The sequence below is a fragment of the Halichoeres trimaculatus genome, unplaced genomic scaffold (assembly GCF_033239565.1).
Source record: "Halichoeres trimaculatus isolate MK-OKI-2021-1 unplaced genomic scaffold, fHalTri1.1 fHalTri1_scaffold_5, whole genome shotgun sequence".
NCBI lineage: Eukaryota > Metazoa > Chordata > Actinopteri > Labriformes > Labridae > Halichoeres > Halichoeres trimaculatus.
Genome location: NW_027437183.1, coordinates 13,574,853 through 13,719,031, shown reverse-complemented (window position 1 = coordinate 13,719,031; position 144,179 = coordinate 13,574,853). Strand labels below are relative to the sequence as shown.

At 41.2% G+C, this 144,179-nt stretch overlaps 1 protein-coding gene across 1 annotated transcript; it reads right to left on the bottom strand.

Annotated features, from left to right (window-relative positions):
* Positions 1 to 36,695: 36,695 nt before the first annotated feature.
* Positions 36,696 to 143,772, bottom strand: efna5b (ephrin-A5b). The gene is made up of 5 exons (XM_074670797.1): positions 142,501 to 143,772; positions 59,949 to 60,241; positions 42,891 to 42,953; positions 42,437 to 42,517; positions 36,696 to 41,079 (listed from the first exon to the last, which is right to left on the bottom strand). The coding sequence occupies exons 1-5, from the start codon at positions 142,623 to 142,625 to the stop codon at positions 40,952 to 40,954; spliced, it is 690 nt and encodes a 229-aa protein (XP_074526898.1). The 5' UTR covers positions 142,626 to 143,772; the 3' UTR covers positions 36,696 to 40,951.
* Between the last annotated feature and the right edge of the window lie 407 nt (positions 143,773 to 144,179).

Here is a 144,179-nt window from a genome sequence, read left to right as displayed (position 1 = left end):
TCTTTATTAAATGAAAAGCATACCTATTCAAAACCTTTTAGAGGAATTTTTGAATAAATGCATAAGAAGACCTTCTAATGAAAAGATAGTAGAGTTTATTCATGAAAGGGACCGTTTGTTTTGATCTCAAGGCCTTATGAGTTAAATTCAGGCCTGAGCAACTGTGTAATTGCAGTGATCAAAAACATTTCATTATAATGGACCATGAAATTTTAATATTTCCACATAAGCTCACGGGATCCCCATGTATTTGTATTTTATTCCTTGAACCTCCTATTCATTTAAAATCACGCGTTTGCTGTGCACAGAGCATTCAATTCATCACACAACTTTATTGACAACCTTGTGAAAACGAACGCTTGTTTACAAGAGTTTCCTGACGGGAACAAGTCAATGATGTTTTAAGGTCTTAATACCTCTGTCAAACAAAAAAAGACACCATTCCCACACACACAAACACACACAGAAAGTAGGATGTTTTTAAATGTACTTCTTTAGCCTCTAAACAATTTGAAATCCTGAGGTTAATTGTACGGCAACATCATCAGATTTATAATAAGAATTTGCATATTTCATTAAAGCCATTTGGTTTTACACAGCAACTTACATGACACCTTCAAAAAGCTGCCTATTACACTGACAGCCCCCATCGGTCGCCGGCTATTTGGGACAATTTGTATCTGCATGGCTGGGGTTTAATTGAGCTGAGATTGCTCCCACAGAGTGTGTAGAAAAGCGGGGTCAGAATGCTAATATATACACTCATCGTCACACATAAAAGGGAGCATAAATCATAGTTCCATAAGGAAAAACACTCAGCCTATAAGTTGCAATTAAATATGTGAATATAGCAGTGCAATTACTTTGAGATGACATATCTAATTCAGTCTTTCCATTTTGACGTTCTCTGACATTTCTAAATGTGTCACATGTCTATTTATCTCCATTTACTCTGTTTCCTTTACCCTACAAGAAGTGACCCTAATTACACCCTTTTTTAGGCCTCTAAAGTCTCATGTACTTTATTGTGCTGGGTAGAAATATCTAGAACCGTTACCATTCCGTTCTATATCTTCAGTGTGGGCCTTTTTAAAAAAAATACAAGTGAATGTTCTAATCTTTAGTAGTTTTATTATTCATAATGGCCAAAAAACTGTCCCTACGTTTTAAAAGTTAAAGCACAGTCAGGCTATAGCTTCAATTTATGGCTTCTACCTGTAATGTTCTACTACCCGAATGTAAACAAGCACAGATGATAGCTGATGTCTCATAGCGCAGTGTTTTCCAGTTAGTTAATTTAAGAGGGTCTCTGTACATGTGCACATGATAAAACTGTTAGGCCGGCAGCTGATCCTCATTACAGTGAGAATAAAGGTTACTAAATAGAGCACAGACTAGGGCTGCATGATTATCGCAATCGCAATGTCAGCACATGCAATTACGTAATCGCAAAAGAGGTTATCACAATCGCAATGTCAGCACATGCAATTCAGATTTTTCTCCATGATAACCAAGCAAGTCTGTAGACTCATCATGACACAACTATTTTTATTAAATCGCAAGCACAATCGCAATCGCAATATTGTCCACCTAATCGCAAATCGCACCTTTTCCCCAAATCGTGCAGCACTAGCACAGACATACACAAGATGTATAAAACAATATTTTAAGACAGGTACAAACAGAGTGATTTTTGGTTCAGGATTTGAAAACACAAAGGTGTATCAAAAGGTTCATTTTAACATGGTCCAGATGATCAAGCTTGTTGAGATAAGCTGTACACTGGTGAATTCTCTGTAAAGGCCTAAAGTAAAGTCTTCAACCCCTAATATGTGGCCCCTTGAGAGTCCATGAAATTTTTGGTTGATTAGGCATTTTTTTTGAATTTTCAAACAGTTATTCCCAACTATTTGAATTTTTACTCATGTTATTGTCTTTGCACGCACATCCAATGATATACAGAGGCCAAATATGTTATCTTTCAACCAAAAATAAATCCATTCAGCAGCACAGCAGCTTTCCCACTCTGCACACAGGCTCACTCGGCTCCTCAAGACAGAGGAAGACCCACCTCTATTGCTACTCTGCCAATCACATGACTGCATGTTTGATACTGGCTTGTCAGGCTCCTCAAAATAGCTGAATACTGAATGCACACTAACACGTCTTACTTGTGAATTTTTTTTTTCTTTTTTAAATTTCTGATCATTTTGTGTGTTCTTTTTTCATGTTTTGACCAGTAGGTTCATCATATTTAAACTTTACAGTTGTCCAATAGGGAAATGAATTGTTTCGGAACATCCTTGTCCAGACTTATGTGCTGATAACTGCTCCAGCAGATTACAATTTTCAGAATTGGATGGACTAAAAAAAATGTGACACTGCCAGGTTTCCTACACATCTATACAAACATAAACAAGGCCCTGGTTCAATAATACAGGAGTTCTCTTCAAGCAGTGTTTAACACCCCACTTCTGTGACTGTCTCCTCTCTGTAGTAGACCTCATATCCCCTCTCATCTCCGCGTCTAAACAGCAGCATTAAAGCTGAGTTAAAACCCTGACACTCCTCTTGCTGTTCAGGTCTGGCTCGCCGTTTGTCTGCTGCCACTCCAGCATATAAAACGCAGGCCTACTCCTCTCCACCTCTTGTCTCGAGAGGCCCTTCTCTCCCTTCGCCACGGCTGCTTGTTCTCTGTGATTGCGATCTTCGTGCCTCTGGTGGTGCCCTCACTATCCTGTGCTCCCCTGCTCCTGAAGAGTTTTATCACCAACTGCACACACCGCATCCCTGGACGAATATTCAGGTGGATGACTTGTTACTGTCTCCCTCAGGGTGCTGTCTATCAGATAGAGATAGACCACACAGAGAAATATACATACAGCAGATGACATGCTCACATGCAGATGTGAATTTGTCGGTTGTTATCAGGCTGTCTCCATCACAGACTGAGATACAGACAGCCAGATCTAAACAAGTCATTCATCCTGTGGAATAACAGCAGAGAGGAGCTTGTTGAATTCCCTCTTTAATATCTGTCTCTGCTTTCATGAGCACATCTCCAAAACATCCGCCGAGACTCTTCTTCGCTGATATCTGTATGAGAAGGCAGAGAATGGAAGTTGCAGCACCCCAGAGCAGCTTTACAACAGTGCTCAAACTAGAGGTCTGCGCAGCATGAGGTGCAGGAATAGCTACTGCAGATACAGCATTGTACGCAGACAGAAAATCATTTAAAAAAGTGAAAGTTAATTGCTCCAACTCCTGCCAGAGTCACAAACAATCTCACAAATTCAAGCAGAGACAGGTTGTGTTCAGATGTGGGTTTGAGGTTGCCTCCTGATGGTGTCCTTTTGTTAAGCGCTGGGGTTTGTTTGCTTTCCTTGTGGTGTGGCATACAACAAATGTGGTGGGATTCACTCACACAGGTTGGCAGTGACGGTCAACATCCTGCTAGGAGAACAGACCAAATCCAACAGCTTGGGAAGCACACAAAAGCACACAGAAAGACAAACAGATCCGGGCAGCTGTAGACCAAACTAAGCCCTATGCCAGCTTGTACTCCAGAGCCCGGCTAGAGATAGTCGTAACACAGCGAAATCTGCCCCTGCATTATGGCTTCATTCAGTAAGCTCTGTTAGATTCATGGCTTTTAATCTTTGTTGGAAGCAAACTGTGCAAATAAGTGCACAGCAGGGCCTAGTGGGAGAGAATCAAAATGACCAATGGCCGGTGACTGAGATCAGCCATCCAAACTGTGGTCCCCTATTCCATTTGTTTTATTGAAATAACTACAGTTAAACTCAAATACGTCCACTATTCAGCTCTTTCACTACCAGTGGACCATTTCTCTCTCTCTGACTGGAGTGTGAGGGAGTCTTGTGATAACATACAGTTTTGTTTTTAGTTGTAAATACTGCTGGAGGAGTTGGACAAGTCCTCCCACCAGTGGATCCCTCCCAAAAGATCCTTTGGGGAGTTTGCAGTGGAAAGATGTATGGGGTGGTACTTATAACTGAGCTATATGTCAGTATTAACTCAAGAGTTCACAACACTCCTGCCAAAGGGAGGTATCTACGCTGCCTGTGGTTTTATCATATATCACCTTCCTGTTTCACAATCAGCAGTCGGCGCTGGTACAGCAAATCACTCACTTAAGCTCATCAGAAAATGGTATCATCTCGTTTGTTGTGGTTTTTAGCCCAAATTAGTTGAGGGATTCTGGGATTAGATAAAAATGGGGATTTTACCAACTACATCAGGGAGATGCAGGTGTGCGTGAAAGTGTGTGTGCGCCATGACTCAAAAGGAAAAGCTTGTGATTTGCTTCTGTGTATTTGGTCTTCTAGTTCTAGAAAGACTTTCTATTCTACGTCTTGGTATATGTTATCGTTTAAGTGTATGGTGTATATGAGTGTGTTTGTGCCTGTGTGTTTATGTGTGTGTGTGATTGATCCATAAGCCTTCAGCACTCTCCTTCACAGATGGTGCAAATATGGATGCCAGCGTGGTGATTCTTCCAGCCCCACTGGGGGCCAGAATGATTGTCTGAGATCTTGGAAGAGCTGGAAGACAGAACGAGGCACAAATTAGACTTGTTAACGAAGGACAATGAGTCTGACATGCAGCTGTCTAATCTCATATCTTTGAAGCATGTAGAGAACATTCGGAGGAGAGCTGCTACACTGATAGAGGCCAAGAACATGTTCCGTCTGTAGCAGAAAGGCAGTCGCTGAGCCTTACTCCGTCTGATGATCTGGCATGACATGCTGGATATTACACAATAGGGGAGCGCTCTGTATTCATTCAGTCATTTCTCTGTTTTAAAACCATGAATCAGTCACTGTTTTATTACATCTGTTCACAGAGGTTTCACTTATTTGAATATGGAAGCAAAACATTCATATCCTATTAAGAAGTCGGTGCTGATCTTTTGGAAATGTCACTGGATTAGGACACACTGTATTATTGACATTAACAAGCACTAACAAAATGGAGGGTTACTGTGCTGAATCTGAGTGTACGTGCAACATTTATTTCACTATTTTGTTGAGTTATCAATTCTGACAGCGTTCTCTGTTCTGCTGTTTTCTTAAGCTCAATGCTACTCTGGATAGCAGAACGCCGCTTTCAAACCAAGTTCTGATCCAAGACTCTTTCACATCATAATACGAATCCCCAACAAAGTAATCATGCTAGATTTGATGTCAGCTTATACACTTTGGATACACAGACAGGAAAAGACCTCGCTTAGAGAAGAAATGTATAAAAGAAGGGAAAAACAGAGCAACAAAACCAACAAAGACTGTATCACAGAGAAATAGGGAAAGATTGAAAGATTTGTTAATAAAACAAATTGTCAAAGGCGTAAAACCTCTACATCTGCCCTGATGAATCCAGCAGTCCTGTCTAATTCCGAACTTTCACAGGTTTAAATTGCATGAGTGAGAGTGCTGCTGCAGTTTGGCTGCACGGCCCCTCATCCATCAAAAACCCACTGACTGTGTTTTCAGAACTGCCGAAGAGCTGGAGTCATGAAACCAGTAACATCTCATGGTAAGGCTTGAGGTGATATGATGGATATGATATAGAAATAAACACACATAAGGTTATCATTCCCAATAAAAGCAGTAGGAGATTAATAATTTTGCGATTTTTCACGTCACTGATGAGCTTCTCCTTCCCCATGTCAACATCAGTGGCCTCCAAAAACCTCTGACCTGTTGACTCAAGATTTGGCTCTGTTTGTTATTCTAGAACAGGGGTGGCCAACGTGTGGCTCGCGAGATGCATGTGGCTCTTTGTCTTTTGGTGTGTGGCTCTTCAAACCATTCATAAAAAAAAAAAAAAGAGTAGTGGTGTTCCAATCAATCTAAACTATATATATATGGATGCCAATGTTGGGATCAGTTGGGATTGATACTTAAGTTTCAGTTTCTTTTTTCTAGTACGAATTTAAACACACAAACACAGTAAATCTCACTTTGAAAATTGGAAATGTATTGTTTTTTTATTTTATGTCATTTTCTTTATGGGCGAGAGGAAGTGTGTTTGTAAGACCACATGCGTGACGTGGCTCTTTGTAGTACCACGGTAATTTTTGTGGCTCTTGGTCTCTGACTGGTTGGCCACCCCTGTTCTAGAAGCAGTGACGTGTTTTTTAGGCTGACATGTAATAGATGTTTTTATGTTTCTGGGCATCTGGCAATAACGCTTGCGTATCTGCTGTGGAGACCTCCTGATTGTCAGAGTTGAGAAGGAGCAGGAACATGAAGCCAGTGGAAGCATGCACATTGATCATCATAGTGAAGTTTCACTTCAGCATCAATGGTAAATTCAGGTTAAATTTGAGTCACACTTGGCAAAAAAAGACTTCCTTAAAAGCTACAGTTAGATGTTGCTATGCTATATCGTACCAAAACAAATGACTTCGGCTGAGGAGTTGGGACAATGAGCGGGACATTTTAGCAGAAATGAAGCCCCTTGAAGTACAAAAAAATCAGCATTACTGTCTTGGGGTTTCTCTCCGCTATGACAACCAGGTCACTGTTTATTATCAGTCCTATTTGTCCCACTAACTCAGTTAGTTACTACTGTTGCCTCTGGATGACTTTCTCAATCTACTATAACTGGCAGCCAAGAACTGGTCACTTTAATTAAGAGATATCGCACTGACTCAAAAACAAAAACGCTATTGTATTTTTTCCCTGTTGTATTCTCACGCTCTAACTTCAACCTTGAAATAGAGTCAAACAAAAGGTTAGTGAGTTATAACCGTGCAGCACTTATACCATTAAGGAATCATATATTGTATTCAGAGAGAAACCAAAATTATCACTGTTGATGTTACAGGATATTCTACCCAGGATATAACATTTATCATTTACATCATGCTAAAGCTATTCCATAAAGTTAGCGAATCCAAATCAGAGTGTGGGATTTAGATTTCACCACAAACTTCTTGGCTTGATGTTTGATTTTTTTGGCATGAATGGAGGCGAACTTTGAACCCACCCCAGTCCCCAGAGTTTCTAAGTATTCATAGACCAATCAGAGAGGCGGGGATGTTAGATGTTAATATTTCAGCACTGTGCACGATGCCAAAAGCACTTAATGTTATTTCTTCCCCTCTGTCAGGGATTACAAGGAGACAAGTTTAAGAGTTATAATGTTCTCATATTTGACCTTACAAGACCAGGCTGCATGATTTTAATATGGCTGTTCATATGAGTTATATTATCCCTCCCCTCCCTTGTAAGGGGATTCATCCCCTCCGCCACTTCATAGCTGTTGTGGTTGTGGTAAGCGGTTAGACAGGCCTTGTCAACAACCCTGCAGGACCGCGACTTTAATGTCCCTCCATGCAATGTACAAAAAATCACCATAAAGTACGAATTAACCAAACGATAATAATGAATGAGGGGCATAACAAGATGTTACAAATTGCCTTCATTGTGCACTCCCCTTTGGATCATTAGCCACAATCCCAGATGACGCTACAGATCAGGAAACTACATATAACCGTTAGAGCACCAGTCATGCACATTTTAGGGCTCATTTGCACAGCATGTGAGAAATGTGCTGCTAAGAGCCTGCGATTCTGGTGATTAACGCTCAGCTCTGTTTTATTCGTCATGAAAATGGATTACTTCAAAATAATCCCATTTATGGGATCATAAATATCTTGAGTGAATTCATTCGCCTTGGAGTGTTCACATGTTTGTGGCAAGAAAATGTTGTTATTTCACATCTGGAATTACTTTGAATTGGAGGCGTGGGGGCACATACAAACATGAAGATATAGTTTTAGCATTTCAGTGGGAAGAAATGGGTCTCAACAAGGCTTATCATTAAGAAAGGACAAACAAATGAAATCAGCAGCAGTGTAAGCCTAAACCTATCCCTCCCTCTGGACTGGGCTTAGCATCTGAGTTGACCTTACACTCCTTAGTCATATTTAATTACTACTATGACTCAGCAAGCTGGACAGCCAGCCAGTCAACTTGCCTGCTCTCTTCCAGGTCCAACCTGGAGCAGCAGCAGAACAGAGCAGACTTACAGACCAGAGCTTTGACATTTTGAGAGATAGCAGCCGCACGGCAGACTGGGGTTTGCACCAACTGTCTTTCTTGGCCCTGGATAGTGGGGTCCGTAATATTCAGCACATTTCCTACACGGCTAATATCTTCTGGACAGCATCTGAGCCAGTAAAAATACTCTCATTTCCAGGCCTTGAGGCTGGTTTGCATCCAGGTCTCCTTGACAATTTATGGAAAAATTTCAGAAAAAGACGAAGGGGAAAAGAGAAGTCTCCATTCTCGTATAGGGTGATGTTATTTAAGGGAGAGTAGCAGTAGCTTACGGCATTTGGTGTAATAGATCATGAAACAAAAAAGAAAGGGCTCCATTCATTGATGTTTGTACCAGTTATTGACATACTGCTATAGACAGCTTTACCTCTAACTGAGCCGTCTATTCGATTACTACTCCAGGGCTAAATACAGCCAACTTATCTGGTGTTCATTCTTTGCAATCACATCTATCAGTGTAGGCCATTGTCTTGACTGTGTGCTTTGCCAAGTGCAATGGTTTCCAGATACAGAAATATGCATATGCACGTTAAACACACTCATTCAAGTACACGGATAAAATAAAACAATATGTTGGCAATACAATCTCAATGGCTCTCATTGGAGCTTGTTTGCTGTTTCTAATCTTTGGATTGAACCGATGTGAACTTGTCTCAGCCTGTTTCCCAGCTTGCAGCCCAACTTGGCAGCAGTTCAAACTGCTGTGGTTTGCGTTCTTGTGGGAGATTTTGGACATGATGGTGGACACTTTGAGCAGTACCAACACCCTCTGTATATTTCCCTAAATCTACCGGTCATCAGAAAACACTTAGGCGGAATCTGTTCAGTTGTTTTTGGACACGCTTAGCCATACCACATGAAACAGGAACACTCTCAATGATCAATATCAGCCGCGTCTGCCTGTCAGCGTAGCGATAATCAATTTGGTCTGCTGAAATACCAGTTTGTGGATTCAAAGACATTTATTGGTGGTGTTCCTGTTCCGCGCCTCACAATGTTTTGACATTAGAGCACTGTTAAAGGAAACCAATCTCATTGCCTGCCTCTGGTCAAGATAGATGTGTTGAGAGCAACAGTCCAGACCAGATTCCCTATGGTCGTTGAGCAACTGGGCCGTTCTGGGCTCTGCTCCCCGCTTCCTGCCTTTTTCCTTCGCCTCATCCATCCCCGCTATTTTCCCCTCCCAGAGACTATTCCACCTCGAGCTGCTGGAAATCCCCCCGTCTGTTGAAAGGCATCCTTCACTGGCACTCAGCAGCCATTTCAGACGGACATGTGATTCAGCTCAGACTGAATACAACAAGCATCTCAATCTTTCAGGCGCTGTGAAATAACTACTGACTGGTTCAGGGGAAGGAAAAGTTTGACAGGAGAAATGTTTATGACTTGATGTCCCGTGGCAGGTAAGCATGCTTTAGGGACAATATTTCAGGGCTTGAGCTGTCAAAGTAAGCAGGATCATGTTTGCCAATCTTGACAAACTGGACAAGGGTTAAGCAGCGTGTTTTCCATCCAGCTATCATGTTTGGCCAATGAACCACTGTATTGTTCCATGGACAATGAGCTCTGTACTGAAATGCAGCAGTGAAGTAATTGGTCCAGCTGCAGCCAAGGACCAATTAGACTATGTGAAATGTGCTGCCAAATAAGTGGTAATGAGTATTTTGCACATTTTTACTACAACACAATCCAGGCTAATGGTGGAGAGAGAACATTTCTAATAATTAAGATAGTTTAGGCTTGGAAATTCACCAAACGTTCCAATTTGCTACAAAAGAAGTTGGTTTTCTGTGTACATGACTCAAAAGTGGAACTGGCATAAACTCTAAATATATGACCGCATTACATAGTGTTAACTGAAATCCATTCTCCTCCTTTTTACTAGGTGCAGTGTTATATGGCTTTAGATTCCTCTCTCCAGCCTTCAGCCTCAGGTTTATGACTCAAGCTTTCGTACCCCAGAGGTGTGTTTTGTCTCCGCATCTATCCCCATTTCACTTTTTAGCACTCCTTGTCAGAAAGAGGATATGTCATTTCCCTCTGTAAATCTGACTGGAACGTTCGCTTCCCCTGGAAACACATGTTTTACCTTTTACGGACCTGATGAAGGTTATAGCCTCTCAGTCATCGTAATATCGTGCTCTTGACATTCAAGCACACACAGAATGCGATTGCACATGCACAAAACACACACCCAGACATTTATTAAAGCTCTTAAGGTGCACAACAGCCCTCTGCTCGGCCAGAGTGATATCATGTGACAGTGCTACAGGCCTTAGATGGCGCCCCATAGTGAAACTGTGAAATGTTATTATTTAGTTCCTTGCCAGTGGTCTGTGACGCTCTGAAGGACGGCGGGGCAAACCGAGGAGGGGCTTTGGGTTAAACACATGGTGATAAACACTGCAGACCTCCAGCTCTACACTGAGTGGGACTTAATTCAGCTGTTGCTCTGTGTTTTTCATGTTCATGTTTCTCAGCCAGGTCTGATATACATCTGAATGAGTTTCTTTTAAGCAGCAAAATAATATAATTATCATGTTTTTGTTTTTTCCTCGCTCACTTTCCCGTTATCATTTTCCCAGCGACCTCTGTGGTAATTGCTCGAATAATTTCCCATTAGCCACAAGTGTTTGCTCGAGTTCAGTGGCCTTGACTAACTGTATCTCAAGGTGGAATTTCAGTTTAAGGACAGACTTTAGATGGATAATGTCTGTGGGAGAGCTTACTGACACAATTACATTGACCATTAAGGTTGGTATAGGCTTACACTAGACCAGTGATTAAATTAATGCTCAGAAAGAGGAGGGGCGGGCTGCCCAACAGCCAATTACACCAGCCCTGAACCACTGGACCACATTATCTAATGAGCACTTACTCACACACATTACACAACAAAGGAGACGCGTATGCTTTAAGAGCCTCAAACCCCCTGCTGCGACAATTTGTGTGAAAATATGAGCTTTTCTATAACTTTCCTTTCACAAGCATGATTACTTCCTGTAGAGTGTGTGTGTGAAGCAACTTCCCCATACCTTTCCGCTTCTTAAACACACTGAACACAGCTGAATGACTAATTGATAAAATATGGCGTTCATTAAACCTAATAGGACCTCTTTTTAACTGCACACATGATATGGAAAGGCAAAATAGGCTTCACCTGTGCCCCGCTGCACACAGGGACACAGACCCAAGTTCACAGTATAATGGAAGGAGGCCGCTAGTTACAGGAGACATTTTAAGTGCACAATTTAAAGGTCTGTAACAAGATCCAGTGTGAGGAAATACTCAGCGCTCTTCAGAGGAGCAGGGGGGATTGGTGTTTTGAAAAGTTCAATAAATTTATACATAAGCGAATCAACAAAACCTCCAGCTTCCTCTTAAATTTATTAGGATGGATTTGTTTGAGACGGGTTAGATTCCATGCATGAGAACGTCTGCAAAATTAAAGTCAAAAATCAATTTATGACAGCAGAAGATTTCATTTTATTCTCATGATGTTTTTTTAAAACTGGCGTTGTCATGTCTGATGGGTCTGTTTTCTCCTTCTTCAGATACACCAAAAATCTAAACACGTGTTAGACAAGTAAAATAATTCAACTAGAGTGAATATTAAGCTCTATTGACCCCCTGTTTTGTATTTGAGCAGTTCAGAGTGAGCAGAATTCATCTCGTTGCAATTGGCAGGACAGACTAAATTTTCATTGAGCTGATGATGTGCAAACCAGCTCCCCTCTTTCTCTTAGCCTGTCAGCATGACCTGGCTCACGGCACTGCAGCTGTGGACACAAATGGTGCCAAAACACTGATGTTGAGGGCAAAATAAGCAGTATGGAAACAACACAATATCACTGGAACAGCAGTATCCCTTTGTTCTTGTCATTTCTAACCTTTGTTTTTTTTTGGTGAATCTACAGATTTTATCTTCAGTGTATGGAAGTGGAAGTTTTCAAGGTTGCATGGTAGTGTCTAAAAAGCCATTCTTATTGTCAAATCAAGTTTACAGTCATTAGTAAAATTGAAATCTTATCATAAAAACTGCTAAAATGTAAAAGTTGAATTATATACTCTGAGTTTAACACAGTTAAAATCGTTTTTTGTGCATTTTTCATGGGCTGTGCCAAAGAGGAGAGGGTGAGTAGTTTAAGCCAGAGACGACTATATTTATTCTGCTGAATTAGCAACAGAGATGTACTGAACAAACTTTCTAAGTCCCGAAGCCAACACCCTGACTTTGGTTTCGGGAGATACCAACAGATTCGGTCCTTTACCAGTATTGATTGAACATTCTCTTTTCCTCAGTATGAGGATGACACTAAGCCCGATGTTTTGGCTACTTCAGGCATTTTTTAATTCTGTAAACCAAAATGAAACAAAACAAATTCAAACTGACTATATCATTTTTTTATGGGATTATAAACGCGTACATGTGAGGTGAGTAGGTCTCCAATATTCACACAATTCAAAATTTAATTATTTTTTTCAATGTAAAGTGAAATTTGTTTTTCCAACCTTATTACCAATCATACTTTCTAATCATCAGGCTGTGTTATATATTTGAGTCCAATTGAGACATTGATCAAACTGAAGAAACCAGATATGGAGCAACAACAAATAACAACATGGTGGTGCTGATGTTATTTTCTGTTTCAGTTAAGAATGCTGATGTTTCCAATTTACTGTGAATAAAATTAAGTTAAGGTAGGATCTGCAGAAATTGCTGTTTTTTGTTGGTAAACATAATGTTCAGACTGGGCTCCTCCTCCTTGGCTCAGTGGCAGCGGCAGCGCACACCTCCTGCTTTCAACCGTGACTACCTGAACACATTCACTAGCTCAGCAACCACCTGTACGATTTTGTTTCTACATCCGAGAGACTCAACAGCCGTTTACCTGACTTAGCATGTTAGCACAAGCTAATCACGGTAATTTGACACATACCTGCTGAAAGCAGAAAGCATACTCACATCACTTTTCGTCCCGTGCTGCTCTCAAAGTGCCCGGAAGTGATTGAAAGTCAAACCAAGCTTCACCCTTACTCAGAAAAAAAAAGGCTTTATCTGTTTGGCCTCTCGGTTCACTTTGTGTCAGGTCCACCATCGTAACCGCTCTGAATAGCTTCCTCCACTGGCTGTTGTCAACACGCAATGTCACTTGCACACTAGATGCAGAAAAGGGGGATGAGGCCAAAACAGACACTGACACACATGTACAGAGGCCCGTAGGAGACAATTATTCCGTTAAAGTTGACATTCTGTTTTTTTTTTATTTTAGGAAAATCCTGCAGACCATACCATTAGATTGTTTTTTTTTTGTTTTTTTTTCTTTATACAAATTCAAGACCCAGGTGTAAAAGCTGTGAGAAAAGAGCCTCTTTAATCAAATAAAGAAAGACAATGTAGTGTCAACAGAAAATAGTACTGCTCTGGCAAGAGGAGAAAAAAAAGTCACAAAACAAAACCACAGCAGTGCTGAAAGCACCCAGGCGAGGGAAGTTACAACAAAAAACTTTCAGTCATAGACTGGCTTTCAAAAATACTAAATCAAAGAAGTGTTAATTAATGACTTGACTTTCTCCTAGAAACACACTTGACATGAAAAGACAAACAAGCTCATGATGAATGGAGACAGGCTTCTCATACACTGTAATAGGGCAGAGCTGGAAATCAATGAGGGTGGTTGCAACAATCACAAATATGAGGACACATTGGGGCAGGACGTATTAAAGAGACACAATAAAAGACACAATAAAAAAAACAGGTATGAAAAAACAAAATAAAAGACTGAACTATAAGTGTGGATTTAACATGAATCAGAAATATCTTAAAACAGTTATGTTGATTTGAGCCACAAGTTGGTCAGTAAGAAAACTAGTTTTAGCAAAATGCTGTCAACTGCTAGTTTTAGTTTAGTTTTAGCTGCATCAATATATCATCTTTGAGTCATTGAAAATAATATTTTGATTAATGGGCTGCAGGATGGCACAACGGTTAGCGCTGAAGCCTCACAACAAGAAGGTCACCGATTCAATTCCCAGCTTGGCCGTTGGGCCTTTCTGTGTGGAGTTTACATGTTCTCTCCGGGTCCTCTGGCTTCCTTCCACAGTCCAAAAACATGCTCATCAGGTTAATTGGTCACTCTAAATTGCCCATAGGTGTGAGTGTATGAGTGAATGGTTGTCTGTCTATGTCAGCCCAGTGATTGACTGGCAACCAGTCCAGGTTGTACTCTGCTTCTCGCCCAATGACAGCTAGGATAGGCTCCAGCCACCCGTGACCCTGAACAGGATAAGCGGTTCAGAAAATGAATTAATGAATGTTGATCAATGCTTTGTGTCAGCATGTTTGTATTTTAAGGGTGTAGATTTACAATGAGTGAGAAAATGAATGGTGGGTGGGTAGAGAAGCAAAATCTAGGCAGGGTGAGACAACACCTGCTCACTATACATTATCTCTATTGGATGATAAAAAATTGTGGTTTGTGTCCAACTCTGGTGCTGCGTAGATATTTTTTGGTTTGTCTCATGTCTTTGCTTGTTGTGCAGGATGTGATTTCAACCTTCCACAGAGATTCTTTGGATTTCTTTCTGGTTTCAAAATTTTATGATGAGCAATTTATTCAAGCATCCAGAAACAGATTTTCCAATGTAAATCAGAAACATATCGCTTGATCTTGGTTTGAATGTACCATCTTCTATCATATTTAGCTGTAAAACAAGTAAGAGTGACATCAAGACCACAAAAAGCAGCAGCAAAGCATGTGTTTTTATTTTTTTCTACCAACGGCTTCTTGGTGTGTTAATTAATGTTTATGCAAGCCAAGCGATAGAAGTGCAATTCCACCACACCCAAGCTAATCCACCACACACAGTGCCTGATTTATTTCACACTGTGCCTCATAGATGTCTGATGAATGAAGTTAATTTATTTCTAATCTGTTGCAGATCTAACTGTGGAAGAATAATAAAAAGTGATCATGCAAACTAGTCCTTTCAACCACATCAGTTAACACTGAGGTTGGCAGCCTTTGTATCACTGTCAAATGTGTAACACCTCGTTTGCTTCCTGATGCACAATACTCCCCTGAGAGAGAGAAACTCAGAAATAAGCCCGCCCATGATCAATTTGAAGATTTGGAAAAAGTCTGTCAAAGAAACGCTGATAAGAACCAAGAAGAAAAATCTGTGATCCATCATGTGTGACTGCTGCGATGATAACTTATCTGTGTCATTGTGGCATTAGGAATCAGGATGTGAAACACCAAATTTTCTGTGATTGAAGTGTGTGAGGGCGAATGTGTCAGTGCCCAGAGTAATGTGGGAGTTGTTATCTATTGCCCTACAGCACAATTAATGATTTTTCCAACCACATGACAGGGATTATACATCAGACAGCAGACGATAACCGCCTTATCTCTCACACCATACAGTAAATGCATTGTCAATACATTCTATTGGCATATTCCCATTGATTAGACGAGGACACACCATCCCAATAACAGACAAAGGTCCAAGGGAGAGGGAAAAAAAATCCATATGTGTTGCACCGCAGGCTGCAGAATCAAGAAAACAAGAAGTTGCAACTCATAAATGAGGACATCTACTGTGAGAAAAAAAGCCTAAAGAAACTCTTTTCCCCTGCTTGGTGCTGCTCTCATTCTGTGGTGATGTATTCAGCACAGTGATGTGATTGCAAAATCCCATCTCGTCCTTCCAGACCCTATAAAAAGCGAGTAAGGCAGCGGTAATACTGATGTGTGACTGTGTGGCCCTGAGCGCACAGCCAGGTGAATGTCCTAGAAAAAGCCAGGAAACACAATTTTTGCTCTGAACCGGGGGGATTGTGTGGCCTCTTTCCTAGAAGGGGAAGAGAAAACGTGAAATTTTATACAGTAGAATTCCACATGATTCCTTTTTGGTTTATGAAAGAAGATGAAAACATGGCATCGTGTTTCTAAGAATAGAATGCTGAACATAAAAAACTAAGCTGTAAGGCCTTTCTTTTGGAAGGAAAAGCTCCTTTATGGCAGTTTTTCCTTTGTTTGGGATTTATTAAAAGACATACTCACAAGGTGAAGGGAAAGAGGCGACAAAACAACACTGGGAGTGAATCCACAACAAAAGAATCTCTCTGACCTTGAGATGAGCTGTTGGCACTGTGCAAAGCAAAGCAGGGCCACAGGAGATGCTTACAATTACTGTCCAGAAGAGGCTGAGCCAGTTTTGCATTCAACTGTGAATGCATTTGTGCGTCTGTGCATGTTTTTGTGCCTGGGTAGAGAAGGGGTCTGGAAGCCTGTTGAGGGGCTCAAGTGGTACGCCCCCCAAAAATATGAAAAAAAAAAAAAAAAATCTTAATTAGCAGTACTTAGCAGAGCTCTGAGAGAAGCAGCCTGAAAGCAGCTGAAGTGGTTAAAATGAAGAGGAAGTACAGGAAAATCAAAGATTGTATTTAGAAGGAGGCTGTGCATGCTTTTATTGCCAGGGCCTAGATTTTTAGTACAAGGGAGGGAAGCTTGACACAGGCTCTGAAAGCTTTTTGCAGCGACGTGGAAAGTAGACTCCAACATACGAGCGTGTTCTAATAGGACCCACATTACTGCTATGGCAACCAAGACAGCAAATATGAAGTCACAAAACAATATGAGGAGGAACATAATTGAGATCAGAAGATGAAGGGGGAAAAAAGAGGCTTCCCTGGATGAAGTGTATCATCTGAAGTAAAAGACTAGTCTGTGGTCAGCAGAGGGAGAGAGTTCTCCCCCAAAGGAGCTTATTATCCGCATATAGACACATCACTTTCCTTCTGAATGACATTGAAGACCGGAGGAAGCTACAGTAGATTTTAAACACACACACACACACACACATACACATACACATACACACGTGCGCTTACATGGTGGCTGGTTTAAAGCAGAGAAAGTTTCCAGCATGTTTGACCAGCCTGCTAATCTCCGCTGATGAAGTGTCGATGGCTCACTGCGGTTGGAGTTCAAATGTCTATTTCTGGTGCGTTTATATGCTTGTGTGGACTTCGTAATCTGTTTGAACCTTTCTGTTTTTTCAATGTAAAGTAATTGCTGTAAAAAGAAGTTGGCTTTCGGGTGTTTTCATTTTTTCTTTGTCGTAAACTCAGTGAAAGGGTTTGACCCCAGCCTTCTTCCACAGGAATGACGAGACCAGTGTTTTATAGCATCTACAGGAACGACAGTCTGAATGGTGACCATAAACACAACCTAAGTTTCCAAAGATCAACAGGTACTTTCAAGCCACTGCAGATTTGATGGCAGAGAAAAGATCCTTTCTTGTTCTTGCATGAAGGCATGTTTTAAGTGAATGTAGTTCAGTCAGCTCAGGTTAATGTTGGAAGTCAGTGATCACAGAGGAAAGGATGCAGAGGCTGTGTAAAAACCTGGCAACAGGTATTTGTGGTATGAGCTCAGAACTGCTCTGAGCTTGAAGAGCACTCGACAAGTCAAAGCAGCTATCAATAACAGAAATTTCATTCTGTCATTTTTGAGAGACGTCTTCCTTTGATCAGTGGATGAAAGCATTTCCTTCATAGACCTTGTTGTCAGTGGATGCAGTCTGCTGACAGCCCTATTTACACTGATTACCTTTAACTCTGTAACTATCTGCCCTATATTGTTTCGGCTCCTCTCTGTTAAAGCCTCCTAAAGATCTGAAGAGAAGTGAACTCCACAAAGCTTCTGAAAGTTTCTGTAAATCTGACTTGCTTGTTCAGCACACCACATAGATACATGATTGGATTGAGATCTGTTGAAACCTGAAACATCTTCCAGTCCACTGTCTTCTGTTGCTTTGTGATCCAGTTCTGACTCAACTGCCAATCATTGGTGGTAGACAAGGCTCAGCATGGACACCCTTTATCAGTCTGAGGGTTTGCAGCAGTGGTGATTGCTCTAAGACTGCAAAGGAAGCTCAGCTTCCCCTAAAATGTCCCCAAAAAAGTGGTGATATGTACTGCTGCGTGTACATTATATTGACAAAATATGCGTTAGAATTCCTTCATCTTTTGTTCAGAATCAGCTACCTATCACCTATCACGGCCCGACCTCCTTCTCATTCATCCCCGCAGCGTCTCAGCGCTTTAACGCAGTCGGACGCTGAGCGTCTTCTGACTTCAACGGGGAAGCGTAGAGTGGGTTGTTCCTCTGTGGAAACTGGACAGTCATTGGATAAACGCTGGGCTTTGTCCTGCTCATTGGATGCTCAGCGTCTCTGGGGGTCTATGAGGCAGTGGGCTGGCCTGGACGCTGGGCTTCTGCATGATGATTGGATGATCTGTCTGAGGCCAAATCCCTTTTTGATTGACAGTGAAATGAGCCAGTCAGCAATCTTGAAGTATAACCCTCCACCAGAGCATCTCCTGAGTTGTTCTGGACTGATCCAGAGGCTTTATCGATCCCCTGGGAGTTTACCTTTCTTAAAAAATGACGAGCGTTTAGGGGAACACTGGTAGAATACCTGGAAAAAACACCTGGTTGGTTTGACAGGGTCACAGATCATTTTCTTGAAAAGGAATGGAGGGTAGAATTTACGTTTGAATAAATAAACAAATTTATGATGTAGGTCGGAAAAAAATGAGCTTCCTCTCCCTTCTTGACTGACCAGCAGCTGCCACTGGTTTGCAGCTCCATACATAAGAAACACATGATGCACCATCAACTTTTTCAGCTACAGCTCAAACTTCATTGCGGGAATACAACTGAAAGCCAGCCAGTAGCAACAACAGCTTTATGACACTCCACATATACTCTTCTGGGACACTTACGTCAAAAAGACAAAAACTCATTCCAAAATCAGAATTGTTACATTAGCGTTGGCAACCCTGGGGCTAAAATGAAAGAAGTGAGGAAACAGTTTAGATTTAATCAAACAGTCACGTGCAAAATAAGTGATTCAATTTGTTCAAGAGGTGGCAGCAGTAGCGCGCTCGATGCACTCAATCCCAACAGCTTTATACATAATTTAGAAACGAATCATGCAACAGAATCCACAAAGGGAACAGGGTATGGTAGCTCCAGCAAAGCAACAAATTTTGGACTTTGAATGAAAGGAAAAATACATTTGAGGGAGGACCAAAGGCTCAAAATATTTTGTAGAAGACAGTTAGATTCCCCACCTACATTGGAAGAGATTACTGTTTTTTTTCACCATCTTTTGGATCTAGGGTATTTCCTGCCTTCTCAACACAACATTTCAAATACTGATTAGCAGAGATATTCAGCAAAGTTCCATCCAGGCACACCCAGGCATTGGACTGAGACTCAGCGTCAGAAGATAAAGGATATTAAAAACAAAACAAAACAGATTTTAATTGGGGGGACAGAAAATCTGATCAGGACATCCCTAATAACGCCAGGAGAACACTACCATGGTTAAAATCTGCCTGTGGAATGCAATTATCCTGTTAATTTTGGGCAGCAAGGTGGCTAAATGATTAGCACTGTTGCCTCACATGTGACCATCCTGTGTCCAAATCTCATAGTGCCATTTTCATGTTCTCCCTGTGTTCACGTGGATTACTTCCAGGTGCTGCACTGACAATCTGTTCCCTATATTTTCCAGCCTTTAGCCCAGTGCAGGCTGGAAAGGCTCCATGCCACCTGTGAACCTCAAAGCGGGCGTAGAAAATGGATGGATGAACAATCAATTTGTCTGCACACCACTGATTAACAAGCTCCTTCAGTGAATACATTTAGGGAATGCATTATTTGCTTTCTGCTGTTCTTTAAAGACCTTCACTGCATCTCTCTTTCTCCTCATAGGATGTCTCTCCTTCTGTTTAGTTTAGCTGGGCCATCAATCTCCATCAGGGGACTCTCTTCACTTGTTTTATTGGAAATGCTGCATGCTTAATGGGTATTATTTGAAGACTAAAGGGTTACATTGCTCTAAGTGGCCAAGATAGAAATAAATGAAGTGAAAACACCATTATCTGAAGGAACAGATTAAAATGCTTTGAGGCAGTTAAGCTTAAAATAAAGTTGGAAAAAAAACACATCATGTGGTTTTATTTCTCTTTGTATGCATTTAGTAATGGTGCACATAAAATGATTATTTCTCTGTAATCCTTACAGGATTAGAGATCTTTTAAGACTTGGCTGTTTGTGATTATACCCCACGCAGTCAGCTCTGCCTGCCTCGGCGCTGAACATGTGTTTAAACACTTCATTGAGACTTTCCGTGCTCGCTTTGGCTTCCAAAATGAACTGCTATTCTGGCTTTTTTTAACGTTCCCCAATAAAAATCCACAGTTGTCCATTTATCCCCAACACTGGTGTGTATGATGGGTGCCACATTCTTCTTGACTGAATTCAGAAAGGATTTTTTCTATTTTTTTGGAGTTTAACAAAACACTTTCAATCCTTACCATGTGAGCTTTGGTTGAATTTCTGCTCACAGAGATGCTATCCATTCTCTTCTTATCATCCTCTGCTCTCTTCTTGTGCCCATTTATCCTAGATTACCATATTCATGTGCATTGATTTGGCAATATTAACATGATGTCTGTAATAGAAAAAAATCATAGCCATGTAATAAAACCAGCACAGTGATGTAAGTCTGATCAATACTGTCGAGACAGTGGGGTCACAGTTGGAGCTTAAACCTAATAGCTTTACTGGTGTTCATGTAGAAATAACATCTTTGCCTTTGACATATGGATATCAATAGTGGTTATTGCACTTTCATATATAAAAATGAGTCAAGACAGAAATTAAGTGATTCAGAAGTATAGGTTCAAATAAGCTACAGTGTATTATCAAAGTTTATACATGGCTCATGGATTCTCAATCTTACAGCCAAAGAGAACAAGATGTTTGCACCCTATTTTGCAATTTAAGTGCCAGAAAATACGTATTTGTTTGGTCACATTTGAGATCACTAATAGGGTAGATTAATATAGCCTTGCCTGGTGGAGTTAAGGGAAAATCAATAGCCCTATTATAATTCAGGGAATGAGAATTATTTACAGGAAGAGATGACTATAAGTCATCCACCCTCATGGACCACAGCCAGATCATATCATTGAGAGCTTGTTGACGTCAAGCATGGGTTTCAGCAATAAAAAAGCCGAATAAGTAGCATGAATTGCAAGAGTCCATTTGTTTAGTGTGTTTGTGTTTACATTATGCTAACTAGAACAGCAGTGGAGGAGCCAAGGTCTCCGCCGAGGCCATCAGTCCACTCTATCATGATGTGCACATCTAGAAATGCAAACACAGCACATGTGAGCTATCTTCCATAAAAGAAACTACACACAGCTGAACCCATGTAACCGCTGAAATGTTTCGTGTAGCATTGCTGAGCGAACCTCAGCATGCAGCCAGGTCAACATGATGCCATGATGTTCTGTGTCGGACTTAATCCACAGTACACGGCGCTCAGCAGAACACACTGCTCATACAATGAAAATAAGCTTGTTCAATTTCACTGAGCATGGAGGGTCACAGTAACTCAATTTAAATACAGAGCTGTGCGGTGGGCATGTGAGGGGGCAGGGACACAGAAATACAGTGCTTATTGGATGTTGGCTATCTTGTTTCAGGCAAAGATAGAAGTTGTGAATTTGTGAGCGAAACTGGCCTTGACACTGGGGCTCTGGCTTTGATCAAAACTCTTTTAATATTTTATTATTGTGTGATTTAATTTAGACCAGAATGCTAAAACTGCTGTGTTGAATTTTTAGATGGTAGTAAAAGAGACTGATATTCATCTATTTCTGTATGACCTAAGAAAGCAAACAAGACCAGAAAGAAACAAGTATTTACGTAGTTATTTTATACGCTGATCACCCCCTGCCACAGGGTGTCAGACGAGAAAATAAACAGCTTTCTGCCAAAGCAGCATGTTAAGTATTTTTCATGCCATAGATTTATTTTGAGTGGCATGTTAGACTCTGAAAATAAAGGATAAGATTTGTTTTTCTGAAAATATTACAAACCAGGTACGTGGAAAACTTGAATGTAATCCAGTGACATTTCCCATTTGGTCTCTTCAGCAGTGACATGAAGACAGAGGGCGTTATATTACAAACATTGACTCCAGCTAATTTTTGGTCAGCCTAGATAGAGACAGAGAGGTGGAGTTTTGATGGGCTTACCAACACCAGCACCAACACAATTATCTGTCCATCAGCTCTGTCCTGTTCCTGTTCACACAAATAAATTTGTTTACTTTAGCCTTATTGAAATCCAAACTTATGTCAGTAAACAAGAAACTTCAAAAGCGCTCAGACAGCACAGACCTCCACCAAGCATATTGTGATTATCATGCAACACTTAAGTCCTACTTTAATGTTATACTCCCTTTCAGCAGAATGTCTGCTATAATTTGGTGTTAGTTGCAGGTTTGCACGATAATTTGTTACCTGTCAGTGTTGAAAATTACGATGACACAGTACATATTTCATATTCCAGATCTTAGTATACTGAGTATTGCCAGGACATTCATTGTACTTTTACACCTGTCAGAAATTATTGTGACCTTTTTTTGAATTCTTTTGCAAAGCAATCCGACCATTTATTGTGGAGTTATATACGCATACAGTGAAAACGGCCCTGTCAATGATAAAGAGTCTTTCAAAAAAGTCATGGATCCAGATCACCTCCAAAATGTAATCACTTCTCCCTTATCCCATTTTGAACATTTCATGAAAATTTCATCAAGATCAGTTCATTAGTTTTTAAATTACATCGTTTACAGTCAAACTATCCCAAAAGCATAACATTTGCTGAGGTAATTAGTAAACTGACAAGCTAAAAACCCAATGACATGAACCAGGCTTTAAACAGGTTTACTTGTGCTGTAAAATTAGGGATGGGAACCTTTCACATATGAAACGATATGGTACCGATGCCCGGTACCTGGCAATCGGTACTGGTACTCAACGGTACCAGTTTTCGGTACTTTTTTTGTGCTTATTTGGTAAAAAATATCAATGTGTTTAATTATATTTTTTTTACGTTTTTCAATTTAACATATTTATTCTTTAATATATGACCTTGTAATGCTGTATTTATGTCCAGCGTGGAAAATCGCCTACTCTTCCACTCCTACATAGTCACAAGGATGTGTTTAGGTACCTGGACATGGAACCTTTTGATTTTTCATGAATCGATACCCGGTACTTTTGACAGATTTTGGTCGGTACCCATAAAAGTACCTAATTTGGTACCCATCCCTATGTAAAATAAGCTAATATAGAACCCAATGTGGATTTCTTTGGGTTCCCCAGCCAGCTTCAAGTGAATACTTGAGGAACTGCATTTCCCCCTTTTTTTGTCCTCATTCAGTTCATTTTCAAAACCACAATACCACAGGATGTCACTTGTTTCAAATTTTTGTTCCATATAAAATAAGTAAATGTTTTGCCTTATCCACTGGGGTTGCCAAAATCAATACCAAACAGTGGTTTTAGAGCTTACATGCTGAATCTACAGGTTTTAATATTTTAAAACAAGCAGCTTGTTAAGTGTTGTCCAATTGTAAAAGGTTTTTGTGATACCGTAAGGCAGAGCTTGCACAAAAGAAATCCCTCCTTCCAATAGGTTGGTCACTCTGTTGCCCTACACCCCATCTGTGGATTTGCAGAAAGGTGTTTTACAGGTTCATCTTTGCCTGTGAATCCTCCTTGAGAGCATTATGTAATTTGATACTAAATCATGTGTAAAATTGAGACATTTTTAATTGGTACATTTCCACATAATTAAATCCACTTAATTGCTGGTATAACCTAGAGAGTGTATTAATCAGTGCTCAGCAGGTCAGCTATATTTATAAAAACGTGAAATTTCTCTACGGGGAAGCATCTGATCCAAGAAGAATGTGGGAAGAATGACTTTCACACTAATAAATTTGCAGTAAATGGCCTCAAATGAGACAGTTACTCCTCATCTCATTATCTGTTCATAAACTCAGCACAACTCAAGTGTAACTGTGTCATAATCATTTGTATTTCCCCATCAAATAAACAGGCAGTAAATTAAGAACTAGTTAAAGGCATTATAATTTCAGGTAAATACAGTTGCTACCACTGTCACTTGCTTTTGTTTTCCTGACTAATTGCTTATTATGTGTTTACAAAGATTTAATCCTGTAAACACAGCAAAATTTCAATACATGGCTTTTTTTTCAAAATTACTTGAAGTGTTTACTCATCAAGTCAGATGCTCCTGGGAATCACTTTTTTCATAAATCATTGAAATATCATGTCTCTGGTCGTCATATACTTCATGAACTCTCCTCTTGGATTCCTTCATGGTTTGTGGTTTTAGCCTCACATTGCTACAGTTCATCATGCTTTTATCAGGAATTAGCAGTAAAGCCTTTCTAAGAGGTACCCGCCTGCCTTCTAACAGCACATCACGCTGTACACCTTCACTCTGTCATCATCCACCTACCAACCAGAACCCACAACCATCCACACACATTCTAGACTACTCACTCAGAAGCTCAAACACACACAAGACCTAATACACACACTTATGTGCACATGCACACACTTCACTCAACAGCTACATTCCAGGTGGGTTACCTAATTTAATTTTCTGCATCTAGTGGCATGGGTCTGCTTTGTCCTTGACCCTGCTGCTACTGGTCATCACCCCCTACTAGGGGCCCTGCCCGCCTGCCAGGCATATTTATAACCCAGCTGGAGAGGGACAACAACACTCACACCAAGTGTTACAAAAACACAGATGCTAAATCTGACTGTCATCATTCCATTTTTAATAATTACACCAAATCAACACATACAAACAAAGATAGCTACTGTACTGACAGGCTAATGGAAGCAGAGTGAAGCAGGTTTAATAACATGCCAATGCTGCTGCAGATGAAAAGAGAGACAGTTGATATATACACCATCAAAAATACCAAAGTTAATATCACATCTAGGTCTGCTGCCACTTTTCTCTGTTTCTGTTACTTCAAAATCTATTTTAGGCTAAACATGCCTTGAATAGCTCAGAGAAAATAGGTTTAAGGGGACAACTTTAAATCCCTTTGCCTAAGAGAATGTAGAATGACACACAAACAGCTCCTGACAGCACATCTTTGTCATTTGGCTTTAAAAAGTCTTCAGTTGTCCAACGGAATGTTGATTAATTTTAATTTGACGGATTAAAGCCCATGCCTGGCTCATTCACATTTCTTCTATAATTAGTTGTAACCCTGTCTGCACTGTATATCTATCAAAAACTCAATCACAGTCAGAATCCAGAGTCTGGGTCTTAAAGTCTGTTTTTCATGGGGCCAGCCCTCTGACACCAGCTTTGACAGCAGCTCAGCCAACACTTCACCGTGTGTGCTGCAGGTGTAGATGATGAAAGTAAACATTTCATGGGACACTTGTTCAGTGAACACTTTGTTTTAATGGTGGTAGTGTTAGCCAGGTGCTGCCAGTAGCTGGCACTGGCAACGTCTGCTACTTTTTTTTCATGCATGTTTACATTTTTACAGTCATGTGAAGCCAGTCCCTGTGGTTTTCTCTATTTCTGACTCTTGCAGTACTACACTTGAATTTCTGTTTTCTTTGTATTTCCATGTTTAATGCAGTTAGCAAAAAAACTTTCAGGAGCACTACAGCCATTGTCTGGCAGGAAAACAGCATTACAGTCAAGCACCGGTAAAAACAGATGAAAGTTTTGTGTGAATGAATATTTGAGTATTCTAAAATCATAAAATATCCCTAGAGCCCTCTAACAGCATATTTTCATACTCCTCAATTTCAGTGCTTGTTCCAACACCTCTGCTTCCCTTAGTAGTGACCATTAAATGAGTCTTGTTCAGAAGTCTGCTGCTAGTTTATTGCTGAGTTTGATGAAATTTTACAAAGAAATCATGAATCATGAGAAATCATTGTGCAGCTCTTCCAACTGTACCTTAATAAAATGAGTGAAGTCAGTCATTCCCTTGTATAGACCTCTGCTGTGTTGGTACAAGACATATGAACCCTTCTTGATGTTGCTTGGTTGGTGTGGAGGAAGTGACTCTGAAAAGCATGGCATGGTAGAAAAACAGACTATAAGAGGGTGTAAGAAATTGAGAAAATCTGAGAAACGGCTGACACCAAGGGTGTTTCTGCTGTGAAAACACTAAACTGCACTGGTTTCTCAAAGTAAAGGGGTGCACAGACCAGATATCTGGTAATTATTGCAGCCCCAGTCACATAACTTATGTCTGTCTGTTCTTGAATATATTCTCAAAAGCAGGCGGTCAATTATATGTTTGGGCAAAAGACATAAAACAAACACCACACTCTGTCTGTGTGTTGTTTTTTTCACACTGTAAACCAGCCCATGTCTTTTCAATGACTAGAGCACATTACATCTACTCTGCGTCACTGTGACAGGACAAATCCTCCAACACCTCATCCTAAACTTCTTCCTGACCATAAGGTGAGAGTCCTGACAGCAAGTGAAGTGCACAGCATTAGCTCACACAGTGTATGCAAAACCCCTGTCATATCCGCTGCCCACACACCAAGCTGGGCCTACCGCACCTGTCAGATAACATCTGTTCATCCGTCCTTTTTTCTCCTTTCCTCAGCACTCAATAAGTGTCTCTTATAATATAGCTACATCAGATTTTTATTTCTAGAGTATACAAATATTGCAGGTATTTACATAACCACACAAGACTGAATCTGTCGTACAGCGTTTGTGAAAACCCTCTTTGTTTGCTTCCCCCTGTAAACACTCTACTCAACATGAGTTGCACTCTCAATAAACTAAATAATGCAGTGTGATGTGATCTGATAATTGCTGTGTTTCAACAACCTGTGTCAAAGCTTGTGGGTGCGTCCAGACGTATAATGCTGGTAATTAAATCCTCACAACAGCAGGACACGACCCCATGAAAACAACAGAGTCTAAACAAGAGTTTGAGCTGTTATCACACCCCTTTTCATTTGGTGTATCACACAGAATGTGTGATATTTAAACCTTATAAGAGATACTTAAATACTAAAAACTTTGTCTCTGAGGTCCCTGGGGGATGTTAGTACTGTAGCTTTGCCCTTGCCTTTGGTTTCATCAGCCTTACCTTCCCAGCAAAGACAGAAACTCAGAATACCTCCTGAGAAAACGGCAGGAATACTTTGAGCTGAAAACTAAAAACTGCTCTTGTCAGTGTGTGCTTGATCTTACTCATTTTACTTTGCTCTGAATTTAAACAGCAGGGTCAGAATTCAGTGAAAAGAAGTATGTTTTGCATATTTGCAGCTTTTATAGGACACATGCAGAGCAAGTGTCTGCAGATACAGTGATAATGTCCCTTTAAATGTTCCACAACTGTATCTTCTAGACTGGCACTTATTTATAAACTAAAATACTTAGACACTGACTCATGGAGGATAACTGATGTTATTTACATTAGTGATACGTGCACTGGCAGCCCTTGAATCCATAGTTAACTGTTGGCCCTGTGACCCCTGACATTTAGGATTAACCTTTGAATGTAATACAGGAACAGCAAGCGACTACGCTGAAAGATCAAAGGTCAGTAATGGATCACATAAGATCTGACTTCAAGGAAGCTGAACATGTCCTCGAAGCTGAGGTAAGCAGTTCAGATTCATCCTGTTTGCCTTTTTTTTATAACATAAAGCATCCAGCTTATGTGGTGTCATGCTGTCAAATAACAAGAAGTACCCCTTTAACATTTTATCGGTTCCATGTGTTCCTTAGTTCTTATCAGCATGCAGTCCAAATATAGTCTCTTGACAAAATGTCATGAAATAAAAATAAAAGGCTGTTCTTGGAGAATTTATCATCAGTAATTCCAACTGTGCAAGCAAGTGTGTGTTGAAATGTGTAGGTGAAGAAGCAGCAGAGAGGACAGCAGGGAGGAACTGGAGGGAAGCAGAAGTTTTGAAGGGTCATTTGCATGATCTTTGGTAATATCTCCATAGCCTTGGGCTTTTTTTCTAAGAATACTGAGCTGGGAGTAATTTCTAATCATATCTGTTCATTCTGCCAGCTCTGGATAAACAAATACATTTCCACAGTACATTAAAACAATCCTATAATGTAGAGCGCCCACAATTATCTTTGCCTTTCCCCCTGAATTAATGTTATTCAGTAACCCTTCAGTATAATGACATTTAATAAGATCCGTGAAGAACATGACTCCTGATGCATAATTTGGACAGGATTAGCATAACAGATTCATTTAAATTTTTAATAACTGAACTACATCTGCTTCTTTGGGAGCTTCTCAGTTTTACAAAAGATGTATGAAACAGCACATATATGCATATACATTGTATGTCCTATAGCTGTATTAAAATATATTCTCTAACTAAGATTTTAGGCACTTCTGTTCTAAAGCTCATTGTATCACTCTGAGTTAATCACAAGCATGAATCAACTATTCTTTGCTTTAGGAGGTTTTTTTTTCAAGCAAGAATAAAATGTAGAAAGAAAAAAAAGTTGAGATCTTTTTTGTTTAATTTTACAACTTGAAATGAGACATTACAGCAGATTAAACTGTTTTGCCTTCAGTCTAAAAAGGCAAGAGATAATGTATTAAATATTAATTTAAAGGCAGTGTAAGGAACTTTTATTGTGTTGATTGTGGTGACCCCTTTGGACAAAGTGTTTTTCTGGGATGAAGATTGCTTTTCCCTTGAGCTTAATCACCCACTGTTAGAAAGACGTGTTTCCTGCCGACTCCTGCCAAAAGTGTCAGGATAATGCTTAGACTTGTGGGCACATAGAATCACCACTGAAGCATAACACTAAGAAAACTGTAAATTCTGACTAGTGTTTGCCCTACCATTGTATGGGGGAGGTGCCCCCCGGAAGTTGTGTTAATTTCATTTTCCACTTAGCGCCAGATCACAGCAGAAGTTAATTAGAGTTACTTCTCTCATAAATCAGGTCTATACCTTCTTTTTTTTAATTTAACAGACTAAATGGCCTTATGTTATTAATCTAATTCATATGGCAGGGATGTCATTTGTACATCATTGGGTTCACATTTGTTCTCGCACTTTTGCACAAGCAGAAGTTCAACCCCAACGCGTTCACAGACACACAAACACTGCGTGCATTCACACACACAGAAAAGCTCATTCCATATAGCCGACAAAGAGCTGGGAAAATGACCACAAGAAAAACATCTACCAACGCCCTCCCCGCAACATTTGCTCTACTGCACTTGCACCCCCTTACCCCCATGACGACGTTGCCGCCTGAAAACCTAGGGAAAACACTGCTGACTTTTTTGTTTCTTTTTTTTCTTTTGTCACTATTTGTTAGCTTATGAAAGGCAACTAGACACAACAGTTTATTGTCTCTTGCCACAGCCCTGCTGTTTTTGTTTTTGTCAGGATGTATGTGTGTTCTGGTGTCCTAATAAATGTCTGTTTAATGTAAATATATACAAGATTTTACTTTTTTCTGTACTCAAAGAACAGTGAAATGATCACAAACCAGTACAAACATTTCAATCTGTTCACAGCTATTTTTCTCTTTAACTCAGTGAAGTCTTAGTCATAGAAATTTAAATGGAAAAAAAGTTGTGCAGTATCTATGAAAACATACAGGTGTGTGTTTTTGCTACTTTTGCTGGAGAATTAGCTAGGTGAACAAAACATGATGTAAAAAGAAACATTTTCAGCTCAGCCCTTTGTCACAAGCTTAGATGCGGTCAGAGGCAGGAAAAGCCAGTCTGTGTCAGTACAAGAAACCCTGATGCACAAAACTACACAACAAAAATGTTCACATTATTCTGTTCATTCATACAGACTGGCTTTACAGAAATCCATTCATTGTAGAGGAGAATGAGTTTTAGTGGCATTTATAATCCAAGTGTTGATATCTTTTATTTTTCATGATATTCTGGGTGCCTTGTCACAGACTGAACCTTCAATATTTACAGTTGGATTAATGAAAAGCTGGAACACTAAAACGAGCTGTCTGCTAATCTGATCTGAGACGTACTGTGTTCTCATTTGAAATACAATATGATGCTATCAAGCACAGGAGTGATAATCCACCTGAAGACACATTTGCAGAAATGGAGGCTTTGAAGAATTTGTGCAAGAGTGACGTGAAATATTGCCGAAGAAGGAAAATCTTGAAATTAAGAATCAGATTAAAGTTATGGCGAGCCTCATGAATAATGCAGCAGACGTTTATTTCCCAGGAAGTCAACTGTAAAACACAGTCCTCTCGCCAAGTCTCCCTCTCTTTGTTCCCTCTACATTTCATCCCCAGCGGTGATGATAGATGGCTTTTTAAAGTAAACTAATTAAACCTGGAAAAGAAAATGAATTGTGATGATATTTCTTCCCTCAACATTGTAATGGCCCAAGTGTCTGACTATTTCTTGCCATCAAAAAATTAAAAGTATAAATCAAAGGAGGCGAAAGGAGACTGGGTTTGAAAGTTATTGTTTGAACAATATGACAAAATCATTAGAATCTAATTTATGACCCTGAGGCTAAGACTTCTCTATGATCTAGTGTTGGCATGATGGTGTAATATCCCTGTCATCACTATAGCCTCGTTCAGTCAATGGGCACTGGCAGGAAATGCTCTCTACTCGATGGCACTCTTACTCAGAGTGGAGCAAGCTTCTAAAGAGATGACCAGAGCGCTCTTCCCTCTAGAAAATCTGGTGAATGATAAAATTCCCTCTGAAAAATCTAACAAATAACTCATCTCTTCTGTGAGAGAGCCAGCAGAGGATTTCATTCTACCTCTGGTACTTAATTTCAGCATTGCCAAATCCTCAGCAATGATTGCATTCTTTTTCCTTTCAAAGTTAATTCAACCCTCGTTACTCTGAGTCCAAATAGATAACATTTGTTATGAAGTTATTTTGAACACCAGAAAGATATTAACTGTATCCCAGCAGCACTCTCAGTGAATGGTTTTGAAATGATAACACAGCTGAGTACTTGATTTTGATTGGCCAGTTACTGCAGGTCTGAAATAAAGACTTTTTTTTTGGAACCAAGCACTGATGAACCAGTATTTAATGGACAGCATAGAAATCAATTAATTTCAAGAAGACTTTGATTAGACATGGATTGATGGATTACTTTTCTTAGTATCTGATTGATTGATTTAAGAAATTAAGAAGTTGATGGAGCAGCAGTTAGTCTTGCAGTTTAAGCTGTGACCCTTGTGAGGAGGCTTGAGTCCTTATCATGGTAGTTTGACACCTAGTCATGACTATTTGCTGCATGTCCTCCATCACTGTCTTTTCCCAACATTTTCTGTGTCTCCTCAGCTTCTGTATTCAATAAAAGCAGATGATTCTAGGATAGTTCCTTTAATTCTTCAAATTTTTATTCACAGTAGAGTAAAACATTGGCGTTTTCTGTTGACAATTTGAACTAAGGCAAACGATGACTGTAGAGCCTCAATAAGGTCTGATGCTTTTTGGTTTTATTGGCCGTTGACAATTTTCTATTGACGTAGCTAGTTAGTACTGCCAAAGCTCAAACCCAGTGGCGATTGCTCTAAGACTGCAAGTGAAGCTCAGCTTCCCCTACAATCGACATCCTTCTCATTCATCCCAACAGCGTCTCAGCACTTTAACACAGTCGGACGCTGGGCGTCTTCTGACTTCAGCTCAGCACTTTAACACAGTCGGACGCTGGGCGTCTTCTGACTTCAGCAGGGAAGTGTAGAGTGGGTTGTTCCACTGTGGAAACTGGACGGTCATTGGATAAACGCTGGGCTTTGTCCCGCCCATCAGATGCTCAGCGTCTCTGGGGGTCTATGAGGCAGTGGGCTGGCCTGGACCCTCGGTTTCTGCATGATGATTAGATGATCTGTCTGAGGCCAAATCCTTTTTTGATTGACAGTGAAATGAGCCAGTCAGCGTTCTTGAAGTTCCCTGCACCGGAACATCTTTTGTAGGGAGGAGCTTCTCCTGTTCAAAGCGGCTCAAGTCTTATACTTGCAACACAATGGGCTAAGGCTGTTTAAGCAGTCAAGCTCTGCTGGCCATTGAGAGAACACTGGTAAAATCCCTGCAAAAAAACACCTGGTTGGTATGACAGGGTCACAGATCGTTTTCTCAAAAAGAAATGGAGGGTAGAATTTACGTTTAAATGAATAAACAAATTTCTGATGTAGGCCGGAAAAAAATAAGCTTCCCCTCCCTGACTGACCAGCAGCCGTCACTGCTCAAACCATATTACATTTTATGTTTACCTCTTGTTTTTTTTTTTTTCCAAGCAGCAACCTCTGTCCACAAGGAACAAAGTTGATGCAGAAAAGCTAAAATCTGCAGCTCCACTGGCTTCAATTTGAGACTAGCTCCAGCAGTACTGGAAGCTACAAAACAAAAAAAGCGGATCTCTTCTAAAAAAAAAAGTTTCTCCAACAGTTCACATTGCACTGATGGGCAGGTTCACTTTAGCTGTTTGCAGGAGGCCCAAATCCTTCTTCAATTCCTCTTCCTTAATTCATGTCAGATCGTATAAAGTTTGGTTGAGTCAGCATTTCCAATGTGGCACCTGTGTAAGAAAGACTTAAAAACTCCACCACATCCATAGGCTGGTGCCATCACCAAGACTACATTCATGAATCTACTGTATGTATTTTTTGCTTTGGTAAACATCCATCTATGTCTTTTAATCACTCCAAATGTTTCTGTGCTATTTCCCTCTTTCAGTTTTCTTTTCTTGCTGGAGAAAAACAAGAATTTGACATAGATGAGTATAAGTTACTATTCCCTCTATTACACCAAGTCAAAGAATGAAATGCTTGGGTAACGTGATTTAAGTACAAAAAACACAAAACATACAGCAGTGCTTAAAAAATATACACACTTTGTACGAGCAAAACACATGCTTGATTGTGTAATATGATAGGGTTAAATATTAAAGACGATGCAAATTTTACGCTCATTAATGGAAACGCAAATGTCAACAAACACTGAAAGTAAAGAGACAGGAGTTTTCAGCCTGATCCCTGAGTTAATCTCCTGTTCTTGTTCACCTCATCTCCAATTACACCAGTGGGGATTTTTACCCTAATGTGGAGTACAACAAGCAGCTAAGAGTGATTTTAAGTCTGCTGCAGAATTTAGTGTTGCATTGAAAACAGTTCAAACCAAGTGGTGGAATATTTCCTCTTCAGTAAGTAGCCATGCCATTAAAAAGATAAAAGCCAGCAGGTTGCTTATGATAAGAATGGAATCCTACATCAACAGTTACTAACAGCTGATTGTGTGTATTAATTTATTGCAAACATTTCACACTTGTTAAACTAATGTGTTGTATTGTAACCAGCTGGCATGCCACCTTTCTTTTCGTGCTCCAGTCAGTGTTTTGTTGGTGTCAAAGTGTGACTCGTAGGTCGCTTTCAATTTTCCACAACTCCCTCTGAATTCAGCTGTCACTTTGGATGAGGAAATCTTCATTTCTGCATGTGTGAATGCTTAATGTAACACATCAGACGTGGTGTGAAAGACTGTGTGAAAAACTGCTGTTTTCAGAGCTTGTCGTAGCATCTGACTGCCTCCACACAGTACTGAAAACAACCCGTTCCATTGTAGCTCACAATTATCAGGAAGATAACTTGTTTTCTGACTCTTTCAGTTAAAATGTAAGAATCAGACTATTTCAGAAAGCCATTTGTGATGAAAAAGCACAAACACCTGATCCTCTGTATTTGTCTCTACCTTCCATCACCGTCTCTTTCAATCTCTGTCACATTCCTCTGAAGTTGATAGTTTGCAGTGGCGTCACATCTTCCCATAATCCCTCTCTGGATTGGCTGCAGCCCCTCATCTCACAGCCCTGAAGGTTAGCATGTGAGAGGCATCAGTAAGAGAGAATGACCTGCACGTCACTGTAACCTCCACCTGAGCTGACGGTAACCTAGCTCGGATTTATGGAACAAGGACAGGCAGAGAGAGAAGCCTGGTGATTGATTTCAAAACAGTCATCAAAAAAAATCGCTTGAGGTATTAGCAACAAAAGCATTATGAGAAGTTGTTTTATGGTATTTAAAACCTGAGTTCATGGTCAAAGAGTGTTCCTTTGTTTCATCTTTTTTGTTTGGTTTTCTCTCTAATTATTACAGCTTGTCTTTAAAAACTCGTTCTCCAAACACGCCACAGCTGGCACAAAGCACAAATCCTGACCTTGACTTCAATTCCAACTTCCCAATTGCTCTGTGACATTCCAGAGTGTGACTGAGACTCTGAAATGGATTCAGCTTATCAGTTATTTCCGGCACAAGCAGCCCACCCCTAAAAAAAAAACACCCTCTCAATAAATATGGGGTTGACTAAGTTGATATGCCTCCAAGGTGTTTTAAATATTCCCCCCAAAAAATATCTATGCATAAAGCGGGGCAACATAATTGGGTGATTTATGACCTTTTCAAACCAGTGGAGCGATTAACTGAAGACATCATTCAGAGCTGTCAATCAAACTGATTGTTCACATGGAAACAGAACACCATGCAGGCAGTCAGGGAGCCACCTGAGTTGAGAATGATGCCTTCAAGACCCTTCAAGGCCTCTTTGGACCTGTCAGTTCTCATTGTATAATGATATAGGTAGAATCTATAAGGCAGAAAGAGGCATCCAATCCAATATGCGAGTAATTCTTGTTGCCTTCTCGTGATATGGTTTCAGTCTAACCATTCATCCCTTCTATGTTCTCCTGCTAGTCCCATTCTTTGACTTTCTTCCTACCTTAATGGTACATCTGGGACACATCTTCACATAAAGCTATCATTACCTCAGATTTAATGATCAGGCGCAGTGATTTGTCTTTATTGGTCTTCATAGAGACACACACACCTGCACCTCCAGAGCCCTACTTTGGCAGAACAACTTGACGCTAATTGGCTCATCATGTCAAGTGTGTTCATGCATAGAGCGTTTCTTCTTCAAATCCTGGAAAAAAGTAGCAGTTTTGGGAAATGATGGGTTTGGAGAGGATCACATCCTGGATGGGTTTCATGTCTCGATTTAAACCAGCTCACAAAGCAATCGCTTCTTTATCATCACTGTGACCTGAAAAAGCTTTGATAGCAAAGAAATACTTGCAAAGCAGCAATTCTAAAAGCCAAAAATCCCAGCTCTTTGTATTTCATTGAAATGTCTTTTTAATTCACCTGTTAATACATACCTCCCAAATATAGCACTGATTTTATTCTCTCCAGTGAAATTTCACTGATCCTCATAACATCCCTTCAGTTGGCTTATCAGGAGGCCTCTCTCTACCCTTTTGGTCCTCAGGGCCCGCTGGCACTCAGTCTAATTACCAGAGATAATGGAGGGTGAAGCTAAATGGCGCTGATGGGGTCCAGCAGAAGGTTATTAGGTGTCCTCATTAGTGCCCGACTGAAGTGAAAGGAGGTTTAAGGTCTTATTTTGATCGTGATGGATGGCGTTTCTCACAGCCCGTCTTCGGAGGGTGAGGGCCGACAGTGTAGATGGATCGGAGATGCATAGAGAAGAGTGTGTGTGTGTGTGTGTGTGTGTGTGTGTGTGTGTGTGTGTGTGTGTGTGTGTGTGTTCGTGTGGGGATGGCATCTAATTTGGCACAAGATGGAAATGATTCTTCCTAAGTGGGCGGAGTATGTTCACTCAATGTATGCTAAGTGCTCTTAACATTCTTAATGCTTTGACAAATTTGACAGGGCATCTTCTTACAATCTTTACTTCTGAACAGAGGTGGCCAAGTCATCAAACTTTGACTTTAAGTCAAGTTTCAAGTCCCTTGTGTTCAAGTATGAGTCCTGACTACTCACTTAAAGAGGGGGTATCATAGTTTTCCTTGTTTTAATCATAGATATAAGGTAACAATGCTGGATGTCTGTACTAAAGGTGTGCCAGTTTTCAAACCTCTATGTATTCACATGCTGCAGATATCTCTGACTCTGTCTGTAAACTGATCAAAATGGTACTCCCTAAAAAAGCACATGCTTTTCACAAGGCTTGCTAAAATGATGAGGTCATTTCATTAAGCTCTTCTAACTGGTTCATGGCACATGAAGGGGCAAGCTTTAAACACTGAGGTCTGTATGGCTCTGCCTCTGACAGGCTTTCAGAGTGCTGGCCAATCAGAGAGAAGAGGGATGAGTGGCTACTTTTTTTTTCCACTGGCTGACATCCTCACATGTTTTTGGAGAGCTGTGGGTAAATCCAAGTCAGACTCATAAGTAATCAACTCCAAAGTCAGTTGGATTCCAGTAACAACGCTACTTGCCAAAACATATTTTAGGCTGTATCAGGGGCCAAAGCAGATACTAAATTACCAAATCTGGTACAATGTTCAGATAAGGATAAAGTTGATCTAGGATGTCACAGAGTTAGTTCTCCCAGATTCTGATCTTGAAGGCTAAATGGGAATGAAATATAATCAGTTAATCGACAAATACCAGATGCCTTTTTTGAGGCAATATCCAAGGCCAATATTGATTCCAGTATCAGTTCCACAACTTGTATCTGTATGAGAAACTGCTTTAGCAAGGACCAAGTGCATGTGACAAACCCAGTTCGATCCCATTACTGGTATTTGTGTTACTTGTCTTTAAACGTATTAGAGAAAACAGAATGAATGACAACCCATTGATCAAAGCAATGTATTTCCGTTTTATTGTATTACTCATAGTTGCTCAGACACGTGTATATACAAATACAGATAGTTTTTTGTCAAATTTTTTGTAGTTTATATACTGTAAAAGAGCAGGTTGGAAAGATTCCCCACTGATGGCAAAGTGGGAGCAGGGTTTCAGAGGTTTAGGGAGGAAGGACAACAGGTGGAGTGGTGGAGGTTACACAAGCACAAATCGTATGGGACAGGACAGGTGCACAAAATGAACAAGTGGCTCATCAGCACGAGGGGGGAGCTGACGAAGAAGAGAGGCTTTTAGAACCTGGATCGATGGCAGGCTTTACCCCGCTAACAATCCAGTTCAGGATTTGGTGCAGGGGGTTGCACTAATCCCTGAACTGTGCCCGGGACCAGCATCCACCGCAGGGACAAGTGATTCAGGGTTGTTAAAAAGGGAGAGAAAGTGAAGGGCCCCTGTTGTAGTCTCTTCGACGCCAGCAGCCGCTCCGTGTAAAGCACAATGGCAGGGAGCGTCTTGTACACAGACGGGGCTGCCGGGGCAGAGGCTGGAGGGCTAAGGCATGGGAAACACTCTTCGTTGCCAAAGAGGGTTGCCGCTTCCCATTCACTGCGGCAACAGCAAATGAGACACACACACACACTCTTACACACACAAAATAAGAGGTTTTTTACACACTGAAAAAATGCCCACACACTGACGTATACACTCCCAAACGGCTCCTCTCTGAAAGCAGGAAGAGGATGAACAGTCAGAAAAGACAAACTGCAACTACATGGGATGAATTTAGTAGATGGGTATAGAAAGAGGCATCCTTAGGAAGAAAAAAAAGTTGCTTTTGAACTACAAAATGGCTGACCCCCTACTGCAACTTCACAACAATGGTTTGTGTTATGTACATTTGTCGTCTGTCACTACACAGCTTTATGACATCACTCAAATGGGGGATGCAAAAACACACAACATGAAAGTGATCAGGAAAATCTAACACTTCTTCAAAGAAAAGAAAAGAAGAGCAAAAAGAAAACTTTCTTTTTAAAACTTTTTTTGAACTTTTTTTGTTTTTTACATGTCATCAAGTTCATGCGCATGCCACATAATGAAACTGGCGAGATCCTTCCTTTAAAAAGCAAACAGTCCACTGGTGGCAGATCTTCGAGCTGACCAACATGCTTTCAAACACTGAAGGCAAAGAAGTACAAAGAAGCCGTCTGTCGAGTCCCTTAAAGAGTTTCTTGCCAAGGCGGGATCCTTCTGTGGAGATATGGTGACGGGTGGTGACTGGTTGGAAACATGTAACAGATGAGCCACTCGTTTGGCTAATGTCCAGCCTTCTGTACACTGGTGTACAGCTCCCCCTTCATATTAGCTCAAAGTTTCATTAGGCATTGAGGGTCAAAGCACACAATGCATTGTTTGAGGACAGTACACACTCCGCAAAACCCAGAGATAATACCGTGTTCATTTTTTAGAAAAGACATAAGAACCAAATTAATACTTTAATATCAAACACTATTTACATCAAGAAGGTTTTCTAATAATAATATTCATAATCATCATCATCATCATCATCATAACAGTAATAATAATTATACAGTTTTAACAATGATGTATCTCAGTTTTTTCTTTTGTCCTCCAGAAAGGTACAAAACAGATACTAACCTAACACTACATGTTTTGTGGTTGACTACCTCAGGATACACAGTATCCAGTTTATAAGTTGATCCTCATTTCCCAGGTTAAGGTGTGTACAGAATAAACCATGGTAATAATAGCAATAATGACAAATAGTAGTATTGGTAATTATAAGAGAGTACAAGTGAAGCTGGTTTTTGGATAAAAGTCGAGTGTTAATCTGCCGACAAGCGTCCGTCTTGGATGTTATGCGGTGCTCACTCCCTGTGGTGCTCTCCTGAAAATTAGTACCTCATTAAATGCTCTCGTCTCCTATTACCCCCCATAGCTGAGCTGCTATACGGCTGTAATAGCATTGTTTTGCAGCGCTAAATAAAAAACAAATTGCAAAAGGCAAAGGCAGTCTTTCTGGGAGGGGGTAGAAAACTAGAAAAAAGGCAGCCACGAAATGAAAACAGCGAAAATAAAACAGTGCATGCCGTTAGAGACACAGTGACACTGAGCAATGGAGTTTATCATTGAACAAGGTGTTGTTTCCAGTAGTGTTTCGTGGATTTTTTGACTTGTTTTGTTTTGTTTTGTTAGGCACTCAAGTCACTCAACCCTTGGCTACCTCCTGTGTCTTTTCTATCTGCCGCCTTGTGAGCGTCTCTCCCTTTAATTCTCTCCGTCTCCTTCACTCACCGATTCTCTCAAACTGCAAGGTCATTGGTGCTTTAAAACCCCCTACTGGTGAAATCGACACCCCCCCTCCCGAGACCCCCCAAGCCTTCCACCATCTATTTTTAATACCAGAAATAACTCCCCTTGCCACAACATGGGGTCCACATGCCTGTCATTTTGAACCTCATTAAAGAGTCACTTAAACCAGTAACACTAGGAGCTGAAGGTGGACACGCAATTGCTCCTGTGCTCGTCTTCTCTCTCTCTTCCCCTGTCTTTCCAAACCAATTGGTGTCCAAATTCTCATACAGAACCCTGTCTCTAAAAAAGGAGTCAGAGTTAATTTTTCTATCTGTCAGTATGTCTTTGAAAAAAGTCTCTTCCGCTTGGAAAAAAAGACACAGTAGGTTTCATTATGCTAACTCACCATGTGCATCTGTGGGAGCTGAATATCATTAAAACACAGTGAATTCATTTGAATGTAAGTGCTAACATTAACCTAGCTTGACTAAGTAGAGCTGTGCATTGCCAGTTTCTCTTTAAACACTATGTGTTTTAAATTAATTGGAGCTTTACATCAATGCTGTAAATGCTGCACTAACTCACTAAGCAATAAAATGACTGTAAAAACCAACTAACTAATGTTTAATGACTGTTAGCCAAAGCTGAGGAACGAGGAAGAAAAGGTTTGGCACTGTGAATTGAAGAATCTGTTTAGTTTTGATGTCTGTGTTAGTGGATTTTAGTCAGTACAAAAATATAGAGATTTAGGTTTCCGCCATGTGGAGATAAGATAAAAGAAGGGAAGAAGCATCATGAATTTGGGGAAAATAAAGCTTAGATGCAGCTATAAAGAATCCTTTAAAAGATTAGAAAAAAAAGAGCTGTGGATGCAGATATTTAAGAGAATGTTTAATATTTAAAAGACTGCCGAAATAGAACGCTTAGAATGACTGCAGCCCAGCTCACCAAATGCGGCATAAAATGACCGTGACATGCCGTGAAATTGTGTGATCAACTTTCAAAAGCTATCGATCTTGGATCTTAATAGCAGTCCACCAAGTGTCTGGAGAGAAAGTTTCAATTTAGCTGTTTTGTGAGTCAGAGTGAATAAAATGCTCAGTGGAGTGTTTTATTGAGCAGACAGGCATGCTCTACACGGAGGAGGACAAGAAAATGTTGCCTTGTGGTTTCATGAATGTTACACTCCCCTCGCTTAAGATTTAGCAGTTCAGCTTGGACGCCAATTTTGAAACCCGGAGAGGCTGAAGATCAGGAGGCTAAGGTGCATGTTATGGTGCATTTTCAGTGCTCCACCATTTCTCCTCTTTTCCAACAACTTTTTTTTTACAGTTCTTTTAAGCTAAATGGAGGCGCACAACTCTGATTCATATGACTCAGCTGTTCTCAGAAAGATTTCCTGAAAGGCTTCTTGAGAGGTCTCGGGACTATTTATTTATGTATGTACATGCTTTCTAACTCCTTGAATCTTCACTTTCCTACTGTGTAATGCTGCTACTGTCTACAACTTTGTAAAAAAACCCTACTGCTAGTGACGGTTAATGTATTTGTCTCTGTAAGCATGTGTGCATGTGCTGTTTTTGTGTGTATATGCATGTGGGTAAACATCAGTGCTGCAATGACATAAACATGATGTAAAGGGATGTCAAAAAAAGTCACGGGAAATCAAGAATCACTAAGTGTCAAAAAAGGGGGATTTGGCATCTTAGTTGAAGGTTTAAGAGGCGGAACTGTCTCTCCCACTTCCAACATCAGCTTGTTTCACTCACAGACAGAGAAAGACCACTTAAATAGATTTCTGGAAAAAATAGAGGGTTCCTTGAGAAGCCTGCTCTGATGCCCAATCAAGCGAGAAAACACGCTCCAGCCAAAATCCCGCCCCTTCCCTGCAGCCAGCCTTGGGCAGATTCAGGCCACGCTAGGTGTAAATGCCCTCCAGGACAGAGGGAGGCGCTATAAAGTGAAGAGTGCTGGTAGGCAGGCCAGCAACAAAACCAGGAGTGGACTTGTTATCTGCTGGTGTGGTGCAGCGTTTGTTTCGTCGCTCCGGGAAGGCTCAGCCGGTTCGTGGCTGGTATCATCTGAAGGAGGAGAGAAAGAGACAAAGTTGAATTCCTGTTCATGACATCAATGTCTCTTGCAACCATGCAGCACGTCCAGTTTATTGTGGTGAATGCAGGCATAAATGTGATTACTTTGGTGCAGTTTCAAAATGCTTCGGCTTGTGTTTGCTACATTTCTGTAACAGTGAAAAGTTGCAATAGTGAAGTCTGAGTTGCCGTATGAACTTCAGTTGCTATTTTATGCTTCAAAAAACAATTTTAATTCAGCTCCCAGATGAGGCGGCTCTTTAGTCTCGCTTTCAGTGGCATCAGTATCTGTGAGCAGCCATGTGCCGGCTGCACCATGGGAAAACGTCTGACCCATGCACAGCAGAGGATAGATAGACAGAAACAGAGGACTGGACAGTAATTATACAAATGTGTGTGTAAGTGTGAGTGTGCGTGTGTGTGTGTGTGTGAGTGGAGGGATATAGCAAAAGTAGATGACGGATGACTGTTTAATTTCCCTCCTTTGGAGAGCGTAATGGGGGAATGTGCCAAAAGAAGCATGCAAGGTGAGAGGCAGCCGTGAAAACTGCAGGTGTGATAGCAAGATGGCATGATTGGAAAGATAAAAAAATCAGGCAGGCGGGAACCACAAGACAATGATCATTTGTCAGATTTCAGCATGTCTAGTAGCATCTATAAAACCTACTTTATCACATAACATTATTGAATCTACCGTCTTTGGTGTCTTCTTTTTGACAGTTTGTTATGTATATATCCCCAGTGGAGCGTGTTTTTATTGTTTCAGTCCATGTGGTGAGCTGGTGCTGGGAGTGAGACAGCAGCATGTGGGTGATGTTGTGGGGGAGTGTTTCACTTCACTGACTGGCTGAGACACATGTATGAAGACATAAAAATGCTGTGTATTCCCAGCACAGAGAATAATCAATGCTGCACTGCAGAGCGAGGCTGCAGCTCAGGGAGGAATGAAACAAAAAAATAAACTTTAATAAGTATATTTTTCATTTGTTTATTTATACATGCGATGTAATTGATGGCCTCTATTGATTTTGATGTAATGAGGAAGAATGATTCTAGTTAAATAGACCAAAGCTAATTATGTGCAATCAGAGGGAACATGCAGTGTTGAATTAGTGAAACATGCACATCTACAGGAACATCACATTCTCAGTAAACACATTAGATGATATATATGTGACTAATTATATACACTGCATACACAGTGTATATACATATATATCATACACAACAGTCTATCAGTATGTGTAGCATGACAGACAGATCAGCATCACAGTAAAGAATCACACAAGAAGAGACACATGAACACACGTACTGAAGAGATTCAAAAAAAGCAGGAAGCCATACTAACCTCGTGGTTCTAATGTATTGTCTACTTTGTCGTTTACATCAAAAACGCGGTCATGTACGCCTATAGTTTTCACACAGCTGTCTATAACAGAGAATAGGGAGAATGAGAGATCATTAGAGGTATCTGCCAAATAGGTTAGTGACATTTGAAGCCCCCCTTCTCAGCCCTGACATTAAACACCCAAGCAACAAAGTTCATGGCAACATTCAGATGAGGTATGCAGTGCCCCTTATTTCATTTGATGTGATCATCCATCATTGTATCAGGTTTTCCACCAAACATTTTCTCAGAAAGTAACAGCAGTCTTGTGATACATAAAAGGGAATGTTGGATAGTGACCACAGAGGTAAATGAGGAGGAAGAGGAGTAGACGTAAACTGTTTTGGTTTTCAATCAAAATGTGTACTTCAATAAGCTCTATTACTAAAGGCTTGTGTTGCATGCAAACACTTACTTGATGGTCGGACGAAAACTTTGAGCTTCAGGCATGTTTTCCTCCCGTTCTCAGTAGTGGAGGCTGAAAATAATAACAAAAGGTAAGGAGGGTGTTAATATAATACCACGTGTATCACAAGGGCACTAAACGGTATAAAGATGTTTTCCAAAATATTTCTCTTCCAAAGTAAGGTCAGTTTTAAAAAGTCTTTTTAAAGATGAATAAACGGTATTCCCTGCAGACAATAGCGAGAACAGAGGAGTTTCTTCAGAAAAAAAAACAACTTTAAGATGTTTAATCTTGACTCTTAAATGGATTTCGGGGGTTTAGTCATGGTTCTTGTGAAATTATAGCCGGAAAGTATTTACAGATGTGCTGTGGAAACCTCTCAAGGGAAAGTGGAATGCTTTGCTCATAGTTTAATTTTATCATTTTAGATTCCACATTTGGCAGCAGCTTAGTGCGGATCAGGAAATTGGTTCATTTGGATGTTTTTTTTAAATGTGTTTTATGTACTTTCCTGTCTCAAAACCTTAACACCAAAGCTCATGCTGGGAGGATGTGTGTGTTGCATGTGTGGATGGTTTGTGGTTGCTGTCAGGAAATGGATCCTTTCCTGTCAAGTCCATGGGGTGTGAATCTCTGAGCGTTCGCTACCATAGCGGTTGTATCACATCTACTAAAAATATCTCATGTGGACAGCAAGTACGTGTGTGTGTGTGTGTATTTTTGTGTGTCTGTATATGTGTGTGAGTGGTTGACCACTAATGGTGTTGTGGTAAGGCACCAGGTGCTGTCTCCTGGATAGGGGTCAAACACATGTCAGATGGAGCACACTGGGTCTGTACTGCAAGCATCCATCATTGCAGCAGAATGTACAGTGCTTAAAATATATATATGCTGTTTTGTGGTGTCGGGACCTCACATTATGTGGTGAATATTGCAGATTTTTCCCATCATTGTGATGTATGAATGCTATTTACTCTGAATTAGTTTTTTATTTCTACAATTCCCTTCAGCAGCCCCATAGAGACCATATTGTGTGCTGTCTTCTGGGCATCATTTTATGTGCTCTGTGGATCATTCCACAGCTGATGCAATGAAGCCAAGCATTTCTAAAGGCTACCATTTGGGATCTGTCAACTCCTCTCTAGTGAACCTTTACCTAACCCCTCCTCTCCCTGTCCCTCTCTCCCAGCTGTGTCACCCTCTCTTCTCATCTGTCAGTGAGGCCCTATCCATTCATCAAAGCTCAACGACAGGCCGTCGTCATGTTTACAGCACATGTACCAAAGTGTGTGTGTAAAATCACAATCATAGAGGAAAGAGGTTTTCTGGAAGTGCTGGTTTATATCCTATTAAATAACCATTATTATATTTTTTTCATTTTCTTATACTGCTCAAATACCTTTCTTGATACTGAAATGGGTAAAGATAATATGCTGGCACTATGCACAGGCCAGCATGACATATTCCATAAATCTCAGGATAGATGTAAACCACTGGTTAGAGTGCTGTCATATGATATCACTGAATGTTTGTTGTCAAAGCATCCCAAACTTTTTTTCTATGTTAATGTTGATATTTTTAGTTGTAGCCAAATTACCTTCGAAGTTTCAAAGAAATAAAGACATATACAATTTAAAGCATTTCTACAATTTGCAACTTGGTGTTGTACCAGAAGCCCGAATGATTCTCTGTATATCATTGACAGACACACTAAGTGACTCTGCCATCATAAAAACCATCTACTGTCACTTTCTAGTGTTTCTTTCAGTAACTGGAAATGCCCAAACATCCTTACGCCAGCATGGACGTGATAGAACCTATTAGACCAATACTGAAACCGATATTAATAAAAATACTTAAACAGGTGTCCATACTGTCAGATAATGGTATTAATACAAATAACAATAATAGAAGAGGCTATTGCACAGATACTGGTACTGATACATATACCAATATCGAGACCTATAATGGTACAGATAGTAGAACAGACACCAAAATTGATATCATTATAACTAATGGTCCAGATAATGTTTCTGTCACCAGTACTGACAATAGTCCAGATGGTAGTACAAATAACAGGCCTTTTACAAAAACTGATATTCAAAACCGATCTTCCTACAGATTGTAATATTATACCAATACCAATATGAGTACTGATAATTATAAAGATAATGGAAATAATATATATAGATACAATTCTGACAGGCTGACAAATAATAGTACAGGTAAAGGTATCTTTTAGGGCTGAACAAGTAAATAATCTAATTGCGATTCAGCATGCAATGTTTTCGGAGGGGACATTTGTCTTTTGCATGATTCACTAAAGACAAGATATAAATCATTCTGTAGTATGACAAACACAAAAAAGGATACTATCAAAAAATAAACAATTCTTCTTTTTTAAATGAAAAAAGAAAAAGGAACTTTGTAAAAATTTTGCTGACCTCCTGTTTTCAGTAAGAGTAACAAACTATACAGAATAAATTGAACAAGGGGTATGGTTCTGCCAGCCACAATCATTCTACTTTATGTTTCTCTTTAGCTCTTTTTTTGCCAGAAAAACCTGCATATTGACTTTTTCAGGTTTTCAGGAAGTACAAGTAACTATACTCCTTATATACTATACTTTCTAAATTGCTTCTAGTACTTGCGATGTCTGTTTCAATTTGATTAATTATTCAGCCCTAGTATCACTGCAAATACTGATACTGGTAGTGCTGATATCAATACTTGTATTGATTGTGTTGACAGTACACTGTTGACATAGATTACTATTGCCAGTTTGTCCCCCAAAACTCAATTCAGACTCAAGCAAGGCACTTGCAAAAACAGTGCTGCTGGTAAATGCTAGCAAAAGTTGAAGTATCAACATTTTCCTCTATATTACGGGTATCTCAAATACATTGGTTTTGGAGGGGTACCTTCTATTTGCCACTTCTGATTTTTTTTTTCTCAACACAGTCAGTATCTGCAAGGTATAAACAAAATCATGTCATCTCAAGTTTGTTCTGCATTCATATAAATCTGTTTACACATCACTTTAATCAGTGTTTATCAGTATCTCATTCATGTGCAAAAAGAAAAGAAAGAAGGGAGTTGTTCCTTTAGCCAGGGTGATGTGTTTATTAAAATGATGTTTGATTAATAACTATAGAAAAATCAGAGAGGGAAATCTATTCCTTTCCTGCATTCAACACACACTCTTCCCCTGATTTACTGAGATATAGACGCCGGTATTTCACCAAACGCAGACTTCACCCTCTTTCAATCACTTTCATTTCTGTGAGCCGTCTCTACGGCTCATCAAGTTCCCTCTCTGCGCCTCTACCCTCTCAACCTCGCTGTTGCCATTTTAATGTTGTCGCTTCATCAGCTGCTATCTGTTTCTTAGTCATGTGTCAGCGTGCAAGAGAGGTGGCATAAGATCAGGAGCGTTTTCTCCCTTTTTTTTTCCCTTACACAGCTCAGTTCATATTCAGCAGATGCAGAAGGGGAATAAAAGTGGAGGGAAGACAGAGAGAGAGAAAGAGGAGCCTTATTATTTCTCTGTGGAGGCAGCCGATGACACGCTAATGAACCTTGACCACGGCTGCTCACCCACTCACTCATATATACACACCAGTACCCACACAATTTATATCACTCTCCTCGTTACTCTTCACATTTTTCCCACAACTTCATGCTCTTTTTTGTGTACATGTACATATCATCTCCAGATGTCTGATCTTCATCCTTGTTGTCACAGCAAGCTGAGTCACAGCCATCGACACCAGCCACTTGGCAAAGGCTGCCGATCACGAGAGAAGCATTGCCCTGATGAGAGCAGCTAGAGGCATGTGGGAGTTACTGTCATGATGACAGTTAGTGAAGCTGTTGTGATGTTTATAAATTGAGTTGAAACACTTTTTGAGCCTCCTACGCGATGACAAAGGGTGCAAGAGCAGACAAATTTCATCACTGATGTTATCAAAGTAGCTCTCACCAATTATACAAGTGAAGTCTTTGTTTCTCTGTTTTCTGAACATGCATTTCTAAGGGCCCCTCTAATAGTCTAATGAAAGACAACAACAAACCACACATTGACTTTGATTTGCACAGGGGTCACTAAGTGGTTACACCATCAGATGGTTGATGAATACACTCCCTTGTTTATTGGAGATAATGAAGGCCGAGCATGCACTACCCAAACCGAGGCATATTGGCCTGAAATTCAAACCACTGACTTTAAAGTTTGGCTGAATTTTAGCTTTAACCTGCATATTTTGCCACACAGTGTGAAGGAATGCTAATCAAAACTTGAAGTTAAAAAGTAAGTTCGCTTGGCCAGCAGATGTTCTCTAAAACTGAAATGAGGGCTGATTGGTTAGAAGACTGTACTAGCACACACTCCTTTAACAATGGTGTTGACATACTGTGGATGACCGAGGTGTGTTGCCGTGCATTTTTAACTACAAAGAGAAGATTAAATTGGCTCCACATTCCTTTCTTGGTAGCAGCTCTTCATAGTTTGTATTTGATGGGAATCCCTAACCCAGGCCCAAAACGTCCACACCAAGCCCCTGTTTATTTAGGATTAACTCGCTGCTCAAGTCCAGCTTATTGTTCTTTTAGGACCTAACATCAACACCTGCTATTCTGGTTCCCATCAGAGCCCACAGCCTCAAACGTCAAACCATCCAGTCTGAGCTAGTGACTGCTTTTGAAGGACAGAGGCCCTGAAAAGGTGTCTCAAATCCAAGAGGGGAGGGGGGACAGGGAGACGGTGGAGGTGGTGGAGGAGGTCAGGTTACTCCTCCAGACTCGTCCCCTGGCTGGTAATGGCCGGTCCCCTCAGTACACTGCATTATGCATCAGCATTAAGGCAAATGGAATGAAGCAGAATCCAATTACGGAAGAACAAACAGGTGGGCTCAGCGCGGCTTAGGCGCAGTATTGTTTCAATCACAGCCTGGGCCCAGCTTTATTGCAACTGTAATGTTATCTGGAAAACACATTTCCTTTGGCGTTCAATGAAGGAGTCAAGGCACATTCCAGACATGTGGATACAGAAACATGTTTCAGTGGCGATTGGAAGCTTAAAACGTGGTCTACGCTGGCTAAATCCAGCGGATGATATCATGGTGGGATATTGATTTTTAATCTAATATTTAGGAAGTGTAAGGAGTCAGCTGTAAAGGAAAACGGCAGGATGAGACAGAAGAACTTTGTTTTATGTTTTCTTTTTTTATCTATAATTAAATAACTTTTTAAGGCTTCTTATAGCCAGAAAATTATTCTACAGTCGTTGAATTTAAAAGCATTTCATACATAATATTACAGATGATAAATAATGTTACACGAAAACAGTTTTCTGACTCAACATTTAAGGTTCCTTCTCTGTCATCTTAAGGAATACAAATGGAGCCTTCTGTCTGTGCTCTGCGTTTTTTTCGTCTGTATTTCTGCATGTTTCCAGAAACTTATGGATATGGACCAAACAGAGCAGTACCACTGAAAACCCTGGGTTTCCAGTGGTACTGGAAACCCAGGGTCCGATATGTAGCTTTAGTGAGACATGAAGAAGAAATACCAATGGCAGAGCTTTCGCGATGCTTTTAACAGCCTCACCAACCACCGCCTCATACAGTGCTGCCTCAAACTTTTGACTCTGGGCTGCTTCCCCTGGTGGATGTATTGGTTAACAGCAATGCCAAGATAAGGGACCCATAGAAGTATGAAGTATGAAAGCAGTGATGGTAACATTGTTTGAATAGGACGAAAAGGTAGAATAAATTTTCCTTTAGTAGATGAATGTTGAAAAAAACCCAAACCAATTCTTCCAAAGTCCAAACAAGCTTAATCCAAACAAACTCATTGTCAGCATTTTGATGTCACATTGGGTATTGCATTAATATTTGATGTTTAAAAAGCCCAACCTTGGCCAGACCTACATGTATTCTTTCTGCCATGTCTTAACATCATATTAGTACGCCCTTAGTCTGCATCAGGTCTCCAGCTGCCTTTAATAATGGTGCTGTAATCCTTTGATCCCTGCTTATTTGTTTGGATGGTAGGTTAAACAAAATGCCCTGTAATGTCGCGTCCAGCATGAAGCATTCCTGGGGTTTAATTCTGCCAGATCACCAGGAAAAAAAAACGCTGTTGGTCTTGTCTTTGACAATGAGATTAGTCATGTGGCTTACCTGATTTAAAGCTAGTCACAGTGAAGGTTCAGGAGTCTGAGGGTCTGAGTTTACACAGATCCAGAGTCCAAGGGAGAGGACACACTCAGATGTGCATGTGCACGTGCGAGGGAGGGTACTTTCAAGAGCAATGTGCCCTCCTCTACTTCTATCTCCGTCTAGCTAATTAGACATCTTGCTTTCAGAGCACAATTCTTCCCATTCTGTATTCAGAAATCACTCTTGTGAGTCATTAGCGTTGTCCTTAGATGTTAGGGTGTCTGATGAGTCAGTCAAACTGTTTTAAACTTAACACACTGAAAAAAAATCAAGAAACCACAGTGAGACTGCATATTTTTAAGATGTGTGTAAAATAAGCTGTTCTTAAAAAAGATTTCTGAATGCTAATACAAGCAAGTAGTTTTTACATGCATGCACAGTCTCATTATGAAACTGTGCATGCCTAATTTAACCAGTTTCAAAGTAACACAATGCTCTACTTAGAAATCTTAAAAGGAGCCAAAACTGACTTTAAAAATGAGTCAAAAACTACACACCTGCACATAAAAACAATCCGTCTGTGTGTGGGCCTCTACACAATCTGTGTGTAAAAGAAGATAGAGGACACTCTCCACTACTGAAGCCCATTAACCAGATGCTACTACAGCTAACACACAAAGAAAGGAATGACGAAGCGTCGAGAAGCAGTGAGAGAAGAAGAGCACTCGTTTCAGGCAGCTAAGGGAACATAAACTCTCCGCCCCCGGTGATAGCTGGCCTTTTGCTCTCTCCTTGCATCTTTCAACCTCGAGCAAAAGTGAACCAAAGTCATTCCTGGTGCCACTCTGCCCGCCACAGTGACAGAAGGGGCGAGAGCACTAGATCCCTCACATCTGTTCGAGAACACACTCATTTCCCTTTCCAGTATATCCATGCACAAAAAGTACCATCAATTTGTAAGAGATCTGTGTATCATTATCCAACAATTTACTCCTTCCTAAAAATGAAAAGCGAGTAATTGAAGTCTGAAAAACCCTTCAATTTCATCAACTCAATTATGTCTTTACTCTTGTATCAAAATAAATGCAGTGATTTATTATCTAAGGGGAGGGTTAAGCTTTCAAAGCAACCACATCGTAATAAATCACTGTTCATAATAATGTTTCATTACTGCACTAAGTGTATTCCATGGAATCCTAATATGATGGTTCAGCCCAAGTATCCACCCACTGAATAAACTGTGTGTGGATGTGGGCGTACACTGAAGTGTGTGTTGCAATAGAGGAAGAAGGCAAATGAACAAATAATTTAACAATAACCAATTAAACATAATGACTAATGTACTGGCTCAATAATATATGTGTTAGTGGTTTAATGGCTGAGGATCTCTGATGTTGTAGATGGCTGTTAGGCTCATGAATCATTGCAGGCATGGAGGAACCATGTGAGTCACAGCCCTACTTTACCTCTAATCTCTCTGCTTTTTACAGCCTTTTTGTTTTTCAGCAGACATACGTGATGACTACTTTATTGGCGGTCAAAGTCGCATAACTTGATTACAGACTTTTCTCTCCTGCTTTGCTTTCTCCGAGCTGTCAACAAGTGTGCCATGACCTAGCTCATGGTCTATTATTAGCCAAGTGTGGCCAATGGGCTGGTTTCAGCTTGTTTCTGAAAGGGGACTCTTAAAACTCCTGTGAGCTCGTCATAGTCAGACCTTTAACAGTTTGTTCTTATGTTATTGGATCTTCTCAGGGGCCTGTAAAGTTATCTGACTGATTTGCAACCATTTGCGGATGTGACTGATGTTCAAATTTAGCCTGGGAGAAATCTTCCAGCTCGTGTTTTATTTCCTCTGGCAGACCTGTCTTGTCTGTCTTCTGTTAAAATAGTTTTTTTAATTCGATCTGGACTGGGTTGGGCCAATCACAACACTTTTTCTAAGAAGCTGGTTTAATAAAATGAGTGTAACAGCCAATGTGGCTGCCACTGATGTGGAAAGCTGTAAATCTGCTGTTGCAATGATTTAAAACAAATTGGACATGAGGTCAAGTTAAGTACAAGTGGAAACTGTTGACCACCAAATCATGTCATGCCGATTTTTATGCAGCTTTAAAGCTATACCAAACCTAGAATCCAAAGCTTTGCTTGACAAAAAATTAAATACAGCACAAGTTGTAAGCTGCATTAAAAGCTTTAGTCCTTTTTCCCCTTCACTTGCACAAGTTAGATGAAGGCTATCGGTGAAATTAAATTCCTCCATTTAATGTTTTGATGTTTGGAGAGTGCTGTTGAACAGGTCGATCCATGCTCTTTATTCATGCTCACTTCAGATGACAAATCGAGTGAGTTAAGGCTATTGAAACGAACACACTCATTCTCACTTTTAACCATGACCCTTTTGTGGATTTTCCATAACATGCCACCAGTTTTTCAAGTTTACGCATGAGGAGTGCATGAGCCTACAGCTGACAGGTATCTCATGCTAAATCAGGGGTCTGCATCCTGCGACACTGGAGCAGCCCTCACAAAAAATAAACAAACAAATAAATGAGCAAACACATAAAAAAATGAACAAATAAATGAATAAATAAAATCATTAAAGGGAATAGAAGTTATTTCTTCATTTATTCTTATTCATCTTGTTTTTGTTTATTTTGTTTCACAGTTATCTTGGAGTTCAAGGTGGTGATTTTTTTACCGTCCAGTTGAAAAAAAAAGTTTAAAGAAATTTGTCAACTAAAATATGCATGATGAAATGTGGTGGAAAATTTTCAAATAACAAAAGATATTTCATATAACGTTGAGAAACAGCCCCAACAAAAAGGCCACACAGTACATAGAATAGGCCTGCATAGTTTAATGTTAAATTCATTTTAAAGTAGGCAAACACATGCATACTGCACTTCTAACTAGGGTTTTCTTTTGTTATAAAGGGTAAAAAATGGACAAAGAAAAAAAAAAAACCTTTAAAAACTTTACAAGCTGTGTCATGTTTTGTGGCTCCAGACTACTTTTCTTTCATGGAAGACAGGGGGAAATGGCTCTTTTGATCGTACAGGTTGCAGACCCCTGTGCTGAAGGTTTGAAGCGTTACGTAGCTCTTTGCCAAAGTCCAAAGAGAGGGAGACATGAAGAGGAGAGACAAGAAACAAAGCAGTAAAGCAGGAGAGACTGAGGTGCTGGAGTGTCCATTCATCTATCATTATTACAATAATGCATTCCAGACAGCGTGCATCCTTGTGGTTTTTCAGTTTGTCTCTTCATGCATATGTATGCACATCGTACACGAGTGCATGTGTATCCAGTTTCCCTTCACATTACTCCATGTTGTCGGATCATTTCTGAACGCTGATGACAGGGTGGATTTTTCATGGGAATAAATGAAAGGCCTGAGTTATGATGGTGTGCATGTGTGCAGGTTCTTTCTTCATACCACAAATGGAACAGCACCGGCTCTTTATCATTATTAGCCAACCTCCCAAAGGTCTAACAAAACACAGACTGCACACACCATCCCCTGCCTCTATTTCACATGTCCATTAATACCATTTTTCTGCTGCTGCCTGCTCTGTAAGCTTCCATCTCCTCTTCAATGAACATGGTGTCACATGATTTATGATCAATCTGAAGACAGCTGCAGCTCATGTCTATGGATTTGAGCTTTAAGTGCATGTTCCTGTCCGGTGCGGTGAATAAGATCTTGTGAAAAAGTCTTATAAATATCAAAAGTTTCTTGCATGTTAGCTTGCTATTTGCGATCAGTCTTGTGTTGAAATTTGCATCTTGGCCTGTAGGCATCTGTAGAGTGATTGAAGCCAAACCAGAACTCCTTTTTTTTTTTTTTTTTTTTAATCTTTCATAGGCAGGATGTTTTCTCCAGAGGATTCAGCACCAGTCTTACAGGTGAACGACAAGAAAATGACATCCTTCCTGCTGACAATCTGCCAACCCATGATCACGCCGAGTGCTTTCCTATTTGCCACACATCTTACACCCTTAAATACCACATGACTCGACTCACTCACTCATCTCCTGCGAGCTGCCACCGATATTGGATTTCTGCCCTTTTCAGATTAGAATCACTCAAATACGAGATCGAGGAATTGTGTCCATATTAGAAAAACGTGCTCGCATCAGCATTCTGCGAGATGAGTTTCACTTAAACCATGAATGCACTGTGTGAACTCTGACCTCAGAAGTGCTCAGACTTTTTTGCTTATCCTTGCCAACTGACTCACAGGCATTCTCACACACTCACACACTCTTGAGCTGTAATTCAGTCACTGCAAATACTGCGTTTTGCCGAATTGCTTTCATATGTGGCTATTAGATTACTCTCCGCATCCCCACCAAATAATTTTGACATCTTTATGTAATCCTCTGTTTGTATCGCTCTCTTTCCTGTGTTGACCGGTAGAGAAAACACAGCTGAGTGTTATCTCCGGGGGGATAAGGCTCTTGACTGACTGCAGCTTTCTTATTGCCTTCAAATGACCTGCTTCAGAGAAAGAGGGAGAGAGAAAGGAAGCCAGAGCAAAGAGGCTGACACTAACCGAAATGAAGAATTATGACCTCCATTTGAGTAAATTCCCTCCGTCCTGCGAGCGTTGATTAAGCTGTTTCTGTTGTTGAAGCAGATGACAGCAGAACCCTGTCTCCTTGCTCTAATTTTATCAGAGATACAACAAATCAACCCTCGACCCGCATCGAACTCGCAGGGTGAAAACACTATTAACGGCTATTTTCTCTGCGAGAATATGATTTGACAGCTTAATTTTCATCTACAAACAAGAAAGCTAATCAATCACGTCAGAGAAGAGTGAATTTTTCATCCTCAATTCCCTCTGGTCATTTGGCTACAGAAAGTTATTAGTGATGAGGAAAAGATGAATAATCTGATACTATGTTTATGAGCGTTTATATATATATATATATATATATATATATATATATATATATATATATATATATATATATATATATATATATATATATATAGCTCCTGCTGTTCTCTCTTAAATAAGTTATTCTGAATGTATTCTCAAGTGAAATCAGGGAGATGTTGATTAAGAGTCTTCATCAAGGCTTTAAAATGCTTTTAAACTCAAGAAAAGACGCATTACATGAAGCCCTCTATGTGATATACTGTTATGTCCTGAGGAGATGAGCCCATTCACACTCAACTATAGCTAACCTCTACCTTATGTGCTCATGGGATGTGACCTCCAGCTTGAGGCACACTGACATTTGTATTTAGTGCAGGTGTGCAGTATGGTCAGCTTCAGAGGGTAATGATGCATAAGATTTTCTCTGTTAGCCACGCTACACTACGCACTCACACATTGTAGGCAAATGGGCTACAAGGGCAAAGTCTGACCACTGACCCTGTGCTGCACTGCAGATAGCGTCAAACTATATACACTGGAAATGTCTTCACTGTGTGGATTCTGGTTCTGGGCAATTAGTGTGACTTTTCACTGACCTCACGTCAATAAGAGTTAATAAGTTACTCAATATTTATAATGGAAGTTGTCTCTAATTACTTTTTGAGATTTAGACATTTGGCCTTGGGTACTCAAACATTGCTATGCATGATGGGAGATGATAAGATGAACATTAATGATCTTCTGGAAAAACATGAGCAACTTCAGGTTGCACACCCGAGCCGATGAGGTCATTTAGGTCTTTTGACACCCACACCTTGAAGCTTCCCAGAGTGTTATATGCTATAATGATCTTTTCTCGATATTCTTATTAATTTAAAAGAGATATCTTCATTTCTATGAGCCTCACTCACATGACAAGTAAGACTTATCATGAACATGACATTGGCCTCAGTCCAATAGCTTCCATTGTGTGGCCTGTGTAGTCTATTAGTGTATTGTTGCATGTGGAACAACTTTTAATGTCAGGTCAAAACTGAAGCACAAACAGATGAAAAGTGATGCAGAACAGAGTCCATGAAACTCTGCAACCTTAGCCCCGAGCTAGAGTTTAATCAATGTTTCCTCATGGCTGCACACCAGTGCACATTGATAATAACATAAATGACAATTACAGTTTCTGTTCTCATTTGCAACACCACAAAGATGGGAAAGAGTAGGGTGTACAGCTGGCTAATCCTTATCATAACCTTTGTATAAGTTCAATATTTCCAATATGGTTACGTAACAATGTAAAGTCTCAGTAATAGGTCACTCTGTAAACTGTCTTCCTGTTTGAGGACTTTTGTTGGGTTCAGCAATTTGCTGTTTTTGTGCAGCTGTGTGGTTCTTTCTAGCACCCTATGGTTTTCGTTTGTTTTAGTTTTGTGGTTCAGTTTTTTTTAGCTGAGCTGAGCCTACAGGAGCATTGAATTCATTTCAATCAAACCAGCATTCCTCTGCGTAAATAAAAATATGCCACTGTTTTCTTTGAACCCAATAAGGGTTTAGGAATTACTGTTAAAAAGTGGCGTCACTAGACTGGCAGCAGCTTGCTTCATTAAGGGCCATTGTCCAGGTAAAATAAATCAACACAACAAAATTCCTCCTTTTAACCTTAAAAATAGTTGCACCAGTCAATAGAAATCATCTCACTTTGCAGATAACAGGAAAGGAATTAGAAGCGTATCTTTTCCATCAACTGTTACAGCACGTCCTTGACAGATTCAGCATCTTGCATGAGAACCCTTCACTAGGACAATTGCTGGTAAATATGTTTTACACTCAACAGGTAGTGGTGTCATTGACTGAAGTTGGATTAAGTAAGTAGTGAGAGAGCAGTGACTTAAAGTGGTAAAGTGATAAAGAAGAGCTTCACTTAGTCTGGTTACTTAACCAAATAACAAAGACAAGTGATCATGATGAAATGGGGTAAATGAAATTAGGAGCTAGACAACAAGCTACAGGCAATACTTGTCTTGCAGTTGGACCTAGTTTGGTGTTTTTAAAGTAAATTAACTGTCCTCAAAGAAAGCAAATAGACCAAAAAGCTTTAAACAAACCAAAAAAAATGTTTTAAAAAATGAGAATAGCAATAGTCAAGGCAAGCGATGAAGTCAAGCTTGGCCCCCACTACATTAGCTTTTTTTTTGCCAGTGTCATATGTTTTCTCAATGATGCTTGCTCTGTTTTGTATCCCTGGGGATCTTTGCTTCTGCTTCCCCCTCCTTGGCTTTTCATGTATGCACTTGAAAGGTATGGGAGATGTGTTCTCCCCACCTCTATCAGGCTTTGGCATGTAGAAGAGCTGGGAGCATCTAGAGCAAACCCCTTCTACGAATTATATTGTGCTGAATGCAAATTATGAAAAGTGAGTGATCCTGTCTGAAATTTCAAGAAAGAACAGTAAGTTTCGATTTGCACCAAACAGCCTTGCTTCTGGTGGCTTACAGCTTTGCTCTTTAAAAGTTAAGAAATAATTGAGCCCAAGTCAGCTCTCCAGTTTTTTTCTCAACAAGCTAAACTCTTTAATATGCATAATAGACAAAAATGTAATCCCTAAGACAACTACAGTAATACGATTATACTCCTTTGAAAAATTCCCTGTTGTACTTTCAGAGCCAGTTTTCTTATTTCTCAGTTAGAAAGTTGTATTTATCACTGAATTCTTGAGATTAAAGAGATTTCTCATGATGTAATCCATTGCAACCTGGAAGGTCTTGCATGTTTCTTCTGCAAGGGGATGAGGAAGATTGCTAAATGTTGACGATGATGGTAGCTTGAGAGGCTGCTGTTTCAGATCATCTGTCAGGTGTAGTAATGTAACTACCTCTTCACCTCTCTTAATCCTCCTCCTACAGCTCCATGTCTGTCTACTAAAGAGACTGTCCAATCCATCAGAAGCCTTCTTCTCCTGCTTCTTCTGGACATCCAAACTGGACACAATGGCAGTGGGAAATCACATGTCAGACGCCTTCATGGTAGATGACTTTAATATCCGCCACTGTAGCCAGAAAGGCTACACACTGGAATCATTCAATGGCCAATGAAGCCGCAGGCCACTAAACCAATATGGCGTGCTATGGCAGAATGGATGTGCTCCATGGAAGCCCTGTCGGTTGCAGTGTAATTTAATCCAGCCCTTAGGACAAGCATCTCTCAACAGAAATGGCTAAAAAAATGTTGGAAATACAGACTTGAGGGAGTGGATGAATTGTATAACCCTTCTCTAACCCCTATCTACGCTCCCAACTCTGGAGATTTCTCTCTCTTCTCATCTAGCATGACTGTCCATGCAAATTGGCTATAAAAGCAAGGGAAGATCTGGTTATTTTTTCAAGCAGACAAATGACTAAACACCTGGTTGTTGAAGGGCTGTTGGAAAGAGTTTCAGGCTATTTGTTTTGTGGACAACTTTAAGAAACAAAACATCATTTCAGCACAGAAACAACAGGAGACAACTTTTTTTTATTATTATTGCACACTGCAGTCCATAACTCTGAAGTGTTAGGGAGCAGGGAGAGAGTGCACAACACGTGAAACGAATAAAGGACAGGGAAGTCTTGGCTGCCTGTCAGGTTAACTGCTTCATAAAAAGGTGCCAATTTAGAAAACAGATCTCAGCGTGTGGGGCTCGGCTCAGCTACACTCCTGACTCTGTGAGGAGGAGGAGGAAAAAAAATCCAAAGACTCAGAGGTTTGACAGCCACCTCGAGCTGCATTAACACCACAGGCTTCGTTTTACAGATAAACAGATACTAGTACAGCATTAAGCATGAGGGTGTTAACCGTCAAAAACAGAAACCCTCTCGCTGAGAAGGAATTCACACACTTTTCCTCATGCATTAGCCCATACAGTGCAAAAACCTTTCAACTTTTTCTCCAAGATTTGGAGGAGTCATGCATTACACTGCATGATATTGCACTAATTCCATCCTTACGAGGACATAACTCGGCTTCCCGTTTTGTTAGATCAGCGTATCCCTGTGACAAATGTGTTAAGAATGAGTGGTGGTGACAGTGACTCCTCAGTGAATAGTCTGTGGTGGGAGGACAAACTCGACTCAATTCCACTCTATCACCCTGCTTTGATAAGACCTAATTTCCTGAGGGCTTCAACTTCACATGAACCCAGTTAGGCTCGGTTCCTACGCCAAGAGGCAGACGTCGAAAAAAGCTAACACAGCTTGAATGGGAGTGTAACATAATGTGTGGAAGGAGGGCGCTTCTTTTTGAAGGATGTAGTATTGTGCAGCGGGGCTTGTGAGCTATAACTTTCAAACTGTCTCAATTTAACTCCCCCATGAATTCCATTGCCATTTTAGGGAAGAGTTTTCCTCGAGTGTTGAAAGCGGTGTGAAAAACTCAGCTGAAAGCAAGAGCATGAAAGCATCTACTCAGATCACTGTAATGACACCTCTCAGAGCTCTGTGCTGAAGTTGTAAAAACATGACTGAGGAATATTGTGTGTACAGTGTATGTATGTGCCTGTTAAAAGGGCTGACTGGGTTGGTAAATGGTGTCAAGTTAGATAATATGACTTAAAGTTATCTGTGAATGAATACGACTTTTTTGCAGGTTTAAAAACAAATGTAATTACAAACAAATGATATAACAAACTATGTGATGTCATCAAACTTCCAATGTTAAAATAGGTAAGGATTTTAAAGCCTGAGCCTCATGCTGAGCCCCTCACCACAGCAGCTTTGGGTCAAATTACAACCCTATCTTTCCCCCATAATTCCTGTCTCCAACTTATTATTTTTCATCATAGGAAAATCTACAAGAAAGTGATTTAGGGAAGGCCTCGGAGGCATGTAAAGCCCAGATTCCACCAAACACAGGCAGCGTGTAAGTCAGATGCCATGTCATCAATGAACGGACTGTAGTGTTGTAATTCCACCCTCTGGGATCAAATTGGTTCAGTCTTGCATCCCAACGGAAGGGTCCCAAAAAGTGGGACCATTTGTCTCGTTTATTTGGGGATCTGTCCCGGGGTTAGTCAGTGAAAAGGCCACAAAATGCGTGCTGCACTGTGACAAACCAAACTGAACTGCGTGGTAGAAACGGGGCTTAAGATGCAGTTCTTGTGATGCATCTGATGACTGTTGTATTAGAAGCTCTGGTCCTCATATTTGAAGGGTCACTACAAACCAATACAAATGTCTCTATCCTGTGATGACTTTTTGAGCCTAATTAAATGACAATAGAACTAATGAGGATTATATGCTATTACAACATATGGTAATAAGTGAGAAGTCTCGCTGTCAAGAGGTGAAGTCATTTCTAAAGTGCCTATGATCTTAATTTCATCCAGTGGCCAGCAGGGGGCAACTTCTGTAGTCTCTCTGAATCTCTTTTTATGACATTTTGTTGAACAGCAACCACTGACTTTGTGGTCAAACTCAACAACTTTATACTTCCTCAACATGGCAAAATGGTCTTGTTGTATCTGTAAACCAGCAAACCAGAGTCCTATGAACAAAAAAATAGAATAAAGGAGACTGAATTTTTTTTTCACCAACCAGAATTTAAGAGCAAAGTGCAGCTACTGTGAAAAGGATGTAGCCAGCAAACCAAGCTAGCTGTAGCATAAGCCAACTTAATGTTTGCTAACCTAAAATGCTACAATTGCCAAGGATGAAATTAGCATCCCAATAAATGTCACAGCTTTCATGACTCTATGTTCAAACCAAGCTAACTCTAGCATTAGCTGATTATTCAGCATTTGCTTACTAAAAGGCAGTCCATAAATTCATGCCCATTACTTTTTAAAACCACATTTTTTCAGATATTTTAGGGTAAGTAATGCATCTAAATCCAGACCCATTAAAAGAACAGGTCTATCTTTTTAAAGAATGGTGTGTTTAAAAAGCACTGTATGCTCATGATGCAAGAAGACCTCACTAAGGCTTTTCAAATTTCTGCAACACTTTAACTGGTAACCAATCTGTGTTATGCTGTAGGGAAACATGACTCACAGATATAGTAGTATTCTCTGCCCGGTCTGAACTCGAAGCCCAGAGAAAAAGGAGTGAAGAGCTGGAACTTCTCTGAGAACTTGAGCGGCCCATTTGGGGAGTGCGGCCTGTTGCACTCCCAGCGCTTGAAGCCCTTAGAAGTGTGGTCACATGAGCTGTAGCCATCGTAGTTGACCATGTAGAGGACATAGCGCTCCGTTCGCTCCACAGGCACTGTGTCTTCATAGTGAGGACAGTAGACATCCAGGTAGTCGTTTATGCACACGTCGATGTGGTAGTCATTACGATGGAACCTGGGGATCAAACAAAAGAGAATGGGTTAACATCTTGATATTAAGAATTAGCACAGTCTATTTAAGTCTGAATGATGTAAATTCACCTCAAAAGTCCCGTTTGTATAATAATATGACATCTGTGTATTGATGGATTAGTATTGCTTCAATCATGAGGCACAAAGCTTAGTTTAAACACAGCACATACATATGTAGAGAATGTGAGTTTGATCTGTCAACACTCTTTGAATGTTGTCTGGAAATTTACAAGCACCAGCGCTCTCCTCTTCTGGCTTCAATAAATCTGGGCGGGTCGGTTTATCTATAAATCTATCATTGCAGCAGATATTTACTCACACATGCTCACATCTGCCTTCCAAAAGATCACAAACTGAAGCATTCAAGCTTGAGAAAATATGCTCACAGATTACAGTTATGGGTATTCTATGTAAACTACAGTTCTGGAGGATTTTTTACTAGAAGCAAAAAACCCAGACAGGCATCCTCTGGCTGCAAGAGTATAAATGGTCACAAAGAAACAGGACGGTCCGGACAATAAATGTCACGATGGGAAATATACAGAGCCTGGCTGTCTCTGTGGGCTGTGTGGTGGGACATCTTTACAGCCGCAATGATCTAGAACAGGCCACACAGGGTCAGAGGGTTTCAATACATACAGGCAGATTCATCTGAAGGCCACACACTGTCACAAAACTCCACACACAAAACACAATTTCCTCTCTGTCGCCAACAGAATAGATCTCTCACCTGTGGATATTTATTACGGCTGCCAGAATTAGAGAGAAACTTTGTGTTTGAGTTTCTGTTCAGGCCTTGGATGGTACGACCCTCACCTTTAAGGTCACAGAGAGCCAGGCTGAGAAAACACTGAACACCTGTAAGCTTGCTGGGGATGCCCTCAATTTAGCACACACACTCGAAGCACTCTAAGAGCGACAATGAACCACAAAATTGCACAAGTGCACACACAGCTGGTGCCACTGACTCATTCCACCCAGAAGCCAGGTGGTGTGAGTTTGTAATTGAGACCCAGTTGTTAATGTTGCAGGAGCACAACCTGACAAGAGTTTTGATGAAACTTTTAATTGAAAACCCTCACTGCTGTCTATGACACGGGCTCCTTGAGCCCCAGAGCCCACAGGGGGCAGAGCGTGTAACAGGCAAGAAATAATTTTATCCTGAGGACTCAGGAGTCGCAGGATTAACATACTGAGGCTGTACACACACAGCGTTTTTATTTTGGAGCACGGAGCAGTCTTGTCTGTTACTTAGGTCCTTCTTCATACTCAGCTTTCAGCTTCAAGACCTCAGAGATCTATGTCCTTGATATACATTCAGAAGCGACCTTATCGTCTTCCTTTTTATCATCTCAACATTTTCTATTATTATTTCACTAAGGGAGGGAAGCTCAAATGCTATTATAATGTTCCATTATTGTGTTCAAAGTCGTAGGTACCTTGACTGGTTATCATCAATTTGATGCAAAATAAGCACCCATAAAAAGTATATTTAGAGATAAAAACAGCACATTTGATCATTAGTAAATACTGAATGGCAGCTTATGCTAGTATTCAACTACTTCTGAGCTTATAGCTTCAGTAAGAAAGTTATTACCCTGGGAAATTATTTATTTCGGTAAATAGTATGTTACTTGCTATCATTAATTTCTTATTAATCATGTAACACAAGTGGCAAACGTTGAAATTCAGCAACTAATTTGCTATGGTACCAATATCAAGTCATCAGATGCTAGCATTAGCTGCTGTCTTGCTAGCTAGGTTATTAAAAAGTGTTCTAGCCATAGACTGTATAATTAATGGACCTAGTCTCCTCGACGTCACCTATCTGTTTCTGAAACAGATTTTGAAGCAAATTGGCTATCGCGGCCATATTGGAGGTGGTGAGGGCTCTGAGTACAGCTATAGGGCACCCGTCAGTCACATGACCTGGAATGTGCCTCTGATTGAGCGAGCTTGCGATCTTGATATCCTCTGAACTAGGGGTGGGTGATATATATCGCATATTTTATATAATATTATGAAATACAGGGTTTCAGTAGCTGATTATTTTAGAAGTGTTAAATTAGGAATTGATGTTAGATCCTTGAAATTAGCATAGCCAAAAACATGTCTAATGTCATAAGAAAACCTCTTTACCCTTTCTAGTCAGCACTGGATTTACTGTTCATTAAAACCAATTATTAGTTCTTTTATAACTGTTTGCCTGAAATTCCAGTCATATGTTGTGTCTCGGCTGTAGTGCAGTGACCGCCACTAGCTAGGGTTGTAGCCTTACTAAATGACTACAAGCACAACATGTATAAAGAAGCACAGATCACTAATGACAGGTAGTATAATGAGGCTGTGTATGGTGAAGCTAGCACAGAACCTCTCAACCAAATGTGTGACCAGCACAGGTGTGAAGACATTTACGTGCAAGGAGAAGCAAATTCTGGTGATGCCAAATCTGCGAATGTTAACTTAGCTAACAAACTTGTTGTCAAGCAGACTCTATGATCCTTGAGCTGTTTTCTGAATATTTTCTTAGCTTTTGACAACTAGATCAGTCAGAATTGAAATTTCTATCCAGAACATGACATCAGAGGACAATGGCCGACATATGAATATAGTTTTATCCCTTAAAGGTATAATTGGTAGTTTGATTTAGATACACTTTTTGTTATGCTGGTTAAAATGATCTATATGTACCAATGGCAAGAAATACATTCTCTTGAGGTCTTCCCTTTTGCAGATACTTAGGTTATCAGGGGATTGTTTTTCTCACATAAAGTAGATACATTCTAGAATCATGATTCTACTCTGCACAACAAGCACTAACCTGTCTCTACTTTTTATCGTCTGTACATTTTATCGAGTAAACTTAGTCTTTGTATCTGTATAAAAAGCAACCATTCAACAAGAAAGCTTCCTCGCCACAAACCACTGTTTTTGCAGCCTTCATATATGAGAAGTATAAATAGAAATCCTTCACTTCTGATGAAAATATTTTGCTGCACAGTTGTATAAAAATTTCAGTACTTCTTTTGATTTCCTCCCTGTCGCTCTTTCCACCCACTCGTTTTCTTCCTCTATTCGAAACTGCCGATTCCAATGCAGTGTATGATTTTTGACTCTACAGAATGGATCGTTCCTAGATCAAATTTCTGTGTATAAAGCGAGAGCACTCATCCTAGTGTGCTGTGTTTATTTCAATCAGTGGTATTTCTCGATGAATCATGCAGGATTACAACCACAATGCAAACAAACCACTTGTTTCTGAGGCTGAAAAGCAATGTGAGAAAAATCTGGTTTTGGCACCTTGAGTCATGTTGGTATAATTGAGTGATAAATGTAAAAAATAATTATCTGCTGGTTCTGCTTAGCGTGTTTATTTATGTCCATGTGGGTGTATGTGAGCTCCAGCTAGCATGAAATGTCACTTTCCAGTGTTTACCAGTACAGGGTAAATAGCAGTGTGTGGGGTGTTTACAAGCACGGCATGGAGTATCTCATCTGTAACATCTCATTTAAAACATGTCTGTAGAGGTCCAGGAAGAGCCATGCATCTCTTTCGCTGCTTTAAAATGTCAGTGACTTAATGGTCACATCCTCCCATCCGCTGTCGCCCCAGCTTCTGTGTGTGTGTGTGTCTACTGTATGTGTGTGTGTTAAAGAGAGAGAGAAAATGAGTGTGTGCATGTTTGTGCCTCTGCGTGTGTGTGTGTGTGTGTGATGTTTCAGCTGCCCTTCTCTCCCTGCCTCAGCAGTCAGAATAGTGGCTCATGGCCCTGACTGCAAATGAAGCAGAGGATGTTTGGGTGAGTGAGCACATAAAAAGGGACAGGACAGGCATTTGTAACACATAACACACTCCCTCTCTCTCTTACTCACATACACACACACACACACACACACACACACACACACACACACACACACACACACACAAACACACACACACACACACACACACACACACGTATATATGCAACAAAAACACGCCCAGCTAGTGCACACCCACGCTCGAATTTAGGTTTGTGTTATCAGCTCAGTAAGCTGCCTGGCACACTGGCAAAGGAGCAGCAGTGAGACAGCCAGAAGCTGCTAATGGCAGCGAGGGAGGGTGAGAAACAGGCACTATGCAGGAGAGAAAGTACGTGGTTCCACCATACGGTGAGGTAATGCAAGATAACAGGCAGAGAGGCTGAAAAATGACCCAAGGACTGCCAGGCTCTTACTCCGTATGTGGATGGCATGATTTTGTGTGCTGCTGAGGCTTTACACATCTTACAACTCTTCTCTCATCTCCTGGACAATTTGCTGTATGTTGTAGAAAGCTGTTTATTGTCCTTATAAAACCCTGTTATCAGGGGACTAATGTGGGAGTTTCAGCTGCAGCCTGCGTCTTGTTTACAGTGATGGCAGCTTTAATCGGCCGCTGCTTTTCTATAAACATCCCAACACCACTCACAACCACCACAAAGCTTTTTTCGCAGCAAAAATGGTGTGCACAAACACCCTGCAGCCACTGAACAGGACATCCAAGCACCAAGAGGTTGCACACATGGATGTAAATCAAAGATGTGCTCTGTTAGATTCTTGGAGAGTGGAATAAATGCAGCAGAGATGATACAAGTGAGGGAATATCTGAAGAGACACTGAGGGATTAAAACAGGAACCAAAGGAAGTGTCAATTAAGAATTGGCACGTCGGCAGGAAATGCTGTCTGGAGAGTGCAGCTGAATAATAATGTAGTCATTTCATAAATGTATAAAACATAAAAGTAATTTCTGTGTTGATTAATCTAATTGACCTTTGACTAACTCATTAAAAATACAATTAAAAGGTCCAGGTTTTATTAATGAATTCCTTTGTTTCTGTCTTTAAAAGTTATATGAATGTTAAACTTATTAATAGAAAAAATAAAATGAATGGCGAAATTATGAGAAAATGACCATCTGTTGAGCACTGACACAATGACTCTCATACCTGTTGCTGTACGGTAGGAGGAGGCAAGAGTCATTCTGCATTATCATCAAAAGAAATATTGTTGCTCATGGGTTAATTCCATAGATTGTATATTAGAATGGAGTGAAGAGTTTAATATTGGAGCTCCCTCTCAATTATCAATGACTGACTGACAGCTTTCTGTACCACATTAGCATAGGACGAATGATAGAAAACTTATCAAACACTAACATGACACTCAACTACATATCTTCCCTATTGAGGACATTGACAATCTGAGAGATCTGTGATGTTTTAATGCTGTTGCTACCAAAACACCACCAGCCAGGTCTCTCCTGTGGGTGTCCCCGCTGTAGCACTGCATTATGTTAGCACCTGTAGAGGATGTCTTTTGGCTTTGAAGCTCACAATGGGTAGAAAAGAAGTGATGTCCATTCAATATGCCCTTAGTGATAAAATCTCATCAGTTTTAGAGGTAATCACTTACTGCCTCTTAATTTAGGCTACTTCAATGCTTTGAACATTAAAAAAACATGAGGCAAATTAAGTCCAAGAATGTATACAAGTGGCAGTCAGTTGAATGATCACGCCATAATGCTTATAATTATCCAATTTTTTGAGCTGCTTTTAATAATCAAATGTTATAATTAAATACTCAATAAGTCAAATTCTTTCAACTGCACAGTGAGGAGCACTCACAGTGATAGCATTCAGACTTTTTCCTCATTATGTTTCCCATGATAAGAACTTAAAGCTCTCATAAGTCACTTGAGAAGTTGTCGATCTGGAGCTGGTGCAGAGTCACCCCAGTGCCTCACATATGCACTCAATCTGCTCATTCACTACAATCACTCGCTTTTTTACGACGCACTAAACACAAAATCATGAGCAACTCTTCTTTTGAGTAAAAGGAAGAGGCAGGAAGTGGCAGAGGAGGCCCTTTAGCAGTAAATTTGCTAATTAAGGAGCAAAGTTGGATGCTAAGCTAATTGTAGAAATGGCGATAATTGCATGTCTTTGTTATGCCACAGCTGTCCCGCTGAGCAGTGGGTCACAACACAGAGCCAGAGAAATCATCTGGACACAGTGAGGCTTCACATGTGTGCCTGAGTGTGTGCGCCTGTGTGTGTTTGTCAGAAAAGGAGCAAGTGAGACACACAGAGTGAGGGAGATAATCTTTATTACTAACTGATTACATTTTCACACCACCTCGTCAGGCCCTCAGGGCAGAAACTGAAGGGCCAAGTATTGTCGGCACACACACACTCACAGTTACGCAGAAGCACTCACACACACGCAAACACAGAGTCACAAACAGAGAGTGAGTTCGGGAGAGCTGGAACAGAGGAGTGAATGCAGGCTGAGGTGGCACACCACTGCAGTCGCTGATTGGCTCATTTCCATTTCAATTACACAGCCCAGTGACATTGCTGTGCATACACGTGGGCACATACACACCCTCCCTGAATGGCAAACACACACACCTACACCTCAATGTACATGCACGGCCCCAGTGTGCATGCACGCACACACTGCACCCAATGAACTCCCATCAGCCACTTCTCTGAGCTGTGCACGGACGGCTGCAGACAGAAAGCAAGGAAGCCAGGGAGCGATAGCTAACTGGAGTAAGAAAGAGACACAGAGGAAAGGAGGAGAGTGGGAGCTCAACGGCAGGGAGAAATCCGAGTCATCTCACCAGTTGAATGAGTGAGATTCAACAGAAAGAAGAGCTTTTCAATGGGCTCTAAATACCAGCGCTCAAAAGGTGGGACCCAGAAGGAGTCGGAGTGCTAACACAGGATATCAGAGGATTAAAAAGATCCTGTTTGAAAGGTTTAGCTTGTTTAGTTGGGGGACATAAACTCTTGAAAATTCTTCAATGCTTGTCTTCTGCCTTGTTTCCTTTTCTCAGAGATATACAGGTTAACACAGTGTGGAGTCAAAGCAGCACCCTGGAAGCTTTCATGCACTCCTTATGGTTAAACCTCAGGGCATCTTTGGATGCAACAGCACTGACTCCCATTGTAGTCACTAAGGATGGACAGCTGATGAATGTAAAGTGACAAAACTGCAAAGAGGTTGAACTTTTTGTGTTAAATGAAATGCCTGAAACAATACTGCTTTATGTCCTTTAGCCGCAGAGACTTTGACAAGAAGTGTCAACACTGCAGCGTTAACACACTTCAGACATCTGCACGCACTACAAAGTGAAAGCCCTTTCTGCCTCGATATAAAAGGGATCATCTTTGCTGTCCTCTTTTTTCTTTTCTCTGTTTTTTCTTCCTCTTGCCCATTCTTTCTTGATTTTCCACCCGTCCGATGTTCTGTCCCTGCTCATGACCCCAAATCAGATCTATTTACATTATTTCACCTCTCCCTGTTGAAATTCATACATCAGATAAATTTCCAATTCAGTATCCTCAGGCAGTGCTCCATTCCCTGATAAATCAAATCACTGTAACCTAGAAACTAAGAAATACACCCTAAAAGGCAAATTCTTTGATTTCCTGCTGAGTGTGTGTGTATGCATACATAGATGTGTGTATGTGTGTGTGTTCCCCACCAGGGAAAGATCATTTGTTGATTTAGGTCCAGGGGGAACATTTGTTTAGCCAAGAGGAGATGACCTGCGACTGAACCCTGACTAGAGTACACATGTGAAGGCCTATTCAGGACCTTTCAACACTTACGCATACAAGCGCAAACGCAAACACTTCTAGATATAGTTTGTGCAGTTGTCTAATTACAGATGATTGGTTTGGAGTTCAGAGGATGAAAGAGAGAAGAGAGCAGGAAGAAAGCAAGAACTGAAAGATAGGAATTGGCAGAGGGTGAGAAGAAAAGGGCTGTTGTAATTGATGTTGTTTTTTGTTTGCAGCAGTCAGGAAAGGACTTCACCTTCTGTCCAGAGAGGTATTCACCTTGTTATTACTTACAGCAAAGGAGTGTAATGGAGAGTGAGGAGAGGGGTGTGGAGCAGATAACTGCATCCAATATTTCCACTCTACAATCATCCTGACAGTAAAATTAAATTCCTGACCAGGCCACCATTTCAGCAATTCTCTTTTATTTCTGGAGATAGAAAACTTTTTTTTTTTTGTCTGGACAGCCAGCAAGAAATGACAGTACCACCTTCCTTGGATACTAATATTACAGCTTATATTACAGAGCACACTTTTTCTCTCTGAGACCAAGACATGAGCAAAGCTTGCTGGGCTCAAATCCAGCTAAGAAAGATTATATGAGGGGAAAAAATGGGTCATAGGGCCATGGAGAATCAATTTGGTTAATTACAATCCAAGAGAATAACATACAACCAGGTCTAATCGGGTTAAGGTGATGTTATGATGGGTATTAATACTCCATTTATGAAGCCAGATCATCTGATTTGTTGACTAATTCTTTGTTCTGGTGGTGTGTGTGGATGCCGGATAATTCCAGCACTGAAGGCCACAGTTGTGCATTTGTTGTGTCAAGTACATGTTTCCCCAATTTTGAAAGATACCTACCTGGCTCTTGCAAACAGAAATACTGAATGTGACTACTTGCATCTAAAGACTGTTTGATTTTTTTTTTAGCAGCATTATAACAGTAAGCAGAAGCTCTGCCATTTGAAATCTAATTTGCTTTTTTCATTTGTAGCAGTTAGTATGAACATGCAATATTAGCTAAGAGTGACACGAGGCTTTCAAAGCCATGAATACACTGCCAAATGAAAGCTCTTTAGTTTTAGCTAGGACTAAATTTTTACAGCACCAAAAATCTTTCAACCAAGCAAGGTCCAATATTTTTTCTTCTTGTTTATTTTTTTTATCATGCACCCATTTTGACTAAACCAAGGCTAAAAGTTATGCATAACTATGCCCAATTTGCAGATTTGACTGAACCACCACTGTTGTGCTTCATAATACCATTTCAGAAAGCATAGGTGACAATACTTAGATGATTTCCATTTTTTATTTTTTTTATTTTTTTTTCTCAGCAGAAGGCTAAACAGTTCAAGCAAAAGTTTGTAGGGTGTAAAATGACATTTTTCCAATAGAAATTCCTGTATATACTTCTTAATGGCAATATTTTGTTTTAAAAAAGTACTACATACTTTGGCTCTACGTCTTCTTTGGTCTTTTGCTAGGTCTGTGCTGACATTAAAGCTATAATTTTGCAAATTTTGAACCATACTTTCTGTAAGTTTGGGTTTGTTGAGGTGCCAGTTTAACTCTGGTTAAATCATGTACCCCATGTACAGAGGTCTATGTCCTCAAATCCAACAACCGAGCTTCAATACCAACTTTTCCAACCTCTACATTATATCAAAAAAAAAAAAAAAAAAGGAACAACAAAACAAAAAAAAGTTAAAGCACGAAATTTAAAATTTCACTTAAACTTGAGATTCATTCAAAACCTTTATCATATTAGTGTCTACAATGTGTAATTTATATTTTTAGCACATGAATGCCCAAACTACTATAAAGAGGTCCCAAGGTATTCCATAAGATCTGGGATCTTGTTTCATGATCTTAGAATTGCCAGTAGTCTCTTATGTAAGGTGACTTTCAAAGAACAGCGTGACAGTATTAGAAGACACGAGGCCCTCCATTCACACCTACTGCAGAGGTAGGAGAAGGAGATAGCAGTGAAGTCAGAGGAAGAACATGTGCAAGGGAGCCTTGTTATATGAGTTGACAGCCACATTCCTTACTGGCTAACTGGGCGATAGGCTTACAGCATGGGAAGGAGATGGTGAGAATACATGGAGACATCAGACCTATAGAGTAGCATATATTACTGATATATTGCCTCAGGGACACGGTGGAGGGCGACTATAGGCATACTTTAATATATTTATATGATACATGCAGTAATGGACAAACACACACACGCACACAAACACACGTATGAGTGCATAGCTGCTGGTCACGGTGCATTTTATTGTGTCCATCTGCTGTAGCTTTATGGAGGGTGTACTGCAGGCTCAGAGCAGGTGGTCAGCCCAGTATAATATACTGACTGTCAGCAGTGAGGGACACAGGGACGTACCCATGCATTCCTTCATCCCTCTTTTTCTCCCATCCTCCCACCCTGACCCTTTCTCCTACATTTCTCCTCTCTCTTTCCATCCCTCTCCCTCTTCTCGACGTCTCTCCATCCTTCTCCCCACTGCGGCCACCCTTGACTGTGATCTTGCGATATTCATTTCTGCCATTTATGTCTGTCAGCGCTCATTTTGCCCCGGGGAGACAATGAATTAAGAGCAGTGACAGACAAGTTCTTGTTCTGCTCTCGATCCTGAGCGAAACAGCGAGATGTAGGGCTCCGCTGAGTGTTTGATGTAGTCCGCATTAACATGCTGCAACTCAATTCAAAAAACAGGGAAAAAAAGAAAAGGCCGACAGAAACTTCCTGTGAGCTCATCTACTCAATACTCTGCCAAAGAACCATTTTTATGGGAGTATAACGCTGATGTGTGTAGGCTATATATGTGGGTGAATAGCTGTATGTGTGCATGGAGGGGGCCTTGTATATCTTTGTGTGTAAAAGGATTTCTTTATGTCTCTGCTCGTCACCAAGGGAGTCGGGGAAAAATGACACATCCCCCAACATCCTGTCAAACCCCGGGGCCATTCTCCTGAATCATTGCGGCCCCAAACCCACTTCAGTCTCTTTGTAAATACTGAACGCAATGGCATGTTTACTAGGAGCAGAGTGGGTGTGTGCACGCCCGTAGATGCATGTCAGTTTATGCACGGTCACGCATGGCCAGTTAGTGTCAATTAATAGCTGTACATCACGGAGCAGCAGACGTGTCGGCCATTAATCATAAGTCATTGTTTTATAGTGACAGGGTGTTTGACAGCTGAGACACAACAGCAGCTATGAAACGGCTTTGAGGCGTGTAACATGTCTTCCAAATGTGTGTGAAAGAAAGGAACCTCAGAAGTAAAGAGAGTCTCATGAGGTGAAGTTGTAAAACTCACTGTGACTTAAAATAGGTGCAGGACAAAATACCACAAGGAAAATAATGTCACATTCAAATCCAGCGTTAAAGATTAAAAACACGTCTTCATGCAGGAAAACATAAAATACAGCTTATTGAATTCAACATACCCTTGAAATGTAGATAAAGATGGAGCAATTTCTTTGTGCACACCCCCACTTACATCTCTTTCAGACTGACTGAAGTTTATTCGAATAGCTTGACCCATCATTTAACCCTGCTTTGAACACTTAAGGGAATTCTATTTTTTCTTTCCATGCATCTTCTGAGTTGTCTAATAAAGGCAGATAATATCAGTGAATAAAATCACCTGTTTAAAGTGCTTTTACACTCATTCATCTCTCCCTTAATTCTGTAACCTTCACTGGCCTCATGTGGCAACACAATGTAGATCTAAAATGTGTCAGCATGGTCTTTGGATTTAAGCTTCAACATGTAATGAAACACTGATTTTTAGTGTTATTAGTATTACTTATTGATACAATATAATTGTATCTGGTATGAAACTCTCCTTTTAGTCACGATCATAGACTGTATATTAAATCGATGTAGTCTCCCTGATGTCACCTGTTTGTTTCTGAAATAGAATTTGAAGCAAATCAGCTGATGCGACCATATTGGAAGTGACACAGGCTTCTAGTACAGCTATATCAAATCAAATCAAATCAAACTTTATTTATAAAGCACTTTTCATACATAAGATGTATCACAAAGGGCTGTACATTAAAATTAAGCTATAGGGCGGTTGTCAGTCACATGGGCTGAGCTGGGCCTCTGAATGGGCAACTTAATAAGTTATAAACTGCTGAGTTAGTTTTTTGTACTTTTGTGTGTGTGTGAGTACTTTTGGAGCCAGCCTCCAAAAGTACTGGAGGCTGGCTCCAAAAGTACCAAAAGTGTCCACCTGAGGCTGGCAGATTTTAAAACTTCCAGATTGTCTCATTTTTAGTCACCGTTTTGTTATGATGGGATATTAAGCGATGCTTTGTGATATGTTGCACCCTGGCGTTAATAATAGGATATATGTTATCTGTGTTACGTTACATTACGTTACGCCACACTTTAAGTTATGTTACATTATGTCACGTGATGATACATTAAGTTATGTTGCTTTACGTTAAATTATCTTACACTACTTTAGGTCATGTTATGTTAAAAGTTGTGTTGAGTTGCGTTCACTTGTGTTAGGTTTAGTTATATTTAGTTGTTTTGTGTTTCATTTTGTTGCATTTTTTTTTTTTGTCATGGCATGTTTTGTGATGTCAAGGTTTTTTTTTCTACATCATGCGATGTGATATTGTCCATTATATTAAAACATGCCACAACATAAAGTAGTATAATGGTATGTCATACGATTTAACACCATAAGATTAGACAAATCAGTTAATGCACAACATCCAAATACGAAGCTGTAGGAGCACCCACATATGCATATTCTAACTTTGTGGACTACCGAAGGACTTGAATACCATGTTTAGCCAGGAGCAAGAGAAAACGGGCTGCCTTTGGCTCACCTGAAACCCATAAAAGAGAAAAACCAGAATACCAATCTTCTGTTGTTGCAATGTGTCGTCCTCCTCCCTCTACGAGGCTCACTCTTTCTCTCTGGACAAGTGATCAGCAGATGGGTGGAGGAGTGGAATGAGTAGGAATGCTGGCAAAAAAGGGTAGAATCTGACAAAAATAAAGGAATTCTACAATATATGAGAGGCAGAGTCCAGGGTGGGAGGAGGGGGAAGAAGAGATGCATTTGTGAAGGTTTCAAAGCGGGAAAGGATGGAGGGAAACATGAAAGGAGAGGGTAAACATGTGGGTGGAGATAAATATCAGGGTAAGAATGAAAGGAAAACAGCAATGATGGAAAAATGAGATACAAAACATGCCCAAGCCTTGTCTGTTTCATCCCTGTGAGTCTGTGTTAACCATTAGGACTAAACATACACACGAGCAGGTACCCGTGTTCTTTGTATTCCAACCTTAAATACACACACAAATACACACTGACCTTCAAGCTAGGTTGCCATGGAGCTGTGTCAGGATGTTATAATGTCACCACTTTCATAAAACCCTCGCCCCTTTCACAGTTCACAAACCACTGACTGTACACCACTGTACAGTTAGGGTGTGTATGTGTGTGCTGGTGTGCATGCAGGCATAGCGTGTGTGTCAGCCTTTCTTTAAGTGCATGCACAGTGAGGTATGTAACACTCACAGAGAGGCTATGAGAAGCCAAATGGTAACTGTTGTGTGTTTATCAGTGAGATGTAATTGCTCCACTGACAGACTGTAGCTATACTTGTGCCTGTCTATGTATCACTTTTGTCATGAGAAATTCTTGGAGGTTTCTTCTTCCAGTGAAGAGTTTCTTTTATCATGAGAGAAATATCTGTGCAGCACACTCAAGGCTTTCAAAGTCATCTGGAAAATATCAAAGCAATCTCATATTTAGAGCTCATCTCAGAAACTGAAACTGTTTCCCCCCCTTATTTAGGTTAATGGGTAAAGATGAATGCCCCATATCTTTACCTGAAAGTATTTATCAAAGCCGGTTACTCAACGTTTTACATGTTGTCTGGAAGTGTAGGTACTTAGGTGGGGTCTGCAGGAATTTTCGTTACATTTTCGTTTTGTTTTCGTTACTTGTTAGTAAACACAAATTCAGGCATGGCTCCGTCTCCTCAGCACACACCCAGTGCCTCTGACGGTGATACATGGACTAGCCTAGCAACCACCTGAAGCATCGCATTTCTACATGGGAGAGACTCGAAAGCCTTGCACCAGACTTGTTATGTTAGCACAAGCTAATCACTGGGTTATTTGACACATACCTGGTAAGTAAGAGCCAATTCATGTTGCTTTTTGTCCAAGCTACTCTCCAAATGCCAAGCGAGTGAAAGTCGAGCCAAGCTTCACCCTCATGTAGGAAAAAGTTTTAAGTTTGGTCTTTTTTCTTGCTCTTTGCTATCTGTCATAGCCACTCAGAATAGCTTCTTCCACTTGCTAATCAACACACAAAGTCACACACTGTGATTGGCTGAGGTCACCACACTTCGTCTCCGCCCAGAAACATCCTGAGACAACCAAAACATCAACATACAGACTGAAGAGAGGGGTAAAGGCAAACACAGACACTGACACACCTGTATAGAGGCCCAGAAGGGACGATTGAGTTCAAAGGCAGCATTATTCCTGTAAAAGTTGACATTTTAATATTTAGGGGAATCCTGTAAACCCTACTTTTAACAAACTGGGGAGTCTAATATTGTAATCATTGGTTTAGATAGACTGAAATTTGATTGCATTTTGTATTTCTCCTTTTAGGAAACAGACCTGTAAGTTAGCTCTGTAACCTAACTTGTCATTTTTTACATACATTAAATTGAACATTTCCACTGATTAAAAGAAGGTTTTCTTTTCTGTTCATCAGCCCTTCTTTTTTTGTTAAGTTTGTTTCCACTTTGTCTTTAACTGCTCCTGTTTTTTTCCAAAATGGAGGTGAGCTAATGTGACTGAGAATCTTAGGGATTTCATTGGATAATACTACGCCCTCCTCCCTCAGCTTAACTCTTGTATTTCCAGGGTCATACCTAGATTTCATTCCTGATTACTCCAGGATAGTTTCATATCACATGAGCCTGAGCAGACTGTTTTTGATCAAGCCAATGTTTGGAGCTGTTTTGTTAGGCTTCAAGCATCTATCCCACTGAGTTCAAACTATCTGACACAGCTTGTTGGGATTCCTATCACAAATGTTTGTTCTGTGTTGATTTTCTCACGGTTGCCACAATATTTTTTCCTCCTCTGTCTCTCCCGAGCTTGTCCTCCTCGTAAATGTTTCATTTAACAGATTCAGCTTGTTCTTATAATGAGGTTATACGTCAAACATTTATTTCTACACTAATTACTGTCTTAAGGCGATTCAAGTGGGCTGTGAAGGGAAATGCAGTACAACACTGGCATCTTACATTGAAGGAAGGCAGCCCATGCTATAAACTCAAACAGGCTAATTGCAGAATGGTCTAATTGACTCATTCTGTGTTGCTCAATAGAAGGCTTGAACTCTGCCAGGGTGTTTTATTTCCCAGGGACAGTCATAATAAAAGAGTATTATTTGGCTGCACTGAAAGATTCTTTGAATTAGTACTTGTGCCAGCAGCTCCTGTTATGTGATGACATGCTTTTGCCCTCTCTATTATCCGAGTCAGTCTAGACAGTGTACACCTGTCTTACTCATAATGTAGTCTACACAATACAGCCTCGAGAGACAGTGTTGACACATCCATCAGATAAAAGAAGAGCAGTGATATTCCCAGATAGGTATCGTCTTGGTAGCTCTCCCAGTAAAGTTTTAAGTTTCCAAGAAGGGTTTTCTTAAAGGGCTTATAAATAATTTTGTTTCCATTGGCCAAAATCTACCATAAAGATCGGATTACGAGGGCTGAAAAGCCCTGTCTGGTTTCCAGCCAGATAACAACTTTCAAGTTCAATCATAACTTTTAAGAACAATTCAGATTCACCGGCGTCCTCAGAGTTACGACTCTGTTATTGAGGCGGAGCTCTGGCAGACAGGGGATGTGGTTGATGTGGCAGCAGAAGGGGAAGAGGTGGTAATTTCCAGAGCATCTGCTGATTGTAAAAGGCAGAGTGTTTTAACAGCAGATGGTTATGGGGAGATGATGGAAGTCCTTCATAACCAGCCTCGGCACAAGGCAACAGCAGCAATGTTTTTCAAACAAGGGACTTATGTTTGGAGACATAACAGAGATTTTTTGTGTCTGTGCTCTGCTGCAGAACGAGCGTGAAAGTATGCAAGTGCTGATAGCCATCTAAAGCCTTGCTGCTTTGTTTACTTAGCAGAGAAACTTTTTTTTTTACTTTTATTGTAAAATTTATGAATGTTTTGATGACTAAATTTTCAGGAAACTCAAAAAATATATGTCAAAAAGCAGAATGTGGTATAATGAAATACTGCCCTGCCCTGGAAAATATTCAAGTTAAAAGGATATTACACAGTGAAATGCTGCAGATCTTACTGCTTTCTCCAGGTTTTGATGTCTTGCTTTCTAAAGTTTGCATTGAAGGTGATCTATGTATGTTACTTATTATGTTATAAAAAAGTCCAGAAACTTTACAAAATGTAATAAATGAAGCTTAGAAAACAAAGAAATACTGCAATCCAAAGTTTTACTCATTGGCAGCTTTGCATTTATCAAACTCGTGCTTCATAAAAGAAAAAAAATAACTCCACAGAAGTCTTTCTGTGCTTGTGTGTGTGTGTGTGTGTGTGTGTGTGTGTGTGTGTGTGTGTGTGTGTGTGTGTGTGTGTGTGTGTGTGTGTGTGTGTGTGTGTGTGTGTGTGTGTGTGTGTGTGTGTGTGTGTTAGAGGGAGATATATGGAGGCAGAGTGGGGTTTAAGACGACAGAGCAGCAGCTCAGTCAGTGGGGGGCTGACACATGGGTCTCTGCTAATTCCTCATGCCTGTTTAAAAGCTATGTGGTCCTTTTGCACTGTATACACGTGTGTGCATGCATGCTCAGTGTAAGTCTGTATAAATTCAGCAAGTCATGTGTGTGTCTGTGTGTGTGTTTGGTATGAACAAAGCGTTTGCCAGGACCTTCAGGGTCAGCCTCCCATGGAGAAGCTGTCAAGGTCCCAGGCAGGGGGTTAAGTGGTGTGTCGGGTACTCGGGCTGTGTGTCTTATTGTAGGCAATGCCTGCCTTATACAGAGCAGCAAAGGTCACTATATAATATAGATGTGGACATGCTCCCACTCACCGACACACCAATACACATACAACCAGATCTGGCTACATACATGTGCATGTCATGCATGTGCTCACATAAATCCCAAAAAGTCAGACTGAACAGTTCAGGGCCAGTTTGTACTTATCCTTGAGTTGCTCTCATTATAAATGGCTTGCATTACTGAGGCCTTGGTCTGGCTTCATTTTTTGGTATTTATTGCAGACAGCTCTTGTTTGGTGGGAACATACAAAATGAGCATGCATATTTGGTGTAACTGTCCCGCTGTCTAACATCAGAAAATGATTAGAGTGTTCAAAACTGTTTTGAAAATGGCTCTGTATGTTTTTACTAGTTGTGTGTTTAAATTATGTTCTTTCTAAATGTATTTTAAAGTGGTAGATACATGTTCAACTTCTTCAAAGGTCTTCACTTTTAAATCACAGCACTGTTACCGCACAACATCACCCGCCTGCGTGACCTCCAGCCGAACACTTTTAAGGAGCAAAGGTTCCTCTCTTTGTTTTTTTGGATAGCGTGTGCTTAAGGACATCTTGGCACTCTCCTCGTTTCTGTTCCCTCCTGAAAACACTAAAAGTGTTCGGCTTTGGAAAGAGCGGCAAACAGGATCAAGCTGTGCAAAGTGGAAGCAGTCAGTCCTGTCCTTGCCTTTGATCCGGACTCAGCTCTGTTTAAAAGGCCCAGTTTGATGGAGCAGGAACTCTGTCAGTTCAGCTGAGCTTTGTGTCACGTCAAACGCGCTAAAAGATGCTCAGTTTGCCTTTGTGCTTGCTGTGTAGGAGAGTCAGCTGCAAGCGATAAGAGGTCCAAACACATGATGTAGCTGGGGGGGTGACCTTACTGATGTGTGTGTGGATGTTTGGGCTTGTATGTTGATTTTTTCAGGTGTCTTTTAACCACTTAAACCCTTAAGTCCCACAAATGGAGGACTATGAGGTTGCTCTTCAACAAAAGACAAAAAACTTAAGTTGTTACTCTGAATCACTGGCATAGTTACTTATACTGACACCTCTGAATACAAGTGTTTCCTGTATTATGACACCAGAATGATTTAAATAGAGCTTGTAGTTCCACTCTTTCCAATTTGGATTTGTCATTTCCCTAGCAGTGACCCAAAAAACAGGCCTGGGCTTAAAGGGTTTATGACTTTCTTTAATCTCTACACTTTCTTTCATTAATATTTAGCAACAAGGGAAACATGCATTTATCATAGTAGAGGGACAGGCGTTCAAATGGCATGGAAACACTGAGCGTTTTTATTGAGCACATAACCCAGAACCTCATTACACACACACACACACACACACACACTCACACACACATAAATCCCTTTCAAGTCATTCCTCTGATAATAGCAATTCTGATTGATTCTTGTTGAACCAAAACTAATTCTACATTGAAGCTAATTGGCCTAGTTGAGTTCCCCCTGTGGAGCAGGACTGAAGGTCTTTGGCACCGAAACAAGGTCTTTAGGTCACGTCTTGGTGGGCACAAGCTACATTCTGTTCACACATCCAACTGTGAGTTCATGAACTTTTGAACTCGCCTCGCTGAACAGGAAATTGAAACAATAAGCTTCTGGAAAGAAAATGTAATTTCAACACAGAGACGGGATTTGTTATACTAGCAAATGATTTGGCCCCTTTGAGCGGTTTATTTAAGCAGTCTGGTTGGTTTGAGCCAATAGAGAAACGCTCCACACACACACACATACATGCAGTCTCACACCCCACAAAGGGGTGTTTTATGGAAGCGAGTGGTGACACGCTGTGGACAGGTTTTGGGAGGTTTAGCGACATGTGTGGTCTAAAGTTAGAGCAGTTGGAGAATGCCTTCCATCTTTGCGTCCATCCATCCCTGAACATACACTCCTCTCCAGCTGTCTCCTTCATCTCATCCTCCAGCCTGAGCAGGCTGTCAGGGCCTCCTGGTTCAACACGGCATACTGTACGCTCAACACATGCCACGGCTGTGTACTGAAAGACCTCTTAGAGCAAAATGACCATAAAACAAGAAAAAAGTATGAAGCTTGTGCATATCACATTGCTCAGGTATGTGTTTTCAAAAGTGGTCAGTAGTTTTCCACTGAATTTACTTCTAAGCTTTATTCTTCAGACGTTTTTGCTCATATTTGCCATTGTGAAGAAGCAGAAGCGTTACAAAGATTATCCCTCCTGTCTGTCCTCTGTTTCCCTCCACCTGCTGCTCCCTCTCCACACTCTGAAACTACTGTGTCGAAAGCCTAAACCGCCTGGTATTGATGTCCCCATCAGGACACAGCAGGGGCCCCTTCATCGCGGACACACATGCAGAAACACAGTTGCCCTGGGTGAGACGTCCCAGATGAGACATTAGTCAAATGTGTATATGTGCTGGGATACGGTCCATATCGCGTCAGCCGTGTGAGCTGAGAAGAAAAAACTCCCACAGGTGTTGGGGATCAATCTAAACACAAATCATTTCATACTCTAATCCCTTTTCACAGCCTCACCTGCGTGTTTTACACTTTTCTGACATTACACAGCTGCTAACAGATCCAGACATATCCCCTCCTCCTTTTCAGTTTTTCTTTTTCCTATAGAGAAGTCGGCCTTTTCTAGCAGTGTGATAAAAACGTCAATTCCCGTGAATGCTGCTGACCTTTTGTTTCTGCAACAGGAAAGGGAAAACATGAGGCAGATATTTGAGGAGTGAGTAAAAGATGGATCAAGATGAAGAGAGGAAGAAAAAAATGACATGATCCAAGACGTATTCATTTCTGCCAGGGGGAATATCTCAGTATTTCAAAGAACACCAGAGGAAATGTGATCATGAAAGACTGAAAATGCCATAAAGAAGAAAATGGAAGAATATTATGAAAGCGTTAGAATGAAAGTCATATGTTGCTATCTAACTGACCATCTCTGAGTCAGTTTAATGTGAAGCTTCCCTTTTTATGCAGGGGGTTCATGTGAAGTACTCGTGTATGGAGGCAGAGAGACGAGGGCGTCTGTTTAGCTACAGAGAGCACTTTCACATCTCATCCAAGCAAATTCAAAAGACAACAAAGGGATCAAAGATGCACCAGAAACAATCAGTGTTTTGCTAAATTCTTAAAAAGAAGAAAGCTCTGTTCAAGCACTGATTGAACTTTCAGTACAGATAGACTAACATCACAGATAATGCCACAATTCATCAGCCTGACTCGATATATTTACAGAAGAATGGGGAAATACTTGAAGTGTGTGCATCATGAATAAAGAGCCAGGCAGGGAATGATTGGCTGGAAATGCTTATTTATCAACAGGACGCTGCAGGGAGGAAACCTGGGACTTAGCGAAAGGGATTGTGGGTAATATTTCCCTTCACATGCTTCCTCGTCACAGTTGGCTGGTCTTAAATTAAACTGCCAGACCAGAGGGCAGACATTCACATGTGCACACACATACACAACAATAACGTGCATATACTGTACAAACAAGGAATTAAACATGCACAGACAAGCAGAGCAGTTGGTGCATCTCTGAAGTTCTGTTTATGTACCTGCATTCAATTGAGCTGCACAGACTTCTGTCATCAGCATATACACTAAACAAATACTCAAATTAAAAACAAACCAATGGCCAAAGACCAATCAGCAAAAACACGCCGGGATGCACGCACTTAAGGAGCGCTGTAATATAGCAGACGCACACTCCTGAAGCAAAGCGTGCTCTTGCATAAAACATCAGGCGTTGAGCATTTTAAGTGCTTCTATTGTAATCAGGCCAAAGCCATAACAGCTCCCATAAAGGCCTGCTGAGAGTGGCTGAAGGTCCATTTAGGCGTCCGGCACAAAGAGCATCACTTGATCAATAGACAACCTCGTTAGGGCAATATGCTGCGGCGGGCACATTCGAAGACTCCAGGGAGGATGATGGGGAGGATGGTGGGTGTGACACCGGAGAGGAGAACGGTCTCAGTGGTGTTGAGCAAAAAAAAAAAAAGCAGCAGTGGACAGAATTATTGCTCAGACATGATCCAACATGCATAGAGGATGGTCCAACAATCTCCAAGCAAATGTTTTGTGGTCTCTAATGAGGCTTGTGCGTGTGTTTGTGCATGCTCATATATGTGTGTGTTTGTGTGATTGAAAGCCACTAAAAGCTCTTTAGGGGCACCTTAGGGAGCTATCCTTCATGACTTATCAACTAGGCAGACAGGCAAAAGTGTGCATACACGACACACACACTCACACGCAGGCGCACACACTTGCATGCACTTATACACACAAAGTGGATCCTTAATGAACCCTTGTCAGTTTGAAGGGAACAAAGGTTAGAGAGAAAGAGGAGCGAAGGAGTGGAAACAGAAGAATGGAGTGGAGGTGAGGGGAGAAAGAGGTGTGGTGGGGTGGTGAGGCTGGGGGGTAGATTCTCCCTGGGCTGTTTGGCCTTGAGATCGATCGCTTATCACTGTCACCTAATCTGTCCATCTCTCCCTCCTCTCTCTGATTCTCTCTGTTTCTTTCTTCTCCCTCCATCTTGCTGTGGTGCAGAGAGGTGCAGAGAAAATGAAGGGCAGACAGAGATACAGGGCGACAGAATGATGGAGTGCATGCCTCTCATGAATAGAATTAGAGAGGAGAAAGAGGGAGAGGAAGTCAGCGCAGAGATGGAGTAAAGAACAAAGGCGAATAAAGACCAACAGACGGAGGAGTGGAATGACAGTAAGCGCCGAGCGACAGGGAAACAGAGAGAGGCACAGAGAGAAAAGAGGGGGATGCTGTGCAGTCTTCCAATAAATCTACAGTAAATCTTTTCAGAAGCACAGCGGGCTCACAGATATATGAACAAGACAAAAAGACTCAAACTGAAAGACTAAAGGTGCGGTTATGTTTGTGACAGAGAACACACACAATGCTTCCATGTTTGTTTAAATAATCAATGTGAAGATGACAGCATTTTTAAAAAGACTTTATTGATTTTTACCCCTCTGTGAGGAATTATTTTATTGGTCATCAAGTAAAAAAAATGTTGTATGCAAAATGTTTTATTTGCACATTTTACAGCAAATGCCAGCTAGAGCAGTGCATTGTGTTCAAGCTCAAACAGATCTATCCAGAATGCACCAAGAAGACTATATAAGATAATAAAGTTACTTTAATTTCACTATTTGAAAAAGTTTTCAAATGACTCCACCACTGCAAGAAGTTAAGGGAGTAAGAATTTGGATTACTAGTGTGTGGTCTGTAGGTAATTTTGAGTTAATGAGACACTTGTAGCATTGAAGCAGAATGATGAGTGTGCTTCCCCTTTAGGAGAGGTGCAGTGTGCATATAATGTAGTTTATTAGTTTATTTGACAAGGACCATGCACAGTACAACTGCTGAGCAAGAGTTGGTGAAAAAAAAAAGCTTGGCACATCCTTTATGTCTGTACAGGAAGATCTAAAAATGTACACTGAAAAAAAATGAAATATAATCAAGTGTTTTCGTCTTATTTTCTGGAGAAAATGCCTTTTTAGACTTAATATGAGCCATATCCACCTGACCAGTCCAGAAAAATGTCTTGTTTCAAGTAGTTTAAGACAAAAATGAGGTCTGAATTGCTTGTAACAAGTGAAAAAAAAATCTGCCAATGGAATAAGTGAAAAGTTAGTTGTATTGAGACACTATTATAGTTTCCAGGCATTTTTCTGGACTGATAAGTTGAATGTGGCTCATATCAAGTATAACAAGACAATTTTTGCACAAAATAAGACAAAAACACTTGTTAAGATTTCAGTTTTTTGCAGTGCACCAAAACAACCCAACAAATAGGGCAGTAACACAAGTACACTGCAAAAAAAAATGAAATATCATCAAGTGTTTTGTCTTATTTCCAGTAGAAAATGCCTTTTTAGACTTAATATAAGCCACATTCACCTGACTAGTCCAGAAAAAAGTCTTGTTTGAAGTTATTTAAAGGCAAAAATGAGGTCCAAATTGCGTGTAACAAGAAAAAAAAATGTAATGAGAGCAAAGTTACTTGTATTAGGACATTTTTTTAGTTTAAAAAAAAATGTCTTGTTCCGTTAGCTGATTTTTGTTTCGCTTGTTACAAGCAATTCACACCTCATTTAAGTCTTTAAAAACCTTAAAACACTGCATTTTTCTGGACTGGCCAGGTGAACGTGTCTCATATGAAGTCTAAAAAGACATTTTCTACTGAAAAAGGAAAAAATACTTGATAAGATTTCAGTTTTTGCAGTGTTAAGTGTGTAAATTTCACGGATAAGTTATATCTCAGGATGTGCAAACAAAGTTAGTCAGAATTGATTGCTACTAAGAGAAGTTTTTTTTCTTTACATCCTAAAGATCCCTCACAGCCAGTCAAGGATCATGTAGCTAACAGTTTGTTAGGAGCAGCCCCCATCCTTATCATGGCTGGAATATACTGCATGAATCTCTAGTCTATCCCCGCTCCATTACAGTACTGGATCAGACAGGTTTACATCAAGTCAATTTGTCATCTTACAGTGGATCTGATTAGTTGTGGTCTGGCTGCGTGGCTGGTCCTGCAGGCTAATACACAACCATTCTATTTTTGCCAAAGCTGTGACGCATCAATTCACTATCGGGAAAATCCAAATGGACAGGAAGTTGTACACAGAAGCTGCCTCAAAAAACAAAGTGACTTTCAAAATAAAACAAATGGTGTCAAAACCAGATCTGATTTAGCTTGATTTTGACAACAAATGGACAAGAGAGGGAGGCAGGCCAGAAGTCAGCAGGTTTGAGGTTTTACAGCCCAACATGAATGAAGAGAGGGTTTTCAATGGAGTGGGAAGCGCGGGACCTCCTCAGTTTTGCAGCTCCAGCTGTCAGTCATGCAGTTTGCTGGTCTGAACACGCTGCAAGTGAGAGTTGACAAACTCAGTCAACACCCAACACAGTGGAGCCAGACTGAAGCTGTATCTGGTGTATTTGAGGTGTAAATCCTCAAGTTATGAGGATTTCACTTGACCTCAGGTGACAGAGACCAGTCTCAGACTTGGAATCAGGTCTTGGCCTCAGATTCTTCCTCTCAGACTTGAACACTGGCAACGGACTCCAACTCAAATTTTGGAAACTTCCACTCTGATTGATACAAAACAGCTTTAAGTTACAATTATCTGCCTTCCTGACCATGTTTCCATGACTGCATTGAAAGAGAACTCTATAATCAGTGTTTTTGAACGGCTAACAGCACAGAAACGTCATACCTAACCGCTGCAGAAAGAGTCTTGCTGAAAAGAGACCAAAAATAACACATATTGGATTTTACTGTGTAGCTACATGTTGCACTCTGAAACTGGATCCAACCAAAAAATCCATCTACCCTAAAATAAAACCCTCATATAAATTATATATAATGTTCTTTTTCCTCCTTAATTCAAGATTTAACAACATCTAAAAGTACACCTCAGCTTGCTGTAAGGTGAAAACCCTCACTCTGTACTTTTCCCTCAACTGTCCTCTATTGCACAATTACCACACACTGCTCCCCCTTTTCCTCCCTCTATATCTCTCCTTCCTTCCTCCTTTCCTTCCCTCCCTGTTATTACCCTGCTCCTGTCGCCTGCCTCCTGGCTGTCTTTTGGCAGCACAGGAGGGATGACAGATGAGAGTGGAGGAGCAAGACGCGCAGACGTGAATCTGACAAAGACTGGACTGTTGTTTTGGTGTTTCACTTCAAACATCTTACAGTGAGTAGATTTCACTCCCATGTGCTTGTTCTTAGTGTAAACAACAGCAGCGAACAGCAGCTTTGAGTGAAATGTTCACAAAAAAAAGAAAAACAAGCTGTAACTGTGAAGTGGCTGCTGGATTCCCCAAAGGTCACTTTGAAACAATAGGGGACAGGTGATGGTGTGAGAGTAGGAATAAAGGACATTAAGGATGGTGAAAATTTCCTCTTTAGCTGCAGTGAAGGTTCCACTTTGGGCTACAATTAACCTGAACACTTAACCCCCATCAGGGGGGAGACACACACAGGAGGAGGGAGAGAAAGACGGTTACAAATCCAAAGAAAAAAAACACCAAGTTCCCAATTTTCTAAAAAGGGAAAGCTGAGAAAGACTGGAAACTTTTTCAGACTTACCACAAATCATTCATTAAATACAGAAAGAGAAGACATCCCACTAAATAAAGAAGCAAATGAATAAAATGAACAGCCAAATTACACAAGAGAAGGCACTTTTTTCGTCTCTTGAGTGTATTTCTCAACATGTTTTAAAAGCGCACAACACGAAACCGCCAAACCCACAGCATGTCTCCACTACAACTGCGCTCTACTCTGGTTGAGTTTGTTATGACTCTGATGTGGTTCATTTCACGTCTTCTTTTAAAAATTTCTTTCAACATTACAGAGAGAATTTGTTGCATTTTTTTCCCCAAGTGATATCTTTTTAAATCCTTGCAAAGATCCCAGCCAAAAATCAGGGAATAAATTCTTTTGGCAAGATGATGTGCCGCTGAAGTAATGCCCTGACGGCAAGAGAAGAAGCCCAGATTGAATTTCTTTGCGCTCAATCCAGTCCTACTGAGTGAAGATTTGATGGCGTAAGTGTTGGTAAAAAGTATTGGCAACATTAATGGAACACAAAGCGTAAAGACAAGACAAGTGTACTAAAATTACAAACCCTGTGAGAGTTATATTAGATGTAAGGAGTTTGAAAGAGGCTCAAAAGTTAGCTGTGTGCGTGTGTGGTCTTTGTGCATCCCATCAACTACAAGAGTGAAAAGAAACAGTAAAACAGCAAGACAATACCCGAATGTACATCACTTTATCCACATATAAGTCTGAGTCGATTCTCATTTTATGGTAACAAAGAGTCTTGTCTCCTGGCCTTGAAGCTCTGCATACCTCTGTTCATCTGTCCCTGTGTCTACATTAAATGGTCTCTGTGCATCTCCACTTCACCCTCCGCCTTGCCACTCCATCACACTTTCCCCCCTGCCATTATATAACACTTATCCTCCCTCCTACAACTCTCAATAATGCAAAGGCAAATGGGTACGCACACCCACACATAAAATAATCAGTGCAGCTAGCTGTGGTTTCAAAGTGACAGAGGGCAATACTGGAAAAAAAAATCTGCAAAGAATTATTACTTGTAATTGTACAAAGACAAATTGAACAAGAGCAAAAAGAAACGATGTCTGGTTTGATGTCTGCCAGACAGTGCTGTGATAGCACAAAAGGGCCCGTGTTTAACTCCCTTCCCGTGCTCCTGACCTCGTCTGGGACTTCCAAATCATTACCAAACAAACCTGACATTTTCATCTGTGGTCTTGTATTATCAGAAGAAGAATGAGCTGCATAATCAATCAGGCAACACGCACATGGAAATTATGCTGGGTGATGTTATGTAAGATGTCCTACAATAAAAGAACAAAAGGAATTTTTGATAAGGACTTTTGAATGATTTATAATGGAAGTTATCCCCTTTTTTAATTGAATATTGACATTAATTACAGATTAATACATTTAACAGTGTTGGCTTTTTTTAATTTTATTTTATTATTTTATTTTTTCAACTTTAAGTCCTTAATTTTAGTCTTTGTTCATAAGCTGGGTTGGAAAAAAAAGTTGAGATGTCAGAGCCCCTGAATAAATCCTAAAACTGACTTACATGTGATGTGCAATTTTTTTTTTTAGAACATTTAGCTTCTGATATAGTTCATTACTTTAGATATACTTTTAAAATGGTCTGTTTTTTTTTTTTTTTTTTTTTAAAAGCAAACTTGAAATCGAAAAAAAAAAACAAAAAAACAGAATTATCAAAGAATTGCAATTCAAATCATATTGGTACCCCCAAAATTGTAAATCGTCCCAACTGTATGAAAAATGTTTCCTACTTATAATGTCAGAACAGGATTCAAAAGTCATGTGAAGCTCATGTAATTAACTTTCTGTCTGTGTTGATTTTGGCGCCCCCTGTGGACACAGTGGTACCTGTTATCTCTCGCCTAATCTTCTCTGGTACATATATAAGTGTTGTTTTCTGGCAATACATCTCACCCTGCTGTCTCTTAAAGCCAAATATACACTTTTTACTGTGGATGTTTGATGTACATGCTTCAAACAGATACACACATGCTCTGATTGGTTCATGATGAATGTGAGAGACTGAGAGTTCATCCAATCACCCTCTGAGTTAAGTTTTGAAAGATACCACCCTTTCCAAACACCAGCTTTGGGTTACTGTATGGATATATGTTTAATATATCCAATACCATGGATATGTAGAACAGCCTTTCACACTTTTATAATAATAAAAAAAAGTTTATTATGCATTACTTACAACTTGTTTTAACTAAGAACTCCTGACAGGAGCTTTAAGGTTAAATCTGAAGAGATATCTAAAAAGCACATCACACTTGACTGAAAGCTGCACCATTATTCTTTTCTGGGATGGATTCATCATGTAATGAGTTAAAAGTAATCTGAGAAAGCTCATCACGGTGATATATTAGCAAAAACCATCTGGCAGGGAGGACCACAGTTAAATGTTGACAGTAATGACAATTTAGTTCACTGGCCTTATTAAATAAAGAGCTCATTTGTGCAGACATATGGCCAATCAGCTCATTGCCTGCCACTTCATCATGCACGCTCACACAAACACACACGCACTGGGCGTTGCGTGTGCACACACACGCAAGACCCCAAATGCATGCACGTATACTCACATAAACAAAGATGAGACAAGGTATCAAGTTATGTCTTGGGCTAAAACACATACTATGGCAAGTTACTGCTAAAGCTGAACATTATTTACACTTAGCAGCACAAGCAGCTGGCACACAGAAAGTATGCTCATCAAGTCATAGACATTTAAGGTTCCCATGCTTTTAGAAAACACTTTTTTAAAAGAATGATCCTTCCCCTAATGTAATAAATCAAATATTCAAGACATGGATGTGAATATTGTTTTAAAAAACAACCAAACCCTGGAGGAGTTCTGTCACAAGAGTCTTAAGGCCAAGAGAAAAATAAATGTTTCATGACACTCAGACACACATCACTCATGCAAATCATCAGAGACTGAAGACTCAGTTCAAGCAAATAAAAAACAAACTGTGCGATTACTGGTGTGGGAGCAGAGTAGCGGACAGACAGACAGACAGACAGCTGGAAATATCTCCTCAGTATTCCACATAAACACTCAGAGTGTTTGTGAGAGTGGATGTCTGTCTGTCTGTCTCCCACATGCCTGCTTTGCGAGGTGTGTGCAGGTGTTGATCTGTGTAAAATGCCCATGACGCAGCTCCTGTTTTCCACACTTGTATCTGGCATTCAGCTGACACACACTCACATAGAGGGATGAGTGGGGGAACATGAGAGCGACAGAAGTGAAGAAGACTAATATCCCTTGTGTTCTCTTAACACAACCAACTGCATCATCCATCTCATCTTTTGCTTTTCACTGCCGCACTCTCCATCCTCTGCTCCTCTTTAGCTTTCTTCAGCCTCCAGCTACTCCACAATGAGATAATCTATTAGCTTGTTGTGTGTGTGACAGGGAAGAGCAGGTTAGCACATTGACTGAAGAAACAACACAAGACAAAACTCCAGCAAAGCCCTTCATACTCATTTAGTTCAAGCTGCAAACATCAATAATGCTGTCAGAGATTCCCACACTGTAGCTTGTGTTCAAGCTTTTTTTTTTTGGCATTTGACTGAAGCCTTTTCCCAGCAGTTGAGAAAATCCCACATCATAGCATCGCTCAAACAAAAGGAAACGTTACACTTAACTGGTTCAAGAAATTGGCAAGAATCGTAGCAGTGTTTACGCAGCCTTCTCCTTTTCTCATCTTGTATCACATTTTGGTACAGTGTTGATTCACAAGAATAAAACCTGTTCTCTCCTGTGTTAGTGTTCCTACACTTGGCAGCATATCTGGCAATGATTTCTATGTTCAAGACAGCAAAAGTCAGATTTGACTGTAACACAAATCCATAATGATAAAGGCACAGTTGATTGAACATATTTTTACACAGGGGACAATCAATATGATCAATCTTTGTTTATCTTATTCATTTCTCTAAAGAACCTGGCAAAAATGACAATCAGTGGATCATGCATCAGAGATGGTCAGACAGCATGTGTGCTGCGGTTGGGTCAGATAGGTTACAGTGAAAAAAACAGGTGATGTAAGATCTGTTTTTTTTACTACTAGAGATTACACAAACAGGAATTGGAGCTGGTTATTTTTTTTTTTCAGCAAAGGTGGGTAGCACAGCTTCAGGTGAATTGGTGGCATTTAGCGATTGTAGCTCACAGCTGTCAATAATACCAGTGCTTGTAGCCAGCAGGATTTCACACCCCAGGTCTTGCACAGTTGGTACGAGGAAAGGATAATAACTCGAATTTTAAAAAACACAAAATCTGGAAACACATTTGCTTTAGTATTTGACTTCAGTAATAGCTAAATAAATTTACCATGCTGCATCATGCCTTTGGCTTGCAGAATTAACAAATTTGATTACAGCACTCTTGTAAGGTTCAAATTTGGTGAGTGTAAACAAGAAATGTAATCATCTTTGGTAAAGATTTAGTTATTTATTCACGATTGTACCAAAAAACTTAGAGAAACTGGTCAGTTGGGATATTCCACTTTAGTAACCATGTATTCAGCTTGTTTTGGGGCAGATAACCAGCACTGTAATCTGATAAAGTTTAAAGAGGAAACTAGAGATAGACTGATATGGATTTTTCCGGGCTGATACTGATACTGATTATTTGTAGTAAAGGAGGCTGATAACCGATATTTGAAGTCGATATTAATTTGCAGTCAAAGTGCAAATATTGGTGTCAAAATTTTGAACAACACAAACTCCAGCACTTAACGTCATTCAAACACCTTTGAGCATTAGTTTATCAAAGAGCTCCCAGGCTTAACAGCATGTTTGATAAAATTAAATGAAAACATAAAAAAATAAATAGCTAAAGTTTTCCACAGTAAATAAAGTTTTCCAACATTTCAATGTAACTTTAATAACTGTAATAACTGCACTGCTGATTGGCTCTTTCCCAAGGCTCTTTCTGCTTGTAACCAATCAGGTGGCACTGTGGGTGGGACAGTGCTGGGGACTGAGTAGTGACTGCAGACAGCGGAGCGGCTGCATTGGATTAAAAAAAAAAAGGCTGATGCTGATATGCCTCAAAATGCCAAATACCGGCTCCGATAATTGGCCCGGCCGATAATCGGAGTATCCCTAGAAGAAACAGTGTCTGACTTTCAGCTGGTACCAATGTGAAGTGAAGTTAGAGAGTTAATATGCAGGACTGGAAAATGATGACAATCCTTGTCTGGGTCTACAATTTGGCCATTTTTTTCTCTTAGCATCTTAATTCAAGGTATTCTTCGGACTTGTCAGTTAAATGTGGCTCATCTGATAAGATGTTTTTACTAGAAATAAGACAAACACTTGCTTACATTTCAGTTTTTGCAGCACACATACCAAGTTCCATCTCTTGATACAGTATCTATTTTTCCCCATGTATCCTTCCTTTGTTTCAGTTAAAGTCACTCTATTCTTTTGCTTGTGTCTCACCTTGCACTCTTTGTCTCCTGTCTTTTATTATTGGAATGTCAGTCCTCCCTTCCTTCCATCTTTCCCACACACACTCGTCATCTGTTCAGTTTACTTAACGCACAACTCGTCTCTTTCTCACCTCCTTTTCTTCTGCGCTCTCCTCTGCTCTCAGGTGTAGTTTAGATAAGGCTGGAGGAGGGGATTAGTAAGAGCTCTCTGCCATGTTTGCCTTTGGCATAGAGGACAAAAGGACCGGGCTGTTTTCACTGCTCCACCATCTCCATTCACCTGCCTGCCTGTGAATATATGTGTGTGTGTGTGTGTGTGTGTGTGTGTGGAAAACAGCCATGCAAGGACACACACACCACACACACACCCTCTCCCTCACTCTCACCTGTGTAATGACTGTGTCACTGTGCCCCAGTTATGAACTGAATCAGCATAATCCCTTCACACTCCATTAATCAAGAAAAGGCAGGGTGTAGTCTCACAAAACGCACAGAGACACACACAAAAATACAGACCTGACACACATCCTCACCCTGTGTGGTCTGCCAGTTTTAGCTGGTCCCGTGGGCTGATGTTACTGGTTTACTGAACCAAGTCAGACACAACAGCCTGCACAGGCTACAGGTGTGTACATGAGTGCCTGAGTAATACCTTTATTTTCAGTAAGAGGAGGGTTGTAGCTCTTAAAAGAGACAAACTGTGCAGGAGTATTAAGAAATGATTGGCCTTGGTTCCTCCACAGGGCCTGACCCAGCTTAGCAGGTGATTCTCATTATTGTAATAGTCAATATCTCTTGACATTTCTCTGATTCTCTTTTTATCTTGTTCCCTACAGAGTTAATTAGTAAGCTCACACTCCAGCCTTTAATGAAAGAATTTGACTTTTGATCACGTTCTATCACCTTTAGATAAATTTGAAAATGATGCACATGACTTAATGACAGCTGCAGGTGAAGATTGATCATGCTCAAGGCAACATATCCCTCATAATACGTATTATTCATTTAACTCCTATGTGTGGCTATTGTTGATGAGATAGTTCATTTGTGCATGTGTATGTGGCCAAAATAGGGCAACTTGGATACATCAGCGAGGTGGCATTTTGTTGAAGTGAAAAAATAGAATGAAAGGAAGTTAAGGATGACTGCCAAAGGTGATGTCTTTGGGAAGCTGACAACACACCTTCAGCCTGGACCAGTCTTTAAAATCATCACAGATGTTGAAAATGTAAGCGACTCCAAACAGGATGACAAATAATGACAGAATGGACAGTGTTGCTCAACAGAACCCAACACATAGACACAGACCCAATTCATGAACACCACACTCCTGACCCTTAAAACTGGAAACTCACAAAATCTTGTGGAGTCAAACAAACATGGCAGCCAAAGATGGTTCACAAGCTAAACTAGGTTAGCTACTTAGATATCAGTGAGGCCCAACTCATCCTTCTGTCATTCCACTGTAGGATGTTTTATAGGACAAATATAATCAAGGAGTAAGCCCTTGTTTCTGACATCCAACTAACCTTACGCTTTATGTTTACGAATGTTGCCAAGCTGCATTTGTAGTGCCACCTGTTCTTCTGTCAGCTTGCTTGATGACAGGCGATTGTTCCATTCCCTCTGACAATCCACAGAGCGGACGGTTGGCTGTCCTCAGGGTCCCACCACAAATCACAGTTTGTGATGTCTTCCAAACATCTTTCAAGCAGATTCGGAGTGAAATGACTTCTAACGTTCTTTGCAAAACTGTCCAAAAAATATGGATTTCGCTGAACTTTGTCAGAAGCCAGACCCAAAATCGACTCACTAGGGTTACAAAATTCAAAGTCGGAAACTTTCCACAGGAATTAATGGGAGTAAACTAGAATTTATAGGAGTAAAAAATGTAGCAAGGGTAAGAATATTGTAGCATAATTTTGGCAGAAACAAACAGATTCAAAGTGTTCAAAGTGACGCCACAGGGGGATTTTGATTATCCCATTTTTAAGTGTAGGATCATTGGCCATTCTGCTATACTGGACAAGTAACATGTTGGCCATGTGAAACCCAATTATCTAAAATAATGGATTTTAAAGCAACATAAAATACTTTTAGTCTTTAAATGTACCACCATTGACCACAAAAAATACTTGTGAAGTAGGTATGGAGTCTACTTAAAAGTGAATGTTACAAAACCCAAACAAAAGCTCACTCAGAGTGATGGAGACAAGATGATGACAGAAAATTGCAAAACATTGAATTATGTATCTTCCAACTGACTCCTCCACTTCATGATCTTGCAGATAGAACTTCGGGGGATGAGGATGATAACACCAAGAGTATTTGGTGTGTCTCACAGGCATTGCATTGAGTCTATTACATTATTTGTGAGAAAGAAAGCTCTGAGATCTCTGATAAAGCTGGGCAGACAAAAGCTTCTAGAGTCTTGTGATCACTGATTCTTTCCCTGCAGCACTCAAACCTTTTTTTTCTATCATTACTTCTCCTAAAAGTATAAAATCAACAACCAAACCAGTGCAACATGATTCTATTGTGCAGGGAAAATCTGACTAATCCTTAACCAAAGACTACTGAGATAACATCTCAGTAAGCAGGTCAAGTGTAAGCTGAGGCCAAACATCTACATCTTGCAGAAAATGTACATCTGAATATTTTCCAGCCAGTGATACCGCCCACAGTCTCAGCTATCTTCTACCTGTCCATCTATGCGAGGGTCCCAGCTGGGCCGAGCCTCGGGGCTGAATTGGGCGTCAGTCCAGAGCAGACTGTAATCTGGAGCTCCTATCATCGTGGATCCGCTCGTCTGCCTGTGTGATCAGGCAGACAGAGTGCTGAGCGTTTGATCAGCCTGATACTGAGCCCAGTGGGCGATGAGCCACCATGGAGAGAGACACGACAATCAGTGAAATTCTACACACACACACACACACACACACACATACAGCAAGCCACAAGCAATCGTATACATGAAAATAGACTGATCCAGTGAGTGGGCAGAAAAAATATTGAGTTAGTGAAAGAAAAACAAAGACAGAGCAAAAGCAAATAAGCAAGGGGGGATGAATATGTGTGTCTCCAAGTTCGTGTGTGTGTGTGTAAGGAGGAAGAATGAGACCTTGTAGTTCTGTTTGCTATCAGGCGAGAGTGTGTGTTGTTATTCTAGCACCCACCTATCAGTCAGGGCCTGCAGGCGGGGAGCAGAGCAGTGTGGGTAGCAGAGGTGTCAGCTAATCTGCTGTGATTGATGTGTGAGTCCAAAACTGATGAAACTTTACTGTACCCAGCAAAAGAGCCATGTAGCACCCTGCACACACAAACACACACACATATACACACTGCTCAAACGGTGTGTGACTGTTCCTGAGAGATGCACAGAATTATGCATACACGGTAATGACTCGTTCACCCTGATCTCCAGCCCTCGCAGCTTGTCTCGAAGCCCAGTTCTGCATCCTCCAGAGCTGGAGATTTGCTGTCATAGCTGAGGTTTAGTCAGACATGCTCTCTCCATTTCACCTAATTGGCCGTGAAAAATGGATGACAAACATAAACAGTGACTGTCATTATGCATGCATGTGTGACCGATGTGACGGGACAGGGGCTTGCGCGTGTGTGCGCAGTGGCATTTATGTATGGAGCATAAACTGAAGGTGCTTTGTTTGTTTTTTAAGCCTAATTGCCGAAATAACAGTGTACTTTCAAACAGCGCCCAGATGTGGCAAGCTGGCCTGACTATCAGAACACCCACACAGAACTGACGGAGGGAAGGAGTGAAAGATAGAGAAATAAACAGAGGAAAAGGGAGAGTGAATTTTTCTCTGTTTCCTGTCTGAAGATAGTTTTCAGAAAAAAAAAAACACAGAGAACAAAAACAAGAAGTATAAATCCCAAAGGATACAACTACATCTATCCTACATCTTCCCTCTTTTGTCATATCTTCCCAAAAGACACACATAAACACACTTCTTATACATAAAATAGCTACCCTTAAGCAGTGATGTCATCCTTTAAGGGCTGAGAAACAAATAGGTCTTTGCAGTGCTGCGCCTCAGAAGCTCTCAATCAGTGTTTATAAAGAGAGATCATCGTTATTTATGCTAAAAGCTTCTGCTTTGAAGAAAATAAGCAGTTAGAACAAATATCCCTGAATATCACTATTTACATAATGACTCATTCTTTGTTTTCTAGGAAGCACTTTTCTAAATAAGCATTCTGGTCTTTTGCAGCTCCCTGCCCTTTATTTCTGGTTAATTCTTCTCTTCCTGGAGGAGGCTTTGAATCATACCCAGAATCTGTGCAGGACTGTGGTAAACCACTGTACTGAATTGATCCAGTCACCTCTACACACACACACACATCCACACACATCCACACATCCACACTCGGTGTATGGTGTATAAGGTGTAATGCGTGGTGGAGGTGTTGCTATCTGAACACAATCTGTCTGGGTCAAAGAGGGATTTCGTGTCCTGTAAAGCACAAATGCAGGAACACTCACACTGCACCGCACACAGCCAAAGACGCTGGTACATTGGAGATGAGGAATGTGTGAAGTGTTATTTCTTTAGGTACGAAATAGAAAGTACTGCCAGTTTTTGTACAACCCATAATGACAGCTATAGGCATCAAGGAGTAAAAGTGTTTCACTTTTTTTCCTGCAGCAGTTTTATGAAAAAGGATCAACAAGTGTCTTTTGGAAAAATCATATATCATTATTCAATGTTTCATGTTTTAAAGCTGCTGTAAAGAGTGTTTTAACTAGTTATAATAAAACAATGAAACTAATAGTAATCCCTCTTTATGACCTCAAAAAGCACATCAGACACTGAGTAATGTGGCGAGATGTTTTTACACATTTCTAATGTCTGCAACCATTGTTGCAGGGCAGGTGTCACAACTATAAACAGCTTTTCTTTACATGTTTCACAGATTTTTAAAGACAAAAGACCTGTTTCCACCAAGCAGTCCGGTTTAGATCAGTGCGGTTTGGTAGGGGTTGGCTCGGTTAAGCCTGGTCCTGTTTGTGTTTCCACAGCCAACCGTATCCCCCCCTGGTAGGCGGCGAGTAAGTTGGATCCCGAAAGCCGCATCAGTTAATTAACAGTGACGCCACAGCAGCGCAACAGAGTGTACCCCACTAATAAAGCCAAAGAAGAGGAAAAATGTGACACAGTAAACAAAGAGCGATATGGGAGGCATCAACCAATCAACGGACTGTAGTGTTTTAGCTCCACCTTTCGGGATCGGATTGGTTTAGTCTGGCACCACTACGGAAGGGCCTTAAAAAGTGGGACGGCTCCTCTCAGTTTTTTGGGGTTTGTCCCAGGATTAGTCAGTGTAAACGCCATAAGATGTGTGCCGTATTGAGACAAACTGAACTGAACTGCTTGGTGGAAACGGGGCTAAAGATGATTTGCCCATCACATGTCAAATTAAACATTAAGAAAGTAATGGAAAAAAATTAACCATTCATTTTGACTGGGTGACATAACTCAAGGCTGAAGGTACCACTTACCTACCTGCCTAACAACCCGACACCCTCTGTATGAATGCTCATGAGCAACAGTATTCTGCAACCTAAAGCTAGCAGCTAATTAACTAACAATACTTCTCAGGGATAGTTTCTTTCCTGAAAAACTTTCTCAAGGCCATGACCTTTTATATGAGTGAGCTGGTGTGCATTCATAAGTTTTGAGTAGTAGAAGAAGCCATCTCTCAATCTGAAGGTCAAGGGATCAATCCCAGGTCCTACTGTCCACATGCTGAAGTGTCGTTGGGTAAGATGTAGCCCTAGGCGCTGGTGGCGCTTTTTACAGCAGCCTCTGCCATCTTGGAATGAATGTAATGGGTGAATGTGAAATGTAATGTAAAAGCACTTTAAGTGGTCAGAAGACTAGAGAAAGCAATTTATAAACACATTCAGAGTTTGCAGTTGGATACTTTCAGATTTCATGGAGTTCCCCTCCCCAGCTTTGAGGTCAGCGGATGACTGTGGTTGAGATTTAAAGAGACCTCCAGTCTACCGGACACAAAGTTTGTGTCAAAGCAAAACACCATACCACTCTGCTTGTCTTGACAATGTCTCTTCGACTTCTTGTAACGCTTTAATGTCACACACTGATGTCTTTGATTCTGTCAAACATGGACAGGAAGTCACTTGTATAAAGTATAAACATTGGTGTTTGAAGCTGTTGTGTTTGTATCTCAAATGGCTTAACTGAAAAATCCAACTTGATTCTGGATTTAAACTTTGTACCATTTCCTGCCCCAATTGTTTCTTGAAGTGTATGGCTGTACGTGTGTGAGCCCTGTGTGTGTGTAAGAGAGAGAAAAAGAGAGAGTGTCGAGTGCTGTGATGCTCAGAACCGAACATTATGCAGGAATGCTTTTGTTCTCAATTAGACCAAATCCAAATTCCCACCAGTACTTACAAATACTGTCACACAAGCCTTCAAACACATGGAACACACACATTGAAACAGTGCAGGTCCTCTCTCATTCTCTCCCCACTGCAATTAAAACTTAGAACAGCAGACAGGCACAAAACAAAGAGCCAAAATGTGAAGGTCCTACAAATTCCAAAAGCCTTCCAAACAAATCTTTAGTACGTCCCCTGAGCGAGAGGGGCCCGGGGTAGGATCGGAATCAGAAACAGTAGTCTGGGACATTGACATTCTACCCAAGGTTTGGTGATGGGAAGCTTTGGCAGGCTTGTTCGGTCGTTCCGGTCTGGAATTCCTGATGAGTTGATGTTTATCTTATCGGGAAGAGATAGTAATTTCTGAAGTGTTTTACATCAATTCTGCTAATTCAAATGCAGCCTGGACAAACAGACAAGGCACATCCAATCAGTCGTGGAATGCTGTCACGCACAAAACCCCACAAGCAGCCTCACAAATGTACGTTATTACTGGACAGAGTGAAGTAACTTGGGGTGTAATGTAGAGTGAAAGCAGTACAACTATGTCCCTCCTGCAGGACAGGAATGAGGGGAAGTGTCCTCCTCCTGCAGGGAGTCTCTCGAGGGCCAATTAGTCAGAGGAGCCATGGCTAATGCTACACAACCCTCCTCTCTGCTTTATTTCCTTTGATGGCTCCTTTAAAACGCGTACAACAAAGCCGAGCAAATTGGGGGAGACAGTCATTCAGAAATCACAGCATTTCACACGAGATGAAACGTGCAACAGTTCTGAAAGCATGAACTGGAATCTGATGTTGCTTCGAGGATCTTGTGCAGTTTTGCGTAATTTATCTGAATAAAGATTTTCCTGAAATTACTCTTAAAGCATTCTTAAGATAGATGACGTCCAGCTCCCAAATAGTGCATATTGATACATATAAAGAAGCTCTAATCACAGGTCTTACACCTGATTGGCTCTTGCTGGCTTTCTTCCTGCTCTCCTCCGACATTCTTTCCTGGTGCAACAAAAGTAATTACCAGAGACCTCTACCTCGCCCTGGGGACAGAGAGGAGAGCATATGCTATCACACACATACACATACGCACACACTTGGCGTTACACCGTCCAATACACGCTCACCATCTCCAGCTCCCTGCCCACTGAATGACAGCCTGGCTAATTAGAATCTGATTTACCCATTTAATGAAAAAAGGAATAATTAGATAGTTAGATAGCAGCCAGGAGACATTTATTCTGCATGCATTTAGAGTCACAGTGTGTGTGTGAGTGTGTGTGTGTGTATGTGTGGGTGTGACCTAGGGGGATAGAATTTTGAAATGGGACGCCTGATTGCACCGCCCATCTAACTGCTTTCTAAATGAAATTACTGTTCATTAGACACACGTAGGTAAACGCTCACACTCATAAGCTCTCTCCCCCTCTCTGAATCACACTAACACACAGACACACACACAAAATACACTTCCTAGAGTATGCATAGAACAATACACAAACATGTAACAGCTTTCATGCACGTGGCTCAGCTTTTTTTCCTCCTTCCTGATCTGTTTGTCTCGTCTTCATGTCCTTTCAGTCAGAGATCATTTTCACATCAGATTTTAAATGGACATGCGCTAACATTGAAACTTGTTTTTTTCTTGTTAAAACTGTATCTAGATTATTTTTCTCTTTGCAACTTCAAGAACCAAGTGTTCTCTCTCCTCACAGATACTGTCTGTGAGAGGTTTTTGTCACCACAAGCAGGGCTTTGCTTACACCCACAGCCTAAATTGAATGTTTCCCGAGAGAATGACTTGTCGTGTTAAGAAAGAAAAAAAAGCTGGACATGATTGTTTGTTGAATTCAGCAAGGAACGATTTTTAGAGGTGTACCACACAACATGAGAAGTGTTAACGTCATAGTTGATAGCTAATTTGGTAATCCTGACTGGATTGGGAATGAGTCTAAAAGGATTATAATGAACTCCATTCCTGTGTTCATAGCTCTGACAAGGGAAGTGCAAACCTCTCGACAAGAGGATGAAATTAAAATATCTTTGAATCCTGAAAACTTCTTCCAAGTTCATCTCATAATGAAATCACAGCTCGTGACTGCTTCCAATAAGCGAAACACATCAGTTATTGGATGAATTTAGTGCATTCCCTCACTTTCAGCAGACTTCAACATCCAAGATTTAGGTGTCAGCTGCCAAAAAGCATTACGTTCTCAAGCTATGGTGTCAGAAAATCAATTCTGTGAGAAAATATGCATGCATAATGGGAGACGCATGATGAGAATTTTGGGTGTTTCTTGCAGAGGAAGGGATTGCTGTTTAGCTCGAAAATGTAAGTCTTGGATGTTGGTTTTGACTCATGTAAATCCACTGGGGAATCTTTCAAAACAGTCTGTGCAGGCAGCTTACCGCCAGATATTATGAGATGAAATCTGTCTCAAGGCTCTTTGACAGTGTTCCAAACATGCAGGTTTGTATAATTGGATATATCGTGCAAAATATTGAGTGCACCACTTGAACGGTAATGGTAAAAAGCCACAGATGATTTTGAGAACATAAACAAATGATTGCAAATGTCAAAACTTGCTCCAAGAGCTTTCTGCACCCCGTCCTTGAGCAGAGTGCCGACGCAAATCCCCACAACAGGCGGCTTCCAGGTGCTCGTATATGTTGTGTCTAATCCGTTCTCCCTGTGTAGCCTTTCCCCGGGCCTTAGCTGTACATACTAATGTGAACCTCCTTACACAAATAAAAGGTTAAGTTTAAAACTTCAGAGAAAAAGTCAAAACTATTCGAGTCAAATCCTCCTTCCTCTAAACTCTCTAAAGAACAAAAAACAAAAGATGTAATAGTTTGGCTTTGCAATAATTTCTGAAGCTGTGGAGAGGACTTCCTCACTCTCTTTCAAGGCCGCACACAGCCTAACACAAGAGATAATAACTGATGTGTGAACGTCCTGAAGTGAGAAATAAATTTTTACCAGAGAAAAACGGCACACTCCAGCTTTTGTTCACAGATTTCATTGCAAAATGTATTACACCTTTTGGGAAAATTGTCAAGAAGAATGATTGTGGCACATTTTGGTTCCAGTTTTTACTCTACGTTTTGGAGAGCGCTTTGGACGTCAGGTAAAAAGACCTGTGCAAGTTGCTTGAAATGCCAGAGAAATGCCAAAAAAGCTTTGTAGCCATCTAAAACCTTTCAAAGAACCCCTTTTTACGCTAGAAGATGCTCTTGAGGCCGAAATTCCCGCCCATCCTCAGAGAGTTGATGGAGCATTCACCTTATGCCTCATTGAGCTGACTCACTGTAGCATTGCAGAGGATACAGCATATGGGAGGAAATAAATAAACAAATGCCCCAAGTGTCCTCTCTCTCTCTGTCTTGGCTCGGTGTCGACTCACAGCCGGGGGCTGTCCCCCCCTCCCCCCTTCCCTTCACTCAGCTCTGGTGAGAGCAGCCCCCAAGCGGCTGCTGGGCGCTGTGTTGATCCATCACGGTTCATCATCATGCTGGATCAAGCACCATCCTGGTGCCTGAAGAGCCGCGCGGAGGAATCTGTCACACTCGTCTTTTTACTCCTGTCTAACTCTTACTGCCGTCTTTTTCTTCTTCTTCTCTCTTCCTCTATACACACCTGGTCAAACAATGCATCCCTTCTTTGCCATGCCCTGGAGCGTGCTTGTCAGGAAACTGTCTCACACTTCCAAAACAGCACAGCAACACCTTAAAAACATCCAGATACACACTCACACATAGAAGTGGTAGACCAGCTGGAAGACAGGCTGACACTGTGGTACATGGCAGGACAGGTACACCGACGGTTATGTCCTCAGGGCAGCTGATTAGGTGACGCATAGGTGGCAGGAATTACAACGTCTATGTATTTGTGTCTTCCTGATCCTGTAGAGCCTTCTACAAACATCCAAGAGCAAGAATTAAGATCTGTGCAGGGGCTTTAAAATGACGGCTGGGAATGCAGGTATGTGTGTTTGTGTTGTGCTGTTTGTGAAGGCCCCGTCTGCGTGCATCAACAACAATCTTTGCATGTGAGTGCAGGCTTTAACGCAGAAGTTTGAAACTTGCCCTGGGCAACATGTTGGCTCCAAGTCACAGCGCTGAGAGGGGAAAGAGAGAGTGATTGGCATGAGGGTGTTTACAGTAAACAAGAACAAGGGCTGGCAGGCTGGCTGGCTATTACACAGGAATGCACCCGACTCTCTATCCTCATTCTTTTTCTGTGTGTGTCTACGGCTAGCCCCAAACACCAACACGGCAGCTAATTGTCTCTCTGACTTACAGTGTGTGTAAATTATCTGCTTGGTGCCTACACATGACAACACTGACCACAAGAGTGTGTGTGGCAGGATGTTGGGTATACAGTTTGTGTTTAATTAAAAGAGGAGAGTTGGCAGTAGGTTAGAATATTTTTTGATCCACCAAATAAAAAATAATAAATGAAAAACTGTGAAGAAATGTTTTAAAGGTTAAGTTCCTCTGAGAAAATCTCTTCATGGATCTTTTAGAAAGATACCTGTATTTTATAAGCTATACCAGTATGCATGCCCCACTGCTGAAACCAAAAGCCAAAATGACCCAATGCTAATCAATGTTGATTGATGACTGACTGATGTTTTTGAGGGATATGTACTGAACACAAGTTGTTTCACTGTTGTTTTGATGTATATTTAAATTTTGACTATCCAGAAAACACAAGGTTGGTTTAAGTGATTGGCTATATCAGCAGAGTTAGCACCACCAGACTTTAGTCTTCCCTAGGAGTTAGCATCAATGTTCTTGTGCTGGAAATAGTTATACACCAGTTTAACCTGAAACAATACATGCAATTTAATCTCCATTTACTTGATCAAAACACTGTCAAACTTCACAGTGCAACAAGATGCTATCTATCATCTGTGTGTGTTTACATCCAGGTAGTAGAGCACTAATTACAGCAGTAATAATAATATGACAGGCTTACACTTTGTTTTACCAGCTAGTAATTCTAGTGATGGGAAGCAAAAGAAATTCTGATTAAACCAGCAATGTGACATACTGTAATCTTAACAGTTGTTTACAGTAATATCAGCTGTAAATTACCAGGAAAGGTCTTTACTGTAGAATTCCTGTTAGCTGCAAAAGGTTGTGAGAAATAAAAATGCAGTAGTTATACTTTAAAAGATATAGCAATGAAACTGTAAACTTTACAGCAACCTTCTTACAGTGCGCACTTTACACCTGTGAATGCACATTTTTAAATCACACCAGTATCTGAAAGCTACTCTGCATCAGCTGATGCTAAAGCCTCAGGATATAATCAGGTATCAAGAAGGAAAACAAGATTGTAGCATCTCTCTTATATCTAGTCTTTTCCTGCATCTGACAAACAGGTGGTACTGCTCTCATTTGTATTCATTGTCCTATCCTCGTTGACAAGTAGCTCTTGATCAAACTAATTCATTTGCAGATTTATATAACGTATGCATATACATTTATAAGCAGGTGTACACACACGCACACATCCACACACATACACACAAAGTGTCTGGCTTATATTTTACTTCCTCACACCCATCTGCCAAGTCTTTTCTTCTTTCTATCTGTCTCCTGGATGTTAATTATCTTAAGTCAATGGTGGCACCACCAACACAATTTTGAGATATGATCTAATCTCTCCTCCTTTGATCCCAATCTTTCTCTTCCTGTCTGCTTGCGCTCCTCACCAACTTCATCAACACATGCTGGGCTGTAGTTACACAATGACTCGGGTTGCCGTTGGTACAAAGTGTTATTTACAGTGAGCTGTGTTTGTTGTGTACTTTCTGACTCTGTGTAATTCTTCCAAAAAGTGTCCTCTGTGTGTATTAACTTTTGTTTACTGTATATTTCTGATCCTATTATCTATTGTTCCTGCAGGAAACAGCGCTCCACTTACATTCCCTCATGCTGGATGAGAGGAATACATAAACACATGGAGCGATTACACATAAGCTTACTCATATATACAGATGCTTTTCCTCTGATCTCTGAGCTCAGGCTGTCCCAAAGGAGTTTCCTCGCTTGGAGTTGGTGTTGTGGAAAGTGCTTTTGTGAGAGAATCCAAATCTTACTCGTCTGCCCGTTCACATTGGGCACAGTGCAGATGCAAAAGCGTGCAAAACTGTGGACATGTGCACATGCACATGCCAAATCAATGAAGGATGAAGAGAACTCAAGGCGTGCAAACAGATTGATCGTGGTTCTTCCATTTTCAGTTTGCTTACATTTTTATGTGATATGTGCTTGTCTGTGGTGAAACTTGAAAACTCACATTCTGTCCTCCCTCTTCCTGCCTCCTTTTTTTGCGCTTCTTTCTCTAATCCCTCACTTACTGCCACATCTTTGTAGTATGAATGTTGATAGCATTCAGATTTTTGTTAGTCGTTGGAGAAGTATCATCTAGTAACGTTCCTGGCAGCTCAGGCTGTTTGCAGGAAAGCAAACTGGCACTTGTAATTCACTGGTTACTATCTGATAGAGTTATATTCATAAAGATGCTGCTAACAATGCAACTGTAAATGTTGTTCTTCTGGTACAATCTCACATTGCAAGCTGCTGGTTGAAGTGTAAACAATGATAAGCGCACGGAAAAAGAAAACCTTGATTGGCATGTCTAATTAACAGCTATCTTCATCAGAGCAGGGGCGTGTCCACATTGTTTTGAGTGGGAGGGGCAGCCCCAGTTTGGCCACCCGCTAACTTACTCAAGGGTGGCATAAAGTATGTGTGCAAACATACTTCATATTCTTGCATATATTTCTTTATTTATTTTTACACATTATAGGGAACTGGTTTCAACAGGGTGAAACTTCACGCCTCACATAGTCCTATAGGTTGATGGTAAAGTGACATTTACATAATGCCATTTCCAATACTCTCCCAGTATCCTACTCTATCCTCTTAATGAAGAAATAATAGTCCTAAAACAAGCAAAAATAACATAACAGAGTGGGGACATTTAAATCATCTAAGCCTTCTTTGGCATTAAACATTTCTCCTACAGTCTCCATTGAAGTGCATAGATATGATAAATGAATGCACTTTGTGAGCTGAGAATCTGCTAGTATTTTTTAACTTTCCAATTTCCCTCCTATGCACCTGTGTTGCAAAACAGAGTGAAAGATAGCATGTGGCACAGGGTCAGTGAGTGGAGTTAAACAGGCATCTGAAGCTTTTATTAATGGGGTGTGTGCTTAAATTACTGAGATCACTTCTAAACACCTGTCGCACTAAATTGATGCAGGAAGTAGTTTTGAGATTTCAAAGTCCCAACAAAAGAAACTTAGAGAAAGCTACAAACAAGCTATTGTAACACAGCCTGTTCATTTTAACCTGCTGACTGGGGTGGCCAATCAGATTATGAGGGGGCGATGCCACCCCCTAGCCACTCCTCTGAACATGCCTCTGCATAAGAGACTCAGAAAAGTTTGCATTTGCTCCAAAGAGACTATACTATTGCGGTTCCACATTGAACTTTTTTGCAGCTTTTTTCCATTTCACTCTATATTCTTCTTCTTTTTTCGCCCTTTAGGGTGTAATCTTCTACTGGAGACCTGACATTGTCTTGGGAGTTTTTAGTTTGAATGGATCGCCCAAAGATCATCAGCTGACATTTCTCACTCTCCTCCTCAACCACCTCCACCCTTTTCTCATCCCTCCGTGCTTCCAGGATGTCTGTTCTGGTTTACCGTCTGGCCTACATTCCTTTGCTCTGCCTCAGCTCTCACATCATCCCAAGACAGGTCCAACTCCTCTCTCATAACAGGGTGTGTCCTCGCGTCCTGGTTTCGGTCCAACCCTTTTTCATCACTTTTCGAACATTTTTCCCTGTTGGTCTCCCGTCAAAGCCAAAGCTTCTAATAACCATACATAAATCCATGTTGTTGCTCTCCTGCTCCACAGAGAGACATACCACAGCACTCTTTCCCTAATCAAAGTGTATTTTTTCCTCTTTCAGTCTTTTAGAGGAAATCAAACAGAGAGAAGAAATGCATAGCTGGTCCCGGTTGCTAGGAGACCCTGTGTCCACGCTTCAAGCTGCTATTCACACGCTTTTATTTACTCCTCACTCCCTCTCTCACCCTCTTTTCTTCCTCTTTCTGTTTGCTCTAAATCTCTGTACCTGTTTATTTTCCTGTTACTTTATCTCTCAATCAAACAGAGGCAAATCAAAAGAAGCTAAAGAGAAGAGAAAACTTAGAAAGAGAGCCAATAGGAATGGGAGATGGATCCAAAAGTGTCTCTACAGTATGCTGCAGTAAGATAAAGGGAGATTTGAGAAGGGGGAAATTATTTTTTAACCCTTCTTATGCTTCTTTCTTTGTGTTGATGCACAGTTTCTGTTTTTCATTTTTTCCACTCACACCCCTTCCTTTCCCCCTTACTTTCTTCTTCTTTTTTCCCTCTTTCTCCCTACGTTCCATATCAGTATCCCTTTGCTCTGCCAGATTTCTATCCTCATCCATCTCCACTCCCCTCCCCTCCAGTCACATACAGCCCCTCCTCCCTGTATATTTTTCTGTCTGACAGCAGCGCCGGGGGCCTGGGCCAGTTGAAAGGAGGTGTGGCAGCCATTAGCAGAGCACCTCTAGTTTGCTGCAGGCTGAGAGGATGAAGGAGGAAAAGAGGAAGAAGAGGAGGATGTAGTGGGGCTGATCCAAGATGATCTCAGCTGTATGTTTCCTCCTCTGCTCTGTTCTGTTTGGTTCTGTCCTTCCCCCTGCATGCTCCTAATGGCTTCCTAATGACAGCTTGCAGGCACCACACACCCGGCCATTTATAACCATCTAGACAGAGAGACTGGGTGTGTGTTTGGAATGTTTAGAAGACAAGGGGGGGACATTAAAAAGCAGATGCACCTTATCCCTGACACACACATGCTGTTACCCATCAGCCTACACCGTCCCTGTTTAAACAACAGTAGCCTGAGGCAGCTCTGCGTGAACCGAGAGGTGACATAAAGAGTTTAAGCGACTTACCAGGAGTCGTTCTAGCCACATGTTGTGTGAAAACCATCATTAGCGAAGGCTAGTTTGTCTGAAATACCTGCAGGCTATTTCTACTTGTAATTCACAACCTGGCTCTATCTCCATTTTTCCTTACACACACAAACAACTCACACAGAGGTGCAAACAAAGCAACAACTTGGCACCAAACTGTCAGATTTCTCACCGCTGGTTGTTAATGTTGATGTTTGTGTAATAAAGAAAGAAGTGTGAGACATATCAATCTTTTTCCTTGTCCATACAACAGTTTCCATTTAGAGCTACTCAAGAAGGCTGTATGTATTGGTAATATTTGATGATGCAGGTGCTGCAACCAAGGGTGCAAGCTGCATTAATCCTGCAGCATGCTAAAGATTTAACTAACCATAGCAAACAACATCCAACAGCAACATCTATGTGACTTGTATGGATCATATAACCTCCACACACTGTAAAAAGTTTGCTGCAAATTTTACAAGGCACCAGAAACTTCCTGTAAAAGCTACTGTACCTTTATTAACAGTTTCATCTTGCTGATCACTGTTTTATACCAGAAAGACATTCCCCAGTATGTTACCGCAGATATTACAGTGAAATACTGTAAAGATTACAAATTATCCATTACAGTGCAGACAAGCTCGTGTTTCAAATGGACCAGAGGAAGCTCTGAGTGAGGAGGCAATATTCTGTGACAGGAGGGATACCAAGAAAAAACCACAGCAGTGACTGAAGAGCTGTGAGATTCATAGACTCACTGATTAAACTTGCAATTACCTGACAAATGTGTGTGACCTAAGTGTGCTTTTTCCAAATGAAGGCAGACGTGAGGTTGCTCATAAAGTTAATTTTAGGAAAAAATGTTTGCAGAGCAAACAAAACAACTCATGACCTTTGTCCCACCTAGTCACATATAAAAACAAGGCCTAATGAGTTTGTCTCCTGCTTTCTGAATGACTAAGACTGCTTGTTTGCCTCTGCTCCTGTGCTTCAGGTGGCAACTATGATAAAAATGAAGACAAGGCAAAAGTGCAAAATACTGCAGTTCTTTGAGGGTTGGTTTGATGGCTCCTAAAAGGGCACACCCCCAGTCTGCTGTATGTAAACACAGCAATCACTCTCTGATAAGATACAAAAGAAATGAACCAAGATTTTCAACTCTACTGCCAGTCTCTTTATTAGCCTAAAGTTAACTGGATTAAGCATGTCGACATGACAACTATACCTTTGGCGTTGGCCTTCAGGATCTCCCACAGGATTCAATGGGTGAAGTCACTGAGTCTTAAACCCCATTTCCACCAAGCAGTCCAGTATGGATCGGTACAGTTTGGTACAGGTTGGGTCAATAATTTTTTATCCTGTTTGCGTTTCCACAGCCAACCGTGCCCTTCTTGCTGTGCCAATAGCTGCGTCAGCTACATAATAGTGTGACAACACAGCAGCGTGACACAGTGTATCCTACTAATAAATCCAATGAAGAAAAACTTGAAACATTTTCTTTTCAACAGTAGTTTTATGCTGTTTCGTGACGTCATTTCCCAAACAAAAAGAAAGTTAACTTCAGAAAGTTGACTGGAGATTTAAATACAGCAGTGTTTCTAACTCTACCTTCTAGGGTCAGATCAGTATTTCTAGTGCCCCAACAGAAGGTTACCAAAAACTGGGAAGGTAAGGGTCGGTATGGGGAGCTGTCCCAGTTTCAGTCAAAGGAAAGGAAGCCGCAAAACGCGTGCCGTACCGAGAGGAACTGAACAAAACTGCTTGGCGAGAATGGGGCTTTTGTCTTAGGGCTTCTTTAAAAGCATATATGCTGCATCAAACATGGCGTCATTTAATGATTTCAAAATACAAGAAATGATTTTTGTGAAATGAACAATTATTTACCATATTATCTCTAGTAATTGACTTTAGAATATCTTAACAGTATTTTGTTGTATTAGCGAATGGGAAAATATTCGGTGGAGCTCTTACTTTTAAAGCATGCATGTGAGAAAGGCTTGATTCTATCTGTGTCTTAAAATCATTAACTTCATTGCTCTGGGGATAAAGGGGAATTCCTTAGTACATAAAGAGTATGTGTGTGTATCTGGTGTGTGAGCCTGAGTGTGTATTGGAAGCCTTGGGTGTGGAATCAAGTCAACACCTTCTCAAAAGCTTTTCTCTGATGTCTCAGGATGTGATGAAAAGGTATGAAACTTTGACCACACACGCACAACCAGACACACCAGTTATCTGAGAGCTGGAGAAAAGGGGGGGGGGGGGTTACAGATGACCTCAGGGTTTATTTGTTTAAAACCTCAAGTATTTTAGTTTATTTAGTCATATCCCTCATATAGCTCATATCAGTTTGTCTCACCGCCTGCCTGTCAGCCCGTCTTTAGTTCCAGCAAATTAATCTCTCAATTTTTTCCCGGAGCCTGTAATTCCATTGAGATTACAAAACACAGAGTTGCCATTGAGAGCACATCCTCAGCTGTTAGCAGAGCCGGTAGCAGCCATATGATCACAGTGTTGACAGCTCTGCGTGACCTCATCCATTTTGGTGAAATTTTGCTCAGAGGCAAAATATAAAAAAAGGAAAAGGGTAGAAAGACAAATAGGCAGAGCAAGAAAGGCTAAGGAGATTTGGGGGAGATATGAGGAGAAAACGACTGCAGAAGGGAACAAAGGGAGGAAAGACTGGAGAGGAGAAGAAGGGAGTGAGGCTGAAAAAGAAGGAGCACCTGGCAGCCAGTCACAATGCAAATTCACTTCAAAGCATTGCAGCAAAAGGTGGGATCGGATAGTGAATGCAGCAGAGAGATGAGGTTCTGGGAGGTGACTTGGAAACTTAACCTGCTTCTGCAGAACACATGCAAACATCCTTGAGCACCTGAACAGGCCTCAAAACACATGAGAGGGAGAGGAAACCAGGGAGATGGGGAAGTATTTCTGTGCGTATGATTAAGTCGTAAAGGTTCAAGCAAGGTAATCGCATCAGACAACACAGATCAAGAGAGTTGTTGTTATATTATCCGGGCGTTTGATGAAAACCAACTCGATGCTGTCTTTAAACTTGTGTCAGCTGTTCACACTGGCTGTCTAATCAGCCTCTTCTCCTTCAGTTCTAATTCACTTAACATGGCTGAGATGAGAAAAAAGAGCTGATGGGCAAGATAATGGAGCTGACTCGCGACCTGTCTGGATACGAGTGTGTAACAGAGATCCAGACACAGACACACACACACACACATTCTTTCAATGATGCATATACCTGCATACGCTGAGACAGACATACACAACCACCAGACGGAGTTTAGGATGGAGTGGATAATGAAACTGCTTCTGACCCTGTTCACTTATGATCCTCTGTCCATTATCCAAATGGACACCACTCTCTCTTATTGATCACAGCCCCTTCTCTTTCACTTCTCCATTGCTCTTGTCGTTTTTCATCTCGTTACCTCTCCGCTCATCTGCATCGCTCGGCTGATGGTTTCCGTGGCCGTTGATGGGACAATAAATCAGAAGCCGCGCCTAGCGATTATCACCACAGAGACCAACTGAGCACACACTCCTCGACCCTGAAAACCCCAAATGTCCTCTTTGGGAATGATACACACTTTCTCAGACGGGCACAATGGATGTCCTGGGGAAGGGTGTCCTTTAGTTCAAGTCTGCCTTTTGTGCAGTGTGAGACAATGTGTGTGTTGTGTGTGTGAGTGTGTGTGAGTCATGAGTTACGAGAGCAGTAATGGAATCCCTTCCTTGACGCGAGGTGCTCGGCCCATTCCAAGCCCTGTCAACCGTGAAAATGTCAGCCATGATCTAGAGGGGCTGGAGCAGGTTTATGACATCATCAGTGTGCTGCCACAGCAGAGATATGGCACAGAAAATCCCTGACAGTCTGATCTATACACAAGGTCTCAAGTTGTGCAAACAGTCACAAAACGTTGAAGCAGGACTTTGTTCCTGAGTGCTTCATTCCTTACCAAACAGAGGCACACACTTCAGATAGTCAGAGCGGTTTGAACTCAATCAAAAAGGTCCACGCTGAAAAACCAAACAGGAAGCCTGCGAGTGTTCTGTGGGTGAGACACAGGGACACTGGATATGGGCATTTTCGCTTGGTATTTAGTCTGTGGCAGGGGCTTTGCTACTTTGCTGGTGTAGGCTTTTGCCACTTCAGGTGCCAATCCAAGCAAACTAGCAAAGCTGCAATCAGAATCAGGGCAATCACAGGGGATTAATACTCGCATACACCCTTCACCACATGTGCAAATTAAAACACTCAAAAATGTGCAAGTGCATACACAAGCATGAGCACACACAGAGGCCACAGGTTTACATTGTGGGCACTCGTGCTCCTGAGCTCTAAACATATGGGTGTCTCTGTTATATGTGTGGAAACGCAAGAGACACAGTTTTTGGAAATGTTTCACTCAGTGTGAGGAAGCTAATGTAAATAAATTCTCAGCTCTCTCTCAGTTTGAAATTAACATGTGGAGAAAGCAAAGCACACTGACCCAACAAAGGATGGTGGTTGCAGCCTTAATCACTGTTTACCTGCTTCCTTGGTAACACTAAGTCCTTTCTGTCATCAGTGCCAAAGATCCTCCTCATTCATCCTTTTTTGACAGTAAACTGAACACTACTGCAGGAAAAGTTTACTTATGTAGATGTAGATGTGTTACCTTTCAAAAGAGAAAAAATGCTTTTGAATTAAATTCCCAACACCTTTGATGCTGAAAAAAGATGGTAAATAAAACTGAAGCTCTCTTGGGAACCCCAAGTGGGGAAACAAAGAGACATAAATGAGAAGGAAAGCCGGAAAGGGGGAAAAAGAAGGAGCACATCTGAGCAGGACACAGAGGAGGAGTAAAACAGAGCGCTCTGTGGATAGTGGTAAATGATAGGGTACAACTAAATGAGGGTATGTAATTTGGGGTGTTTAGTAATTACACTGGTTTGACAGAGCCATGTCAAACCATCCCTTTGTTGGTCCCCCATCGCCTCCTGCCTGCCTGCTTGCCTTTCTGCCAGCATCCTCATGTTTTCCACATTTAGCTCCTCTCACTCTCTCTTTCCTGTCTCCCTCCCACTTGCACCGGCTTTAAATGCTCCCACTCCAGTCAGCGAGCATCAGTCAAAAAGTTTTACCAGCTGTATATTCCGTTTCCCTCTTCTTCATTTGACAAGCTTGAAATATAGAGGAAAATGTTAATGTATGTTTTCTAGTCACTGGCCAGCCCTATGAAATACATTTATATTAGAGGATGCTCTGCCAAGGAGTTGATGGTGGGTGCTTGTGATCTAGTGGTGATTTATTTTACCCCAAAAGCATATTATTCCAAAGTGTAAATGTGGTGAGTGTGTGTGTGAGGGACGGGGAACCAATGTTTATGCGCCTGAATCATAAAGGACTTAAAGTCTACGAGAGTCCAAGAATATATTCCTCAAGCTTGAACACCAACTGTGACTTCGAGGAGTTGGTTGGAAATTTTCAAAAAGGGGAAACTTTACTTTTCTCTCTAACGTCAATATTCACATGCTGAGTTGATAAAATCCACATTAGTGTGGCAGGAAACCAGCAATAAAAGCCAACACATGGAAACAGTCAGGCTCCTGTGATTTCACAGCAGTATATGGGCTCTCCAATGAATATAAACTATGATATAGCCATGATGAAAGACTAAACAGAGAATAAAGTGGGGTATAGAGAGCTATAGAAGTAAAGAGGGAGAAGTATTATGTGACTGTGTGTGTCTGATTAGCTTGGATACAGTCACAGTTGATAATAAGCTTTTCGTAGAGATCCAACTGAGTCTGGAAAAACAGAGATGGAAGGATTTAGTCACCTGAATGACTGAATGTTGTCACCATAGAGTCATCACCCAAAACATCAGACTGTTGAACAGATATTTTCATTATTATGAGTCATAGATATTGGTCATTTGATGTGACAACACTGTAGCACAGGTGTCTACTGCTAGCCATGGTTAGCAGTGTTTGGGGCTGCTGCTCAGATGTAGGCACAGATGACATCTTGTATCATCATTATCATTAGGTCTGGGATGCTAGATTTTTGCGATTTGATTCTCTTATGATTTTATCGGGGGGCGATTCTATTTAATTTGCAATTCTTCAATATTTACAATTTTTACAATTTTAGTTTACTTTTTTAACACCAAACAATGTGAAAAAGTTAAATGATGATAATGTCTACAGACTATCAGGAGCCATATTTTCTCAGAGAATACACATCACGTAAGTCAGAGAGAAGCATTTCACCCTCTGCTGGAGAAAAGCGGTGACTCGTTTCCAACACAGTTTATAAACAAAGACTGAAATGAAGAATTTGAATTTGAAAAATAAAAACCAATTTCTTGACAAAGAATCCCAATTTTGATATTGTATCTGATCTGATAGAGAATATTTTGCTTAGTTTGGCTGTTTTCTGAATGTTTTCTTAGATTTGACAACCTGATAAGTTAGAATTTAAATCAATGTTAAAACCATGACAAAAAAAAGTCACTTCGGAATTTTCCTCTTATATACAAGGATGTTTTTTCACCATGAAAGGCACACACTTTTAGTTAGTTTGACTAAAACTATAGGAGATATGATGACAAAGATCCATCCAACAACCAAAGAAGCCCCCCTAGACACACACACACGCATACACATATTCAGGTAGAGAAGACTCTGAAAGGGTGTTGAAATGAACATAAAGCTGGTATTAGTTTAACAACGCTTAAACCCTAGGAGAGCCGTTCTTTCCAATCCACCCCCTTATTACATTACACGACCGCAGATTTAACAACTGCACACCCCAGCATTAAACACATATCCAGGCGCTCACACATTTCAACATTTGCACACAAAAACATATGCACAGTGCAGATTTCCCAGTTCTATTTGACTGCCCCGGGCCCCTAACAGTGTTTGAACCCTGACCTTGTCAGACTCGAGTGAGTCTGAGGGGGAAGGGTCAGATTCTAGGGGGTTCGATTCTTACATGAGGAGGTTGCTCTTCAGACAAAAGCCGCGGTTGTGGCGGGTGTCTGCAGGTCGGGGTGGGTCACGGGTCAGCCCCCCGCACCCTGGCCCTCTTTTCTGTCTCTCGCCTTCTTCTCTTCCTCCCTTCCATCCATCTCTCTTTTCAATGGAGAGGAAGATCCGAATGGAACAATGGCCTTCTTCTGCCCCCACTATCATACTAACAGTGGGGATGCATACTGAACAGGGGCCATAGTAAGCTGAAAGGGGGTTCCTCTCGCCTCTTAGCCTACTTTCTCCTCTTCTTCATGCTTTTAGCTCTCAAGGCCCATTGAACTCTCCACCCTCCTTCGACTCGATCCTCCACACCTGCTTCCAACCATACCCTTACTCTGCCTCCGCTACAAACTGAAATAAACTAGACACAGTCCTGATGAAATAAACAATTTTACAGTCAGCTGTAACATATATGCCCCTGCATTATTTTTGTACTCTGCACCACCTCCCCCACCTTTCAGTCATTCTGTCGCCCTCTTTTTTCTCAATATCTGTCGATCCAGTGGGCCTCACAGGCCTCTCTCCAGCTGGCACTACAAGGTGACCTTTGCCACAACAAAACAACCTGAACACTCCCTGTCTCTGCCTACATGCACATGAACACACACTCATGCAAACACACAAAGAACCGTGGACCCACTACTACAAATGCAGCAGGAACGCCAGCAGGAACAGGGAAAAAAGGGCCATGCTGGAATACAAAATGACAGCCTTGTTTCTCTTTCAGTAAGGGTTTAACTAAAGAGTTCCCCTCTGTTCTTCCCTCAGCCCTCCATTTTGTGCCTGTCTGACCCCTCTGGTCCTTCTAGTTGCACCTTAGCGAGGGGCTTCACACTGGAAAGTGGCAGCCAATCCGGGTCCAAATGTGATTAATTTGCTGCATTCACCAGGGTTGTCCTCCACACACAATGGAAATGGACTGTCTGGGAGTCCATTAAAAAGCCTCGCAAGCCAGAGGGCCCCCATCCCAGGCACTTGGCAACGACCAGGAGGTCACACACTGCAGTCAAGAACTTTTTCAAGGTGTGTGTGAGGCAAAAAAAGAGTGTACACAGCGGGGCATGTGCATGTGCAAAGCTTTTATAAGTGGAGAAATAATATTTAGATAGCCTGGCGTGTCACAATATCTGACAATGATTCAGCGTAACAAGCGGTGCTGCCACTGCAGGATGGGAGCCCATTAGAAAGAATTCCTGAGGTAATCAATCATGAAAGGCGATTAATGCAGCAGCCATTCAAATGATCGAGCAGATGTGGAAGAAATCATAGAAAGCAGTTTGTGAGCTACATTTCAATATGTGTAATGCACATTCTGCTGGCCTGTGTTTCATTGGAGCTCCCGCTAAGTTGGAAATGATCATTTCTGTGCTTGAAAGCAGCACATTTGATAGCAATTTTACTCTGGATGGGGAAAGCACCGGGAATTAAATTTACATCAAAATAGAAAGTTGGATTAAAATAAAGTTGAGTGATCAAAAAAGAGAGAATCCCCCTCAGGCTGGAAAAAACCCACAAAGGGAGATAATATAAACTCTTTTAACACACTGCACATTTCCCCTTGTTTTCTCTTCTATCGATGAAGCGCCTCTGTCTCCATTTTCTCTCTAACCCACACTGGCTCTCATTTGCTGAAACAACACAGAGCGCTGAAACAATGTCATAATTAGTCCTGATTGATGTAGCATATTAAGCAGCAAACAATTAGCATACAGTATATTGCTACTCCGGCCGTCTGAGAGTGACGGATGTGAGTGACCCACACTTAGCACGGGCTCAGTACACAGAGAGGGAGGGAGCTGTTTTATAACTTCATAAACTGGGTGACAGATTCATGCACATTTTGTTGCAAACTTTTTTGTTCTGCTATTTCTCTCGCAAACAAATCAATTCTATTTGTGAGATGAAAGGTTGAAAGCTCCCATGAGTTATCTTAAAACTACATTGAATACTAAACAAGAGCTTTTCTTCCTCAGTATTCCTGAGAGGTGATATCTGTTTTTACCTGCGTTTAGGATTAAATTGCCGACAGTAAGGGGGGAAAAAAAGCTTCTGATTACAAACAAGATGTTCACAATTCATTGTCTGCATAACTTCTGAATAAACGGGGAGGATAGAGAAGATTTAAGAGACAAAGAAGAACAGATTAGGAGCAACAAGGTACAATTCAACCTCTATCCAGGCATGATTAGTATTACTTATTGTTCTCTCACTGTTTGTGCTGTCTTACTTAAAGCACCAAAATGCTCCATTCACCCTGAAGAAGTAGAATAAAGCCCTCTCATTGTGTAGTTGTCCATCAGAGCTGTAAGTTTACACCTCAGCTGCATAACAAAGCAAAAAAGATTACAGGGTGTGTATGTTCAGCTACTGAAAGGCACTCAGCAGAGTGAGAATGCACCATGCAGGCAAAAGAGACAGCAGTGACACACAGCTTACATTTCCTCCCGCGCTGTTTTAGCTCAATCCTAGAGAAACAAGCGTAGCATGGTGCGAGACGTTTTGTTTGCATTTCTGCCAGTGTGTGAGCGTGATTATGCTTGTCAGTGCATTCATGTGTACACATATGTGTATGCACAGGAAGCCGCCTAAGTCCGACAGGCCACATGAGCTGTGCTAGCACCGCTGAAGGGGGTCAATTATCCAGCTTTGTTCCTAGCATGGGACATCATCTTATCCCTGTACAAAGCAGAGGCCGAGACAGGGCCTCTGAAACCGCTGCGCCCAATTGTTCTCTCTCTGTCGGACAAATAAGAGGCAGGGGTTCATATGTGGGAGGGGTTTAGGGCACACATGCAGGGAGCTTTCACATTTCCTTTCCAGCAGGAATTAATGTTTATGATGTTCAATGTTCCACAGAAACCCACTTATTCACACATTTTCTTTTCCACTTTATCCAGTCCGTCCTGCTCCCCTTCTTCATATCTCTGCTGCAATGCAAGACCTTGTGCAACTACCACCAGGTCCACAGAGCTTGGAAATCCCTGTGAGGGCTCCCACAGCAGCTACAAGCCCTGCCTGGGGCTGCCTACCTGGGGCTCTGTGCTTTGGATGTCTCCTTGGGGACCTTGAGACACAGAGGGGGAGGCAGGCTGGAGGGATAAACACAAATTTAATACCACTGGGAGGATTTAAGGGTGAGAGTATGGGGGGCAATGAAAGCAGATGAAGTCAGAGAGTATACCTGTGAGTAAAGTGGAAAAAGGAGGATGAGAAAAAGATAAATGAAGTAGTTGCTCGCTAAAGTTGTCTTCCCTGTGATCAAAGACAGTTGCTATTTCCCCTGGGCGTTGGTAGGTATGACTGGGCAGGTTTCCCATATGCAAATGAAGCTACAGATGAGAGCAGGTGAATCAGGTGTCTTTCTATAAAAGAACACCCAACAAGTTTCTTTCTGCATTTTTCCCCTTTTTTCCACGTCACCTTTGAAGTTTTAAGAGCCACCAAGCCTGTTTCTAGCTGAGCTACAGCAGAAACCCGCAGGACCAACACCTCTGAGTGTTGTCCGTGTTTGTGTGTGTGTGTGTGTGTGTGTGTGTGTGTGTGTGTGTGTGTGTGTGTGTGTGGGTGGATTACTGGCATTTGACAGAACGCTGACTGTGCCCACAAACTTCGAGTGTATGCACGCAAATGTGAGTATGTGTGCACCAAAATGCTAGCACAAAGCCACAGGGGATGGAGGGCACTCCTCATCTCCCGCCAACAGGAAAGGTCAAGCTCCTCAATATTAACTCTAGCTCAGGTCGCCACGCTGATTACGCTACAATAACCATTTTACACACTGCATCTAAGGGCACTCTACACCCACACACACCCCTCACGCACACACTTTTTTCTCCTGCCCGTCCTCACACGTCCATTTGGAATTAAAACCCACCCCAGAGAGAGCCCTGTCGGCGCCTCATGCAGACATACATAAACACGTTCTCACACAATCGTCCACAATCACGCTCCTTTATAATGGTCTTAGCATAAACCCGGAGCCCTCAGAGACCTCTGCTCGCCACGCTACGCCACACAGTGGAAATATAAGTTGATATGAGTGTGAAGTGTGAAAATGTACACTGACACACATGTTAGCGCACACATATGCAGACAGCAGGAGGGAGGCACGAACACCATTAGAGCTGGAAGAATGCTGTGGGTTTACATTAGGGACTTGACCCAACCTCCAGCCATGACCTGGTCTTGGTATTTCTTCACACTGTGCAAGATTGGAGGCAGATTAGGCAAGGACTGAAACCCTTCCACCCTTCCATTTCCCAGCCAGAAAAACACCATTTTTCTCACCAAACTTTACCAAAGTGGAATGTGAAAAACTCTAATTTCAGGATGAAAGCATGCTGCAACATTTTCTCTCATGATGAAAAAACTGTTTTCAATCCATCATTCAGCACACCAATTACATGAAAGATATTAACTGCATCACCACATGTGCATGTAAACTATGTGACATGCAGGTAAACTGTCAAGGTGATAGTAAATCACGCTCCCAGTTTCTTGGCGAACCCGTTGACAGAGCAGGCTTGTGCAGGCTTCAAAGCAACCTTTTAATGGGCATGTGTGAGCGTTTCAAACACACCCCCACCCTCCCCTCATGTCCATAATTACAGAGATGAAATGGACTAATTTTCCTGCAAATTGGTGGTATTCTGATTGCTGCCACATTGGAGGAAATAAAAAGAAGAGTTGAATTAAATAAATCCATTAAAGCAGCAAGGAATGCAAAGTATGAGACAGAGGGAACAAATATTGTTGGAAAAAAAGAGAATGAAAGGAGCAGAAGTCAAAGTGAGTGAATTAATTTTGGCTCAACACTGCAGCTACATTAAATGACACCTAGTGAAACGTGTGGCTAAAGCTGTCATCCTGAGCGGCTTCTTTCTCCTCTGAATCATCCTAATCCTGTCTAATACTGTACTGTTAAATGTCTGTCTTTGCTGCGCACAATGTCTTGTGTTAGCCTAGTGTTGTGTTAAATTATGTGGCTGAGCTTTTCCTCACATTATTGAACCAGAGAAAAGGAGAGCAGTGGCTTGGAAACAAATAGAACATGATTCTGTTTAATTCTATTATACAAGCCAGGCCATAATGTGTGCTGGGGAGTTACAGGAGCAAGCTGAAATTTGAGCCTCTTCTTTTCTTCTGCTTTAACTGCCTGTTATGGTCGAAACAACAAAACCTCATCCTAAAAACGCAGGTTAAGATGTAAAAAGTGACCACCCGTCAGTAGTTTTCAAAACAGATATTCAGGACAAAACAAAGCAGCGCTGCCTGACCTCTCCTTCTTTCCCACAAACACATATAAGCAATGATTGACCTCCCAATTGATCGCAGCACTAAAAACTCCACCAGGCCTCCACCAGAAGCGTCTTCATTATCACCACTGCTGATTCAGAGTCCAACGGCCGTGCTAGCAGATAAATCAGTGTTAATTGAGAGCATAGCTGCTTCCATAGCCACGTTGGCCACCACCAAGCAAATGCTTAGCAGATAAATCACGTTTACCACCAAGAGATGTCTCACACTCGCCTTTCCAGTCGCTGAAAAATGAGCTCCAGGTATAAAAGGGGAGTCGTGACGGATCTCCTCCCTGGTCTCATATCTGCTCCTCCTGTGATACAGGCCATCTGCGGGTGAAGGATGAGACTGTGGGAGCACGGGGGGAACACTTAGTCATCTCTGAGGATGAGAAGGGGGAACTGTCAGGTCTAATCAGCGGGGTGACAAAGGTGAGCGCAGAGAGGGGCACAATTTGAGAATGAATGAAAGAAGGGTGGCATCCTTCTTGTTAACACAAATTATTAATCCCGCTCTGTTGGCTGCAGAGTTTAGAGTAAAACAAGAGGGAAAGCAATAATTTATCTGTCACAATCCTTTTTGGGAGTTTTTTCTTATTACATTTAACAAATTGCCCACTGCGAGCAATCACACTGTCTGCTCTGAACCAGTTTCTCCACATTTACTGGGAGCCATGTTCGTTCTTTGGGTTTTGACCTCTGCATGATCACATTAGGCAAATTGAGCAAATGCATGGTCATGTCTGATTAAGTCAGTTGCATAAAGAACACATTAGACAAAACAGTGGTCTGAGAAGCATTGCTCCCTGCGTGTTTGGCTAACCATCTTTTTTTTCCTTTTAAATGAATTGCTGTGCAGGCCGTCATTAACATTGGCAGCGAGTTAAAGAACGCCCTAGGACTGACTTGTTTGTTTGAGGAAACTTGTCACCAAATCCCCTTAGTGTGCATCTTTGCTAATTTGCCATGAAGCAGCCTACTGTTGGAAACTAAACTAAAAGTTTTTCCCAACTGCTGTAGCCAATTCAAAGTCTACTTCTTTTACATTATCTTGCATTATTTCATGGCCAAAAACAGCCTGTGATATTGCCTAAAGTTGATTATATACCAGTCTTCCCTGTGGGGAGAGTCTGCCAATAAACAAGCTGTGGTGCACAGACAGCATAAGCAGTGAACAAAAGGGGGAGAGGATCATTTTAAGCAATCAATTACCTCATTTGATTCCCGGACTGCAACAGACACAGTGTGAGCCAAAAAGGCCCCAGGGCAGACCTCAGTCTGATTCATAACGGTACAAAAAACTGCAAGTACATAACATCCTCACAACACAGCAGCTTCTCAGAAACATAATAAAGAAAGCAGTGACAGAGGGTTCCTTCATCTTGGACTCATCAGTGTAAATAAATTAAACCTAAATTAGATTGCAGAGCATGGTTCCCTCGTATTAAATCTTTATATTTAAATGTATCCAGCCTCTACCATATCTGTTGGTATACATAATGTTCAACTACACTCTCCATTATTCTGCCTTGCCTCTTTAATCCCCAAGACTGTTTCTCTGTAGCTCTTACAAGTAAGCAACTAACCTACACATACACATCACACCCTCAGGTGTCAGGTGTCAGTGTCAGCCATTAACAGCAGGTTAAAGGATCAGCTGGAGAAGAATCCACATAATGCGTCTGTACCTTCAATATGGTACAAACAGCTGTAATCACACTGCATTAAATACACACTTCATCATGTACACACATCCCCATCTTCATGTGCTCTGCTGTGTTGGTGTGCATGTGCAGATCAGGATCTGTTGACCCTTTCATTAAAGGAATAGCTCGACATTTCACTCACTGCATTTGCAAAGCAGTTCCAGCTCAGAGCTCATTGTGCTGCTGCAAAGCACATTTCTTAATTTCTATTGATTGAGGAAGATTGACGAGAAGAGCAGAACTGCAGGACAAAGTTTTTGTGTTTCCACCAGGTCTTTAAGAGAGTACAACGCCGCCTCAGTGTAATAAGTGAAACATAAAAAGAGGGAAGAGGATGTCTTTTTATCTCTTTTCTACTCTCTGACCTCAGATGGAATCAGGAGCTGATGTGGAGCATGGTGCCCAAAGAGGGCAGGCGTACCTGGGCTGCCTTTCCACCACGTGAACTCTCTGACCAGAGTCCCTTTGCAGGAATGAAAGAGGAGGGACAGATGAAAGCAGCAAAGAGGGGATGACTCCCGTGATCCCCTCCTGTCTTCTCCGTCACCCACCCGGAGGAAAATTTAATAAAGTCCACATACCAAGAGCCACACAAGAGAGAGATGAGAATACATGAAAGGAAAGATGGAGAGATGGAGGGAGAGGAAGAGATGGAGGGGTGGCAGTGATGACTGACCCTTCTCCCATGGTGTCATCTTGGACTTTCAGAACAGCCAGAAAGCACCAAAACCCCAGGAGGAAGGATGAAACAGAAAGACGCCACACACAACACAAACACACACATCTCCAGATGAAACACAACCAGTGCTGACACAAAAAATAAAGCTTACAACTCCCCCACAAATTTACACACTGCTTCACACACTCATTCACACATTTAACTTTTGGATCAGTCTACGTGACTTTGCTCAGTGGAATATGCTCCAGTTTCTAAAATAGTTTTAAAAAATGTGTGTGATTAAGGAGAGAATGAAGACTTTTCATAAAGGTAAAAGAGAGCAACTCTCATACAATCTGACTGAAATCTACACACACACACACTCACTCTGCCACACACATAGTTCCAAGTGACTGTGACCTTGAGGAAGGATTTGGAGGGTGTGTTTGAGGAGGGAGTGCTGAGTGAAACAAAGTGGGCCATGTTGGCATCATGGGCCACTCAGGCAGCAGCACATGCTTGTGCAAACAGTGTTAGCTGCGTTAACATTAATGTGTCTTTTTTCATAGATGATTACTCCCAGCAGGGGAGGGGGCATCTTTTTAATGACACTTTTTCACACCCAAACACTTCCACCAAATAGGAGGGAGGGCACAGGGGAGATATTTAAGGAGGAAGGGAAGCAAGAGTTGGGGATAAAGGACACATAGAGTGAGGGTGAGGCATAAGGAAGAGGGGGGGTGGAGGATCAAGAAATGGAGGAAAAAGAAGGAGGGGAAATGAAAGCACAGCAGGGAAAATCAGAAGAGGGGGAGAAAAATAAGATTAAGGGAAAGCTTAGAACTAAAAAACAGTGTTTGGAGGGATGGATCAAGAAGGTTTGAAGAGAGAAAAAGAGGAAACAGTGAAAAGTACAACAGATGTGTGAAATGAGTGTGCGGTTTTCATTGTGCTGATGAGTCTGCTCTGCAGGGCAATGGGTTTGTCAAGTGCCAGTCAACAGATGGTGTCTAATCTATGGAGGGAACCCTTCTTAGGGCACAGCAGGAGCCGAGGACCCCAAGTGGTTCTCAACAAGTCATCAACCACCAATGGACTTGATCTCTAAAATGAGCAACATGCACAAACACACACATGACACACGCTTTCAAACATGCTACACCACTGAATGAGACATTGATGATTACACACAATTTAAAGGGTTATTCCTCTTTTTTCATTTTGCACATTTGGGAAATAAGACTGTAAATACTTTTTCTTATATTTATCTTTGACTTAAGATCTGCACCATAGTAGTCAATGCTTCAAGCGAAAGGATCATTTTTTTCAGTTTTTTCAGTTGTCAACATCACATGATGTGTTGTGGTGCTTTCTGAAGCTATCTGCCATCTTGCACAGGTGCAGCCTTGAAAAAAAGCCCTGAAGATAGATGGGAATTTATGATTCACTGCTCAGCTTTCACTGTGGGAGAGTGAAGTCAGTGGACCAAAATTTCACCACACCATACAATTTTACATCTTACTTATAGCATACGATACTGTACCATACCATACTGTACTGTACCATACCATACCTACCATATCGTACTGTACCGTAACATAACATAACATAACATAACATAAATAACATAACATAACATAACATAGCATAGCATAGCATAGCATAGCATAGCATAGCATAGCATACAGTGTTATCTGTGTTTCTATGTGATGCACCCGAAGAACAGAATTTCAAAAACAGCCAACATTTCTTCCAAAGTCAGTTTTTTAGTGTTTCTACAGAATACAAAGCCTGTACTTTTTCACTGGAACAACCTGTCACCAGATTAGTGAGGTCTAGTAGGAAATGCTGAAAAGCCTTATAAATCATCCAGAGTAATGAGTACATTGCTATTTGAAAGTGATGTTCCTTTCGAATTCCTTCATAGTGATTGTATAATGCTGTAGTAAAATAAAAAATCTCAAATGAGATTGTTCAGAATGAAAATGTTTCTACGTCCAAAGCAACACGAGGGCAGCCAAAGTTTGTTATTTTGTAGATGAGATGTGAATTTCTGGTTGATTTAGTTTGAAATGAGGTTAATATAAGAGGTGAGTTTCATAAGTATCAAATCACAAAACCACATTTTGTCATCCAGTCCGCTGGTTACAAAGTGAGGTATTTAAGCTGACACATTTCTATCTGGAGAGAAACACGACGAATGAGCAGATGCAAGTATAAGATCAAAAACACTGACTTTCAAATATGACTTCTTGTTTATGGCCGCCTCTCCCTCACCACAGGGCCACCCTGTCTGCCCCTGTGATATAACAGTGTAGGATGCAGTCAGGGCATAAGTTGCGTGAATACATAGTGAATTAACCTAGACCACTGATGCATGCTCAGACACATATTCACACACCCCCAAACCTAAAACACACACACACACACACAGTCACAGAAAAATAATGTCTACGTGGCTTTGCCTGCATGGTGTCTGTCTGGCGTAGCCCCCAGTGCTGATGCTGCTGTGACAGCGCTCTGAATCAGCAAGATGCAGCATTGACTGACCGACTGGGGAAGGTAAAGCCAACCAGGAGCCCTGGGTGAAGGACTGTGGTGGTATATGCTTGTTGGAGTGTGTCATGTAATGTCTGTGGGTTTAATCTGTGAATTTTACTCGGGTAAAATAGACGACTTGTGTCTCTGTGCGCATGAACGCAAGAATGAATGAAACATGATGAAAATAGGAGAAGGAAAGGAGAGGCATATGGGATGAATTAGCCATTTCTGTTTGAAAAATGGAAGTCTCAAAGGTGTGATGAAAACCTCGGTGTGAACAAAGGGGAACTGTTAGTCACACTGGTCCCCTTTGAGCCCCCCTGTCCTGTGACAAGCTGTGAATCAGAGGGCTTTTACTCAGTAATACACAGAAATAATAGTGTCTCCAATCAGCGGCTCTTGGAATGGGCCTAAATTACTCAGTTATATCAACCTGTCACATTTAAGGTTATTTTTTCTTTGAGAAGAAAGTGGAGCAGGAATCTGATGCAAATTCTGAGATTTAAACCCAAGCTCCATTGTGCCAAAAAGTGTATGCGTGTGATCACATCATGTCTTAGCTAAATATCTCTTATAATAGCTCAACTCATGTAAAAAAAAAAAAACAATAATAATAATACACACACTCGTTGTAATGTAAAGAGAAAAGGTGACTCAAAAAAGGGTAAGGTGAATGAGGTCTTTATTTCTTCAAAGACTCCATTTCTCTCATATGTGGGTCAGTCCATCTCCTCCTGTCTCCCTGTCTTCCTCACCACCTTCGACGAATACCTTTTTTAAATTCAGTCCATATAACCGGGCACTTTACACTATTAAACCCTCCCTCACCCCGCCCCCACAGCAGCTCCCAGTGTCTGATCCAGAGACACAGGTCATTTGTCATCAAAGAGGGAAGCTCGAGGAAACAGCAAGCCCAGCATGAGAGCGGCACACTGGGCCCGACAGCTCTCCACGCCGCTTCACAGAAACGCTGAATATAGTTGAGTAGTCAAGTAGCAGTCATAGAGAAAGAGAGACGAGTTGGAAAAGTGGTGTCACTGTGTTTCTGACGGTGTGTGTCAGTCCTTCTTAATGGCTGGTGAGGGTTGTGCGTGTGTGTTTGGGCATCGATACATGTGTTGGACTGTTTTCTGTTTCCTCTCAGGACAAAGCGCGACTGGGGACAGAGAAGGTTAAAGTGGAGAGGACTGCAGATAGAGTCACTTCTGCATATATAGTGTAACCTCTACACCCACACATAGAAAAATCCACTCGGGGTAAGAGGTTATAATGGTGAGTTTGTCCTGCTCTGTAGTGCATGTTCACCCTCACTGACCTTATAAGAACTGATATAACTGCCATTACTTGTGCACATTCATACCCTCATTTTAAGCCGGCCTAAGAAGAAGAAGAAGGCACTGTGAATGCATTCTCAGTCTTTTAACCTTTTACTCTTTCTGCATTACATCTTCTCTGGGAGGGAGGTAACAAGAAATGAGAGCAGACACGAAGCCAAATGAATAAAATAATAAAAGAGGTGGGTGTAGAGAGTGGATGGACTAGATGAGGAGGTAAAGAGGAGAGGACAGGTAAATGGATAAAAAAAAAAGAGGTTGCTAACTCAGGAATAGCCCACGCACCCCCGCTGTAATAGCGCATACTTGTGTTTTATTCTTGTGTACATGCAGATGCTGTATTGATTAGGCTGTGAGGGGTAGACGATGGCAGAGGGGTCTTAAATAAAAGAAAAGGGAGAAGGAAAAAATGGGAAAATCAATTTTTCTGGCTTTAATGGCAGCCAGCCTCCTTAAAAGAAGGAGAGCGGAGGGAGAGGAAGAGAAGAAATAAATACAGGAGTGTTAGCCAGCGGTATAGCTCCTTTCTCTGCACCCATGCCTTACCCCACACAGCTTCCTGCTTTTGTCGCTGGATGCTCCAGTCAGCACATTCTACCTCTTTGTCTGCAGAACCTTCACCTTTCCTGCTGTTGTCAATAACTGTATTGCTACCAAGGGTGGGGGTGAAGGCAGTGACACACTTGGATGCACATGCACACAGGACAGCAATAGACATGGATGCAGACAGGTGCAGAAAATGTACAGCAGGCTTCACTTATGCAGACTGAATCAAATTAAAAGGCAGAAAAATACAGTTGTGAGAGTACGGTAGAAATCAGTCTCCTGGAGTTCAAAACATTGCGTGCCAAGAATCACCCAGGGAAAGCTTTTTGTGGGCCCACCATGTGACCCAGCCTACCCCAGCCTACATTGACAGCGTAAGCCAGACATCGACCACTTATCTACCAGCCACCACCCTCCTCCCCCCTGCTCACTCCACCCTCCAACCCTGCACCCTTCAACCCAAACCCCATCAGCGACACAGGACCAGGCAAGCGTGAGAGAAGGGCTGGCGATAGACACGAAATGTGGCACGAAATGCAGAAACGGAGCCCCTCAGACACATACAGACGTCTCAGCCTTCCAGCCAAGCCTACAGTGTGGTTAACTTCTGGCATGCCATGCAGGACCAGAGGCAGCTGTTCTTAACGGAGACACCATGGCTGGATGGAAAAATCTTCATGGTGTCAGAGTGAGGAAGAAGACTGCCTCTCTTGTGTGTAACATTTTTAAAATACCACAGCTTGTACCTAGTACAGAATAATATATAATAACATATGCGGTGTGATCTGGCAAATTTATTACATTATCATGTTTTCAACCTTTACCCCTTTGACCCATTTTAAATGGACAAATTATTTAAAATGGTGCAATTTAGAGCTACTTTCAGCCCAATTTTGAAATTCAATTTTGAAATCAGTTCGTCACACAATATCCTCAATCCAGATGGCTTATATAATAACAGGAAAATTACATCTCAATGTCTGCGGGTGGGTTTGGATAACCTTTAAATCTGCAGTATGCAGCTGATCTCCTGCTACTCTCAAACACGTCCCTCTGACCTTCCAATTAGAGCTCACTTCCCAACAGCGGCAACACACTAAATCTTCCCCAGGCTGCAGGTTTGGACACCGGTATAAAACAGCCTGCTGTAAAATCATTACTGGGCTGTAAAACACTGGAAAAATTCTCAATTAACAGACCAGCAGAGACACAGAGAAAACAAAGCCAGAGGGCCAGGGAGGAATTATCCTGTGTCCAGATATGTGGAAGTAAAACATTTGCACAACAGACACAATAACATACAACCCCACTGGGTGATCAGCACGTTGGAGAGGGATGTTTCCTCTAAGGGTTTCAAGGACGAGGATGGTAGAAATTAAATTACCACTGAGATGTAAAGAGCTTCTACTTTACAGTGTCTACACATAAATCCGTATGATAAGCAACGACAGGCAAATAATAGCACATCACTCGTAAATCATCTGACTTTTCTGCACTTTTTCATGTATTCCAATATGCCTTATTAACAGAGACACATGCAGTTAATCAAGACTGCGCTGACATTTAATTAATTTGTTGTTTACAGAAAAAACTGCACATACATCAGACATGTTCAGACGAATGTATCAGAAAGACATTAGCTCAACCTCCATCAGCCACATGGGTATTTAGACTAAATGCCATCCGTGTGGCATTAACAGTGGCATTTCTTGATGAGGCTTTTCTTATATAACACTAATTAGATCTGGATAATTGTGAGGATTCATTAGAGTATTGCATGAGGAGAAAGACGTGCTGAGTTTATACTGCTTTGTTGTTAAATGTAAATACATTAAACTGTAAAATAACTGTTCAGCTGCAAGTAAATATGCAAAATCAGAATATTAATGCAAGAATTTATGGCAGAATATGGACGATAACACATTTAATTGCTGCACAATCTAATTAGTGACACCATAATAAGCCATTATATCACATTAATGACATTACATTAATGGCAGTGGGGGGAGCAGGGAGTGCGATGAGGAGGGCTTGTTTCAGATGGAGCGTGTAAAAGGTCACAGAGAAATGATTTATCCGATGCCATCTCATCAGATCAGAATCAGAAATCACTGACTCCAATTAGAAGTGAAACTGTAGGGCTCTGTGAGCTGAGTCTGCACACAGATCTGACACAGTGGACGTCCACTGTGGGAGGAGGATTCCCTCAATTAACTTCACAGTGAGACGGAGAGGGGGTCTAATCCATACCTGCTTGTGCCAGTAGCAGTCCAGCTCTGGCACGCTGAGCCAAGCAGTAAATAAATAAGCATATGAGCTCAACAAGGCAGATATATTCCACTGCTGGTTCACAAAAAGTGTATATCACAAAAGGGATGTCACAAATGTTCCATTCACTTTAAAGTGTAGATTATTGAAGTTTCCTTTGATTGAAATTTGTTTCTCATTTGGGGTATCTAAACTTAAATTATACGCCTGTAAAAACATTAACTGCTTCTTGTTTTTTTTCTTTAATACAATAAAAGAGAGTCTCTGAGAATTAAAACACTTCAAGAAGTTCTTTAAAAAAAAAAAAGTCCATGCTGGTGGTCTAGCAGCTTTTAGCAGCGTTTAGCCTGTAGGAAGAAAACAATAAAACAAATCAATAGTAAGCTTGTAAAAGCCGCAATTTTAGCCTGAAAAGGAGCGTCTTCATTGGAAATAACTGGCTAAGTCTGAGATTAACAGGCTCCCCTATCACTTATCGATCCACACTTATTACTTTTAAATGTGGGTAATTGGGGGGGAGTTTGGTGCAGTCTCCGTCTGCATCTTTATAGAATGGCTCCGGTAGGTGTATGGGCCCTAAGTGCACTCGTAAATTGGTTTTATGAGTTTCTGAGACATATCGCTGCTAATGTTTCCACCGGACGGCTTTATGGCCACATTGTAGTGACTCTGGTGGAAGATACTTTCTAATATATTGCAAAAGTGATGTTGACAGAAAAAAAAAGCTTTATATGCGGGGCTTTGGTGTGAATAATAACAGCATGTTTGGCACTGCAAATGAAGTGTCTAAATGCTTGATCAGAATATCAAGGAAGAAATAAGTTTTTATTAAGATAAAAAAATAATTTGCCACTTTTCTTCACGTGTTGATGTACGTTGTCCTGTATGTAATGGGGGAAATAATGTCTTATTCTTGTGATTTGTGGGGAAAGTTCTGAATTAATCATCAAATCAGGAAATGACCATGAAAGACACTGCTGTGATACCATTACTGTGTTTGTGATTCAGTTTGTGTGAGCAATAGCACACCGGCTACACTGCTCCTCATATTATTCTCCAGATGTTCTCTTTCACTGCCCGCATTCAGCCTCCGCTTTCCACTTTCCCGTCCTCCCCTTGCACCTCCTGCTCACACCATCCGATCCCTGCATCAAAGCGGGCCACTTTGCCAAACATGATCCCAGCCTGTTGTGTGTTAGTTTGGTTTCGAGAAGCGGATTAAACAGTTCCCACCAACTCTCTGATGTGGACCTTATCTCAGGTTTCTCCTGACACTGGCTGTGCTGTGGTGTTATTAGAAGCTAAAGGGCTTTGTTATGGAGCACAAAAGGCCGAGCTAGGCAGCAGTTAGTACGGCTTTGTTAAGGGTCAGAGGGGTGTTAAATAGACTACACCTGAGGCCGTGTTAACACCTTCACCTGAGACATCCAAACTTCATTGGAAGGGTGGTCCACTCTGTTGGAGGAGGGACTGGATGAAGGAGGCAGAAGAAACAGCTTTTGACAGAAATATCAAACTAAATAAATATCTAGCTGAAGAAAATTTTGTAGAAATAAACTATTTGGGGAATTCAGTGAAGATGATTATAGGCAATGGCAGCTTGATTAAAATAAAATGTGAACCAGACTGCTGTTTTCTCTTTTCCAAGAGTGGCGTACTGTCTTGAAACATTTTCAAATAGTCCTCTCACACTCAATTTCTCAGTAGATAGCCTCTCTTTACTGTTGGAACAAAGCCAATCACTGCACTTCTCTAGAGGTTGCTGTTTATTGATCACTGTATCGCATGGTTGTAATGTGATGTCAATGCCTCTCTTACCTGCCTGAGCAAGCAGGGAGTGAAAAAAAACTCTCTGGATCAGATCCAAACAGAAACCAAACCCATGAGTACAAATCTGGTGTGCAGATAACAGCACAGTTGTGATTACTGTGCCCCAATAATCTGAAAGAAATGAACTTTTCTCATCGTATCACATTCAATTCCTCTCAAAACTGGATTGTGCCCACAGAGGAGCCCCAGAGTAACTCTGAGGGGGAGAAACAGACCACATTCTGGGCCAGCTCAGCGTCAGGCCTTGTTACTCTGGATCCCCATCTCCTCACCCTCCCACCTCCTTTCATCCCCCTCTTATCCCCCCTTACTCTCCTCTCCCCCAAGTCTGGTCTGGCTGGTCTACACACGCGATCCTCACGCTAGCCGAGCTAAGCCCCTTAAAGGCTAACACAAGCTCGGTGTAAAAACTCCTATAGGGGCCACCTCCGTCCCCTTTTTCCCCCTCACTACCGCGCCAATCCCCCTCTTCCCTCCTTGTGCTGCCTGACTACACTTTCGCTTCGCATTACTTCTGCTATTCTAACTTTTCCACTTCTGAGCTCTATCAATTATGCACTAGAATAACAGTGGGGCCAGGCTTGGCAGCAGGACATAAAGGCCGATTATGAGTGTGAATAATTCAGCCATCTTCGTGCCATGTTCCTCTTACCAGTGATACAGGCAGGAGGCTGCGCTGCCGCTAATGTACGACAGCAGACGCAATCTGACCTGGCCTTAATGTGAGGACAGCTCTCTACATCCCAGAGACAGGAGAGGATGGAGAGCTGCAGAGGACATTAAAACGTGGCTGTGCTGCATTATTAAAGCAGCTGTGAACAGACAGATTGACAAGTCTGACTCTGTCACAGGCCCACAGAGTGACACCTGCCAATCCGTTAACATGACTGAAGGAATCCAGGGCAAATCCCCAAAGATGTTCATTTGAAATAGACAAAATAACATATTCAATCAGCAAAACTGTTAAAAATCAGACAAAGAAAACAAACTCCCATGGAGGAAATGTGTAAAGTCAAACCAGCCAACATCATGTTTGTTTAAGGTCACATTAACCAGACCTGCAGACAACCTTCCATCACCTTTATGCACAAGACATGTCTACCTCAGCTCCATTTTTCATGACTTGCGTGCAAAGGTTTGCAAGTGCTACTCTTCTTAGACATCACAAACAGTAATGAATATTTCATCACTCCACCCAAAGCCAAGCACGCACTCTAATCCAACACTAGAAATATGATGCATCTCCTTTCCCACAGGCTAATAATCCACTTCAACCCTGTGTACATAAAAATAATGCCATTAAAATGACTGCAAAAATTTGCTTTTACTATAAGACTAAAAAAAAGATTAAGAAAGAAAAAAATAAAAATAAAAAATAAAGAAAAAAAAATCTGCTGGTTTCTGTTAGTGGAACAGACAGTGAACATTTTCAGGTCCATTAAACTAAAGAAATAGAAATTGTGTTTTGAAAAAAAAAAACTTGAAACATGCAAACATTTTTCAGGAAAAATAATGAAAAAAAATATATTAAAAAAATGATGGTTTAATGTTGGATGTTTTCACTCTAAAATGTTAGACAAAAATCTAACAAGAAAGTAAAACAACTTTCTGTTTTTCAAACAAATATTTATTTTTGTAAAAGAAATTCAGGTATTGGACATTAGTGAAAATTATTATTATTAATTCAAAATTCATTACAGATTTTTTTCTTTTTTTAACTTGAATGCAATAATTAATTAAAGTTTATGATTTTTTTTTTTTAATTATATGCTCAGGAGTACACTTTATTTTGAAAGTTAATTTGTCAAAGAATATTAAAAAAATGTCAAAGACACATTAACCTTCAAACAGCCAGATCAAATGCTATTTCAATTCTTGAAGAAAAAAAAAAAAAAAAAGACCCTTCACTCCCTCTTATTTGTGCTTCCGTTCGCCGTTCTGGCTCTAATCCTGGCTGGAATGTCTCCGGTCGTGGAGTCCTGCGGCCCCGAGGAACAGAACAGCAGGTGAAACTGAACTCTCAGAGGACGTGTCCCGTCGCACAGCTACTCCAGCAGTCCTACCAGACGGTCTATCACACAAGAGTTCATGAGAGGAAAAAACTTTTTTAAAAGCCGGAGTGTGGTTCTGGGGGCCTCTTTTTTCAGTTTTTTGTTTGTTTGTTTTAGTATTAAACCAAGCCTATCAGTACTCCTGAATGTCTGTATTCATTAGTCCTTTCTAAACTGAGTGCTGACTCCTCATTATGGTCCAGTTTTACCATTTATTTATTTATTTATTTATTAGTAAGCTTGTTAGTTGTCTTGTTTTAATTTATGTTTTCTTGTAATTTTTGCTTTCTGTTGTCTCAAATTCAGGACATTTTAAACAAAAACATTCTTAAAACCCGTTGCTGCCACATTAACCTGACTGTGCGTAGCTGGTGCCCCATTTTTGCTGCTTTTGCTACCATGTCTTATCTCGCACACAAGTTATAAGGGTTGCGTGCTTCTGCAATAATTAAATGAGGGAAACAAGTGAAAAAAAACAGGGGTAATGAGAGTTTAGTCCGCTGTCAGTCATGTGTTGCAGCCACAACATTGAGCCTAATGCTGACAGTGGGCATGCTGGGTCACCTCGGCAGGACCCCAGGAGCAAAGGACAGGAACAGTAGTGACAGACCTGAAAAAGGGAAGCACAGAGCACAGTGGAGGAAACCAGCTGGTCTTTCAGGGATACTTGGCAGGATTAGGAGAAAAGAGGGGGGAGTGGAACAAAGGAAGATGGGAAAGAGATGTGCTAGCTTCTTAACGCTTACGCCGGTCGAGAAACCAAATCAAAACTAAAAAACTGATCCATCATCATCCATCATATACAAACCAAGGCAGTGATTGCATGTTCAAAAGGGTCGGTTAGCTGATGTTTTGCTTTCAGGAGCTCAACAGCGAGATTATGAACATTGGAAACTTTTGTATGCATGACTTTGTGGGAAAAGAAAAACACACAGTACTAAAGATGGAACCACAGGCCACGCTCATCACCTCTGTTTATCCACAGGACTTAGGCCACTTTGGGGACTCCCCTTAAGTCTCACTTATCTCATTAGACCCTTAAAACTGATTAATATGAATGGCAGCAGAGGCCAGCTCAAGGCATTCCTAAGAAAGGAGGGAAGGAGGCAAAAAGAGGAGAGGGATGAGGCAGGGAGGGGGGATTTTGGAGGAAGGGGTTTTTTGTGTCTCCGGACAATGAGCTGATGGCTTTTTAAGCCTCTCAGTGGCTCTGGGTTAATACCCCGGGCTGCAGTCATGGGATAGGCCGTGGTTCAAAGGCTGCTGCACTCCAAGGCTCTCTGCTCACTGATTTAGAGGAGGAAAATAAACAAGTAGAATAAATACCACATCTCCTGCAACTTGAACCTCACTAAAGAAATAATGAACTGCCCTTCCAAACCAAAGAGTGTGTGTGTATGTGTGTCACTGTGTGTTTGTGGGCTGCTATGTACTTTAGGGTGTCATATTTGGTTATGCGGGATAATGTTAGGCGTAAGCCGTCCAGTCAAAGCCGGGCTCAGATGAGAGGAGAGGGTGAAGATGGGATTTATCACACATTCAGCGGATCAATCACATTCCCTTCAGGGGGAAAAACACACACGCACACACAAACACACACACACTCAGTTTCACACAGGAATACCAAGCACAACACACAAACAAAGACTAACATGCACACACACACATAAAGCAACTTCACAAAACGGGAAAACTATCAGGCAGCTCTCAGAGGAGCCGGCTCGGAGAATTGGGTCAAGAATAGTGCTGTGCTCTGCTGTAGTAAAGGGTGTGAGTTTCTGCTGCTTCATTACAGTAGACAGAGGTCGGCTCAGTACAAGCACACACACACGGGCACATAGACATAGAAACAGTCATGGGAACACAGTTATAAACAAAAACACTTTGATATAATAACATCAAACCCGGATTTCATTGAAGGCGTTACAGTCAGATCTAAGTTATACATTTTTAAACACGATTTATCATCTGCTTGATTCAGACTTTTCTTAGATCTACGATCAGACAACTTTCTGCAGCCTCGAAAAAGGCTCTGAGCCAGGAGAGAAGATTTAAAAAAAGGAGAGCCTTTCATGCCAGAATAGTGATGGTTGAAGTTTAATTTGGCTGATTTGAAATTTTGACGCAAGACTTTTACAATTTACAGTACGCTAAATTGAAAAGTAAATGTAATTTCTCATTTAATCTTCAGTCTAAATCCCACTTAGCTCCCCAGGACCCTGAGCCTTCAAGCTGATGTAGCTTCAGACGAGCTGATTCTAAAGCTAATACAGAGAGATTTACCACAAACTGAGATATCCACCATTTTCATCAGAACCATGCACAATTATCCACTTCATTTATTTTGTGACTTTGGCTTGCATATTGAATCTACCTCTGAAGACAAAAGCAGCTCTTTGACATCAGACTGAACTGTCTCTGCAGAAGATAAAACCCATGTTGTTGAGAAACCCTCTATTAAGCTGCTGTAATAAACACGCCCTGCCACTCTGACTGTGATACGTGCATTAAAGGGGGAAAATGCACCTCCAAGGGCACATTGTGCAATGTGACACAGTAGAAAAGACCAAGATGCAACTTAGTACCACAACACCCACCCCCAAGTAAACACAGGCCTGTGTGTGGGACTTCAGTGTCAGGGGAAACAAAGCAGGGGTCTAAACCTGAGCTGCCTTAATCCTGTCTCTGTAGAAAATAGCCCTCGGTGTCACTAAAACCCGGACCACAAAGACGACACCTCCTCTGGGTGAAGACCCGGAGCCTGTCCCCTGGAGAACCACCACGAACCAGAGACAGACAGAGAGCCAGCGAGCCGCATGCATCTTTAAACCTTGGCAAGGACAGACAGGGGAGGGAGGGAGGGAGGCAGATGAGAGAGGATGGATAGGGCTAGTTGGAAATGAGGGAAACTGCCACCTCTTCTTCTCCACACACTGTGTCACCCCTCGTGTCTGGCGCTCGCATTATACTCCTCCTTCTGTCCGAGAGTGTACTACATCTTCAGCTGTGCACTCTCCCGTTCCCCCCTTGCCATCCATTCACACTATTCTCCCTCGCTCCTCTCCTTTGCCCTCCCTTCCCTTTTTTTTTCTCCCTGCATTTAAAGCGCATGCATTACTTTCAGCCCTGGCTATGTGGAGTGGACGGAGAAAGAGGGAGAGCAGAACAATGGCCGCCTTTCAGTTTCACAACCCAGCATTGGAGGTGGAAAGGAAAGGGGGGGGTCTTTGGCTGCTAGTATTTTCTCTACTGTCAATTCAAACAGGCTAATACCAGCTAGCTTATTATTGGCACGTCTCGCCTCAATGGTAGAGTGAACAAAGTGAAAGCAACATTGTAGGATTGTTTGTTTGTTTATCTTCATTTCTGTGGAAAATCGTTGCGGTGGTTGGAACTTTACAAAGAGGTGTTCATATTGAGAGAAGGCCAGAGAACCAATGAGACCTTTAACCTATTTTTTATAACTGTGCCAGACCAAACAAAGAAACTGCAAACAAAGACACACTATGCCAGCTATAAAAGGTAGGCACCATATGCAGGTGAGAAGGCGATAACACCATCTGTGGCCAAAACAAACACATTATTAACAGTCATTATTTCAGTATATAACAAATACATGCATATATGTTTGGAAATAAACCAAGAAGATTGTCTGAATGCCACAGGGAAAACAGAGCAGAGCGTCGTACAGTCCCTCTGTGTGTTTCTCAGTCTGTCTGTGAAGACGAATTACCTCATGAGTCATTTACAACTGGCTACAACCCGTCAATTAGGTCTTTATTCACAAGCTGGAGATGTGTTCTCTTCTGGGATCTATTCTCCACACTGCTGCCCAGCTAGAAAAACATCCATTCACTCCCCCGCAGCCCCCCAAGTTAAATAAGGAAAACGGCAGCGTAAAGGTCCGAAGCCAGCCTACCATGAAAGGAATTATCTGTGGAAAATGTGTCTGGCAAAAAAAAAAGTGAACAGTCGCAATCATCCCCGTCACATTTTCCAGATGAAAAGTGACCAGTGACAGGGAAAAGAAACAAAAACTGAAGCCAATCAGATGTTCTGGCCTTTGGATCCTGCTGTAGTTCCTGTAAATACAGTAAGAGTTTGACAGTAAATGACTGTAATGAGGTTAAAGTGACCAAAGCAGACACAGCGGGTTTAAATCAAGCAGCTGATGAAGCTTTTGTTTCAACTGTTTATTCAGAAATGCTTCAGGCGGAGAGCAGAGGGCTCAGGAGTGTATCAGACTGCTCTCAGTAGCGCCCCTTTCTGGTCAGGGGTGATAGATCAGACGAGTGTTACTACAGTAACAGCTGCTCGTAAGCCTCCATCTTACAGAAGAGAGCAGGGAAGCTGAATGAGGATATGGAAGCGCCATTTTCAGCCACGAATGAGGACTTACACCTAACAATAGCGAGATTCCTGGAACTGCAGCGAGGCTGTGCTCTGTCCAACGCTCCGTTTGTGGATCTAAAAACGAAACGTTAGCTTTTTTTGGGATGGAATCTGAATAAATCCCCCAACTAAATATTATTTTCTTTTTCTCTCTTCTGTTTTCATGTTCACTACAAATCTGCTCAGGTGTTTGCAGTAAAAATACAACTTTGGAAGGCCAGATCTGTTCCCACAGCTGCTCTGGTGCAGCACAAAGTAACTTGAGGGAAAATAAAGAACCAGTCAGAGGAAAAACTTTCCACAACTTTGAAACATTGAGTGAAACCGAGACAGTGAGAGCAGGGATATAGAGAAAATAGCCCTCTGAATAAACAAACTTTAACATTTCAAATAACACCAGCCAACGAGCAACACATAAAGGATATTCGTATTCTTATCGTTCTCATGGCAGAATCTGGTATCAAGCTTCGCACATGTGGGTGTTGCATAAGCTGTTTAATACTTTATTGTTTCCAAGCAGAGTTACAGAGTGTTCCCCTGAAAGCCACGGGTTGAATGAAGGCTAAAAGACAGATTGCTCGGCTGATAGCAGAGTTTCAGCACTCCGTCTGACCTTGGAGTGATTACTCTGAAAACAGAAACTTGGGCATTAAAATCTGGTTCCCCAGGCAAGAGAGGGAAACGTGCAAATGACACGAAGCTGCCATTCAATACGGTCCACTTCTGTCCGTCCAGTGACAGATCTGGTTTGCTCTCTAGAGGAACATTTGAATTGATTTATCTATCTCAAGACAGTGGTCATGTTGGACAATATTTATTTAATGCTCCCACTGGACAGAGTGAGGGATTTGAATATAATATCGCAGAGTACGGCTAAAAGATGTTTTGAAGCGGTAAGTTCAAAAATCTGCTTTTGTTTTAATTTGACTTTTCATTATCTTGTTTTTTTTTACTTTGATCTTACAGTTTTTTTTAATGTAAAAAAAAACATTTTTTACTTTAAAAACATGCATTTTTTATGTTTTCTCAAGATGTAACATTTTTAAAAACTAAAATTTTTACTTGATGTGAATTTTTACAAAAAGCTCAAACTAAAAAAATAATTAATGAGAATATCTTTATATATAAATATGTAAATTATCGTTATCCTTAATATTCAGTTGAAAAAAAATTACTCGACTGTTGGGAGTGTCTTCCCCTGTTGTAGCTGCTGTGCTTCAGAGCCATTAGCATATCCAAGACTCCAGCCTGAGCACCGTGCTTCCCCAACGACAGGGCCGCTTCTGTCCGCCGCAGAGCAAGTCCACAAGGGTCACGGCCAAGAGTCCTCCCCCTCTCCCACCGCGCGCTCAACAACAGCTGCTCTGCCAAGCACATTGACTAAGCATTGACTACTGCCTGCTGGGCTCATTTTCTAGTTAATAGAGAAAAAAAAATCTAATTTAAATGGAAAGTGCATTTACAGGTCTGCTGAGAAAACACAGAGTGCCATTTAAGCCTAATAGAAGTATTACATCGCACAACAGCATCATTACAGTTTGCTGGTTTTCCAGCAGGTCCTGTGTTTATTATTTCACTCTCTCTCTCTCTCTCCGTCTCCGTCTCTATCCTCTGCCTCACTCTCTTTGTGTCTCCTACACTCGCTGTCCCTGCAGCTCGGTGGCTGCTGGTGCCTGCCAATGCCACAGGCATAAAAGAATGACAGAGCGAGAGGTCATTAATGAGAACTAATCAGCCTTCAGACTCAGAGAGACGGAGGAAGAGAAGAAGAGCCAGAACAGTGGAGAGAGTAAAACACAGCGAGTGTTACTGAGTGAGTCAGAGTAAAAACGATAATGGGGACAGGAGACACTGACAGAGGGTCACAAAACTGCCCATTTTAGCAATCAAAGCCAGTATAAAGTTACTTTTCCTAATTACAGGTTCTCATTATTTAAATTGAAAACTAAAGGTGAATTTTATATACATACAAATTCTGCAGCTGTTGGAAACAGATGGATTCAGGTCTAACTTTCCACCTTCAAGCATATGTGTTTTTGAGGCAGACACCCTTATGTCTGCTTTTATGGCTCTTTAGGAGAGAAAACAACTCCTGTGCATGAACTCACGGCTCATTTAGTAAGTTTTAAGCAAGCACACTTGCAAATTCAAACAAAAAACACGTACAGACATGTCTGCGACAAAAAAAAGTCATCCTCAATATCAGTGACACATCTTCGAAGCCTCCTGCCACAGCACACTGTAAAAAATAAATGTGTAAAAATAACAACACAAGGCGCACTAGAAAAATGCTTCTATGGCTGTTTGTTGAGCTACAAATTATGCAGCAAAATACAAATCACCTTGAGCAATTTACATGACCACAACCGCATCAAACTGTTTATGTTAATAACACTCCACTTCAAGGAGAGTTCTAGTTAAGAGTTTGTCATTCGCAGGCTGGCAAACTTTCTGCTTCGTTATGCCTAGCCGTCAGTGTGTGACCTCTCCCTGAGCTCCTCTCCGAGTGCGCCTGACCTCTGCGCGTCTTTCCCCACCACCAACCGTGGTGGGACTCCCGAAATATCTAATTGTATTCATTCATTTTCTCGGCCCCGGCAGAGGAAGGAGAGACAGAGAAGGAGAGGGAGGAAGGGAGGGAGGGAGCGCTGAGAGGCAGCACGGGGGAAAGGCAAGGAGGGATACGGGGAGGAAGAAAGGGCAGCGGGGGAGAAAAGGAAGGAAAAGGCTGCCTCTTACAGCTGAGGCATCATTAGAGACACTCTGTCCCCTCATTAGAATAAATACTCACAAGCACAGACAGCAGGAGAAGAAGCACAAGGCCAAATCCACTGAGGGAAAGGTCCTTTTATTTTGAGATATTTGAAGCCCAATGAACTCTCTCAAGACAAATAAAACTTCCAGCCTTTTTAAATCTCTCAAAAATGTGTCTTTAAGTAACTTTTTAATGGGAAAAACCCAAACAAGAAAACTCTAAGAAAGTCTCAACTACAGAGAACTTAAAAAGTAGAGACTTGGAAATTAAAAAAAAAAAAAAAGAAATAAAAGGTGTTTTTCAGGAAGTAGGAAAGGTTCTAGTCTCACGCTGGACTTGTGATACACAACGGTGGACTGAGGCCGGCCAAAAAAAACAGCTTGGAAATCCCCTCAGCCCCTGCCCCAGTCACCAACTAAATAAACACCCCAGCAGACACAACAGTGGCACCGCTATCACAGATAACCACTCACTGAAGCAATAAGAAATACCCAAGTAATCTAACAATTGTTTATCATTAGGAGCACCACAGAAATCCTAACCTGTGAAAACATTTTTCTGACAAAACGTCCCTCTTGAGACACATCAGGTCCTTATCTGATGTCCCCATTCAACACGACTGGAAGTCTAAGCTGTAAAAGTGTCCACAACCGTCTGTTTTGTCTACCACTGGCTCAAACAACAGCGGAGAGGGCTCCTTGAGTTTCTGACTTGTTCTCTAATTTACTTTCAACACTGAATTTCCATATCTTCCCAACAATGGGTGTAAATCTGCCATATGTACTGAATTATGGGATATTTAATGTCTTTTGGTCACTTTTTGAGTTTAAAACTTAAACTGGACGGTTGTCTGCACCTTCCTCAAAAAGGGAACAGATGTTGCTTTTTTGTGAGGAAAACAGTTCTGGTTTGTTGCCAGTTGGAGTCTAGTTTCTGTTGTTGCGTTTGAGAGCGCTGAAGTGGGGAAGCACAATGAATTTGAGCGAAAGATTTTTTTGACACAATCAAACCGAAACTGCAGCTTTAAGTTTGATTGATCATCTACCTGAGGCAGACTAGAGGAGCTGCCGTGTCACACGGGGCAATAGTGAATTACAGCAAACGGCTCTATTCTTGTAGTGTTTAAACAAGCCCTCAGCGTATGTGCTCATATTCCAATAAAAAAGCATGTAAAGCAAGTCGAACTAGCTTAAAAAAACATGAAATTGTCCTTTAACTCAACCAGTGACATTATTTTGACGAGTTCCATTATTGGTTTTTATTTATTGGTATCATAAAGTGACTTTTTCTGAGTGTGCATAGGGCGTTCACACAGTAAATTCCTAGAGCACCGTACTTTCAGTGTGACTCCGGCGCCTCGAACAAAGACACACATACAAGGAGTACTCTTACAGTCCCTCACAAGCTTTTTACAGTGATACAGGCAGAAAGTGACTCAGTATTTATTAACTGAATCATCAGTAGGACCTGTTTGCTATCTCTCCGTCTCCTCTCTGCTGTTTTGCCACCTCTCCTGCTTCCAGCTTCAGCCGTGCGAGGGTGAGAGTCAAGCAAACTCTATTTGCAGAGAGTAGCACGGAGTGACTGCTGTTCGCAGCGTTACAGCATCTGTGAAAACCTGTTTCCTTTCCTCAGGCAAGTCAGAGCTTCAGAAACAGATGAGGCCCAGGAAACTATCTATTTCTCAGATATTACTCCAGACCCAGAGAGAGTAAAAGGCACAACATGCATGCAGCCAAGTGGATCACAGAGTTCTTGTTTTCTCTCCTCTCTGTTTCAGTTACAGTGTCAGATCTGAGATTAACAGTAGTTTTGCTTAAATTTCCTGCTTTCTTTCTCTTCACTGAAACTGAGAAAACTTGTCGGCACATCTGGAACGTATCAAGTTAACCAAGTGGCCGACAAGTCAGAACTTTCAGTTAAAAAAAAAAAAGAGCTGTCTAATAAAAGTGTGTCTATCAAGAGCGGAAATCTAGATTCAACTTGTGTTTGCCTCTGTTGAGGAAAGCGCTCCATAAATAAACAGCAGGGGTGAGCCGGTGCAGAGACATAGACCACAACAGTCATGGTCTACAGTATATCAGGGCCGAGAATCTACGCACCCTGCTAGACCGGCTCAGGCTTCAGGAGCAAGCTTACAGTCAGTCCTGGGTTTGCACTCCTGACCACTAATTGCTTCAAGCAATAAATCATGTTTTCCCAAACTTCAAACTGAGTATAAATAGTTGTGCAACAAATTCAACTTGTGCTATTAATGGATCTGTACACACTTCCGAGGGTAAGCTGAGCATTTTATTCAACAAATACTAAGTGCTGTTGGCAGCTGAATGAGAGATTTCTGTAAACTCCAGCAGCAGCATTTCGGCTTAATAAGGCCAGGACAAGGCTGTACAGTTTGACTCCATAAGGGGCTTTTAGTTTGAAAAGGCATCTCCACAAACACATAAACTAATTGCTCAGGTTGAGTCAAGGCTGACCGAGCAGAGAAGAGTTTGACTCGGGGACTGGAGCAACTCTGACAAACTTTTTTAACTTGCTGAAGTTTTCTCATGTGTCCGTTTGAGTTTACAGCACATAAAATCCACACTTTGTAACAGTCATGGATTTTAAGATGAAAACTCAAGCATTTAGTTTTGAACCTCTAACACACAACTTTAATTGATCAAAGTTATGTTATTTGCAGTATTTAAAAAAAAAAAGAAAGAAAGAAAAGAAAAGAATAAAAAGCTGAATATATAAATGCCTCCAGACTTGTTCATTAGAAAAGACACAAGTTTGGAAACATGCTAAAACTTGTAAAAAGTACTCTTAAGTTTCCTAAAGGGAAGTTGTAGTTTTTTTTTAATGGATGAAGAAGCTACACATTTTTACAAGACAGGAAGTTTTATAAAGTTTGGAAATAAAAAGTTTCTTGTTACTTCTCTGTACAGCTGTCCTCACACGAAGTGGAATAAAATCTTTTCACAGTGGGACGCTCCACTGCTGTTTATGTTCTAACGTCTATTTGCTTACTATTGGGCTCTACATAGTCGGTTAAACTATTCCCATTTGCATTTAAAGTTCAAAACAGCCTAAACAAAATTTAAATTCTCCAACTTTAAAATGTGAAAACTTGACCAAAATAAATTGAACTTTCCCTAACTTTTTCAGGGAACTTTTTTTTCACTCAACATGAAAGAAGGGCTATTAAAAAGGAAAATAAAAGCTAAGAAAAAGCTCATCAGCAACAAACACTAACAAACCCTGAGGTTAAATATAACCTGATTATTCCACAGTGGCTGAACACCTCGGTTTGCTTTTCCAACTAAAAAAGTCAATTAGTCATTTTCAGTAATTTGTCTGCTGGTGCTTTAATAGTATTCCTGACGCATTGCTTTATGTTTTAGGTGTGCTGACACTGCATGGTTAGAAATGTCATAATTGTGAGTGTACAGAATTCAATGGAGTGATAATTTGATATTAACTGTGACATTATCTCATTCTACTTGAATTTACTTGTTAGTTTAGATACCTTAAAGACAGAACCACATTGTCCTCTTTATACAGATTAGAGCCGCTTGGCCTCTGCGTAAACGTACAACAGAAGTTTTGGGAAACACGGCAGTATAACCACGCAGACGTATGTGCGTAAAAATGGCCGTAAATTGTAATCTTTGTGGATTTGAGATCATTTTTCTCTTTTTGTGGAATTAAAGCATGGATGTTACGGCCGTTAAAGAGACCTCCCTGAGATACAGAAACAACCCAGCAACCTCCAGCTTTTTGCAGCATTTCACATCTGTTCCCAGAGCTGAAAATACAAAATTTAACAGAGTTTTCTGATGTAGACAATATTGACAGCGAGTAGAGCGATGCAACAGCAGCCGCTGCCTGCTCTGTCCAGGCCTTATTACGCACGGTTTTAATCTCTGGTTTCCTCGGGGGACGCGCTGTTAATGAGCGGCCACGTATTGGAAATAACACAGTTTCCTCTAAACTCCGTCCACCGTCATCCCAGCTACGCCATGTACCTACACTGACTGGCATTCTGCCCTCACTGCGGAGGGAAAAAACACCGATGGACCCCGGGGTTCATGCAGCTGCGAGGACGAAACATCACCGACCCACCGCGGTAAAACCCTGTCCGCTGTCGGGCCACTTACTTTGTGTTGCTCTGGTTCCAGAAGACGGCGTAGCGGTCGGCCACCACTTTGGAACTGGGCTCCTGGCTTAATACACACATCAACATCACCAGGCAGATGAAGAGGACCATTTCCATTTGCAGCATCACTACAGCAAAAGTTCGGCACGTATTCCTCTTCAGTGTCAGTCAGTCAGGCGAGTTTTTCAGGGCGCTTCAACCGGGACAGGTGATGAGTCTCATTCACATGTGGCCGCGTGTTTCTGGCGCAGTTTGATAAAGAAATACAAATGCGCACAACATGGAGAAGGTGGTGTGATCATCCACGGAGACAGTGGGGATGACACTTGTTCGGGGTGCTGGAAAAAATGCAAGTTACAAAACCAACGCGTCACCGTGTGTTCTCGCTGATGGAGGTCGAGGGTCCAGATGAATCATGGGCTTTATTTCACGCAGGATGTTAGCTCTGACAAATCCGTGGTGGGCTGACAAAATATCTCTCCCACTAATGCACAAACAGTGAGCTCACAAGCAAAAATGCGCAGCACAACAGGCAGTGTCTTCAGTGGAGAGGTTATGTTCCCTTTAATGCAGGGAGCTCCTGGATGCAGCCTGTGTCAGGGCAAATGACAACTGCTCAACACTTCTTCTTACTCCAAACCCAAAGCGCACGAGGATTAGTCAGTCCAAGATGTGATGGAGGAAAGAGAGAGAGAGGCTCAATGTGTCCAATGACGGCGTGTGGCGCACGTCAGATGTCCATGTTCTCAAGGCAACTTTTTAAAGCCATGCAGTGAGGCAGTGGCTGATGAATCGTAATGTTTAGCTCGGTGTGGGTGTCTCCAGCATAAAAAAAGGCTGTTATCCTTCCTCGGTGATTTACCGGAGGTGTCACGGCCGAGGTGGGGAGGAGTCCTTCTCGATGTGGGAGAGAGGACGGACAGTGTTGTGTTTTCTCATGCGCTTCTCTCCGTGGAGACTCTTGTTTATGTCCGCATCCCAAACTGTCCTCCTCATATATAAGCCATTGTGGTGCGACGTGCAGGCATGAAAAAAAGCTCGCGCGCTCCCATGCGCATGCTTTGAAGTCTTCCTCTTTTCTTGTGTTTGGGGATTTTCAGACGCCGGGACACGCAAGAAGGTGAGAGCAAAGGCAGGCAAGCAGCTCCAGACGCCGACTGAGAGAGTGGGTTTGGTTACGGCGAAGCGGGGGATAGTCCCATTGGCTTGAAATTATTTGAATGGGCGTCACTCGAACAAAGCCAAGCCCCTCCCCCGCCTAAAACCGAGCTAATTCAATTACAGAGAGGTAGAGCTGGAAGGGGTCGGGGGAAGAGGTGCGCAGGACAGGGACCGCTTTTAGATGCATTACTGCCAGATCAGACCGATAAGTGTGCATGGCGCTATTTAATTACACGCAAACAGACGCAGGGGATGGAGTGGGGAATGGACTCAAGTTACTCTTATTCCACTCATTAATATTTTTTTATTCTCAAAGACGATAGGCATCTTTAATCACTCTGAAGCTTGATAAACTAAAGTTTCTAAACTTAAAATTCCAGAATAAATAGAAAATCTGGGTATGTTAAAATGTGGTTGTAATTTTCACTTATTCAGTTTGCATCTTGCCCCCGGTAATACTGATTCAAAAGGAGTTTTGTTCATATTTAAACTGACTGTGAGGAATCAAACTCCACAAAG

Excerpts from the sequence above, each read along its gene's own strand:
- efna5b (XM_074670797.1), bottom strand. The coding sequence starts at position 142,625 with ATGCTGCAAATGGAAATGGTCCTCTTCATCTGCCTGGTGATGTTGATG. Across the intron at positions 42,518-42,890 it reads AGTTTTCGTCCGACCATCAA|ACAGCTGTGTGAAAACTATA; the intron begins GTAAGTGTTTGC and ends TCTCTGTTATAG. Across the intron at positions 41,080-42,436 it reads CAATACATTAGAACCACGAG|ATGATACCAGCCACGAACCG; the intron begins GTTAGTATGGCT and ends CTCCTCCTTCAG.